The sequence below is a fragment of the Schistocerca nitens genome, chromosome 2, assembly GCF_023898315.1.
Source record: "Schistocerca nitens isolate TAMUIC-IGC-003100 chromosome 2, iqSchNite1.1, whole genome shotgun sequence".
Lineage (NCBI taxonomy): Eukaryota > Metazoa > Arthropoda > Insecta > Orthoptera > Acrididae > Schistocerca > Schistocerca nitens.
Genome location: NC_064615.1, coordinates 355,839,507 through 355,983,685, shown reverse-complemented (window position 1 = coordinate 355,983,685; position 144,179 = coordinate 355,839,507).

Here is a 144,179-nt window from a genome sequence, read left to right as displayed (position 1 = left end):
TCGGGTGTGAATGGCAGCGAGAATAGAACAGTGTGAGCGTTTAACGATTATCTCCATACGGTGTGTCGCGGAGGGTACATATTATTCCGAATTCATTTCCTTAGCTTCTTATTCTGTCCGCAGATAGTACACGGAATGAAGATTGCCGTTACTCTTATGTGGGAGTCGCACTTCGTTTATCTTCAGCGTCGTGGTCATCACGCTAGCAGTACTTTATCTGACCAGTAATATCCCGACGCCTACTAGAGGACATTAATTTGGAGTGTTTCCACTCTTCACCTTTATGACGGCTTAAACTCTGCTGGAGACACTTTCAATGAGGTATATCGATGTCTGTGGAGGAATGGCAGCCAGTTCTTCATCAAGAGTCGAAACAGCAAATGGTGGTGAATTTGGACGCCAGGGCCTGGAGTGAAGTTAACGGTATAATTCATCCCAAAGGTGTTCTAATGAGTTCAGACAGGGACTCTTGTCACGCTAGTTCTTTTAATGGATTTTATTGGCCGCAAATCATTGCGTCACAGATGCTGTCTGTGAAAAGGCGCTCTGTAATGCTGATCCAAAGAATCGCCATCTCCTACCTGTTCCTCTACTGTAAGGGCTACACAATGCTGTAAATTGGGTCCGTGTCCTTGCAAATCTAGCGTTTTATTACGCTCAATAAGAGGAGCACACTCTAACCACGAAAAACACACTCGCACCGTAACACCACATCCTCTGTACTCCACTGTCGGTAGGTAAAGTTCTCCACGCATTCACCATACACCAATTCTTTGATCGGATTGACACAGGGCATAGCGTAATTCATCACTCCAAATCACTCATTTCCAGTAATGTACTGTCCAGTTGCGTCGCACTTTACACCATCTCATGCTTAGCACTGACTACAGAATACTGTGGCTTCTGAGGAGTTGCTCGAACATTGTGCTCTATTCTTTTTAGCTTCCTAAGCACAGTAAAATGTGCTATCTGTGCTTTGGAACTCACGAGTGATTCCTTCGGCTGATTTCATGCGATTTTTTACAGCCACACTCCGTAATATTCGGCGATCCATGTCCATCAGTAAGTCAGCTTTGCCTGGTCTTGGTTTAGCTCTGGTTGTTCCTTAAAGTTTCCACTTCACATCACGTCACCAACAGTCGAGACGGGCAGCTTTAGAAGCGTTGAAGTGTCCCTGATGGATCTGTTACTCAGGTGACATCCAGTGGATAGTCCACGTCCGAAGTCACTGAGCCCTCCAGAACGACCCATTCTGCTGTTAATGCTTCTCTACTGGCAACAAAATACTTCCCGCCTCCTTTCATTCTGACGGATCTGCTTCTCGTGGCATCTGCTATTGGCCATCCCGCATTACATATACGTGCCCGGATATTTTAGATCAGGTAGTGTATGTTGGGAGAAGTACACTACTGGCCATTAAAATTGCTACACCAAGAAGAAATGCAGATGATAATCGGGTATTCATTGGCCAAAAATACTAGAACTGACATGTGATTACATTTTCACGCAATTTGGGTGCATAGATCTTGAGAAATCAGTATCCAGAACAACCATCTCTGGCCGTAATAACGGCCTTGATACGACTGGGCATTGAGTCAAACAGAGCTTGGATGGCGTGTACAGGTACAGCTGCCCATGCAGCTTCAACACGATACCACAGTTCATCAAGAGTAGTGACTGGTGTATTGTCACGAGCCAGTTGCTCGGCCACCATTGACCAGACGTTTTCATTTGGTGAGAGATCTGGAGAAAGTGCTGGCCAGGGCAGCAATCGAACATTTTCTGTATCCAGAAAGGCCCGTACAGGACCTGCAACTTGCGGTGGTGCATTATCCTGCTGAAATGTAGGGTTTCGCAGGGATCGAATGATGGGTAGAGCCACGGGTCGTAACACATCTGAAATGTAACGTCCACTGTTCAAAGTGCCGTCAATGCGAACAAGAGGTAACCGAGACGTGTAACCAATGGCACCCCATACCATCAAGCCGGGTGATACGCCAGTATGGCGATGACGAATACACGCTTCCAATGTGCGTTCACCGCGATGTCGCCAAACACGGATGCGACCATCATGATGCTGTAAACGGAACCTGGATTCATCCGAAAAAATGACGTTTTGCCATTCGTGCACCCAGGTTCGTCGTTGAGTACACAATCGCAGGCGCTCCTGCCTGTGATGCAGCGTCAAGAGTAACCGCAGCCATGGTCTCCGAGCTGATAGTCCATGCTGCAGCAAACGTCGTCGAACTGTTCGTGTAGATGGTTGTTGTCTTGCAAACGTCCCCACCTGTTGACTCAGGGATCGAGACGTGGCTGCACGTTCCGTTACAGTCATGCGCATAAGATGCCTGTCATCTCCACTGCTAGTGATAGACGTCGTTGAGATCCAGCAAGGTGTTCCGTTTTACCCTCCTGAACCCACCGATTCCATATTCTGCTAACAGTCTTTGGATCTCGACCAACACGAGCAGCAATGTCGCGATACGATAAACCGCAATCGCGATAGGCTACAATCCGACCTTTATCAAAGTCGAAAACGTGATGGTACGCATTTCTCCTCCTTACCCGAGGCATCACAACAACGTTTCATCAGGCAACGCCGGTCAATTGCTGTTCGTGTATGAGAAATCGGTTGGAAACTTTCCTCATGTCAGCACGTTGTAGGTGTCGCCACCGGCGCCAATCTTGTGTGAATGCTCTGAAAAGCTAATCATTTGCATATCACAGCATCTTCTTCCTGTCGGTTAAATTTCGCGTCTGTAGCACGTCTTCTTCCTGGTGTAGCAATTTTAATGGCTAGTAGCGTAGTATGTTAATTGACTACATTCGGAACGTATGTTCTTGGAATATTGTGAGTAAGGCCTTCCGCCATACTTGTCTCAACTCCCGCAACTATCTGTTACGTACTTACGTGACGCTTTCACGCAGACTAAACTAACACGTGAAGTAGTGCAGAGGTCATCTTTGAATCTCATGTATGCCGTTAATCAAACTTGATAGGGGCTCTTTGACGAACAAAAATTGGTCGTAAGAAGGTTTCGGAGAAGACATGTTTTGTGGATGAGTGGTACTTCTTTAAAGAAATCCGAGCCTGTGTTCTACTTTTTCTAAGACTATGTTTATATGGTCGTCCCAAATTTAAATCGCTCCGGCCAGAAACTCCTAGAAACTTGTAAGTTGCAACACATTCCAGTGACTGATTGCCGTGGCACAGTCAAACGATATCTGATCTGTAAGTCTATTTACATGCAGTATATTACATTTATTTATGTAGAGGATCAGGTATCAATCCTTTCTCCGATTGCTAATTATCTCAAAGCGTTTTTGAATTTCATAATAGCTGCCGAGAATTCTTTCGGGTTGTATGGCCGTTGTCCATGGAACTCTTCTATCCCTGACGTTTCGTCCAAAGCTACGTTGGACATCCTCGGTGGTGCTCCTGGTTGTGCGCCGGAATACCTGGACGCCGAGCTAAAACATCTAAAGCAGGCTTTTGAGAAGAATGGGTACTCTAGTAACGAAATAAAAAGAGTTTTACGACCGAATAACAGGAGACCTAAGGACAACGGTAGGACACAGCGATGGAAGAACACGGTTTCTCTAGTCTTAATCAAAAAGTAACGGGTCAATCGGCAAGATTTTAAGGAAACATAACGTTCGACCGATTTTCAAATCAACTAAGAAAATAGGTTTATCCTTCGTTCCGTTAAGGATAAATCTCCCCCTCTGTTTGCAAGTGTACATGTGGTAGGGTCTACCTTGGAACTACAAAGAGAAGTGTGAATACACGGTTGAAGGAACATAAAAGTCTCTGTCGACTACTGAAAACAGACAAGTCAGACGTGTCGGAACATGCTCTTCAGTCGGCTGATCACGTAGTGAAATTTTCCGAAACTGAAGTTTTGTGTACCATGACGAACTCTTTATCTGTGGCTATATAGAGAAGCCATCGAAATATATAAACATGGGGATAATTTTAACAGAAAAGAAGAAGCTATCAAACACAGCGATATATGGACAGTGGTGCTACAGAATCGATGAGGTTTTTATCTTTGACGTACTATGATCGACAGTTATATTTTATCCTTTACAAGGTTTATCTCTGCTACCACGTGAAATCCAGACCACGTCCACTTTCCACGGTATTTAGGCCGCTCTTCGATGTCCGACTCGTCAGTCGGCAAGACTCAGCACAACCAGGAGCACTTCCGAAGATGTCCAACGCAGCTTTGGACGAAACGTCAGGGATAGAAGAGTTCCAGGGACCACGGCCATACAACCCGGAAGAATTCTCGGCAGCTGAAACATCCAAACGTGAAAGCCTTCATTGTATGATTTCATAATAGGTTTGTAATGACATCAGTCCACTCTACTCAACTGCTGCGTCTATAAACTTCCTCTGAAAGCTACAAATATTATCTACCTGATCATTTATATATAATGCCTGACAAGAAATATGAAGCATCCAAAACACATGGTCAGATGTCAGGCGTAACTTAAGGCACGTGCACATAATTAGATATGTATAAGGGGCAGTCAAATGGAAACGAGATAGGTGGAAAAAAACTAAGTAAACTGCCTCCAACAAAGACTAGGAACAGCAGTTATGGATCAGCTTGCTCACGAGAGGATAAAACGGCTTAATCATAAACCTTCCCGAGCGGATCAATGCATGCATCCATACTAGAGGAGATGGAAAATTATGCCGGTAAACGGGCTGATAACGCCAAATTCTTTGTAAATTTGACTTTATACTGTAATCAGTGAAGTAAGATGTCAAACCTTCACAACCCGTGAAGCTTCATCGTCTCCTGCTCGCCCTATGGACGCTTCTGGTAGAGTATGCCATCGCCAACTGCCCTGCCGCAGCAGTAACACTGGTTCCCGTCAGATCATCGAAGTTACGAGCTGTCGGGCTTGGCTAGAACTTGTATAGGTGACCATCCAGTCTACAGAGAGCTGTTGGCAAGCGGGGTGCGTTCAACCCGTGTAAGGCAAATCGAGGTGCTTCTTGATCGAGAAGTAGCGGCTCCGGTCTCGTAAACTGACAATGGCCGGCAGAGCGATGTACTGACCTCACGACTCTGCATATCCGCATCCGGTAATGCCTAGAGGCTGAGGATAACACGGCGGTCGGTTAGTATCGTTGGGCCTCCCGAGGCCTGCTCTCATGGAGTATTTTTTTAAATATACACTACTGGCCATTAAAATTGCTACACGACGAAATTGACGTGCTACAGACGCGAGATTTAACCGACAGGAAGAAGATGCTGTGATATGCAAATGATTAGCTTTTCAGAGCATTCACACAAGGTTGGCGCCGGTGGCGACACCTACAACGTGCTGACATGAGGAAAGTTTCCAACCGATTTCTCATACACAAATAGCAGTTGACCACCGTTGCCTGGTGAAACGTTGTTGCGCTGCCTCGCGTAAGGAGATGAAATGCGTACCATCACGTTTCCGACTTTGATAAAGGTCGGACTGTAGCCTATCGCGATTGTGGTTTATCGTATCGCGACATTGCTGCTCGAGTTGGTCGAGAACCCATGACTGTCAGCAGAATATGGAATCGGTGGGTTCAGGAGGGTAATACGGAACGTCTTGCTGGATCCCAACGGCGTCGTATCACAAGCAGTCGAGATGACAGGCATCTTATCCGCATGGCTGTAACGGATCGTGCAACCACGTCTCGATCCCTAAGTCAACAGATGGGGACATTTCAAGACAACAACCATCTGCACGAACAGTTCGACGACGTTTGCAGCAACATGGACTATCAGCTCGGAGACCATGGCTGCGGTCACCCTAGACACTCCATCACAGACAGAAGCGCCTGCGATGGTGTACTCAACGACGAACCTGGGTGCACGAATGGCAAAACGTCATTTCTTCGGATGAATCCAGGTTCCGTTTACAACATCATGATGGTCGCATCCGTGTTTGGCGACATCGCGGTAAACGCAATTGGAAGCGTGTATTCGTCATCGCCATACTGGCGTATCACCCGGCTTGATGGTATGGGGTGCCATTGGTTACACGTCTCGGTCACCTGTTGTTCGCATTGACGGCAATCTGAACAGTGGACGTTACATTTCAGATGTGTTACGACCCGTGGCTCTACCCCTCATTCGATCCCTGCGAAACCCTACATTTCAGCAGGATAATGCACGACCGCAAGTTGCAGGTCCTGTACGGGCCTTTCTGGATACAGAAAATGTTCGACTGCTGCCCTGGCCAGCACATTCTCCAGATCTCTCACCAAATGAAAACGTCTGGTCAATGGTGGCCGAGCAACTGGCTCGTCACAATCCGCCAGTCACTACTCTTGATGAACTGTGTACCTGCACACGCCATTCAATCTCTGTTTGACTCAATGCCCAGGCGTATCAAGGCCGTTATTACGGCCAGAGGTGGTTGTTCCGGGTACTGATTTCTCAGGATCTATGCACCTAAATTGCGTGAAAATGTAATCACATGTGAGTTCTAGTATATTTTTCCAATGAATACCCGTTTTTCATCTACATTTCTTCTTGGTGTGGCAATTTTAATGGCCAGTAGTGTATTATGTGTTTCTTATCCAAATACGCATCGCCTGTTGTAAGATGATTCATAAATGAATCTTTAAGACTTCAAAAAAACTATTAATAAGCACTGCAAAATGGTTATGCATAGAGAATAGAGCCGCACCATCCTAAATATTTAGAAACCTGACCCTTCCATTATTACATAGTGAGTTTTCTGAAACTGCACACGTAATCATCAGTGATAAAAGCCTAGAGTCTAACCACGTAATTGGAAAGTGGAAGGATCTTCATACAGAATTGCGTAATAAATGTACTACATCGACTTAAACTAGGTATCAATTGGTTGTCTTAAGGAATAAAGAACATTCAGCGCATTTCAGAAATAATTTACAGAAACGCATTTTAATAGTTTCTGTAATAATGACTAATAGATCAATGATTCACTCGTATTTTTTAAGGCCATGTCAGTTATTGTTTATTATGTAGATTTATTTATTTATATGTAATAACTATTTATTTATGGCTGCGCATGCAGTTGCACTTGTTAGCACCCTGCTTCCGTGATTAGGGCATGTGCGCCGGCTCAGGATGTAATCTGCCTAGCGGATTAACTACGTAGGTCGGTGTACCGGTCAGCCTGACGTGGTTTTGAAGCGGTTTCCCACATCCGACTGCCATATACCCAAGTCCGTCTCCGTTACACTATTCTCCAACATTTAGAAAACGTTCACACAGTTTCACGTGGATAACATTACTGGCAGCAAGTTGGGGTGCACGTCTCCCCTCCTGGTGGGAAACGGGGTGGCGACAAGAAAGCATCCGGTCACCTATTAAACTAACCGTGCCAAACCACAGCGATCCACCGTAGGTGCGGGAGAACGGCGAAAGAAGAGAAAGAGGAGAAAAAGAAATGACTATTTATTTGTACTTATTCCGTAAGGACTATTTTCATTCATGTCTTTCGGTTTCAATTGTATGAAGTCACTGTGTACTCACCAACCTGCTGGAATCCGCCTTACAATACAACGGTTGTGTGAGTACCGAGTTAGATTCCCAGTGCTGTCAGGAACTTTTCCTTGTGACAGTACTGGAACGGGGTGCATTCAGCCTCGGATACCAGCTGAGGACCGAGTGGCAACGGCACCAGGTCTGCTAAAGCTGAAAGAGCAGTATGCTCACCCCACCCCTCGGTACCGCGTTCACATGACGCCATTGGCTCTTGGATGACGCAACAGTCCGTCAATCCCCATTGACCCGTATGTAAAGAATGGCGGTGCAATATATGTAATCAGGTACTCGGAACCTCGCAGGGGCAGACAGAATAAAAAAAAAAAAATGCAACGCACAGAAAATGCACACCAGTCTTACATGCACCCGTTGAACGTTTATGAGTGTTCAGCGTACACCAACGAAAAGACAGTAGGAATGCTATTCATCTATGGTAAATGTAAATTAACAGATCAGTCATTACAGTATGCATTTTCCTTGTGTCTTCGATTGTTTACTGTCAACTCCGACAACTGAAATATTACGCTACTCCAGATAACTGCAATGTATGATAGTACAGAAAAGCCAAAGTTAATTTTATGTTAGGTTTTTAATAACGCCATATTTACCGGAATACGTTGCTGAACAGATCTTGAGGACAGGAACTGGATTACCTACTAAATATAATAGACGGTGATATTTAAAAAAGATGTACTGCTGGTCATATCTTCGGAACGAACACAGTTACTAGAAAGGCGATCATGCTGGTTAATGTCCCCCTGGTTACCAAATAACATTCGCTTTATAATTTTTTTGATTTTGTTTCTGAACAGAAATTTATTTGAAGTGGTCAACATAAATGGAACATCCTGTATAATGTGACATGAATATACCTCGATAAAAATGACCGAAAAATAATTAAATTAATTTTGACTTCTCTTACACTATTTGGATTACGGTTTTAAGCGTGTTCTCTCTTGACAAATTCTGTCAATCTCTTGATCGCTCCCATATGTTTTATAATCTAAAGCTGGCTTCGGAAGTCTTTTGTACTTCATCTTTTGTATGTGTTTGTCACAGTTGTTGCAGTACTTGCTTCACCCCGCCCACCCTATAGTGTGCATTCCACTGACCCCAAACTACCACCGTTTGCGACTTCAGTGGTGTCAACCGAGACCTCATTGACAGGCAGGGTGAAGGTCTGTTGTGCTTTATGATGAAAGCTGGTTCTGCATCCGTGCCAGCGATGTCGTGTGTTGGTTAGAAAGAGGCCAGCTAAGAGCCTGCAACCAGCCTGCCTGTGTACTAGACATACTGGACTTGCCCCTGGAGTTATGGCCCGGGTGTGGTTTCGCATGACAGCAGGAGCTTCCTCGTGCTTGTCCTTTCTCGTACATATCCCACCAACGCTGACTGCAAATTTGTACTTCAGTCTGGTGCTTCGACCTGTTGCGCTGCCATTCATTAACAGCACTACAGCGGGTGTTTTCCAACATGATAACGCTCGCCCACATACTGTTGTTGGTTGTAGCCCAACATGCTCTACAGAGTGTCGAAATGTTGGCTTGGCCTGCTCTATCATGAAATCTGTCTCTCATCGAGCACATATGGGACATCACCGGACGACAACCCCAGGGTCACTCACAGCCAGCATTAAGCGTTCCTGTATTGACCGATCAAGTGCAACAGGTATTGAATTCCAACCCACAAACTGACATCCGGCACTTGTACAACATAATGCATGTACTTCCGCATGCTTGCATCCAACGTATTGGCGGATACATCGGTTATTAATGTATTATGGGACTGTGATTGCTGTGTTCGGATGAGGGCTGAGTTGGCATCCCTTCGCTCACAGCTGCAAGCGGCGCTGACTTCGGTCGCGCAGCTTGAGGCTGTTGCCAATGGGCACCACTGTGGGGAGCCGGACTTTGGTATCACGGGGATGTCAACCTCGTCCCGTCTGTCCCCAGATCGGTCTGCCGCTGTGGTTGCCCCGGTTGCTGCCCGCAGTGGGGCTGAGCTCTCGCCTGTGGTTGATTGGGAGGTCGTTCCAAGGCGTGGCAGGCAGCGAAAGACGTCCCCGGAGGCTGATCAGAAAGCCTCCCCGGTGCGTCTGACAAACAGGTTTCAGGCACTGTCTCTGGCTGAGCCACATGCAGCTGTCTGCCCTGTTTCAGAGGATCATTCTCAGCCTTCAAGGTCCGGGCAATCGCAGAGGGTGGGCTTATTGGTAGTTGGGAGCTCCAATGTTAGGCGCGTAATGGGGATATGGCGGCTAAGGAGGGGAAGAAATCCAGTGTGCACTCCGTGTGCATTCCGGGTGGAGTCATTCCTGATGTGGAAAGGGTCCTTCCGGATGCCATGAAGAGCACAGGGTGCAGCCAGCTGCAGGTGGTGGCACATGTCGGCACTAATGACGTTTGTCGCTTTGGATCTGAGGAAATTCTCTCTGGATTCCAGCGGCTATCTGATTTGGTGAAGGCTCCCGGTCTTGCTTACGAGATGAAGGCAGAGCTCACCATCTGCAGCATCGTTGACAGAACCGACTGCGGACCTTTGGTGCAGAGCCGGGTGGAGGGTCTGAATCAGAGGCTCAGACGGTTTTGCGACCGTGTTGGCTGCAGATTCCTTGACTTGCGCCATAGGGTGGTGGGGTATCGGGTTCCGCTGAATAGGTCAGGAGTTCACTACACTCAGCTGGCGGCTACACGGGTAGCGGAGGCTGTGTGGACTGGGCGGTTTTTTAGGTTGGAAGGCCTCGGTAAAGTACGGGGTGGGCTGCAATCTCAAAGGGTGCATGGCAAATACAGGACGTGCTTGGATCAAGGGACAGTCGGAATTGTAGTTGTAAATTGTTGTAGTTGTGCTGGGAAAGTCCCTGAGCTTCAAGCGCTAATAGAAAGCACAGAAGCTGAAATCGTTATAGGTACAGAAAGCTGGCTAAAGCCTGAAATAAGTTCTGCAGAAATTTTTACGAAGTCTCAGACGGTGTTCAGGAAAGATAGATTAGGCAGAATTGGTGGTGGAGTGTTTGTGTCTGTCAGTAGTGGTTTATCTTGTAGTGAAGTCGATGTAGATACTCAGTGCGAATTGGTATGGGTGGAGGTTATACTTAACAGCCGAACTAATAATTGGCTCCTTCTATCGACCCCCAGACTCCGATGATATAGTTGCTGAACAGTTCAGAGAAAATTTGAGTCTCGTAACAAATAAATACCCCACTCATACGGTTATAGTTGGTGGGGACTTCAACCTTCCCTCGATTTGTTGGCAAAAATACTTGTTCAAAACCGGTGGTAGGCAGAAAACATCTTCCGAGATTGTCCTAAATGCTTTCTCCGAAAATTATTTCGAGCAGTTAGTCCACGAACCCACGCGAATTGTAAATGGTTGCGAAAACACACTTGACCTCTTAGCCACAAACAATCCACAGCTAATAGAGAGCATCATGACTGATACAGGGATTAGTGATCACAAGGTCGTTGTAGCTAGGCTCTATACCGTTTCTTCCAAATCCACCAGAAACAAACGCAAAATAATTTTATTTAAAAAAGCGGATAAAGTGTCACTAGAAGCCTTCCTAAGAGACAATCTCCATTCCTGCCGAACTAACTATGCAAATGTAGACGAGATGTGGCTCAAATTCAAAGATATACTAGCAACAGCAATTGAGAGATTCATACCTCATAAATTGGTAAGAGATGGAACTGATCCCCCATGGTACACAAAACAGGTCCGAACGCTGTTGCAGAGGCAACGGAAAAAGCATGCGAAGTTCAGAAGAACGCGAAATCCCGAAGATTGGCTAAAATTGACAGACGCGCGAAATCTGACACGGACTTCAATGCGAGATGCCTTTAATAGGTTCCACAACGAAACATTGTCTCGAAATTTGGTAAAAAATCCGAAGAAATTCTGGTCGTATGTAAAGTACACAAGCGGCAAGACGCAGTCAATACCTTCGCTGCGCAGCGCCGATGGTACTGTTACCGACTACTGTGCCCCTAAAACGGAGTTATTGAACGCAGTTTTCCGAAATTCCTTCACCAGGGAAGACGAATGGAATATTCCAGAATTTGAAACACGAGCAGCTGCTAGCGTGAGTTTCTTAGAAGTAGATACCTTAGGGGTTGCGAAGCAACTCAAATCGCTTGATACGGGCAAGTCTTCAGGTCCAGATTGTATACCGATTAGGTTCCTTTCCGATTACGCTGATACAATAGCTCCCTACTTAGCAATCATATACAACCGCTCGCTCACCGATAGATCTGTACCAACAGATTGGAAAATTGCGCAGGTCGCACCAGTGTTTAAGAAGGGTAGAAGCAGTAATCCATCGAACTACAGACCTATATCATTGACGTCGGTTTGCAGTAGGGTTTTGGAGCGTATACTGTATTCAAACATTATGAATCACCTCGAAGGGAACGATCTATTGATACGTAATCAGCATGGTTTCAGAAAACATCGTTCTTGTGCAACGCAGCTAGCTCTTTATTCGCACGAAGTTATGACCGCTATCGACAGCGGATCTCAGGTTGATTTCGTATTTCTAGATTTCCGGAAAGCTTTTGACACCGTTCCTCACAAGCGACTTCCAATCAAGCTGCGGGCCTATGGGGTATCGTCTCAGTTGTGCGACTGGATTCGTGATTTCCTGTCAGGAAGGTCGCAGTTCGTAGCAATAGACGGCAAATCATCGAGTAAAACTGAAGTGATGTCAGGTGTTCCCCAGGGAAGCGTCCTGGGACCTCTGCTGTTCCTGATCTATATAAATGACCTGGGTGACAATCTGAGCAGTTCTCTTAGGTTGTTCGCAGATGATGCTGTAATTTACCGTCTAGTAAGGTCATCCGAAGACCAGTATCAGTTGCAAAGCGATTTAGAAAAGATTGCTATATGGTGTGGCAGGTGGCAGTTGATGCTAAATAACGAAAAGTGTGAGGTGATCCACATGAGTTCCAAAAGAAATCCGTTGGAATTCGATTACTCGATAAATAGTACAATTCTCAAGGCTGTCATTTCAACTAAGTACCTGGGTGTTAAAATTACGAACAACTTCAGTTGGAAAGACCACATAGATAATATTGTGGGAAAGGCGAGCCAGAGGTTGCGTTTCATTGGCAGGACACTTAGAAGATGCAACAAGTCCACTAAAGAGACAGCTTACGCTACACTCGTTCGTCCTCTGTTAGAATATTGCTGCGCGGTATGGGATCCTTACCAGGTGGAATTACCGGAGGACATCGAAAGGGTGCAAAAAAGGGCAGCTCGTTATTATCACGTAATAGGGGAGAGAGAGTGGCAGATATGATACGCGAGTTGGGATGGAAGTCATTAAAGCAAAGACGTTTTTCGTTCCGGCGAGATCTATTTACGAAATTTCAGTCACCAACTTTCTCTTCCGAATGCGAAAATATTTTGTTGAGCCCAACCTACATAGGTAGGAATGATCATCAAAATAAAATCAGAGAAATCAGAGCTTGAACAGAAAGGTTTAGGTGTTCGTTTTTCCCGCGCGCTGTTCGGGAGTGGAATGGTAGAGAGATAGTATGATTGTGGTTCGATGAACCCTCTGCCAAGCACTTAAATGTGAATTGCAGAGTGGTCATGTAGATGTAGATGTATCAGCATTTCACATTTGCAATGACTTATCTCGCGCTTACACCTCTGATCTTGCAAAGCTTATCATTTAAATATGTTACCAAGACAAATATATTCTCGAAATTTCATTATCGTACATTAATTATTTTTGGTGTTGCGATTTTTTCCCGACAGTGTCTGTATAATTCTAGCCAGCTTTATTTCAAATTCTTTGGTAGTATCACGTCCCATTTGCCATCCCAGATAGGTGAATAATGGTACTTGCTTTCAATACCATGTCATCTAAATCATTTTTACCTCAGAATGAGTTTTTGCCTCCAACTGCTATAACTTTTGTTTTAGGTTTAGGAATTTTGGCGTCATATTTCTTATGCAAGTTATTTAAATACCCCTGGACGACCTCCGAAATTTGCTCAGTGGAGTTCTGGTTCACCCTGTACAAATGTAGGGCTAGCACATGACACTGGCAACCATAGTTGTTCATGTTTACTTATTAATATATAATAAAATAAATAAATATCAATAAAACTAAAAAAGATTAATTAATGAAATTCCTGTCTTACTTTAAATAATTTTCAAAACACATTTGCATGTGGTTAGATTACGAAGAGTCGGAAATGCTTTATTCAACACAAGTAAAAAATAAAAAAATATCTTCTCACGCAAGTCAGAAGTGTTTCTCCAGTGGAGAAAAGTGATTACCTAAGACTGGGACAAGCAGCTGGAACCAAAAAAAGGCGATGAAAATTAAAATTGAAATACCGAAGTCATGTGTTGTTAAATCACACCTCAGCAGAAAAATCTGTCCGACGTCCGACCAATATATGGGACTCCAATTCTAATGGGATCCTCAAAAGAAAGTGCCATAATACGTTAAAATGTAGCTTTCATGAATATTTTTCTTTTATACTTTTTGTAAACCATAAAACTCTAAATGTCTAATTCCTTGGGCGATCTAGTTCCGAAACGATGTGAAAACGCAAGTAAAAATCAGCTACTATGATTTCGATCAGTATTACACAGAAGATCTGTGAGGTATGTGTGGGAGCAGATAGATAGTTTGGATACAATACCGTACGCAGAAGGAAATCGAATTATAACTCCATAATACGAATCTGGTTTTCCTTTCATGCCATTAGTATCAAATGTAACAAAAACCAGTCATATAAACGCAGTCCAACATTCAGCAAGAGCAATATGTCGAATCAATGCACTGAAGTAGCAATAAATGGAAAGTCAAGCATGATTTTAGAAGTATACGTTAGCGCAAGTTTCACGGACATTAATCTATGGTGCCTAGCTAATTCACTGTCACTAAACTTTGAAAATACGCTGTATACATTTCGGAAGCTGTAAGATGTTTCTCCCGTATATGTCTCAAATATTACTACAAGCAGATAGAAGCGGTTGAGATTCTTAAATTCTTGGGATTACAGCTTCACAATAAATTCAACTGGGAGGAGCATGGCACGAAAGTGCTGAAGCTCCGAAACAAATCTTCAGTTTCAATGCGAATGTTGTCACAATAACTGATAAAAAGATGAAAAGGTAGCATACTGCGCTTATTGTCTATCCACAGAGTCATGTTTTGGGGCAACTCATCAGGCCAAGATAAAAATTTCAGAGTCGAAAAGCATGTAACACGAATTCTTTGTTTTGAACTTAAGACGTCCTGCAGAGGCGTGTTCAAGGAATTGGGGATGCTAACTACTGCTTGCCAATGAATTTATTCCTTAATGAAATTTGTCACAAATAATATATCACTTTTCATACCAACAGCTCAGTTCATGGAATCAATACTAGAAGTTATAATAATCTTCACAAGCATTTGAACCCGCTTACTTTGGTGCAGAAAGGTATGTATTACTCAGGAACACACATTTTCAGTAACTTGTCAGTAACTATAAAAAAGTTTAGGTGCTAGTAAAAGTTCAGTTTAAGCGGAGGGTAAAGGAATTATTGGTGGCCAACTCCTACTTCACAGTTGACTTTCTTAGATCAGATTTATATATAAGTAATAACGTGAGATAATGTGATTGCTGTGTATAAATCTCAGTTCTGCACATCTGCAGTATAGTATTGTGGTCAATGCAAATACGTGTTGTAAACTTCGATGATGCGTGACTACAACAGCCTCATTCTTATCATAAGCACCTCAGTGTACTGAAAATTTACATTGAAAATATATTTAAGATTTTTTGACTTATTCCACATCCACTAGGACCATTTCACAAAGGATCTGTGGAAGGGACGTTAGGATAACCCTTTTCTTTGTACAATTATATTATGCGTTCTTGATTTTAAGACATTTTCTACACCCATCAGAATCTCCTCAGCATAGATCTATGGAGCAAGAAGCACTTATTCTAATATAATCGGAATGATATTGATATTACGGTGCAAGTTTCAATGAGTTAGTAAGTTCCTCCCGGAATACGCACGCTGAAGCGACGCTCGGCAAGGCGCACCTTCAACTCTTTTGTCGTGACTCGTCTTTAAGCAACCTGCCGGAGAGCGAGAGCGGGAAGAGGACAGGAAACAAAAGAGTGCACATCAGGAATGCGGCTGTAATCTGTGGTGGCGCGCCGAGGGTCACTCCCGCAAAGCCAGCTGCTCGTTCTCTGCTGCCACACCAAACACCTACGTCAACGCCCGTCTCAAATAGACTCTGTAAATTTGCATATACGTATTTGAGAAAGAGAGACCTTTTAATCTACACTAGCTGAAGAACTCCCTCTTCACTTGGGCTTTGGTTGATGGCTCTGAGCACTATGGAACTTAACATCGGAGGTCATCAGTTCCCTAGAACTTAGAACTACTTAAACCTAACTAACCGAAGGACGACATCACACACATCCATGCCCGAGGCAGGATTCGAACCTGCGACCGTAGCGGTCGCGCGGTTCCAGACTGAAGCGCGTAGAACCGCTCGCCCACAACGGCCGACTTGGGCTTTAGTTTCATTTGTTTTCTGAGAACGCTCCAGATAACTCGCGAAAATTCGCGAACATGGTAAAAACAAACATTAAAAAAGACATAAAATGTTGCTATGTTTTCCTTAAAAATACTCTCTAATGCTCAAGTGTACTCTTAAGTTCTCTTAGCTCTACTTAACCATTCAAGAATGCTCTTATCTGAAATGAAGCACTCGGTCATTCACTTGATCATCATATAACCCCCATGGGGCTGCTGGTATGGGTTGCGGAGTCACAGTGGCATGCATGGACAAGCCACACTTACATTTTATATATTAAATAAGTGAGTACCCAGCTTTGCCCGAGTATGTATATATTTGAATCTTCTATTCATCTACTCCTCCTTCTCTCTCGCTGTTCATCTCCTTCACCCCCTTTCTGTCCATCTCCTCCTTCGCCCCTCTCTCTGCCCAATTCCTCCACTACCCCTTCCCCCAATCTCTTTCCATCTGTCCCTGTCTCGTCTATCTCCTATCTCTCTCTCTCGACCCATCTGCTCCTTGCCCTCTCCATCTCCCCCCTCCCTCTAATTCTATCCCCTCGTCCCTCTCTCTTTGTCCTCCTCCCCAGGGGTTTAGGACCAGCTTTCTTCTCGTGCTTTTGCGCGCCTATGCTCATGTCAAATGTATTTCACACGTACTTAACACGTTTCACGCGTGTTTGTATACGTATTTCACCTGTATCCCTAGCGAATTTCGGTCTGCAGTTTCATTTTGATGCAGCTCAATGTTAATGACGTCGTATCTCCTGAACAATGTTTCGTCCAGTGATGTAATATTGCAGGTGCATCCAGTAGCATATGTGGGTAGTGTCGGCGAAATGTATTTGAATGGAGTTAGCACTAAAGAAGTAATAAATTAAAATACCAAGCATGATACGGCAGTTCTTCTCGTATACATGTTTATGACGTCATATCTCCTGAACTAAGTATCGTACAACGACATAATTTTGCTGGTACATTCAGTGGTATATTTGAATACTGTCTGCAAAATGTGTCGCGAATACAACTCGTGGTAAAGAAGTATTAAATTAAAACGGCATCGGCCGGAGTGGCCGTGCGGTTGTGGGCGCTACAGTCTGGAACCGAGCGACCGCTACGGTCGCAGGTTCGAATCCTGCCTCGGGCGACTTACGACCTCAGAAGTTAAGTCGCATAGTGCTCAGAGCCATTTGAACCAAAACGCCATCATGCATGCAGCAGCTTTACTGCAAAACCAGTGAAAATGTGGCAAGCGATAGTTATTTTCTTTCGTTATTTTGTAGGGGTTGTCAGCAACAAAAAGTCTTCTAAGGATTTTAAATTATGGGTTAAGTTTACTGCAAGCCACTAAGCAGTTTCAGTCTCAAATATTAGATGACTAAAGTAAGGGTATTCGCACGTCGCAAGCTACCTTGCTTTCTCGCCCCACCCCCATCCCCACCCCTTTGATAGGTAGGTCCTTTTTAGCCTCACAGCGATTCTTTCCAAATAGTAAGTGCTATGTGCACCAAATCTGGTTGATATCGGTCCAGCGGTTGAGGAGGTGATGTGGAACACACACATGTACATACATACATACATATTATACATTCATCGATTTTTATAATATGTGTGGATTTCCAGAGCAGGCCATTTCTGAAGTCCAGAATATGACGATCAAGTGGTTCCCATCCATTAAACGGTATACGAATGTGGAGTGAGAGCTGTCGTTCTTCACAGGTCTCAAGTTTTCTGCGTATCTGGTTCCCAGATTGTACCATGTTTGTCCTATATAGCGACAATGACAGCAAGTTTCAAGTGAGCTAGAATACTCTTGAATTTCTGCATTTGTTTGAGGCTCAATAACTTCCTAAGTATTACTTTTTCTATTCTTTTGGCTTCTGGAACTACCTGATTCATCACGGTGATGCCAGCTCTATGGGCTTCTTCGTTATCACATATTCATAACGGAATGCATCTGCCAAACTGGAATCTCTACTTCTTTTGCTTGCACTTCTCGTATACAAGTGTTGTTCATGCACTTACTTTCGTAGTCTTTCGCGAATTTCGCACATTGTAATTCTACTTAGTTCATTTCATACTCTTGTTTGTTGGGCAGTTTCTCTACGTCTGCCCACAGAGTGTCTCACTCGATCCTCTTCTCTCATTTTATGTCGTTGTCCACCTGTTAAGTTTTCGTAGTCTACTCTTTCCCTCAGACTGCTTCTCACTTCTTACCTGTTCCAATTCTTGGCTGTTCTTTCCGTATCCTTCTGTTCAAATCACCATCCGCAAGACACCCTCTTTTACGTTTCAGCATCGCATTCATTGTTACTGTTACTTAACACACTAAAACCCCGTTTAACACACTATTCACTACTTTAAGTAAATCACTTTTACTTAAAATTATTTAATTTCTGTCACTTTTATTTTTCATTGATCCGCGTCTCGCCGTCGCATACATATACCCTTCTGAGACGGAACGTTTCCTTACCACAGCTTGATATTGGAACATTTGAGAACATCCTGGAACATTATTGATCACTCTCAGACATTCTCAAAAACTCTGGTACATTCTGGAACATTTGAGAATATGTTTGAACTTTCTGGAAGGTTCTACACTAATGGCCATTAAAATTGCTACACCACGAAGATGACGTGCTACAGACGCGAGATTTAACCGACATGAAGAAGATGCTGTGATATGCAAATTATTAGCTTTACAGAGCATTCACACAAGGTTGGCGCCGGTGGCGACACCTACAACGTGCTGACATGAGGAAAGTTTCCAACCGATTTTTCATACACGAACAGCAATTGACCGGCGTTGCCTGATGAAACGTTGTTGTGATGCCTCGTGTAAGGAGGAGAAATGCGTACCATCACGTTTCCGACTTTTATCAAGGTCGGATTGTATCCTATCGCGATTGCGGTTTATCGTATCGCGACATTGCTGCTCGTGTTGGTCGAGACCCAAAGACTGTTAGCAGGATATGGAATCGGTGGGTTCAGGAGGGTAACACGGAACGCCTTGCTGGATCCCAACGGCCTCGTATCACAAGCAGTCGAGATGACAGGCATCCCTATCCGCATGGCTGTAACGGATCGTGCTCACGTCTCGATCCCTGTCAACAGATGGGGACGTTTGCAAGACAACAACCATCTGCACGAACAGTTCGACGCCTTTTGCAGCAACATGGACTACCAGCTTGGAGACCATGGCTGCGGTTACCCTTGACGCTGCATCACAGACAGAAGCGCCTGCGATGGTGTACTCAACGACGAACCTGGGTGCACGACTGGCAAAACGTCATTTTTTTCGGATCAATCCAGGCTTTTTTTACAGCGTAATGATGGTTGCATCCGTGTTTAGCGGCATCGCGGTGAACGCGCATCGGAAGCGTGTATTCGTCATCGCCATACTGGCGTATCACCCGGCGTGATGATATGGGGTGCCATTGGTTACAAGTGTCGGTCACCACTTGTTTGCACTGACGGCACTTTGAACAGTGGACGTTATATTTCAGATGTGTTACGACCCGTGGCTCTACCCTTCATTCGATCCCTGCGAAACCTTACATTTCAGCAGGATAATGCACGACCGCATGTTGCAGGTCCTGTACGGGCCTTTCTGGATACAGAAAATGTTCGACAGCTGCCCTGGCCAGCACATTCTCCAAATCTCTCACCAACTGAAAACGTCTGGTCAATGGTGGCCGAGCAACTGGCTCGCCACAATAGACCAGTCACTACTCTTGATGAACTGTGGTATCGTGTTGAAGCTGCATGGGCAGCTGTACCTGTACACGCCATCCAAGCTCTGTTTGACCCAATGCCCAGGCGTATCAGGGCCGTTATTACGGCCAGAGGTGGTTGTTCTGGGTACTGATTTCTCAAGATCTATGCACCCAAATTGCGTGAAAATGTAATCACATGTCAGTTCTAGTATAATATATTTGTCCAATGGATACCCTTTTATCATCTGCATTTCTTCTTGGTGTAGCAATTCTGATGGCCAGTAGTGTACAACATTCTCTAATCTTCTAGACCATTCTATAATGTTCTTCAGCATTCTCTAGTACTCTGGAAGAAACATTTTAGCCAGTCTCTGCCACTTCAGCACTTGATTCCCACCTGCTTCGGGGCCCTGCCATAAGAAACAGTCTTCATAACTAGTCCCTGCAGTTCCAAATCAAAACCTTCTTCAAGGATGGGGGATGGACAATTACCACACGTCACTCCCACGGGATGCGAAATTCGCTTGCGGATATTTGGAGACTTGCATAAACACACTACATGTATTTTTATTACACACAGAGTGTCTCTCCTAAGGATCGTCAGGCCCATTTCTTCTGATCTTCAGGTAGATATTTGCAATTTCGTTTTTGCAACGTGTAGCTGGAGTCAGCCCAAACAAATACTGCTTGTCACGTCTTTTATGCGACGCTCAGCCTCGATCGAAAGTGTCGGTTTGTTTCCTGTTACAAACAAAGTGTTTCTAAAGCGGAATTTTACGTGCCCATTCGACAGACAATCGGAAATAAGTGTAGTGCGATATTCGTTTTACCGATATAATTGACGTTACTCCAGCAGCTACAGCACCGCCTTGGCCGCGCTGACTGCTAGCATCATGCAGCCTGTGCCTGTAAATATATATCGATAAAACGAATATCGCACTAGACTGATCTGGTAGCGCTCTATAGAATGGGCACGTAAAGTTCCCACTTAAAAATCATTTTATGTGAAACGGGAAACAAACCGACGTATTCCGCCGACGCCGAGCGTCGTAGGAAAGTCGTGATGAGCAAGATTTGTCTGGACTGAATCCAGATACACGTTGCAAAAACGAAATTTGGAACTGTCTGCCGGAACATCAGAAGAAATAGACCTGACGACCCTTAGGTGAGACATGCGGTGATTATTTTAAGAAGACGATGTTTAACAGTTTCACAAAGTTTTTGCAAATTCTTGATTTGGCACAATAACTGTGTGTCAGTTTAACTCAAACAACAGACCATTCTGAGTTATCTACATGCAATGAGAGAGTCCATTATATATAGATACCCATGAATGGTCTGTTATTTTAGTGTGTCCCCACCTTGAACCATGGACCTTACCGTTGGTGGGGAGGCTTGCCTGCCTCAGCGATACAGATAGCCGTACCGTAGGTACAACCACAACGGAGGGGTTTCTGTTGAGAGGCCAGACAAACGTGTGGTTCCTGAAGAGGGGCAGCAGCCTTTTCAGTAGTTGCAAGGGCAACAGTCCGGATGATTGACTGATCTGGCCTTGTAACAATAACCAAAACGGCCTTGCTGTGCTGGTACTGCGAACGGCTGAAAGCAAGGGGAAACTACGGCCGTAATTTTTCCCGAGGGCATGCAGCTTTACTGTATGATTAAATGATGATGGCGTCCTCTTGGGTAAAATATTCCGGAGGTAAAATAGTCCCCCATTCGGATCTCCGCGCGGGGACTACTCAAGAGGACGTCGTTATCAGGAGAAAGAAAACTGGCGTTCTACGGATCGGAGCGTGGAATGTCAGATCCCTTAATCGGGCAGGTAGGTTAGAAAATTTAAAAAGGGAAATGGATAGGTTAAAGTTAGATATAGTGGGAATTAGTGAAGTTCGGTGGCAGGTGGAACAAGACTTATGGTCAGGTGGCTACAAACACCACAGTGAATGCATTATTGGGGCCAAGATAGATACGAAGCCCACACCTACTACAGTAGTACAAGTTTATATGCCAACTAGCTCTGCAGATGACGAAGAAATTGAAGAAATGTATGATGAAATAAAAGAAATTATTCAGATAGTGAAGGGAGACGAAAATTTAATAGCCATGGGTGACTGGAATTCGAGTGTAGGAAAAGGGAGAGAAGGAAACGCAGTAGGAGAATATGGATTGGGGCTAAGAAATGAAAGAGGAAGCCGCCTGGTAGAATTTTGCACAGAGCACAACTTAATCATAGCTAACACTTGGTTTAAGAATCATGATGGAAGGTTGTATACATGGAAGAACCCTGGAGATACCTCGCTTCCCACGCCCGGGTTCCCGGGTTCGATTCCCGGCGGTGTCAGGGATTTTCTCTGCCTCGTGATGGCTGGGTGTTGTGTGCTGTCCTTAGGTTAGTTAGGTTTAAGTAGTTCTAAGTTCTAGGGGACTTATGACCACAGCAGTTGGGTCCCATAGTGCTCAGAGCCATTTGAACCTGGAGATACTAAAAGGTATCAGATAGATTATATAATGGTAAGACAGAGATTTAGGAACCAGGTTTTAAATTGTAAGACATTTCCAGGGGCAGATGTGGACTCTGACCACAATCTATTGTTTATGACCTGTAGATTAAAACTGAAGAAACTGCAAAAAGGTGGGAATTTAAGGAGATGGGACCTGGATAAACTGAAAGAATCAGAGGTTGCACAGAGTTTCAGGGAGAGCATAAGGGAACAATTGACAGGAATGGGGGAAAGAAATACAGTAGAAGAAGAATGGGTAGCTCTGAGGGATAAAGTAGTGAAGGCAGCAGAGGATCAAGTAGGTAAAAAGACGAGGGCTAATAGAAATCCTTGGGTAACAGGAGAAATATTGAATTTAATTGATGAAAGGAGAAAATATAAAAATGCAGTAAATGAAGCAGGCAAAAAGGAATACAAACGTCTCAAAAATGAGATCGACAGGAAGTGCAAAATGGCTAAGCAGGGATGGCTAGAGGACAAATGTAAGGATGTAGAGGCTTATCTCACTAGGGGTAAGATAGATACTGCCTACAGGAAAATTAAAGAGACCTTTGGAGAAATGAGAACCACTTGTACGAACATCAAGAGCTCAGATGGAAACCCAGTTCTAAGCAAAGAAGGGAAAGCAGAAAGGTGGAAGGAGTATATAGAGGGTCTATACAAGGGCGATGTACTTGTGGACAATATTATGGAAATGGAAGAGGATGTAAATGAAGATGAAATGGGAGATACGATACTGCGTGAAGAGTTTGACAGAGCACTGAAAGACCTGAGTCGAAACAAGGCCCCCGGAGTAGGCAACATTCCATTGGAACTACTGACGACCTTGGGAGAGCCAGTCCTGACAAAACTCTACCATCTGGAGAGCAAGATGTATGAAACAGGCGAAATACCCTCAGACTTCAAGAAGAATATAATAATTCCAATCCCAAAGAAAGCAGGTGTTGACAGATGTGAGAATTACCGAACAATCAGTTTAATAAGCCACAGCTGCAAAATACTAACACGAATTCTTTACAGACGAATGGAAAAACTAGTAGAAGCCGACCTCGGGGAAGATCAGTTTGGATTCCGTAGAAATACTGGAACACGTGAGGCAATACTGACCTTACGACTTATCTTAGAAGAAAGATTAAGGAAAGGCAAACCTATGTTTCTAGCATTTGTAGACTTAGAGAAAGTTTTTGACAATGTTGACTGGAATACTCTCTTTCAAATTCTAAAGGTGGCAGGGGTAAAATACAGGGAGCGAAAGGCTATTTACAATTTGTACAGAAACCAGATGGCAATTATAAGAGTCGAGGGACATGAAAGGGAAGCAGTGGTTGGGAAGGGAGTGAGACAGGGTTGTAGCCTCTCCCCGATGTTATTCAATCTGTATGTTGAGCAAGCAGTAAAGGAAACAAAAGAAAAATTCGGAGTAGGTATTAAAATCCATGGAGAAGAAATAAAAACTTTGAGGTTCGCCGATAACATTGTAATTCTGTCAGAGACAGCAAAGGACTTGGAAGAGCAGTTGAACGGAATGGATGGTGTCTTGAAGGGAGGATATAAGATGAACATCAACAAAAGCAAAACGAGGATAATGGAATGCAGTCGAATTAAGTCGGATGATGTTGAGGGTATTAGATTAGGAAATGAGACACTTAAAGTAGTAAAGGAGTTTTGCTATTTGGGGAGCAAAATAACTGATGATGGTCGAAGTAGAGAGGATATAAAATGTAGACTGGCAATGGCAAGGAAATCGTTTCTGAAGAAGAAAAATTTGTTAACATCGAGTATAGATTTAAGTGTCGGGAAGCCATTTCTGAAAGTATTTGTATGGAGTGTATCCATGTATGGAAGTGAAACATGGACGGTAAATAGTTTGGACAAGAAGAGAATAGAAGCTTTCGAAATGTGGTGCTACAGAAGAATGCTGAAGATTAGATGGGTAGATCACATAACTAATGAGGAGGTATTGAATAGGATTGGGGAGAAGAGGAGTTGTGGCACAACTTGACCAGAAGAAGGGATCGGTTGGTAGGACATGTTCTGAGGCATCAAGGGATCACCAATTTAGTATTGGAGGGCAGCGTGGAGGGTAAAAATCGTAGGGGGAGACCAAGAGATGAATACACTAAGCAGATTCAGAAGGATGTAGGTTGCAGTAGGTACTGGGAGATGAAGAAGCTTGCACAGGATAGAGTAGCATGGAGAGCTGCAACAAACCAGTCTCAGGACTGAAGACCACAACAACAACAACAGTACTTTTAATAAAATGAAATAATTTTTATTGCTTCGGCCTCTATTTCCTAATATTTATTCGCACGACACGTTTCGACTGCATGCTGCCGTCATTAGGTGCATTACAATTACATGTACGTTAATCTGAAGTGCGATGTAGATTATTTGATGGGTGTGCTATTGAGTTTATATACCCTGTACCCTGTACAGGAAGAGTCACTCATTTCAGTGAATACCTTTAGTGAATTGTGTGTTTAAATCATTTCATTGATGCCTTACTTACGTTTTTGTTGGAAATTTATTCATCTGGCACACGCAAAACGGTATGAAACATAACACCATCAATTAACACTTTTGCGGTAACACATTCACATTCCAAAGACTCTTAACTGCTAAGACATACGTATTTAAGTTGCTGAGGTAGTAAAAACAATAAATTTGGTTATCGTGCGGATTTAAAAAACTCGAATGTTTGGATACGGCACGCTGGAAGTGGATAAATACAGATGTATAAGCAGGTGGTCGTTTGTGCAACTGTTTGCTGCTAGTCAGTTGGCTCTCGTACGACGTCAACCGTTCCTATCGAAGACTGTCACTGGTGACATTACGTAAACGTGAAGGAAGGAGAGGTCAGTCTCTGACAAAGATGTAATATTACATGCGAAAGATTATATCCCACTACAGACGATGAAATAAAGCAGAAAATGGTATCGTTTAATGTAACAATACCTGCTGATATTTATTACACAGTTCAGACATTTTGAGCCCCCAACTGAAGAAATATGCATCATGTACTATTACAAGCAAGTAATGATCTCCAACACAACTTTAACATGTCGAGAGAAGAGTAGCACTGCGGTTTAACGTCTTATCACCGAAGTTACTGGAGCTGGCTCCTGCGGAAAAGAATGGGGAAGGAAGTCAGCCACGCTCCTTCGAAAAGAACCATCCAGGTATTCACCTTAACGTATTTAAGGAAAACGTGTATTTGGATGGCCGCCAGGGATTTCAGCTTTGTTCCTCCCGAATGCGAGCTACGTTACATTTATCGCACTTCGTGAACCCCGCAGAGTGGGGCATCTAGGACGTAGACAGAAGTCAAAGACGTACATTTTATTTAAGAGCAATAATGAAAAGAGTTACAGTATTACACTGTTAACAGTAATTAAAATGTAACGTATTATGTTTTTTAGAGTTTCTATGAAGATTTCAGCAAATTCTTTACCTCAGCCTTAATCTCCTCCACATTAATTACGTGAAATTTAATATGTACTCTTAACGTCTCGAAGTGTTTGTAGAGCTTCTTTTTTGTACTAGCTTTACATTCATCTTTTCAATAGTTTTTCGAGAAAAGAGAATTACTAGAAATGACAAAGGATTGAATATATGTATGCCCACATGTAGTGAAGAATTTGTCAAAATAAGAAGTTTTTGGAGAGGTTCTGAAAATTCTATCCCCTTAAGTTAAATTCTAGCAAAAAGTATTTCTGTAATACACTAGTGAGTTGAAAATATACAGAATAAACTAGTTGGCCCCTGCACCATATTTCGCTGTTTCAGCATTGAAAAACCAACACATTATGTGGTTCATGGTGTAACAGAAATGCTTCTGTGCCAGCTAAGTAAATGCTGATGTATTATTATTATTGTCTGCTTTCAACTTTATATACTCCTTTCTTTAAATGTAATTACGAGGTATACTTCGTTTATAACTCAAATATAAAAGCAGTTAGTCATTTCGCTGCTTCATGCGTAGGGAATCGGTAGTTAGAACTGTAATGGTTAAGGAGAAAAAGGAGGAGCGAAATCATTCTATGTATGGTAGAAAAACGTGTGAGAGCGCGGAGTTTGTTCGCTAAGAGAATTTCATGGAATCTGTCGCTACCTACCGAAGTATGAACATCCTGGAGCGGAAAGTGAGGCAAAATTATTTCCACCCTGTCATAATATGTTCTTAGGTGGATCTGCTATAGCCATATTGCTGTGTAACATAATGTGGAATGCCCTAAGACGTCTGCCAGCGAAAAGAAGAAATTTAACGCAGCATTGGTATAAAGAGCGACGATCGCGTAATACTTTCCAGCATCATCGCCACAGCAGATCATCAATTCGTCACCAACAGGAAGTGTATAGATTATTAAGACTTGTAACAGTGCATGACTCAGTCATTTCACTGCAGTGCGACAGTATATTTGTAAAATTCAATGTTCATCTGTAATGAGATCATCACTGACCTGTTAGTGTTAGGGCACTGTTCCTGATCCTTAAAGTTTTCGAATATCTTTAAATGTAAAGTTAATTATTTGGATTTATGCTGACATTAATAATAGTGTTCAAATACATGCATCAAATTATCTAATCAGTTTAAATGGTACTGCAGCTCATAAACTCCTCAATGCGATCTGCATGGAATAGATGGTTTAAATTTTCATGCTGGTCCGAAATTACTTACGCTTAAATTATGCTACAAAATTTAAAATGCGTTTCTATGTATGAAAAGTGCAACTAAAAGTCTTGTTGAATGATATCACAGTCCTTGATTAATTTTCATCAAAGATGTAATTTGTTTATTAAGTAGCTGAAATCCAGTGTGAAAAATTTACATTTTATTTCTGAATTATGATAGCAAAATAAAGAAAAAAGATATTCACAGCTATTCTGAAATTGTTTGTCCGATTTAGACTGGCGACCGTTTTTGTTTATCCGATTACGTACTATTCCTTCTGTTTAACGAACCTAGGTTCGAATCTCATTTACAGCTTTAGTTTGTCCTTTTGATACAGTGCTAGTTTGGAAGCGAACAGCCCGGTGGCTTTAACCTTTACTCACACGATCACGTTCACTTAATATTGGGAAAAGAGTAGCAGTTATTAATTTACATTTAATAAAATGAGTGTTGTAACATGACCACGAAGGTGTCCAGCAATTTGGTTGCCCAGCTACATCGTTTCCCTTCATGTGACTGACATCTTTCCAGATTTATATCTACCAATCTTTGAGAGGAAACTGAAAACTAAGCTAATTTTCTGTCTCGGGTTTAGACATTTTGCAATTCCAAGCAGAAGATTTTAGGAACATGGAATGGAAAACTACCTCATCAGTGGGAGGTCGTCATCGACACTGCAGGAGAATATGTTAATGGTACGTTCTGCTCGTAGAAAAATGGAGTATAGATTAGAGTTCAACATCTTTAGCAACAGAGTGAAATATCGAACAGAGCTAATACGAAGAAGAAAATAAGTAGTGTTCTTTTCAAAGGAACATTCCCAATGCGACCATAGTGTGGAACTTCCGTACGTCATTCTTTATAAATAAAAGTTTTCATTACAATTAAAACAAAGAGTATCTACTTAATTGCGAGAGTGCAAAAAGGCGCTCCAACACGTGTGCTCAGAAATCAGAACTGTCCTCGCAGCATCGGGTCAACGACCCAGGCGTCCGCTCCAGATGTTTTGTCCTGACCTCACGAACAACGGAACGCTAACGCTTTTTACCGAGCAACAAAAAGCCTGACCTCCGCAAAAACAATGGAGCAGAGATGGAGTGGTAATTTGGAGGAGACATTAGCGTGACTTGCGAAACCTACTACTTCAGCCCCACCAGACAGTTTCCATTAGGGATACAATGGAGTCTCGATGTCACTCTGTTGGATAGCAGTCTGTAAATGTCTAAAGAAATTTAGAGATTGTTTCATTTTCCTTTGCACAATTAATCATAGGTGAAGGCGTTCCCAGATCACACACTATTAAATTGACCAAGTTCATAGGTAGGACACTCCTTGGCCGCTTTGTAGGGGAACAATCATTCATTCTGCATCATTCGTAGGACTCCACAGATCTCTTTTCTTAACAGATTCTCCACCATCGAAAAGGTGGGCGTGGGAGTATTGAAAACGGTATTAATAATAGTATGGCACAATTAGCTTTATTCCCGCTCTCCAGTATTATCAATTCTTCCTATACAAGCAAACCGAATGCTAAATGAAACCTGTAAGAGCATCAGCCTGGAAGACACACACAAACCGATGTACCTGGGTGTCGCACTAGACTGGTCGTTGACGTACAAAAATCGCTGCGAGAAGACTGGACATAAGTCGCAACAACAAATAATAAACTGAGAAAATTTTCTAACAGAAAATGTGGAGATAGGCTAAAGGTACTGAAAACCACAGAGTAGACACTGTGTTTCTGCACAGCAGAATACGTTTTCCCGGCATAATCCAGATCTCTATTTTGCTAAAGGTCATCTTAAGCTTCAATGACACATGCCGACTAAAAACGGGTGTATAAAACCCACGTCACTCGATAAATTATATTAACCGTCAGTATTTTCAGACCCCAACTCACTACGAATTGGTCACGAATACACTGAGAAGCTTAACATAACTTCGATGAACGCCACTCTTTATTTGACTCTTCGTGTGGACCTGGAAGGCTTAAACTACGCGAGATTCTTGAAAAAAGAACATAAAGAGCTCCCAAACGACTATCCTCTGATGCGGGAGACGCCCAGCGGCGAGAAAGACTGGAAGATTTTGAGGAGGCTGAATCACTTCAGAAAGAGCATAGCGGAGGTAAATCTATTCAAAGCGAGCCTTATAGATGAATATAGTGACAGATATGATTGCGCGGAATAGCAAGATATAGAACATTTCCTGGGTTGTCATAACTGACCCAAAGAAAGTACCCTCGATGAATCATGGCAAAGGAGCAAGGCAGCATTGCACATAGCCCTATTTTGGGCTGAAAATCTTTGATATCGTGACACACAAAAGTAAACTAAACTTACATATTCCTTATAATGTTCGCACAATCATTGCCACGCTTATATGTAAATAGAAAGCAGTGTTCATAATACACACGAACACAACTAAGTTTTGTTTTTGATAACTGCAGCCGCGCGGGATTAGCCGAGCGGTCTAAGGCGCTGCAGTCACGGACTGTGCGGCTGGTCCCGGCGGAGGCTAGAGTACTCCCTCGGGCATGGGTGTGTGTGTTTGTCCTTAGGATAATTTAGGTTAAGTAGTGTGTAAGCTTAGGGACTGATGACTTTAGCAGTTAAGTGCCATAAGATTTCACACACATTTGAACATTTGATTTTGATAACTGCTCTCATTTTATGTAATGACATCAATGAACTGAAAAAACAGACTAAGTGTGGTCCAGAGAAGGTCCAATGTGCCTAAAATAATAATAGTTACAATACCCTCCTTTTGTTCCTCCATAGAATATAGGACAGTTACAAATTGTTTCCATCTATCTCGGCCTTATGCAAGGACTCTGACTTCCGTCCACGTCAAGCAGTATTCCTCGTTTCCGTCTTCGCTACCATCTTCAAATATTTTATAGCCTTCTTCTCTTTCTCCTGCATTCAGAGTTCCTGCCCACTGATGACATCTGGTTTTCTGTGAGGCTCTCCTGCACAGCGTTATTTCCGTTCTTGCACTACGATGCCGATTGCTCTTTGTGAAGAAGTCTTTGGAGAATTTAATTTCATATTTGTTTACAACAGGATAGAAATATAATCATGCAAATCAATCCTTTGAGGATGTGGCAAGAAGTAAATAAGTAACAAACTTAAAAAAATTCTCCAAAATCCGTAGTGATAGAAACACCATTCAAATATTTGGAAGCCATTTTAGGAAAATCATCTGTAGAAGAAAGCCTTTGCAAGACTGAAAAAAATTTAGGTATGAGATGAAAGTTCGAAACAGACTGTTTACCCAACAACTTTCAATTAAAGCACGGCAGTGCAGTTGTGAAGCCAGATTACCTGTATACATATGAACGACCGATACTGAATTGCATGTTAGATAAATTAGAAATATTGGAAGTAAGAGCTAATTACACTTTAAGACAAAAAATCCAAAAAAGAAAAAACAAAAAAAAACGATTCATCACGAAGGACGTAGGTGAATGGGACGGGATGTGATGTACATGTACAGACAAACAAATGATTACAGTTTCAGAAAAATTGGATGATTTACTCAAGAAACATAGTAGGTGAATATGGATTGGGGGGAAGGAATGAAAGAGGAAGCCGCCTTGTAGAATTTTGCACAGAGCATAGCTTAATCATAGCTAACACTTGGTTCAAGAATCATGAAAGGAGGCTGTATACATGGAAGAAGCCTGGAGATACTGACAGGTTTCAGATAGATTATATAATGGTAAGACAGAGATTTAGGAACCAGGTTTTAAATTGTAAGACATTTCCTGGGGCAGATGTGGATTCTGACCACAATCTATTGGTTATGAACTGCAGATTGAAACTGAAGAAACTGCAAAAAGGTGGGAATTTAAAGAGATGGGACCTGGATAAACTGAAAGAACCAGAGGTTGTAGAGAGTTTCAGGGAGAGCATAAGGGAACAATTGACAGGAATGGGGGAAAGAAATACAGTAGAAGAAGAATGGGTAGCTCTGAGGGATGAAGTGGTGAAGGCAGCAGAGGATCAAGTAGGTAAAAAGACGAGGGCTAATAGAAATCCTTGGATAACAGAAGAAATATTGAATTTAATTGATGAAAGGAGAAAATATAAAAATGCAGTAAATGAAGCAGGCAAAAAGGAATACAAACGTCTCAAAAATGAAATCGACAGGAAGTGCAAAATGGCTAAGCAGGGATGGCTAGAGGACAAATGTAAGGATGTAGAGGCTTGTCTCACTAGGGGTAAGATAGATACTGCCTACAGGAAAATTAAAGAGACATTTGGAGAGAAGAGAACCACTTGTATGAATATCAAGAGCTCAGATGGCAACCCAGTTCTAAGCAAAGAAGGGAAGGCAGAAAGGTGGAAGGAGTATATAGAGGGTTTATACAAGGGCGATGTACTTGAGGACAATATTATGGAAATGGAAGAGGATGTAGATGAAGATGAAATGGGAGATATGATACTGCGTGAAGAGTTTGACAGAGCACTGAAAGACCTGAGTCGAAACAAGGCCCCGGGAGTAGACAACATTCCATTAGAACTACTGATGGCCTTGGGAGAGCCAGTCATGACAAAACTCTACCATCTGGTGAGCAAGATGTATGAGACAGGCGAAATACCCTCAGACTTCAAGAAGAATATAATAATTCCAATCCCAAAGAAAGCAGGTGTTGACAGATGTGAAAATTACCGAACTATCAGTTTAATAAGTCACAGCTGCAAAATACTAACGCGAATTATTTACAGACGAATGGAAAAACTGGTAGAAGCCGACCTCGGGGAAGATCAGTTTGGATTCCGTAGAAATGTTGGAACACGTGAGGCAATACTGACCTTACGACTTATCTTGGAAGAAAGATTAAGAAAAGGCAAACCTACGTTTCTAGCATTTGTAGACTTAGAGAAAGCTTTTGACAATGTCGACTGGAATACTCTCTTTCAAATTCTGAAGGTGGCAGGGGTAAAATACAGGGAGCGAAAGGCTATTTACAATTTGTACAGAAACCAGATGGCAGTTATAAGAGTCGAGGGGCATGAAAGGGAAGCAGTGGTTGGGAAAGGAGTGAGACAGGGTTGTAGCCTCTCCCCGATGTTATTCAATCTGTATATTGAGCAAGCAGTAAAGGAAACAAAAGAAAAATTCGGAGTAGGTATTAAAATTCATGGAGAAGAAGTAAAAACTTTGAGGTTCGCCGATGACATTGTAATTCTGTCAGAGACAGCAAAGGACTTGGAAGAGCAGTTGAACGGAATGGACAGTGTCTTGAAAGGAGGATATAAGATGAACATCAACAAAAGCAAAACAAGGATAATGGAATGTGGTCGAATTAAGTCGGGTGATGCTGAGGGAATTAGATTAGGAAATGAGACACTTAAAGTAGTAAAGGAGTTTTGCTATTTAGGGAGTAAAATAACCGATGATGGTCGAAGTAGAGAGGATATAAAATGTAGACTGGCAATGGCAAGGAAAGCGTTTCTCAAGAAGAGAAATTTGTTAACATCGAGTATAGATTTAGGTGTCAGGAAGTCGTTTCTGAAAGTATTTGTATGGAGTGTAGCCATGTATGGAAGTGAGACATGGACGATAACTAGTTTGGACAAGAAGAGAATAGAAGCTTTCGAAATGTGGTGCTACAGAAGAATGCTGAAGATAAGGTGGGTAGATCACGTAACTAATGAGGAGGTATTGAATAGGATTGGGGAGAAGAGAAGTTTGTGGCACAACTTGACTAGAAGAAGGGATCGGTTGGTAGGACATGTTTTGAGGCATCAAGGGATCACAACTTTAGCATTGGAGGGCAGCGTGGAGGGTAAAAATCGTAGAGGGAGACCAAGAGATGAATACACTAAGCAGATTCAGAAGGATGTAGGTTGCAGTAGGTACTGGGAGATGAAGAAGCTTGCACAGGATAGAGTAGCATGGAGAGCTGCATCAAACCAGTCTCAGGGCTGAAGACCACAACAACAACAACACTCAAGAAAAAGAGCTCCCTAAATTGAAAAAGTCAATAGCGCGTTGGTTCACCTCTGGCCCTTCTGCAAGCAGTTATTCGCTTTGGACTTGAGTGACAGGGTTGTTGAATGTTGTTATAACCAGAAGTGGTTCACAACTGCCTGTAGTAACCTGGAGAAACTACTTTTGAATAGCATCAGTGTGATCAGAGGGGGAGTTCGGGCCTGGTCGTGTCAAATGCAGTGGGGCAAGTATGTGGCAATACGTTTTTCCCAGTAGCGCTCAGACAAGAGTACTGCTGCGGAAAAGAAGAAGAAGTGTTGCAGTATTTGAGCAGACTGCGCAACAGATAGAGACTGTGGTCGTCTCTGCACTTATCCGGGCATACCTAACGTAACTGTAGATCCCATGGAATCATGTGGACAAAGATATGACGAGGTCACAAATGCACCGGGCACAAGAGTTAGTCACCCGCTACTGCTGCTGCCAGTTATCATGTCCATCATTTTGTAGAATGACGCAACAGCAGTCAAATTTGTAAGCCCTACGGTTTACGCGGGGCGGCTTTGAGTTCCAGACAGAAGTGGTCTTTGTATACTTACAGTTGTTGGGAAGACAATATTACTATCTTGCCACTTGGACCTACCTATTCAACTTAGGATACGTCTCCCTATTATGTTGTAATTGTGATTAATATTTTCTGATTTTTGCTTCAGATTCCATGGAATCATGTCAGCCAAATCTACTCGCTTGTCGACAGAGTATCTAAATAATTCACAGGATGCTGATAGAAGCTTTACAAATTAAAATATTAAATATTGTTAATAAACGTGGGAAAATGTTTGTGGAGAAATTTAAAATAAATAACACGTTACGGAGAAAGTACTACAAGAATAAAAGGAGAGTTCTACAAAGAGGCCTTTTAAATTGACGTTTAAAAATTAAGTCTAGTTACTCAGAAATTACGGTTCTACTCGAAGCCTACTGCAAATACAAACAGCATAATTACATAAGTCTTTCTATCTAATAATAAAGAAGTGCAAATCGTTTTCATATCAACTGTCAACTGAGTGAATGCTGCAGTTACTTTTGAATGAGTTAGTATAGTTAGCTACAAATACGGGAACGGCAAGTTTCCATTTCAGAGAAGACCTGAAACGACCTGTCATCGAAGACCCTTCTGCGTCACGTATATTCTCTGTGAATGCCACAGGACATGATGAAGGGAAAAGGATGATGATGATGTTGGTTTGTGGGGCACTCAACAGCGCCCGTACAAGTTCCAAATCTTTCCATTTTCAGTCTCGGCGCTTCCCGAATGATGATGAGGACAACACAAATACCCGATCCCCGGGCGGAGAAAATCTCCGACCCGGCCGGGAATCTAACCCGGGACCGCGTGATCCAGAGGCAGCAACGCTAGCCACTACACCACGACCTGCGGACGAAGAGAAAAGGATCATCGTAGTCACCATCAGCAGCATTATAGACTAGGTTTCTTTTCTGCGGCTACACGTACTTGCCCAATTCATTGACGATGTGATTTCCCTAAATCTCTCCTTCATTTGGATAGAAATTGCAGCACTTTATGTGGCAACCTATTTCTTGCATTCTGGTAACATGACGGTGCCACTTAATTTGGATACTTTGGATCTTGTCAGTCAATTTTTCTTCCTATCACCGTTTCCTTATATTCTCACTTTGCCCCTAAGAACTACGCTACAGGTTCATCATTTTGACGAAGAACCCGACAGTAAGCTTCGCACAGGAGAAGGGGTTTCGATATGATGTTGTGAAACCTGATTTGTGATCCTTTTCTTACACATTCACGAAAGTTTCTTTCTTATATTTCATTTAGTTTATTATACTTCGATACATTCTTCTCTGCGTCTCCCCATTTTCTAAACTGCAACATGTGTCCAAGAAAATACGTGAAGTCTGTTTCCTGGTTTATTGTTTAATTATTGACTGACATTTTAGCACTTAAGAGATATTTTCCAGTTACAAAGCAGTAATGTACGGATACAGCATTAATAGTGTCCTGCGTGACACAATCACGTCGTTTAGATACCTGGGTGTAGCGTTGCAAAGCGATATGAAATGGAACGAGCGCGTGAGGATTGTGGTAGAAAAGGTGAATGGTCGACTTATTGCGAGAATTTTGGGAAATTGTGATTCATCTGTAAAGGAGACCGCACACAGCGCTCTAGTGCCCTCTATTCTTGAGTACTGCTCGAGTGATTGGGATCCGCACCAGCTCTGACTAAAGGAAGACATCGAAACGCATCAGAGACGGCATGTTAGATTTGTTGCCGATAGGTTCGAAAAAACACAAGTATTAGGGAGATGCTTCGGGAACTCAAATGGGAATCCCTGGAGGGAAGACAACGTTCTTTCCAAGGAAAACTGTTGAGAAAATTTAAAAAACTGGTATTTGAAGTTGACTGCAGAACGATTTTACTGCCGCCAACACACGTCTCGCGTAAGGGACACGAAGATAAGATCCGAGATATTAGGGCTCATACAGAGGCATATACACAGTCCTTTTTTCTCGCTCTATTTGCGCGTGGAACTGGAAAGGAAATGACTAGTAGTGGCACAGAGTACCCTCCGCCATGCACCGTATGGTGATTTGCGGCGTATGTATGTAGATGTAATTAAGCTTCGTTTTAGTTCCCGAAAATGTCGTATTAACCTTTGCGCGAAAGTAATTTAACTTTTATACTGACCTTCCTTGGTTCAAATGGATCTGAGCACTATGGGACTTAACATCTTAGATCATCAGTCCCCTAGAACTTAGAACTACTTAAACCTAACTAACCTAAGGACATCACACACATCCATGCCCGAGGCAGGATTCGAACCTGCGACCGTAGCAGTCCCGCGGTTCCGGATTGCAGTGCCTAGAACCGCACGGCCACCGCGGCCGTCTTGACCTTCCTATATCATCCATTTTTTCGCCGTTAGTAGTTATTTAGAGTGAAATATAGACCACTAAAGTGAAACATTAGCATAGGCAATTTAGAGAAGCAGAAATTGTCAGTTTTTCTCACTTGCTTCCGAAGAAGAACATTAAAAGTTACGTGGACGTGTTAGGAAGAATACGCATCTAAGGAAGTAAACCAAGAAAAGAAAAAGGGAAAAGTTAATGGAAAGTTAGCCTATTTATCCAGAATTATCACAATCCGAAAAAAAAGTTGTAAAGGGAGAAATCCCAAGGGTTGACGTAGATTAAGATGTATTGTGCTCAATCCGAAATACAATGCCCAATCCATTGACAATATGCAGACGTTACAGGAGCTTGTGACCAATGCAATGATGCGTGTTAACCAGTGTCAGTTCTGCCTATAGTGTCTACATTTATGTAATATAGAGATGGGAATGAGAGAGATTATTGGCCCATATCTCTATAGACGTGGGTTTCCGGACGTGTCATAACAGAGACAGTCTTCTGGATTTTATCAGTACTACCTTCTGTAGGAATATCTAACACTTTTTTAAAACTCCTCGTATTTCTGTCCACACGTTCACGCATGGGTTGCGCAAGTAATTTCACTCTGTGTTCTGTTACTGTTTACATAAAGATATACCATCACTCTACAGGTCGTCTCATACTATCCACTTAGCCAGATATATACCGGGTGTTTCATCTAAGAGTCTTAAGGCGCATTTACTGTGGTGTTTCCGCAGATATTTGCCATTTTGTTCTTACAATGTGTGGCTGGGTCATTCCGGATAAATGTTGCTCATCACGTCTTTCATGAGACACACAGTGTCAACGGAAAACGTTGGTATGCATATTGGAGCCCGTGTTTACTAGTTATTGTGTCTTGGTTTAGTCCTCTGCATATCCTACGTTCTTAGCAACGACAGTAGCAGTAAATGTATTCCACTATCAGAGGTATCAGAACGATTTTCGCTTGTAACTTCCAGTTCTTTCGTTTCCGGACCAGGTTCCCTTACCTCAGACTGTTACATTTATTCGTCTCCATCATCCTAGAAAGTTTGTAACGTCATCACGCAATCACCCTGTATATACATACATTACAGTTCGCACCTCGTGATCTAGTGGTTAGCATTGGTACTTCTGGATCACGGAGTCCCGGGTTCGATTCCTGACCGGGTTGGGGATTTTTCTCTGCCCGGAGACTGGGTGTTTGTGTTGTCCTCATCATTTCATCATCAGCATTCGTGACAGTGGCTAGATTGGTCTGTGTAAAAAATTGGACTGTGTAAGAAATTGGGAATTTGTACGGGCGCTGATGACGGCGCAGTTCAGTGCCCCACAAACCAAACATCATCTTCATCATGCATTTACAGGCGCCGGTGCCTATAACTTCGACGCTCTGAAGCATCGTTGGATGACGTTTCCGTACATGGATTCCTATTCAAAATATTCTGTACTCACTCGCCTCTACAAGTCCTCGAAGTTTGTAACGGAATTTCCGAATACGCTGTATAGGGTCTCTGGTTGTGACGTGTTTACCGCAACCCCTGGAGTATTGACGTCTGCACGCCGAATTATCTGCTACACAGATACCACAACACCAAAACAAATATTTTTCTCTGACGTCATATTTTCCTGTGAGGGCTTTTAAACTAGTAGAAGGCCTTTTCTCTGGATGAAAATTAATCAAACCAACAAACTCTGTGAGGTTACATGGGACACTGAAAACACTCTTTGTAATATGTTTTCCTGTGAACGCCACTGTACGGCGACATCCACTCTTACTTATAGACAAAAGCAACACAAACAATTTTTAATTCTTTGTTACAATGAGACAACAACATTGACACAACACAGTTACTCCAAAAATTCCTCCATTGACTTATAGACAACAGTAACACCGACAGGTCATGCTCCAACACAGTCAAAGTCTGCAGGAGTGTCCTTAATTTCCCTTGTTGCAGCTACTATCCCTACTGGGTCTTCGAGGGTTTCGTAAACAAGGTTGCACAACTCTCACCACACAAAAAAGCCCAAGGAATCGAGTAGGCCATGGTTCAGGATCACCTCTGCCGATCCACTTTTCTGGAAACTGTCGGTTCAAGAATCGACACACAGGACGACTGAAACGTCCCGGCATTCGGTCACGCTGCTATCACATGCTCTCTCCTGTAGCGAGTGGCAAGCCTTCCAGCAATCCTGGCAATGGTGAAACAATTGTAACAATGACTGCCTTCTAATGACCTAGGTAGGAGATATGGCCCAATTAAACAAACAACACCTTCCCAAACATTCGCGTAGAACCGCACTTGATGTGCGCGGATAAATGTGGTAAGTGGGTTATACTCACTCCAGACATGCGAATTGTGGTTGTTGAAGACCCATTCGCTATGTAGTAAGCACCAACCATATCAGTGCATCACTCCAAGTGTATCACTCCATTAGTAAATAAGTACTGTGCTGGGTCAGGACGTACAGCTAAATGTGAATGTGAAACAGCTATTATATTTAAAGAGTGAAGTATGCTCTCTACCGGTATAACAGGAACCGTTAATAACAAATCAGTCATTGCAACTGAAGAGCGAATACTCCATCTACCGGATTATATAATACTCACAGTAAATTATGACAGCAGAAAAAATATTGTTTTGATGCCCCGTGCAACCTCCCAGAGTTCATTGATTTAAATAATTTTCACACAATGTAACGCTGGTTTGGCGGGATATTACCCTCATACTACTGAGAAGAATGAAACTTTATTTGATGGTAGAGTTCTTACAAAGAATTTAACATTTAACAACGTCAGCAGATGATGGGGCAGAAAATAATATCTATGCGACACTTTTGTCGAACTTCACTTCTCCTCGGAGAGTTATTTTCCGGCACCAAAAGCGGCAGTGTTAATGGATAGTTTCCGCATCTCATGTTTAAATTCTCATGAACGCATGTTTCTCTTTTATTTCATGCCGAGTGATACAGAGAGAGCAAGTTTTCTGCTACCGTCCATCCGCACAATTGTGCTTCGAAGTAATTTGTCTGCCGTTACCCCGTAAGCCTAGTGTGTGAGCGTTCTTTAAACGGATTGCTTCCTTTACGGCTAATGAGAACGTTGGCGGTAATTTCGGCTGTGGGAAAGATTGCGTCCGCAGATTCTGGTGGGGCTACCCACACCGCTCAGCGGTCGTTGACGTGCTGCACTCCTGACAGCTACAACTCTTGTATTGGTCTTCCCTGACCGCCTTTCGTTCCTCAGGAACAGTCACAAGATCACGGCGCACTATATATACAATTTTGTTCCTATTATACTTCACTGACATAAAATAAATGTATAGACAGAAAATATTTCAGCAGCTGGTTGTTTGGATAAATTCGGCTTAAAAAGTCCGTATATCAAGTGTCCAGTTCTTAGGTGGTACCCGAATGTGAGAACAAGATGAAAATTTCTTTGTGTGGCACGGCTTTTATATCGACGCATGTTATTTTATTAAGTTGGAACATTCTGCGAAATAACGTAAGTCTGGTGTCAATATGATCTGACAGGTAAACGAGCTCTCATGGTTATAGAGATGTGGAAAACAGTTTATTAAAAGCACACAAATAAAAAAAATTTTTGCATCATCCCAGTTCTCAGAACTCCTGAAGATAGACGTTAACTGTGGATATTGTATCACAGACACAGTCTCTTTGGCTGTTCAGAGATGTCACTAAGCCCCCCAAAGACGTAAACAGCCATACATCAGCAGCGCCTATTAGACGGAGGGCGTCCGACAGCCGATCAGTTCCAGTCATTGCACCAGGAAGGAGGTACACGGCTCGTGTTGTCTGTAGTTCAACCATGCCTAGACTGTCAATACCGCGTTCCGATCGCGTCCGCATTGTTACTTTGTGCCAGGAAGGGCTCTCAACAAGGCAAGTGACCAGGTGTCTCGGAGTGAACCAAAGCGATGTTGTTCAGACATATAGGAGATACAAAGAGAGACAGGAGCTGTAGATGACATACCTCACTCAGGGCGCCCAAGGGCTACTGCTACAGCAGATGACCGCTACCTACGGATTATGGCTCGGAGGAACCCTGACAGCAACGCCACCATGTTGAATAATGCTTTTCGTGCAGCCACAGGACGTCGTGTTATGACTCAAACTGTGCGCAATAGGCTGCATGATGCGCAACTTCACTCCCGACGTCCATGGCGAGGTCCATCTTTGCAAGCACGACACCATGTTGCGCGGTACAGATGGGCCCAACAGCTGGCCGAATGGACCGCTCAGGATTGGCATCACGTTCTCTTCACCGATGAGTGTCATATGCCTTCAACCAGACAATCGTCGGAGACGTGTTTGGGGCAACCCGGTCAGGCTGAACGCCTTAGACACACTGTGCAGCGAGCGCAGCGAGGTAGAGGTTCCCTCCTGTTTTGGGGTAGCATTATGTGGGGCCGAGGTACGCCGCTGGTAGTCATGGAAGGCGCCATAACGGCTGTACGATACGTGAATGCCATCCTCCGACCGATAGTGCAACCATATCGGCAGCCTATTGGCGAGGCATTCATCTACATGGACGAAAATTCGCGTCCCCATCGTGCACATCTTGTGAATGACTTCCTCCAGGATAACGACATCGCTCGACTAGAGGGGCCAACATGTTCTCCAGACATTAACCCTGTCGAACATGGCTGCGATAGATTGAAAAGGGCTATTTATGGACGACGAGACCCACCACTCACTCTGAAGGATCTATGCCGAATCGCCGTTGAGGAATGGGACAATATGGACCAACAGTGCCTTGATGAACTTGTGGATAGTATGCCACGTGGAATATAGGCATGCATCAATGCAAGAGGACGTGCTGCTGGGTATTGGAGGTACCGGTATGTACAACAGTTTGGACCACCACCTCTGAAGGTCTGGCTGTATGGTGGTACAACATGCAATGTGTGGTTTTCATGAGGAATAAAAAGGGCGGAAATGATGTTAATCTCTATTCCAGTTTTCTGTACAGGTTCCGGAACTCTCGGAACCGAGGTGATACAAAACTTTTTTTGATGTGTGTATTTAAATTCAGAATAGAAATACTTCGTTATTTTTTTCTATTTCAAATGTAAATACAAAATGGGTTTAAATAAAGTATTCCGGTACAAGATGAACACCAATAATTGTCCAAATCTTTCATATTTCATTTTCCGCCTATATAGTCTCATTATCATTCCACCAAAGAAAATAGTCGTTCAGCAGGTGCAGAACTTGGTAAGCAAGTATTATTTTAAAGAACAATTTTTTTTACAGTTTTACAGGTACAAGGAATCTAAACTATTGCCATTATGATTTAAATGTTGTAGTATTTCCAGATCCACTGCAATATGTGCACTACCACTGGCTACGGAGGAATAAAGGTTCTCAACACACATATAATGAGATTCAACCTTTCCTTTTTTATCAGAATGTTGCAAGTTCTTCCCATCTTCTTCTTATTTCATCGTCTGCGCTTCTGAAATAAACTGTTCTTCAAGATATTGTCTGCTAGCCTTCGGTTCCCATTTCATTATGCAAACGGGACTGTTGTATGCTAATATGCCATCCTTTGGTTTTGGTTCCTCTAATTCACAGAGCTCACAAAACGCCTCTTAAAACTTTCTTTAATAACTCTTTCAGCATACCACAGTACGTAGGGCTATCCATTTGCAAGCTGCTTAGTATTCTTTACATTCTCATTAGTTCTGGCAGAGAACATCCGCCGGCCGCGGTGGTCTAGCGGTTCTAGGCGATCAGTCCGGAACCGAGCGACTGCTACGGTCGCAGGTTCGAATCCTGCCTCGGGCATGGATGTGTGTGATGTTCTTAGGTTAGTTAGGTTTAAGTAGTTCTAAGTTCTAGGGGACTGATGACCACAGATGTTAAGTCCCATAGTGCTCACAGCCATTTGAACCATTTTTAGAGAACATCCACATCAGGTATCTATGTTCCCTTCTAAACTTCTAATGTTGTCAGCAATAGGATTGTAACAGCTGATGTGTTCATTAAGAAACTGAATTTCAGTTTCTTCTAAAGCAGCTACCCTGAGTTTCCTTAAAGTTTCATTTGGAATATCCGTGACTGTGAGTAGATCTTCAATGTAATTGTAGTATAAATTGTATGTTGGTCATGGATAAGTGGGGTATTTTCCAGTTGATTCTACATAGGTTTATAAGCTTTAGGAGACCCTGAACACAGATTCAAAAATGCTTTTCATTTTGACATGGCTGTTTCATAAAGTTTTTCGTATGAATTATTTTAAGGTCTGGCCTTATCCATATATCTTTTCGCTATTAAATGTAAAGTGTGTGTATGGCGCACCTCTCACGATTAGGCAGTTGAAAACTCTTCAAAATCTTCAGATGTCTCTGGAAATTCTCTATGTCTTAACACACAGTCAGCATCATCAACATTATCACGCACAACTGCAATATTCTGAATATGAGCTGAACCTCTTTTATTTGTTCCTGTATGCGAAACTTTTCCACACATTTTAAAACCTTTGACCATATTTTATCCATTGTCGGTAATAGTTTTCATGATTTTTGTCAACTTTTAATCAAATTCAGAATGAATGTCCACAATCGCTTCAGCTACATTGTCGTGTCTGTGTGTTCCCTTAAAACCACTGCAAGCCAGAGCTAAACTCTTCCTTTCAAGTGTTTCATAATCAACTTAGCGAGCTGTTACACCCAGATAGCTTCTCTTCGATGATGACTGAATATAAGTAGCAGTGTTTTTTCAAAGCTCCTTTTGTATTCTCTACATATTCTGTGTATTGTTCTGCAATTTGTGTATTACATGTTTCCGGTACATAACTTCTTGTGGGCAGATTACTTCTGCCTACTGTTGATTCATTGTCTACAGTTGATAGGTGACATGATATCACTTAGGAACCAATTATTACGGTCAATTTGCCGTCTGTGCTAACAGTGTAGTATTTGATAAACATTGGTAGTACAACAACAGGTGGCCGAAAAAAACTATGGAAACTCATCCTACAAACGAAAAGGAAAAGCAGTTTTTCAAGTACTCCATAGATGTAGATACTGTTTACAAAGGTATAGCTGCCACTGTCAAATTAAATGAATTCTCTAAGTGTTTATTGTGAGTAAACTCGTAATCACTGAAAAATGTGATATTCACATCGCTCCCTACTTCCTTCTCTTCCTTTTGAGATAACAAAACATTATCAGATGATTTTGGTATGTTTTACATTAGACAAACAATAATAGTAAATACGTAAATACGTAATGTGTAATCAAGTCTTACTGCCTTTTTTAAAAATTAGGCTCGTGGTTACATTCACTTACAGGTATATCTTTGACACTAATTGTGTCATCTGTACCCATCGTGGAATTACTTTGGTTAAACAAATGGCTCATTAAATGAATGAAAACTACAAAGTATGGAACAAAAAAATTTGAGAGAAGCATTTTGCACTGTACAGATACAAAATATGTATATTTTAAGTATTTGAAATAAAATAGAAAATTCTTTTTGAAAAAAGGAACCATTTCAAACGCAAACTAAAATAGGTGTTTTGCGTTTCGTATTTGCATTTCAAATGCATGTATTTCACATAATTCATATCTCTGCGTGGCTATACATTTGGAAATTCCGAAACCCACAACCTTCGTGGATATACACTATAAGAATAAAAAGGGGAAAAAAGGAGACCCACCACGAAACAATTATCCGAATGGGACGAAAATCATTAAATGAGATGTATGTGTTCAGGCAGACAAATTACAATAACAGAAAAATTTAATGATTTATTCAAGAGAAAGAACTTGACACATTGAGCAAATAGTAACTCGTTGGTCCCCTTCTGGCCTTTATGCAAACAATTATTCGACTTGGCATTGATTGACAGAGTTGCTGAATGTATCCCGGAATGATATCGTGCCAACTTCTGCCAACTGGAGCGTCAGATGGTCAAAATCTCGAGCTGGCGGAGAGTCCTGCCCATAACTCTGCAAACGTTCACAATTGGGGAGATCTCTGGCAACCTACGTGGCCAAGATAGGCGTTGGCAAGCGCGAAGACAAGCAGTAGATATGCTCACCGTGTGCAGGCCGTCGTTATCTTCTCGAAATGTAAGGCCAGGATTGCTTGCCATTAAGGACAGCAAAACGGGGCGTACAATAACATCGACGTACAGCCTAGCTGTGAGGGTGCCACGGACGACAACTAAAGATGTCCTGCTATGAAAAGATCTGACAACCAAGGCGACAACGCCTGGTTGTGGGTCCGTATGGCGAGCGACTATTGGGTTGGTACCCCACCGCTGTCTGGTGCGTCTCCAGACAGGTCTTCGTCCTGGAATCTCTTTGGCTGGAGCAGAATTGTCTTCAGTGCCGCTTCCAACTGTGCGTTGATGACAACGAATCCTTGGCTTCTCTTGATGTCTTGTTTTAATGCCACGTCAACAATTAATACACTACTGGCCATTAAAATTGCTACACGAAGAAGAAATGCAGATGATAAACGGGTATTCATTGGACAAATATATTATACTAGAACTGACATGTGATTACATTTTCACGCAATTTGGGTTCATAGATCCTGAGAAATCAGGCCCTAATAACGGCCTTGATACGCCTGGGCATTGAGTCAAACAGAGCTTGGATGGCGTGTACAGGTACAGCTGCCCATGCAGCTTCAACACGATACCACAGTTCATTAAGAGTAGTGACTGGCCTATTGTGACGAGCCAGTTGCTCGGCCACCACTGACCAGACGTTTTCAGTTGGTGAGAGATCTGGAGAATGTGCTGGCCAGGGCAGCAGTCGAATATTTTCTGTATCCAGAAAGGCCCCTACAGGACCTGCAACATGCGGTCGTGCATTATCGTGCTGAAATGTAGGGTTTCGCAGGGATCGAATGGGGTAGAGCCACGGGTCGTAACACATCAGAAATGTAACGTCCACTGTTCAGAGTGCCGTCAATGCGAACAAGAGGTAACCGTAGCCATAGTCTCCGAGCTGATAGTCCATGCTGCTGCCAACGTCGTCGAACTGTTCGTGCAGATGGTTGCTGTCTTGTAAACGTCCCCATCTGTTGACTCAGGGATCGAGACGTGGCTGCACGATCCGTTACAGCCATACGGATAAGATGCCTGTCATCTCGACTGCTTGTGATACGAGGCCGTTGGGATGCAGCATGGCGTTTCGTATTACCCTCCTGAACCCACCGATTCCATATTCTGCTAACAGTCATTGGATCTCGACCAACACGAGCAGCAATGTCGCGATACTATAAACCGCAATCGCGATAGGCTACAATCCGACCTTTATCAAAGTCGGAAACGTGATGGTACGCATTTCTCCTCCTTGCACGAGGCATCACAACAACGTTTCACCAGGCAGCGCCGGTCAAGTGCTATTTGTGTATGAGAAATCGGTTGGAAACTTTCCTCATGTCAGCACGTTGTAGGTGTCGCCACCGGCGTCAACCTTGTGTGAATGCTCTGAAAAGCTAATGATTTGCATATCACAGCATCTTCTTCCTGTCGGTTAAATTTCGCGTCTATAGCACATCATCTTCATGGTGTAGCAATTTTAATGGCCAGTAGTGTAACAATAAAAAATTTTATTTTGTGTATAAGAGGCAGTTAAATAAAAACGGAACAGAGAGAAAACAAGTAAGTAAATTAAATATTATTTAAAAGATAATCCCATAACTGTAATACATTTTCCCTGTTGTGAGAGAAGACGGACAATGTCTTCTTGAAAGGATGTTTGCGGTTGTGTATGGAACGATGATTCAACTCAGGCGTGCAACTCTTCGTCCGAAGCAAATCAATGGCCACGAATAACTTCCTTCAGGGCTCCAAAAACATGGAAATCGCATGGGGAGAGATCGGCCATGTCTGGAGGATGTGCACGACGGGCCCACTCACGTATTGCCAAGGATGTTTCAAGTACACTTTAGAAGTTTCTCTGGAAGCACTTACACATCCTCCATACAATCCAGACCGTGCAGACAAGAAGTTGTGACATCAGCGGCGAAAGTCAACAGCTCTCTTGTGTTGTACCAACAACGTGTTGAGTATAAGTAAAGCTGGTTCTGCTGTGTCGTTGTTACGAGATTGTTACTTAGGTGCGCAGAAATCATATTATGTGTTACCAAGTTGTGTTCGTGAGAGGTTAATTCAACATAATATACGTTTATGCAGTTCATCTACATTATTGTTCTGAAATGTTGCGCACCGAAAGGTAACGGCAAATTCGCAACAGAAAGCGACGTTCAAGTGTTCAAGTCTCCTAAAGACGATAAAATGAAACAGAAATGGCTCCGCTCCATTCCAAGGCAGGATTTCACAGTTAGTAATTATTCAGAGGAAAGATTAACACGTACATTTGTTTTGATTGTAATTTACTAATGCATGTTTTATATTATAGTAGGTTATATTATTGTTTACCAGATCAATTGGCTTGAATATATTATGATTACTAAATTTCAGGGTTCCTTTTAGAGGTGTCATAGACATTTCAGAGCTAGCGACATTATCTGGGAAGTATTGCAAAAGACGGAAAAATCTTCACTGCTTCACTTTCAAAACCACAGCTTGATTCGAATGCAGTTTCATGCACTTTATCGATCTACCCTGACTAACTATATTCAACTGCAGGACAGTCCAGAGCGCACTTTATCGATCTACCCTGACTAACTATATTCAACTGCAGGACAGTCCAGAGCGGGACCAGAAGACATAAATCCTGAAAAGTGCGAGTAGGGGTTACGTACGAGGGTTCCATACAGAATTAGTGATGTACACAGACAGTTCATCCATCCCGGGAATCGAGAATCTCGACGACTTCTGCCTGTTATCGATATCGATTCTGCCAAGATATCGATCCCGAGAATTCCAAGACTTTCGAGCAGGACAAAAGAAAATTGTAATCTAATGTAATTACATATAAACATTTTTCCGATTTTTTTACCTTTAGTTGTGTGAAACCTCACTTCTTGTCAAATTTCATCATTCTAGATCAACGGGAAGTACCCTATAGATTCTGATGAGAGTGTTTGCGAACATAAAAATATCTTCTATGGCCGTATCTTTTGAATGCTTTAACTAAGAATCTCCATCAAGGGATCATAGACCTTAGAATCTGACATAAATTTTAACTTAATACGTCTACCCATGCTTAGAAAAAGAGTTTTAACAGTCGGACAGACAGACAAAAGGTCTACAAAGTGATCCGTTTTTATCGATTGGGGTACGGAAACCTGAAAAGAAGTTAATTGGAGGCAGCACATGGTAGGGAAACACCAAGATTATTGTAGCGAGCCACAATGAATATTTAAGAACAGCCTTCATGAATTGAAAGGTTAATTTAACATCTTTACAGAAGGAAGCGGTGAAACTAGTGTAAGGAGAGTTATTTATTTTTATGTATATTTATCTGTCTATGCAGTCTCATTACTTGATGTATATTATGATTGATAATCATTTGGAAGTGGAGTTCTGTTCAACAGGAGTTTCATTAAACAAAATCCTAGTCACTGAATTCGTTCTTGAAGTAGCACTGGTAACAGAAAATTGTGCGAATACAACTTGTTGTCATGTGCATGCCTGTGTTTTACTATAAAAATATTGCTTCGAAATTTGTATTTATTTCATCAAAAAACTATTGTGGTTTTAAAAATGCTCCATATGTTTCTAAAAATTAACACCCACGAAATTAACGCATTTATTCTTAGACGTGAGCAGCGTTGTTTACAAATTATGCTAATCCTGCTGTGTAGGTTATGCACCAAATTAATCGCAATTATGCATTGTTAATTGTTTTTGCCCCATTTCCACTTAATCAACTATATGTGTCTCCTCTATTAAGCAACCTCATGCTGGCATCAAAAATCGCTAATTTTACGAATCACACAATTTGTTTGGCTTTGGCTACTTTATATTACGATCACCGCTTGGCTATGACGCCACAGTACAGTTGTTTGTCTTTGTCTCTAGTAGGTGGAGTAATGGGTGTGACCAAAAGTGTCATCTCGTTATTAAAAAGGCCGCTGAAGGAGGAAATGCTGTGCGAAAGTGGACCAGTGGTCATAGGCGGACCACCACATCGCAAGAGGATCGGTAAGCAGCCCTAGTGGCGAAAAGGAATGGACGTCTCACTCGAAGGCAAATCGCAGCAGACCTTGCAACCGCTAACGGTACACGTGTCTCTGCCGGAACCATTTCGTGGCGATTACATCACGCTTGTTTGTATGTCCATAAGGTTGTGAAATGCATCCCACTTCAACCACGCCATCGTCGAGAAAGAGTTCGTTGGTGTAGGGAGCATCTTCGTAGGGGTCAGCAACAGCGGTCCAAAGTGATGTTTTCCGACGAATCTCGCTTCACTGTCGCAAGTATCCTGATCACTAGTTAGGGTGGTGAAAGAGGGGAACACGTTACAGAGCACAGAATATACATGAACGTCATCGGTCTGGCCTAGGCGTTGTGGTGTACGCAGGAATTATGCACAGTAGCCGAACACTGCTACATACTCATATATTTGCGCAAAGTACGTTAAAACACAGAGATATTGCAGCGAGATTATTCTGGACCCTCTCCGATTGTTAGGGTTGCAGCAGGCCCCGAGTTCTGTTATTAACGACAATGCTTGCCCACACAGGACGGCTGAGGTGCCGGACACACTGCAAAGTGAAGATATTGAACGTATGGAATGGCCCGCGTACTACCCGGATTTAAACCCTATAGAGTAGGCCTGGGATGCTCTTGGAAGATATGTTTCTCAACGAATGTCCCTTCCCCGAACCGTGCAAGAACTGAAAACCGCCTTGAGAGAGGAGTGGACAATATCCACCAAGGAATCCTCAGCAGTTTGGTAACAGGTGCAAAATGTGCATTAGTGTCCGAGGAGGGCATCTTCCTTACTGTGAGTCCGATATCGACCTTTATGTTGGGAGTCTGACCTGTGTCAAACATGAACGTTATTTATTCTTCTCACTCTGCTTTCGCATGTGGTGAAATCTGTACCACATGCCAGTCCACCTCTACTACGTATTTGCTGTCTTTCATGTCGTCTATGATTGCCTGTGGCTATTCATGTCCAGAAATGCCTCTGTCCCTTAGTAATCGTCAGGCAGTGTACGTCTCATGTGCTTACAGCTCAACAAACGATTCGTGATACGTACTCCCGAACAGCCACATGAAAGTTTGCCTATGCACCATGAAGCACATACCACACACGCAAGCTTTCACCATAAGTTGTAGTATAAACGTAGCCTTAGACATTAATAGTGTTGTAACATTGGCAAGACTGCACTGGTGAATACGACACACCACTAGTCAACCGATTTTGAACGTGGGGTGATAATAAGTGGAAAACGAATTGGTCGCAACATATAGGAGATTACACAAGAATAGGCGTTTCCGGTATCAAAAGCGTGCAGCGTGGATCTTCCGTATCAACTATCAACTACTGTAGACGAATAGTGGGATGATCGCTCTAGCCTTGCATATTTCAATTGCGCAAACAGGGCCACCGAGTTTACAAGGGGACCGCCCATACTCTTCAGCACCGATTTCCTCCAAATTTATGGTATACACATGGCTTGGCCAGAAATGAAACAGACAGAAGCGGAAGCTCCAAATGCCCAAGCGTTTAGGAAAAAAAATCGCATTTTTGGCGTAGGTAGTGTGAGCCATGGGCCATTTGTGCCAGGGTAGTTTTCAGACAGCGGCTTGCGCAGCGGAAAGACTACGGGACGGTAATACACTCCTGGAAATGGAAAAAAGAACACATTGACACCGGTGTGTCAGACCCACCATACTTGCTCCGGACACTGCGAGAGGGCTGTACAAGCAATGATCACACGCACGGCACAGCGGACACGCCAGGAACCGCGGTGTTGGCCGTCCAATGGCGCTAGCTGCGCAGCATTTGTGCACCGCCGCCGTCAGTGTCAGCCAGTTTGCCGTGGCATACGGAGCTCCATCGCAGTCTTTAACACTGGTAGCATGCCGCGACAGCGTGGACGTGAACCGTATGTACAGTTGACGGACTTTGAGCGAGGGCGTATAGTGGGCATGCGGGAGGCCGGGTGGACGTACCGCCGAATTGCTCAACACGTGGGGCGTGAGGTCTCCACAGTACATCGATGTTGTCGCCAGTGGTCGGCGGAAGGTGCACGTGCCCGTCGACCTGGGACCGGACCGCAGCGACGCACGGATGCACGCCAAGACCGTAGGATCCTACGCAGTGCCGTAGGGGACCGCACCGCCACTTCCCAGCAAATTAGGGACACTGTTGCTCCTGGGGTATCGGCGAGGACCATTCGCAACCGTCTCCATGAAGCTGGGATACGGTCCCGCACACCGTTAGGCCGTCTTCCGCTCACGCCCCAACATCGTGCAGCCCGCCTCCAGTGGTGTCGCGACAGGCGTGAATGGAGGGACGAATGGAGACGTGTCGTCTTCAGCGATGAGAGTCGCTTCTGCCTTGGTGCCAATGATGGTCGTATGCGTCTTTGGCGCCGTGCAGGTGAGCGCCACAATCAGGACTGCATACGACCGAGGCGCACAGGGCCAACACCCGGCATCATGGTGTGGGGAGCGATCTCCTACACTGGCCGTACACCACTGGTGATCGTCGAGGGGACACTGAATAGTGCACGGTACATCCAAACCGTCATCGAACCCATCGTTCTACCATTCCTAGACCGGCAAGGGAACTTGCTGTTCCAACAGGACAATGCACGTCCGCATGTATCCCGTGCCACCCAAGGTGCTCTAGAAGGTGTAAGTCAACTACCCTGGCCAGCAAGATCTCCGGATCTGTCCCCCATTGAGCATGTTTGGGACTGGATGAAGCGTCGTCTCACGCGGTCTGCACGTCCAGCACGAACGCTGGTCCAACTGAGGCGCCAGGTGGAAATGGCATGGCAAGCCGTTCCACAGGACTACATCCAGCATCTCTACGATCGTCTCCATGGGAGAATAGCAGCCTGCATTGCTGCGAAAGGTGGATATACACTGTACTAGTGCTGACATTGTGCATGCTCTGTTGCCTGTGTCTATGTGCCTGTGGTTCTGTCAATGTGATCATGTGATGTATCTGACCCCAGGAATGTGTCAATAAAGTTTCCCCTTCCTGGGACAATGAATTCACGGTGTTCTTATTTCAATTTCCAGGAGTGTATGTAGGTCGTCGGGTCCAGTCCCCAGTGGAAACTTCCTTTATTTTTATGTCACACTGCGTTTCAATCGAAATGTACTGTATTTACTAACATTTATTTAATATTTATTAATATTTTCATAAAAGACGTGAAAAGGAGACGCAAAGGAAATGTGGGTTCGCAAAAAGTTTCAGGAAGGGTTTGTAGGGCGTGCACGAGAACTTCGCGTATAGAATTAGATAATTTTTGTTATCTTACGGTTGATGATTTACACGTACTGGGGTGATATCCATCCTAAAACCAGGGCAAGCAGTAATTTTCTCGGAGTCTTGCACACGTTATTAGCGCCGCATTTTTGCAGTTTGCGAGCTAACATCCCAAAGAAGTTCGGGCTCACATGCGGTTCCTCTGCGTCGAAATATCTTGGCTCAAACTCGTCTACGGCTTGAACCGCACGTGTCGCATTACACGCCCTTTATTAGACACTTGTGACCCTTTGGTTAAATTGTCTGCCTGATGGCAAGTTTGCGAATTACGGAGTTAACATAACATGTAATAACAGTAATAGTAATATCGGGAACTAAATTAACTACCCATAAATGATGTAGGCCACACAGTTGCGATTTGGTTAGAATAATGCTTTTTCAGAAAGCAAACTAGTAGAGATAGTGGTCGTATTTAGAGCTACTGTTACACTCGAGCGCATATCCATTTGACTGAGTTCGTTCATTCACAATATCATCGCGAATTACAAGTCTACTACTCCACCCCGTTAACTATGCGAAAAGTTAGAGTTCACACCAGGCGCTCGGCTGCTCGCCCCTCAGAGACTAAGTCCCGCGATATCACACAACGCGAAATTTTCTAAGTCGTTTCACTTCCTAGCTACCTAAAGAGCGACCGTCCGTTTTCGCTTCTCAGTCCGAACTGTCCGCTTAGGTGTATCCAGCCGAACTGCCCTCTGCCCTTCTCCGACCGCGTTTTCCGCGCGCCGAACATCTTTGCTCAACTGACTAGCGCAGTTCCCTTTCCTGAAGCCGTCCATCTGATTGGCTACAGCTTATTACATTAGTTTACATTTTAATATATTTAAATAATCAAAGCTTGACCACTTTCACGTTCTAAATAAAGTAACAATAATATCCATTACATAATAAACTTTAAATTCTTTTACATAAAACCAATACAATTTCTTTCTAAGCTTTGAATGTCACGGCCAGTAGCCTTGCACCAATGTGCTTTCTGATAAATAAATAAAGAACAAAAGTAAATATTATGCACTAAACTTTACAACAAATATTCTATTACCTAATGATTCAATAAGGTGTCATGCTGTCATCGTTCAATATGTTTTGTGTTGTGAAAATGAGGTCTGATGCTTAACTGTAAATTCTGATAAAGTAAATTTACTATATTATTTAAACAAATAAAGTTACAGAGTTGATATTTACAACGTTTGTCATTTTAATGATGCGCTTCTATATGAAATGTCGATCGTTAAGATTGACTAAAGCGTTCAGATTTTTGCATTCAGGTCTTTGTTACAAATCTTGTGAATTTCACTTTGACAGTAAATCCTAAACTATGAAAATTTATGAAGGATGGTAGATCAAAATTAATGTGGCTTCATTCCCTGCATTGCTACAGAATTAAATAGCTTACATAAATATTTCCCTTTATGGCCGATCTTATATCCGCCATATTTAACACTACTACATCTCATTGGCCACAAAAGCCTTCTACTGGGATTCCCTATGACGTAGGTTCTCGTCTGTCTCAGTCGCACACTACGGCGCTTAGGCTTCAATAGACAATTTTTTTTCCCCATCTCGTGCTGAATCTGCGCTCTTTGTGGCATCTGGTCCTGGACAACAGGGTTCGTTTCACAATTCCTGAAGACTGACTCTTTCGGCCATATACTTAAATGACAGCGAAATGCTTGTTAACTCAAAAATTACGCGGTTGTTCTAAAGTTCCTGTAAAAAATAAACTCAGTTTATATTCATAAAAGGTTCGCTCTTCGCACAGTTTAGCAAAAAACTACGAGAACCACATCATTCCGCCAAACATCGGCGAGGACACCTGGTGATGTACAATGGAATGTATTCTCGGCGTGTGATTGTTTTCCTCCCTCTATGAGATAAGAGCAACTCAAGCTTTTTTTTATCAAATTTTTTACCTGCCGATAAAACAAGATATCGCGGGGTTGCACCAGCGGAGTACCAGCTGGAAAAATCTCTTCTTGGAACTGTGATTTTGAAACTTCCTTGCAGATTAAAACTACATGCCGTATCGAGACGCGAACTCAGGATCTTTGCCTTTCGCGGGCAAGTGCTCTACCAGCTGAGGTACCCAAGCACGACTCACGCCCCGTCCTCGCAGCTTTAGGTCCACCGGTATCTCTTCTCGGTCCGGCACACGGTTTAATCTGCAGGGAAATTTCACATCAGCGCACACTCCGAAAATTTCAATCTGAATTGTGGATTTGTTAGTCCTCGCCACGAGTCGCTTAACAGAATAAATTTGTTCTCCTGTACAAAGGGCTTCACAAAACCAGTCAAAAAATGTTTAAGGTTGTTATAACTTTCCCAGATTTTGATGAAGTAATTACGACTTTCGTATATTTTGTTACGTACGGATTCACATTTTTTGAAACCTAGGTTCAATATTTGAGTCTCCTTTTCAGTCCTTTTACGAAAATTTCAATAAATACAATAAACTGAGTGTTATTTCGGTTTTTTGCAGTAAGTAACGTAAAAATATGAAATTAAAAGAGGGTTTTGTATAAGAACTCGACCCCACGACCTTCAAGTTAGCGTGATGTACACTTCCCGTCGCGCTATCCGTTGCCCGCAGGCTACGCTAACATAAACGGCTCATGCCACGAGCGACCGGCACCAAAATGCTATTTTTTTTTTTCTGAACGCTTGACCATCGGCCCACTTGTGTTACTTTCGTTTCTGGTTAGGTCCTGCATATACCATAATTTTTTAGGAAATCGATAATGACGACCAGGCGCGGTCCCCTTGTTAGAGTCTACATCCGACGGACGCATCATTGTCAACAGTTCCGCATGGCCTCACACCTTGAGACACGTTTCTAAGGTTTGATCAGGTTATCAGTGAGCTGAATGTCAACATATGGATATTTCTTCTGTCACCACGATTCGACTGGTTACCTCCGAACTGCGCGCTGCCGTGTGTTAATGACCTCAGCGACGGATGCGGGTCAACAAAATACCGTAGTAGTAAAGTAACACGCGTTAGCATAAAACCGTGAGAAACGCCGTCCGTGGTGGGACAGTTTAACGTTCTCGTTTCACGCGGTAAGGTATTACGACGTTTTAAAGCATGTAATTTTGCAAGTCTGGTCGTACCCGCTCCGCTCCAGGCGCAGAGGATGCTAGTCGGACAAGTGGGAGTGGAATGGAAATCGGCGCCTTCCGACGCCCCGGGAGGCGCAGAGGCTTGCGAATCTCAAGGACACTCCCACCAGATCGCTCCGATTCGGCTGTTGGCGACCTCCTGACTCACCACAAGGCCGGAAGGATGCGTCAACTTCCGTTTGCCGCCTTGAACACGGGAGAATGAACACTGGTTAACATTTAAACTTCAGTACATCAGCATGACTACTGCCCAACAGGTATAAAACAAAACATAGGGCTATAGACAGAAAGACGCCAAGTAAAACACGTATCGCTACCAAAGGGGCAATTTGTAAAGCCTTCAACGACTACCGTTGCAAAATCTATGAAATACACGAAAGGTATTCGCAGTTGCAAATACGAAACTATCAGTTCTATAAAGGAATGTCGACACTAAAAATTTATGCCAGACCGGAACTCGAACCACTCTGGATATCCGTAAGCGATTCACGACCAGACCCAAGCTTCCATATGCCTTCGTTCCTGCGTCACAATCTGTACTCGTACACACATTTTGTAACTCCCCCGTAGGAGAGGATATTCTGACTGAAAATCGCTTCCTGGTATCGGTAAATACGATACTGCAGTACCTGTGTTGTTAAGAAGGACGATGTAATGTTCCTTCGGACACGCAAGCATTCCTCTTGACAACACAGTCACCGCAATATCGTATCGTACCAGAATTTTATCGAAATACCTATCACGAAACCTAGAGAAATTCTGGACGTTTGTGAGAGCTGCTAATGGCTCTAAAGTTAGTATCTAGATACTCACGGATGACGCAGGAACCGAAATTGATGGCCGAGCGGTTCTAGGCGCTTCAGTCCGGATCCGCGCTGCTGCTACGGTCGCAGGTTCGAATCCTGCCTCGGGCATGAATGTGTGTGATGTCATTAGGTTAGTTAGGTTTAAGTAGTTCTAAGTCTAGGGGACTGATGACCTCAGATGTTAAGTCCCATATTGCTTAGAGCCATTTGAACCATTTTGAACCGAAATTGACGGTAGTAAAGCAAGACCCAAACTGAAGGACTCCGATTTCAGATATACGTTCGCAAAGGAACATACAGTACAGCAGTATTGTACCACCTTTCTCGCACCATTACCTATATGAGAGATATACGCAACCTGACCAAAAAACTAAGCATCCAGACGACATGGTGGGATGTTAATGTAACTTTGTGCATGTATTCACCATCGGCGAGTATGTAAATGATAAGACTTGCAATTCTCTGTGACCGATAGAAAGACTAGCAGAGTGCATTAGTGTTGTTCGTGTGCAGTGTTGTTACCACGCCTGGTAGCGTACATAAGAGGCGTGAACGACGTCAGATGTTGGGTGATCACTCTGAAGGACACAGAGACGCCACGTAGTCGTGTGAGACAGCATTACCAGCGTCTAACAGGGTTTGAAAGAGTTCTCACTATGGCTGGCTGGTCGAATCGTGCAGTATCCAGAATTTTGGGGCATTCGAAAATGACTGTGGCTCGATCTTGGTCTGCATGTGAACGTGAGGGCAGGCATAGCCGTCGTCAAGGTTCCGACAGACCATGTCTGACCACACAAAGAAGTGTCACTATATTATGCACCAAGCGCACTGTAACCCCTTCACATCCGTGCCTGCCATCCGAGAAGAAGAAATGAACTCCCTGCAACATTCTCTGTCATCCCGTACCATTGATAGGAGACAACGGAGTCACCGTCCCATGAGCAGACTGCCCTTAGCGCCACAAAACGAACGGCTGCGTCTGGTTTGGAGCCGTAACCAGGAAGCATGAACCGCTGATGAATGGCGTCGCATTGTGTTCAGAGAAAAGTCGCTATTCTGCACTGCCCCTAATGACCATTGTCGGCGAATACTGCGGTGACCTGAGGAGACGTCTCATCCTACCGATGTTTTGGAGAGGCACAGTGGTATTGAATGGTGTGGGAAGCCATCAGGTACGACTTCAGGTCATTGCTAATAGTGGCTGATGGAACACCAATGGCTCCACATTACCTCGCGGGCATCCCGCATCCTTATGTGTTATCTCTCATGCCACAGCACAGTGATGCCATATTTCAGTAGGACAATGTTCGTTTACACGAGGTACGAGTCTCTATGAATTGTGTACGTGACGTTGAGGTACTCAAGTGGCCAACAAGATCGCCAGATTTGCCTGGGCTAGCTCGGACGTCAACTCCGTCCCAGTACCAGAATTCACGGTACCAATAACCAGTTACAACAGTTTTGTGCCTCAGGGGAGGACTTTTCTTTCTGAGTCATCAGTCTTCTAGTTTGATGCGACCCACTATCAATTCCTCTCCTGTGCCGACCTCTTCATCTCAGAGCAGCACTTGCAACTAATGTCCTCAATTATTTGCTGGATGTATTCCAATCTCTGTCTTCCTCAACAGTTTTTGCTCTCTACAGCTATCTCTAGTACCACGTAAGTTATTCCCTGATGTCTTAGCAGATGTCCTACCATTCTGTCCCTTCTCCCTGTCAGTGTTTTCCACATATTCCTTTCCTCCCCTATTCGCCGCAGAACCTCCTAGTTCCTTACCTTATCAGTCCGCCTAATTTTCAACATTCGTCTGTAGCACCACATCTCAAATGCTTCGATTCTCTTCTGTTCCGGTTTTCCCACAGTCCATGTTTCACTACTATACAATGCTGTACTCCAGACGTACATTCTCAGAAATTTCTCCCTCAAATTAAGGTCTATGTTTGATACTAGTAGACTTCTATTGGCCAGGAATGCCCTTTTTGCCAGTGCTAGTCTGCTGTTGATGTCCTCCTTGCTCCGTCCGTCATTGGTTATTTTACTGCCTAGGTAGCAGAATTCCTTAACTTCGTCTACTTCGTGACCGTCAATCCTGATGTTAAGTTTCTCGCTGTTCTCATTTCTGCTAATTCTCATTACCTTCGTCTTTCTCCGATTTACTCTCAAACCATACTGTGTACTCATTAGACTGCTCATTCCGTTCAGCAGATCATGTAATTCTTCTTCACTTTCACTCAGGATACCAATGTCATCAGCGAGTCGTATCATTGATATCCTTTCACCTTGAATTTTAATTCCACTCCTGAACCTTTCTTTTATTTCCATGATTGGTTCTTCGATGTACAGATTAAACAGTAGGGGCGAAAGACAACATCCCTGTCTTACACCCTTTTTAATCCGAGCACTTCGTTCTTGGCCGTCCACTCTTATTATTCCCTCTTGGCTCTTGCACTTATTGTATATTACTTTCTCTCACTGTAGCTTACGCCTGTTTTTCTCAGAATTTCGAACATCTTGCACCATTTTACATTGTCGAAGGCTTTTTGCGGATCGACAAATCCTATGAACGTGTCTTGATTTTTCTTTAGTCTTACTCCCATTATCAACCACAACGTCAGAATTGCCTCTCTGGTGCCTTTACCTTTCCTAAAGCCAAACTGACTGTCATCTAACACATCCTCAATTTTCTTTTCCATTCTTCTGTATATTATTCTGGTCAGCAACTTGGATGCATGAGCTGTTAAGCTGATTTTGCGATAATTCTCGCAACTGTCAGCTCTTGCCGTCTTCCGAAATGTGTGGATGATATTTTTCCGAAAGTCAGATGTTATGTCGCCAGACTCTACATTCTACACACCAACGTGAATAGTCGTTTTGTTGCCACGTCCTCCAATGATTTAAAAATTCTGATGAAATGTTATCGATCCCTTATGTCTTATTTGATTTTAAATCTTCCAATGCTCTTTTAAATTCTGATTCTAATACTGGATCACCTATCTCTTCTCTATTGACTTATGTTTCTTCTTCAATCACATCAGACAAGTCATCCTCCTCATAGATCCTTACAATGTACTCTTTCCATCCATCCGCTCTCTCCTCTGCATCCAGCAATGGAATTCCCATTGCACTCTAAATGTTACCACCCTTGCTTTTAATGTCACCAAAGATTGTTGTGACTTTTCTACATGCTCAGTCAGTCCTTCCGACATTTTTCATGCAGTCATTCCGTCTTAGCTTCACTGGACTTTTTATTTATATCATTCCTCAGTGACTTGTATTTCTGTATTCCTGAATTTCCCTGAATATTTTTGTACTTTCTTCTATCGTCGAACAACTATAGTATTTCTTCTGTTACCCATGGTTTCTTCGCAGTTACCTTCTTTGTACCTGTGTTTCTCTTCCCAACTTCTGTGATCGCTCTTTTCAGAGACGTCCATTTCTCTTCAACTATATTGCCTACTGAGCTATTCCCTATTGGTGTTACTATAGTCTTAGAGAACATCAAGCGTATGTTTTCATTCATTAGTACTTCCGTATCCCACTTCTTTGCGTATTGATTCTTTCTGATTAATCTCTTAAACTTCAACCTACTCTTCATCACTACCACATTGTGATCTGAATCTATATCTGCTCCTGGGTACGCCTTACAATCCAGAATATGATTTCGGAACCTCTAACTGACCATGATGTAATCGAACTGAAATCTTCCCGTATCACCCGGCCTTTTCCAAGTATACCTCCTCCTCTTGCGATTCTTGAACAGAGTATTCGCTATTACTACCTGAAATTTATTACAGAACTCAATTAGTCTTTCTCGTCTCTCATTTCTTGTCCTAAGCCCATATTCTTCTCTAATCTTTTCCTACCCCTACAATTTGAATTCCAGTCCCCCATGACTCTTAGATTTTCATCTTCTATTGCATATTGTATTACCCTTTCAATACCCTCATATACTTGATCTATCTCTTCATCTTGAGCTTGCGACGTCGGCATGTATACTTGAACTATCCTTGTCGGTGCTGGTTTGCGTCCAGTCTGATTAGAACTGATTAGAACTGAACTGTTCACAGTAGCTCACTCTCTGTCCTACCTTCCTATTCATAACGGATCCTATGCCCGTTATACTATTTTCTGCTGCTGTTGATATCACCCTTTACTCATCCGTTCAGAAATCTTTGTCTTCTTTCCATTTCACTTAGTGACCCCTACTATATCTAGATTGAGCCTTTGCATGTGCCTTTTCAGATTTTCTAGCTTCCCTACCACGTTCAAACTTCTGACATTCCACGCCCCGACTCGTAAAACGTTATCCTTTCGTTGCTATTCAGTCTTTTTCTCGTGGTCACCTCCCCTATGGCAGTCCCCTTCCAGAGATCCGATTGGGGGACTATTCCGGAATATTTTGCCAATGGAGAGATCATCATGACACTTTTTCAATTACAGGCCACATGTCCTGTAGATATACGTTATGTGTCATTCATCCAGTGGTTTCCACTGCCTTCTGCGTCTTCATGCCGTTGATCATTGCTGATTATTCCACCTTTAGGGGTAGTTTCTTACCCCAAAGACAAGAGAGTGCCCCGAATCTCTGTTCGCTTCACCGCGCTCTTTGACAAGACCGTTATCAGAATGAGGGTGAAGCCTTATTCCGGAAGTCTTCGACCGCCAATGCTGATTATTAATCAAGATTTAAGCGGTGTCGGGTTTCGAATTTAGGACCGAGAATGTTTTGATTACTAATCGAAGACTATTCCTCTGAGACCACGGGAGGAGAAGATAAAATGCCTTTATGACACCCTTCCCAACCGAAGCCGTGCTTCCCCTCAGGTCAGAGGGGATGCGATCTCCTGCTGACAAGTGGGCTCATACTGCCAAGGGGTTTGTCAGTTTGATACGCTTCTCTATTCACTGAAATGATGTCACATATTCTCTCACCTGTGAAGTTCCGTTTCGTTTCCTCCTTCCCTTCTGGATGTTTCATATTTTTTGTTAGGGAATAAGTATTAGTACCAGTAGAGTTGAGAAGGATGTGAAATCAGTAAAATTAAAAGGAAGCGCTGGATCCCGATAGTATCCCTATCAGATATTATGTTGAACTTTCAACTGAGTCTCCCACTTAGCAATAGTGCATCGGATACCCTTCAAACAAAGAAATTGTGGCTTGTGTTTGGAAGAAAGCACGGGATACATATGTATACAAATATAATAGAAGTTTGAGGGCGTTGCTGCAGCGTATGCAACGTATCGCGACTCCGATGGGGGTGTATCAGCACCGAGACACAGGAAACGGATTAGTGTGGCACTCATGTCTTTCTGATATGCGTGCGGTAAATACGGAAACGTGAACTATGATGACATTATTATGAAATCCGTCCCAACAGGACCAACGTGCTGTTATTATTTTCTTGGCTTCGGACGGATACACACCGGTGGACATGCATCGGATGGCGAAGAATATCTATGGGGCAGCGTGTCTGTCGAAAATCACAGTTGTGGAATGGTGTGCCAAGTTCCTTGGTGGTAGCTATTCGATGCAAGACGACGCTCGATCTGGGAGGTCAGCCTCAAGTGGCAGACTTTCGACCAATCGCCCTAGAGTCCTGATCTCTCCCATGGGAATATCTCTCCTTCTGTTCCTTAAAAAGAGCCTTAAAGGGTCGACGGTTCCTGTCGGATAGAGATGTGCAGCAAGCAGTTACGCACTTCTTCACATAGCAGGACACGGCGTTTTACCAAACAAGTATTTTCGATATGATGGTTGCCTCAATGTTCACGGCGATTTTGCCTTATATACATACCTATTATGGCCTGTACCGCCTTCGAGTGGAAACCTTTTGATCGCTACTTATGTAAAACTACCCTCAAATAACAATGACATTCATATGTTGTAGACTCTTTTAACGTATTCTTGGCTCAAACTAAATGGGGCATGGCGGACAGTATGACCTCATCCACTGTAAAGCACTATGGAATCCAAAAACAATATTGATGCGAAAATGTAAATGTCGTGTGACTAGGGCCTCCCGTCGGGCAGACCGTTCGCCGGGTGCAAGTCTTTCGATTCAACGCCACTTCGGAGACATGCGCGTCGTTGGGGATGAAATGATGATGATTAGGACAACACAACACCCAGTCCCTTAGCGGAGAAAATCTCCGACCCAGCCGGGAATCGAATCCGGGCCCTTCGGATTGACATTCTGTCGCGCTGACCACCTCTTTTTTTTCGTTTTGTTCGTTGTTGATCGTTGTGTTTGGTCGTTGCGGACGTCACATGACATTCGTTCAAGTTCGTTTGTTGATCCTTCCACTCAATTTTTTTTATTATTATTACTGAAGCCAACCAGCTCCCCGACCGAACACGCTGAGCTACCGTGCCGGCGACCACTCAGCTACCGGGGGCGGACGACGCGAAAATCAGCACGCGAAACATACGCTTTTCTCTCTTGGGTTCATGAAAACCACGGATCAAAGCAGTCAGGTAGATACAATATTTCTTGGGTCCCGTACAGCATTTGACTCAGTCATATGCCGACGCTTATTGACGAAAACATAGTCACATGGGTTATCAAACGAAATTTGTGACTGGACTGAGGGTTTCTCGGTAGTGATGAAGCAGCGTGTCATCTCGGATGGAGAATCATCGATAGACGTGGAAATAACTTCAGGCGTGGTCAATGGAAATGTTTTGGGACCTGTTGTTGCTTAGTGGCCTGACAGGCAACAAAATCGGACTTTTTTTCAGATTATGGAAATATCTATAATGAAGTATTGTCTGAGAAAAGTTGCTCCAATATTCATGCTGTTCTTCACAACATATCGGAGTGGTGTAAGGATCGCCAACTTGCTATAAACGTTAAAAAATATAAAATTTTGTAATTTTGTTTCCAATGGGCCTCCAGCCCGACATAAGTCGTGTAAAGACATTATGAATTAAGTCCAAAAACCCGCATTTTTTTGAGATGTTTATTTAATCACGACAGGCCTGTTTCAGCACTGTTGCCATCATCAGGCGATCTGAAAGTAATGGTTTTATAATATACTATTTTCTAGGGCAGACGGTAGCCTATTTGTCATATATGAGATTGACAACCATACATTTATGGAATTCTTAACTTACCTACAGGCAGAACAACATACCACAGACAATGTAGAAAAAGCAATCCAAATTTTGCATATAACACCTATAAAGGTCGGTTACTCAATATTCTGGAAGAAGTCGAACTCTACACACATGCACACAAATATCCACAACAAATACTCAACGAGCAACTACATCTAAAACATAAACACTATGTAGAAAACTTTATTCAAATCATCGAGCATGAAAACGGATAAACAACCAAAGACATAAGCTAAGCGAAACCAATCACACATTCGCAGATAAAAATAAACAAAACGGTAACTAAGGGAAATCGATAGGTAATTGCTCTGATGTAAACTTATAACGTCGTTGGTTAAACGTCAAACAAAAAACTGTCACACACAACAAATAAAATTCAGGCTATAACTTCCAACAAATATTGCCTATGAAAGCTACGTCATAAAGTAACTTTAGAAGACGTAAGAAAAACGCTTAAGTGACGAACCAGCGATGTTATAGTTAAGTTAAGAATTCCATAAATGTATGGTTGTCAATATCATATACGAGAAGTAGGCTACCGTCTGCCCTAGAAAATAGTATATATTTTAAAACCATTACTTTCAGATCGCCTGATGATGAAATAGTGCTGAAACAGGCCTGTCGTGGTTAAATAAACATTTCAAACAAAAGAAGCAGCTTTTTGGACTTAATTCATAATAAAATTTTCTACTTGAAGAAACGCCAAAACTTACCAATGAATCACAACTGACTTTTCAGAAGCCTTATTTTACTGCTGCGATCGGTTTCGGACCATTATTTCCAACTGCAGATGGATATACATTTTTTACTACAGTATCCGAACCATCAGCAGCATGTTTGCTCCAGCAGTTTGTTCCAGGGAACGGTGTTTTGTCTCCTTATGATCTTTATGATTTCTGAGAGGAAGCGGCAGTGGCTTTCAAATCCGCATAAAAAATGGTTCAAATGGCTCTGAGCACTATGGGACTTAACATCTGAGGTCATCAGCCCCCTAGAACACAGAACTACTTAAACCTAACTAACCTAAGGACATCACACACATCCATGCCCGAGGCAGCATTCGAACCTGCGACCGTAGCGGTCGCGCGGTTCCAGACTGAAGCGCCTAGAACCGCTCGGTCACTCCGGCCGGCCAAATCCCCATCCGGACATGCTAGTTTCGGTTTTTCTGTGGTTTCTCTAAATTTCTTAATGTTCCTCTCAAAACATGGGAAATTTCCTTCCCCATTCTTTCCCAACCCGAACTTGTGCTCCGGTTCGAATGACCTGGACATCGACGGGACGTTAAAAGCTAATCTTCCTTTTCCAGCAGACAGGAGGTGCTCCGTGGCTTGGACCGCCGGCATACGTGTTCCGGTGTCGAGTCTGAAACGCAGAATAGTCTGACTGCTGTTTTTCGTACGGTAACGTTTACGGCGCTGAGCTGGGCCACGCATGCGCACTGCACGTCCCGCGAATATTGTGCGGTCCTCACGAACAGCTGCGGTAACCGTAGCCACAGTTTCCTGACCACTACGCGAGCCCCGATTTTCCAGGTGCTTAATGTTGCTTTATGACGGAGCGATTCGGTTCAGCGCAAAAAATCGAACTTTTAGAGTGGAATACAATGAAATACAAGAACAGCAAAATGAATAGTTTCGACGCTGGAATTACACGCTGCGGCCACAGACGTGGCACTTCCTCATTCAGTAGGCCTTGTCAATAGGACACGACTTTTCATAAGTCACTCGCTGTTTCAGACTGAATAATACATCTATCAAATCTGTATCGCAGAATCTGTTAGGGGTAAACCAACGACAAAAAGTAGCACCGGGCATGTTGGGATTGGTGCACCAGACTACGTTGTACTTGGTTCTTTTATTTTTTTCTTAACTAGGCATCGCATTTCTGAAATAAACGTACACAGTCATGGAAAAATTATTCATACGCCGTTTTTCATGTATAATAACTTTATTTATTAGTACTAAAGATCAGAACCAGAGATGTTATTTGGTAAACTAACAGTATGGGTTTACATCCTAATCCGTACATATAAAAAGATTAACTAAATTAGCCTTCTGCAAACAGTAAATAAAAATTCTGTAACAGCTGGCTCCATACAGTGGCGAAAAAAGTATTCATACATAAAACTAAAATTGCAATGTAGGGGTAAAGCAACGACAAAAATGTAGCACCAGACATGTTGGGATTGGTGCACCAGACTACGTTCTACATCCACATCTACATCCATACTCCGCAAGCCACCTGACTGTGTGTGGCGGAGGGTACCTTGAGTACCTCTATCGGTTCTCTCTTCTATTCCAGTCTCGTATTGTTCGTGGAAAGAAAGATTGTCGGTATGCCTCTGTGTGGGCTCTTATCGCTCTGATTTTATCCTTATGATCTCTTCGCGAGATATACGTAGGAGGGAGCAACATACTGCTTGACTCCTCGATGAAGGTATGTTCTCGAAACTTCAACAAAAGCCCGTACAGAGCTACAGAGCGTCTCTCTTGCAGAGTCTTCCACTGGAGTTTATCTATCATCTCCGTAACGCTTTCGCGAAGCGCGCTGCTCTCCGTCGGATCTTCTCTATCTCTTCTATCAACCCTATCTTGTACGGATCCCACACTGGTGAGCAGTATTCAAGCAGTGGGCAAACAAGTGTACTGTAACCTACTTCCTTTGTTTTCGGACTGCATATCCTTAGGATTCTTCCAATGAATCTCAGTCTGGCATCTCCTTTACTGACGATCAACTTTATATGATCATTTCATTTTAAATCACTCCTAATGCTTACTCCCAGATAATTTATGGAATTAACTGCTTCCAGTTGCTGTCCTACTATATTGTAGCTAAATGATAAAGGGTCTTTCTTTTTATGTATTCGCAGCACATTACACTTGTCTACATTGCATTCAATTGCCATTCCCTGCACCATGCGTCAATTCGTTGCAGATCCTCCTGCATTTCAGTACAATTTTCCATTGTTACAACCTCTCGATATACTACAGCATCATCCGCAAAAAGCCTCCGTGAACTTCCAATGTTATCCACAAGGTCATTTATATATATATTGTAAATAGCAACGGTCCTACGACACTCCCCTGCGGCACACCTGAAATCACTCTTACTTCGGAAGACTTGGTTCCTTTATTTTTTTCTTAACTAGACACCGCATTTCTGAAATAAACGTACACAGCATGGAAAAAGTATTCATACGCCGTTTTTCATGTATAATAACTTTATTTATTAGTACTAAAGATCACAACCAGAGATGTTATTTGGTAAACTAACAGTATGGGTTTACATCCTAATCTGTTCATATAAAAGGATTAACTAAATTAGCCTTCTGCATACAGTAAATAAAAATTCTGTACCAGCTGGCTTCATACAGTGGGGGAAAAAAGTATTGATACATAAAAATAAAATAACGATGTACATAAAAATAATGACGATGTTATACTTTGTAGGCGTTCCTCTTCTATGTATCACTTCTGTTAACCTCTTTGGCATAGAATGAATCACTTTTTGGTACTCTCTGAGATAAAATTTTGCCATTCTTGTTGTAGACTTTGTTTCAGAGCAGTGTTACTTCGTATTTCGTGTTTTCTGATCATTCTTTCAAGTGTACTCCAAAGACATTCAATTGGACTAAGGTCTGCGCTCTGTACCGGAAACCTGAGAACATCAGCGTATGGTACGACAACCACAGACGGACAGTTTTCGCTGTATGCTTCGGGTCATTATCTTGTTGAAAGTAGTAATGTGTCCCTAAACCAAATCTATCAATACTTTTTTGCAGATTTTCCTTTAGAATACATAAATAGTGAAATCTGTCCTTGTTACCTTTAACAAAAACAAGTTGCCCAGCACCAGGTGTCGCCATACATCCGCATACAATATTTCCTGCACCACCTGTGGGCTGACTGTGTTTGGGATCGATCTAGTTATTCGGCCTCTCCACACCAAAATTCTGCGATCACTTACAAATTTGTTGAATTTACTTTCATCTGTGAACCCTAACTTGTCCAAGAAACTTGTGTTCTTGCATATATGCTCTCGATCAAATTCATGTCTCAATTTCTTCTTGCTGATGTATCGTTTTCATCTCGGTACCGTAGCTCCATACCCTGCGCTACTTGTATGGCGTATATCACTTGCCGTGATTTCCTTCCATAACTGATCATTAACATGTGCAGACAATCCAATAGCTGTCAATTTAGGGTCTACGTTGACCATCATTATTAACATATTTCGTTCTTTTTGCGCTAGCTTCTGTGCTCGACCTCTTCTTTCAGTATTAACGAGTGTATTTCTTTCTCTAAATCGCTATATCATGGACTGCACAGTTGAATGGCTTTTTCCAATAATATCGTTTATTTCTGAAAATGGTTTTCCCTTTCATATTGCGAGATAACTATTTGTCTTTCCTCTACAGTTGTTTCCTTCCCTTTGCGGACCGTTTTGCTGTTGAAAGTCATTCACCGCTTATCAGAACCAACACGCACGAGGTGCAGCTTTCCACTGATGGCGGTCGCTGCTGCAAGCGGTACGTTAGTCGTTTCTAAGTTTCTTACTTGGACTACAGACTGAAGCAAATTTCGGTTCAAAATGGTTCAAATGGCTCTGAGCACTATGGGACTTAACATCTGAGGTCATCAGTCCCCTAGAACTTAGAACTACTTAAACCTAACTAACCTAAGGACATCACACACATCCATGCCCGAGGCAGGATTCGAACCTGCGACCGTAGCAGTCGCAGGTTCCGTACTGAAGCGCCTAGAACCGCTCGGCCACCGCGGCCGGCGCAAATTTCGGCACTAAAATGTTATTATCTCAATCCTGCCTGCTAGTGTTCCTGCCTGACATAAAAAGTAAAGCAACCAGAAGACATAGTCGGATGTTAATGTAACTTCGTATACGAACACAACATTAGCTGGTATGAAAACGACATGAGTTGCAATTCTCTGTGACACGCAGAATTGTCACCAGTTGTTGCTCGTGTTTAGTGTTGTTACCAGGCATGGTAAGGTGCATAATGGGTGTCAACGGCGTCAGATGTTGAGTTGGTACAACCAGTGGCATCCATACGTAATAACCAGACGTAAAATCACTGATGAAGGCCGGCCCCGGTGGCCGAGCGGTTCTAGGCGCTTCAGTCCGGAACCGCGCGACTGCTACGGTCGCAGGTTCGAATCCTGCCTCGGACTTGGATGTGTGTGATGTCCTTAGGTTAGTTAGGTTTAAGTAGTTCTAAGTTCTAGGGGACTGATGACCACAGCAGTTTAGTCCCATAGTGCTCAGAGCCATTTGAACCATTTTGAACCAGTGATGAGGATTAAAGGTAAAACAGAGTTAAAACCTTATCCTAAACTGAAAGAAGAGTTTCCAATACTGAAGCTCACGTCGTCGTCGACAGGTGTTGAGTAATCACTGAGGAAGACACAGAAATGCGGCACACTCGTATGAGACAGCGTTATTAGTGTTTATCAGAGTTCAAAAGAGGCCTTATTTCCTCATTTTGGGTCTCCACTTGGCCGATTCGTCTAATCGTGCGATATTCGGTATTGTGGATCATTCGGATGTTACAGTGGCCCGATGTTAGACTGCGTGGTAACGTGAGTGCATGCATGAAAGTCGTAAGGGTTCCGGTAGACTAGATCTGACCACCAGAATATTGGATCGCCGTACTGTGCACCAGCATGTCGTAATCCTTTCACATCCGCGCTTACTATCCCAGAAGAAGAAAAGGACTCGCTGAAACAGTCTGCGTCATCCTGCAGCTCTGGTCGGAGACCAGAAGCAGTTGGACCAAGGAATTATCATTCCATGCGTGGGCTGCCATTAGCACCACAACACAAACGGCTGCTTTTAGTGTGGATGGTGACCGGGAAGCATGGAGTGCTGACAAATGGCGTCTCATTGTGTTCGGCGACGAATCGTGGTTGTGCACTACCTCCGCATTATGGGGGCAACCTGACGGTCGGTCCCATTATTCCAGTATTTTGGAAGGGGCACGTCCATTTTGCCCCGGCGCCACTGGGTGGGAAGCCATAGGGCACTGAAACTTCTTTATTTAAATGTGTGTGTCAGTACTTAAATTGCTGAATGACTGAGATGAAACTTCTACGTTATTTGCTTGTGAAACAGCTGAGTAAAACTGAATGTACTTAGCCTACTTTCTCTTTACTTTTTCTTATCATGTCAACACTGACGCACAATATTCTAGCGCAACGCAATCTGCCTGCTCAAAAAAAAAAAAAAAAAAAAAAAAAAAAAATTACAACCTACTTCAAATAATTAATACAAAAGAATGGCCCTGACTAAAAATAAATCCTAACAATAACCTATACATTTCATTAAGCACTTATTTCACAAAAATCTTCATTAACCGAACTACCGCAATACAGCGAGCGTCAATACTGCCAGCTAAATAAAAGATTCTAACTATTCAAGCCACTAACTACTATTAGACATGTGGTTAGCAAAGGAAAGATTTTGTTGCAAAACCAAATAATGTATTTTTTTACCTTAATAATGTGACATCCAGTTCAAACACGAATATCAATTGTCATTGACATCCAATACAAAGATATATAATCATGAATAATATTCAATCTCCAAGTCGGATACTTCCAGATTGTTAGCCTACGCTAACACTTCAGGCCTCTACCCTGCATCAATGCTAACTTCTCACATTAAACATCCATCACTGCTGGTTGTTCACCTCCAACTGCCCAACAATACTTCCATCACTGCTGGCGACTAACTTCCAACTGCCCAACACTACTGGCGATTAACTTCCAACAAGTCCAACCAGCCACAGAGTCTCTTACAAAGAAAGCGCAGTCAGAGATCCAATGCAAAGCGCTACACAGCGCTGCCAACACAGGACCAGCCCACTTACAGCATGACTTTAGGTACAGTTGGTAGTGACTGAGGGAACTCTGACAGCATAACGATACGTCACGGATATGCTGCGTCCTCATGTGTTGCCTCTCATGTGACAGTATCTTGGTACCATTTGCTCGTCCACACTTAGTACGCCTCTCTACAAACATGGCCCGCAAGATCCCCAGATCTGTCCCGACAGAATATACACTCCTGGAAATTGAAATAAGAACACCGTGAATTCATTGTCCCAGGAAGGGGAAACTTTATTGACACATTCCTGGGGTCAGATACATCACATGATCACACTGACAGAACCACAGGCAAATAGACACAGGCAACAGAGCATGCACAATGTCGGCACTAGTACAGTGTATATCCACCTTTCGCAGCAATGTAGGCTGCTATTCTCCCATGGAGACGATCGTAGAGATGCTGGATGTAGTCCTGTGGAACGGCTTGCCATGCCATTTCCACCTGGCGCCTCAGTTGGACCAGCTTTCGTGCTGGACGTGCAGACCGCGTGAGACGACGCTTCATCCAGTCCCAAACATGCTCAATGGGGGACAGATCCGGAGATCTTGCTGGCCAGGGTAGTTGACTTACACCTTCTAGAGCACCTTGGGTGGCACGGGATACATGCGGACGTGCATTGTCCTGTTGGAACAGCAAGTTCCCTTGCCGGTCTAGGAATGGTAGAACGATGGGTTCGATGACGGTTTGGATGTACCGTGCACTATTCAGTGTCCCCTCGACGATCACCAGTGGTGTACGGCCAGTGTAGGAGATCGCTCCCCACACCATGATGCCGGGTGTTGGCCCTGTATGCCTCGGTCGTATGCAGTCCTGATTGTGGCGCTCACCTGCACGGCGCCAAACACGCATACGACCATCATTGGCACCAAGGCAGAAGCGACTCTCATTGCTGAAGACGACACGTCTCCATTCGTCCCTCCATTCACGCCTGTCGCGACACCACTGGAGGCGGGCTGCACGATGTTGGGGCGTGAGCGGAAGACGGCCTAACGGTGTGCGGGACCGTAGCCCAGCTTCATGGAGGTTGCGAATGGTCCTCGCCGATACCCCAGGAGCAACAGTGTCCCTAATTTGCTGGGAAGTGGCGGTGCGGTCCCCTACGGCACTGCGTAGGATCCTACGGTCTTGGCGTGCATCCGTGCGTCGCTGCGGTCCGGTCCCAGGTCGACGGGCACGTGCACCTTCCGCCGACCACTGGCGACAACATCGATGTACTGTGGAGACCTCACGCCCCACGTGTTGAGCAATTCGGCGGTACGTCCACCCGGCCTCCCGCATGCCCACTATACGCCCTCGCTCAAAGTCCGTCAACTGCACATACGGGTCACGTCCACGCTGTCGCGGCATGCTACCAGTGTTAAAGACTGCGATGGAGCTCCGTATGCCACGGCAAACTGGCTGACACTGACGGCGGCGGTGCACAAATGCTGCGCAGCTAGCGCCATTCGACGGCCAACACCGCGGTTCCTGGTGTGTCCGCTGTGCCGTGCGTGTGATCATTGCTTGTACAGCCCTCTCGCAGTGTCCGGAGCAAGTATGGTGGGTCTGACACACCGGTGTCAATGTGTTCTTTTTTCCGTTTCCAGGAGTGTATGTGGGACCATTTCGAAAGTCACCTGTCTCAGTATCCTTAATGTCAAGGACAATTTATAACAGCTGTGTGCCATCTTGACTCAGGAGATGATACAATGGCTTCATTGATACCTTTCACAACCAAATCAGTACGTGCATCCAGAGCGGAGGAGGTATGACGTCGTACTAATACGTGGGGTCATACTGTCAAGTTCTTTGTAAGTTTGACTAGATTATCTAATCACTCAAATAACATACCCTCCTAACTCATGAAGTTTCATTTCGTTTCCTCCTCCCCTTCTAGCTGTTCACTTTCCGTAGGGCAGCATATTTGCTGCACTCTCTAGTTATGAAAACTGAAGTAAAGACTGCCAAAACTGAAGTAAAGACTGCTCCATCCATCGTGCTCTCGGACAAAATGTGCCGCACAGAACAGTATATTAGCTACAGTCAAAAATGTTGTTGTCACCAACTAAGTAGATTTTCCACCCAAATGCTAGATTCCACTTTATATCTGTCAGAGCGATCACAGCTTTAAAATAACAGGTAAATTAAGAATAGTATTGTGAGCTATTAAGCAGCTAATACGTGGTTGATAGGTTTGATTGTGAACGACTCCTGATAGCACTGAAGAGCCAAAGAAACTGGTACACCTACCTAATATCGTGTAGGGCCCCCGGTGAGCACACAGAAGTGCCGCAGCACGACGCGGCATGGACTCGACTAATATCTGAAGTAGTGCTGGAGGGAATTGACACCGTGAATCCTGCAGGGCTGTCCATAAATATGTAAGAGTACGAAGGGGTGGAGATCTCTTCTGAACAGCAAGTTGCAAGGCATCCCAGATATGCTCAATGATGTTCATGTCTGGGAAGTTTGGCGGCCAGCGGAAGTGTTTAAACTCAGAAGAGAGTTCCTGGAGCCACTCTATAACAATTCTGGACGTGCGGGGTGTCGCATTATCCTGCTGAAATTGTCCAAGTCGGTCGGAATGCACAACGGACATGAATGGATGTTGGTGAACAGACAGGATGCTTGAGGACGTCTCATGAGTCAGATCGTATCTAAACGTGTCAGGGGTCTCATATCACTCCAACAGCACACGCCCCACACCATTACAGAGCCTCCACCAGCTTGCACAGTCCCCTGCTGACATGCGGGGTCCACGTATTGATGAGGTTGTTCTCCATATCCGTGCGCGTCTATCCGCTCGATACAATTTGAAACGAGACTTGTCCGACCATGCAACATGTTTCCATTCATCAACAGTCCAATCGCGGTGTTGACGGGCGAGGCGTAAAGCTTTGTATCGTGCAGTCATCAAGGGTACACGAGTGAGCCTTCGGCCTATATCGATGATGTTTCATTAAATGGTTCGGACGCTGACACTTGTTGATGGCCCAGCATTGAAATATGCAACAATTTGCGGAACGGTTGCACTTCTGTCACGTTGAACGATTATCTTCAGTCATCGTTGGTCCCGTTCGTGCTGGATCTTTTTCCGGTCGCAGCTATGTCGGAGACTTGATGTTTTACCGGATTCCTGATATTCACGGTATTCTCATGAAATGGTCGTACGGGAAAATCCCCACTTCATCGCTACCTCTGAGATGCTGTCTCCCATCGCTCGTGCGCCACGTTCAAACTCACTTAAATTTTGATAACCTGCCATTGCAGCACCATAAGCGATCTAACAACTGCGAAAGACAGTAGTTGTCTTATATAAGCGTTGTCAGCCACAGCGCCGTATTCTGTTTACATATCTTGTGGTAGTTCTTTTTATGATTGTATTGTTGGTTTTTTAATATGTTATGTAAAGTTGGAGTTAATATTATTCTGCCTGCTTCACAACTGGAAAATTATTTACGCCGTGGATTCAGTTATGGTACTTTTCGCAGTTAGTTTGCCCGACAAGCTGTTTTTAAATAAAAAAAAGACACCACCATCAGATAATGTACCAGATATACAGCTACAGTAGCTGTTTGTTAATTGTGCCTTATATTTCAGTGAATAGTCAATAGTGATGGGATTCTCGCAATATCCGTTACGCGGAGATAAAAAAAAACTACTGAAATCACATTAAATGAATATCGTACATTATTAGAAAAACTTTTGACTACTATTACCGCTTTAAAAGAAGAACCGCTAATCAAGAGAAATCTCCTACATTTACTTTTATTTTTATTATGTGTCAAAATTAGCAAATATTAAAATATTTATTACGACTCTGAGTCATTATCATTTAGAACAATGGCGTTGACCTCTGCACCAATGTTCCCCTATAAAATTTGCATAAATTATTTAAGACACTCACTTCATGAGTATAGGATCTGTTACAATAAAACATTAGCGACACTTTTAAGTGATATTTGATTATATTTAGACTAAATATTACATGCAACTTACACGTTTTCGTGCCTCGTCACAAAATGGCTTCTTACATAACCAAAAAACAAGAGGGAAGTGTCTCCATCTTTTTTCAAAAGAAACAGAGATTAAAATAACAGTCACAGACCATAGTAGTTGATTACATAGTTTTCACGATTTTTCTGCGATAACATTTATTTCGTTACGACGTCAGTTTTGTTATATTTGCGAAGTTCTTCAATATTATTTTTTCACGTTATGTGGCGTACCGCCACAATCTCTTTATTTGAATACGCGTGCCCATACCAGTTTCTTTGGTGCTTCGGTGTAATTCCGTATGACGTTTAGTTTGATTAGCATTAACTGTTTTCTGTTTCTTTTTAGCTATCTGAGTGAAATAATAAACGACATCGCAGCGCTATTCAGACTGATTGGTTTGTCAAATGTTTTTCCCAAGTTGTCAGTTAAAAACTTACCTTACGTACAAAGTTCTCAGTAACTGCGCATCTTTTCTTGTCACCGCCGAATTTCGTCAAATAAGAGAGAGATGTCACAGAAGATGACGTAACCCATGGAGGTATAAAAAGGGGAGTTGGCATGACGTCACAAACTTGGAGCCAACGTCCACCATGTTGGTTGCCCCAATTATTAGCTTCTCATGGAAATGTCTTGATCGGAACTGTCAGCTTGTATCATTTACGGGTTTATTGATCATTCTGATAATAGAATGAAATTTTCACTCTGCAGCGGAGTGTGCACTGATATGAAACTTCCTGGCAGATTAAAACTGTGTGCCGGACCGAGACTTGAACTCGGAACCTTTGGCTTTCGCGGGAAAGTGCTCTACCAACTGAGCTACCCAAGCACGACTGCCGGCCGAAGTGGCCGTGCGGTTAAAGGCGCTGCAGTCTGGAACCGCAAGACCGCTACGGTCGCAGGTTCGAATCCTGCCTCGGGCATGGATGTTTGTGATGTCCTTAGGTTAGTTAGGTTTAACTAGTTCTAAGTTCTAGGGGACTAATGACCTCAGCAGTTGAGTCCCATAGTGCTCAGAGCCATTTGAACCAAGCACGACTCACGCCTCGTCCCCACAGCTTTAATTCCGCCAGTATCTCGTCTCCTACCTTCCAAACTTCACAGAAGCTCTCCTCCGAACCTTGCAGAACTAGCACTCCTGGAAGAAAGGATATAGCGGAGACATGGCTTAGCCACAGCCTGGGGGATGTTTCCAGAATGAAATTTTCACCCTACAGCGAAGTGTGCGCTGATATGAAACTTCCTGGCAGATTAAAACTGTGGGCCGGACCGAGACTCTAACTCGGGAACTTTGCCTTTCGCGGGCAAGTGCTCTGTTGGTAGAGCACTTGCCCGCGAAAGGCAAAGTTCCCTAATTCGAGTCTCGGTCCGGCACACAGTTTTAATCTGCCAGGAAGTTTCATTCTGATAATAGTCTAATGTGCAAAGGAATCACATGTCATTCGGTGTGGACTCGTTCTTTTATAAGCATGAATTTTGGGTGTGATGTTTAGTTTTACTGCAGTGACTTTCCTAACAATCCTACTTCAAAAGTAGCCAAATGTGACCTCAGCAATTTCAGTAAGATGACAGAGACCGAGGATCAGTTCCGTCTGTCCGTAGTAAGGAAAATGCTGGATTACGAAAGAAGTCTTTCCATACTAAATACTTCTCCTCCTAGTAATTCGAAACGTATAAGAAAAGGAAGTTACATAACGAGGGGAAATGCGTCGTATTACTGGATCAAATGTGCATTTAATACCAGAGAAACGTCAGAAAATGCTCTCTTTACGCTGTGTTATTCACGAAAACACTGCAACATTTTCTATTTAAAATAACTTTCGCATGTACTGTTCACGCAAGCGAAGTTAGCACTCCACACGGTACCTGATGGGATATACGGTATAGGGAAAAGCCACCGCACCGAGTGTCAACTCAGTTTGCGCGGACAATAGGTCTACAAGAAGAAAATTAAAGACAAGAAGCAACAGTAAATAGTACCCTGCTAATGTTTTGGTGCGTCTAACATGGCGGCGCAACATACAGCGTAAGACTGTAGTGCAATCTCCCCTTATAATTCCGTGACGTAACCTCACTGATGCTGCAATAAAATCTGCGATCGCCGCTAAACCAAAACACAATAGTCGATCATGGTAATGGCATACCTCCAATATTTAATACCCGTAAATTCGGCGTGATGGGTTTTGCCCTGAGAGTCCACTGCTCGACACTTCGTGACATCATGAAAGTCTTGACAGCCAAGGACGGATGCCAGGACGGGAGTCTGATGGTCAGTTGGAGCAAAACTCGGTTAATATACCCCGCTCCATGGCTATTTTATTTTGTTTTATTCCACGTACACTACAAGTAAAATGCTCAAACAGTCCATACTATCGACCAACTTCTATCTGTTTGAACTTCAGTGGATTGCTTCAAATCTTAGTCACTCCTTAATGCAGCCCCGAAGAACATCACAATCCGATATACTTCAGCATCTAATTAACACAGTTCACAGTTCCCATCAGGGATTTTCACTTATTAGCTTCTATCTCTCACACAGTTCAAACTCACGGGTGCAGTTTTCAATTAATCAATGCTCACACAGTGCGTCTATAACACTCGCGCGCGAGTTCTGTTCTCGACATGGCAACTCATAGTCTTTTGTTCAAGCAACAATAGCTCCTCAGATTTGACAACATTTTACCTACATAAGATATGTCCTTAGCTGGCCATAGCATTACCTTGTATACAGAATAATATTCTCATGTTAAAAATAGAATTAAGTTCACAGTTATTCACAAGTCATACGTTAAGAAGATAAACGATATTTTACACAAAGAAGGTATTCCGTGAACATTTGCGTGACTGTGAATGTTATTTCTGGAGTAACTCAAGAGAGTGTTATAGGGCCACTACTGTGTACAATAAATATAAACAATATAGTGGATAAAGCCGGGAGTTTCGTGAAGTTGTTCGCAGACGATGCAGTTGTCTACACGGGCCGGCCCGAGTGGCCGAGCGGTTCTAGGCGCTTCACCCGGAACAGTGCGACTGCTACGGTCGCAGGTTCGAATCCTACCTCGGGCATGGATGTGTGTGATGTCCTTAGGTTAGTTAGATTTAAGTAGTTCTAAGTTCTACGGGACTGATGACCTCAGATGTTAAGTCTCATAGTGCTCAGAGCCATTTGAACCATTTTTTTTTGTCTACACGGAGGTTGCAACACCAGGAGACTGTAGCGAAATGTAGAGAGACCTATAGATGATCAATGATTGGTGCAGGAACTGGCAGTTGACCTTGAACATAAATAAATGTAACGTGCTAAACATAAATAGGGAAAGAAATTCAATGATTTTCTATTATGCTATTGGCGATAAAATCACTGGAAACAATATATTGTTGCTGTGGTCTTCAGTCCGAAGACTTCTAATGAATCCAGTCCTATCGGAACTTCCGCTCAGTTAGCGAACTAAACGATATAATTTTTCGGCTAATATAGCTCCTCGTTTATACTTCGATACGTTCTGAAACTTCAATATTACACTATGAAAATTAGTTGGCAAATAATTAACAGAAAATGCACTGAAACCAAATCTACATTAATTTTGGTATTTTTACCATTCAGTTTTAAATGACGGTAAAACATGTTTCTATTAATATTATTTATTTTGCTATCGGTGTTGTTGTTGTGGTCTTCAGTCCGAAGAATAGTTTGGTGCAGCTCTTCACGCTGCTCTTTCCTGTACAAGTCTCTTCACCTCTGAGTAACTACAGCAAAATACATCCATCTGAATCTGCTTACTGTACCCCCCACACTACCATCCAGTGCTTAATTGGTGATCACTTGATGCCTCAGAATGCGTTCTATCAACCAATCCCTTCTTTGGTTCAAGTTGTGCCACAAGTATCTTGTCTCCCCAATTCTGTTCGGTACCTCCTGACTAGTTACGTGATCGATCCATCTAATCTTCAACATTCTTCTGCAGCACCGCATTTCAAACGCTTCAATGCTCTTTTTGTACCAACTGTTTATCGTCCATGTTTCACTTCCATACGTGGCTACACTCCATACAAATACTTTCAGAAAGGACTTCCTGAAAATTATATCTGTACTCGATGTTAACAAATTTTTTTTTCTTCAGAAATGCTTTTCTTGCCATTGCCAGTCTATATTTTACATTCTCTCCACTTCGACGATCATCAGTTATTTTGCTGCCCAAATAGCAAAACTCATTTACTACACTGAGTGCTCCGTTTCCTAACCTAATTCGCTTACATCACCTGATTTATTTCTACTATATTCCATTGTCCTTGTTTGATTTTATTGATGTTCATGTTATATCCTCCTTTCGAGATACTGTCCATCCCTTTCAACTTCTCTTCAAGCCCTTTGCTGTCACTGACAGAATTACAGTGTCATCCGCAAACCCCAACGTTTTTGTTTCTTGTCCCTGAACCTTAATTCCTACTTCAAATTTTTATTTGGTCTCCTTTACTTCTTTCTCAATGTTCATATTGAATAACACAGGGGACGGGCTACAACCCTGTCTCATTCCCTTCTCAACCACTGTTCCCCTTTCATGCCCCTCGACTCGTATAATTGCCGCTTGGTTTCTTTACAAACTACAAATAACCTTTTGCTACATGTATTTTACCCTTGCCACCTACAGTATTTCAAAGAGAGTATTGCAGCCAACAGTGTCAAGAACACTCTGTAAGTCTACAAATGCTATAAACGTATGTTTGCCCTTCCTTAACCTATCTTCTAAGATAAGTCGTAGAGTCAGTATTGCCTCGCGCTTGCCTACATTTCTCCGGAATCCCGAGGTCGGCCTCTGCCAGTTTGTCCATTTTTCTGTAAAGAGTTGATGTTAGTACTTTGCAACCATAACTTATTAAACCGATAGTTCGGTTATTTTCACACCTGCCAGCAGCTGCCTTAATTGGAATTATTATATTGTTCTTAAGGTCTGAGGGTATTTCACCTGTTTCATACATCTTGCTCACCCGATGGCTGAGTTTTGTCGTGGTTGGCTCTCCCGAGGCTATCAGTAGTTCTGACGGAGTGTCGTCTACTAAAGGAGCCTCGTTTCGACTTAGGTCTTTCAGAGTTCTGTCAGACTCTTATCTCAGTATCACATTTCCCTTCTCATCTTCAACTACGTCCACTTCCCTTTCTATAATATTGCCTTCAAGTTTATCTCCCTTGAATAGATACCCCTATCCCCATACTCCTTCCACCTTTCAGCTTTCCGTTCTGTGCTTAGGACTGGTTTTCCATCGGAGCTCTTGATATATATGTATTGACTTATGGTATGTTCTGGAGTGTTCCAGAACAATTACACGTCTTATGTTTGTCTGGTGCCAGAGTATTTTCGGGCATATGTATACTGTTTTTAATTTCTTATGAGTCAGCATGTAGAAGAGTGTGATGGGGACGCACAATAATAAGAACTACAGTTTTTAAATTTTGATGTTATATTTTAGATTTTGTGAAAGGATAAATAAACAATAATTTTAATAGAAAAAGCTGTGTCATTTAAGGACCCGAATCTCATACATGATATTGCACTCCTTTTCGCCGCTGGACACTGAGGTCTTCTCAAAGTTAAGTGAACATTTCTATATATATATGTGTGCTTGATAAATTATCTCTTGGACCTACACATCTACAGATACATTGCTCCACAACAATTTTTATTTTATGCAGTATCTACAAGACTTAAATATTAACAACTGAATCAAGGGCAGTGCGTCATACACCGGTTTGATGCTGCTCTCCACACTACTCCATACTGTGCCAGCCTCTTCATCTTGGAATATCTACAGTAACCAACATCTATTTGAATCTGGGCCGCGCGGAGTTGTCGTGCGGTTGGACGCGCCATGTCACGGATTGCACGGCACTCCCGCCGGAGGTTCGAGTCCTTCCTCGGGCATGGGCGTGTGTGTTGTTATTAGTATAAATCTGTTTAAGTTAGTTTCCGTAGCGTGTAAGTCTAGGGACCGATGAGCTCAGCCGTTTGGTCCCTTAGAAATTCACACACATTTGAACATTTTTTGAATCTGTTTGCTGTGCTATCCTTTGACCTCCTCCTACAATTATTCACTTTCCTTCTCCCACTTCCATCCATTACCAAACTGACGGTTCCTTCAAGCATCAACGTATATTGTATCAGCCGATCCCTTCTTTTAGAAAAGTGGGCCGTAAATTTCGTTTTTTCTTCAATTCGATCAAATACTTCCTCATTTGTTATTCGATCTTGACACTTAATCTTCAGCATTCTTGTGAAGCATCACATATCAAAAGCCTCCAGTCTATTCCTTTCTAAATTGTTTCCCGTCTTCAAATTTCACTTCCGTACTAGGCTACACTTTAGATAAATACCTTTACAAAAGATTTCCCGAAACTTAAATTTGTGTTGGATATTAACAAACCCATTTTTTTCCAAAAAATGTGTTTCATACTGAAAACAGTCTGCATTTTACATCCTCTCCTCTTCGACCACAGTTAGTTATGTTCCTGACCGACCAGCAAAATTCATCTATTACTTTTATTGTCTCGTTTCCTAATCTAATTCCTTCAGCACCACGTGATTTCTTTCGAATATATTCCCTTACTCTTGTTTTGCTTTCGTTAGTGTTCACGTTACCACGTCTTTTCAAGACAGCCGGCCGGAGTGGCCGAGCGGTTCTAAGCGCTACAGTCTGGAATTGCGCGACCGCTACGATCGCAGGTTCGAATCCTGCCTCGGGCATGGATGTGTGTGTGTCCATACGTTAGTTAGGTTTAAGTAGTTCTAAGTTCTAGGGGACAGATGACCTCAGAAGTAAAGTCCCATAATGCTCAGAGTCATTTGAACCATTTTTTTTTTCAAGACAACATCCACTAATTCAACTGCTCTTCCAATTCCTTGGCCGTTTCTGACAGAATTACAATGTTATCGACAAACTCGAAGTTTTTATTTCTTCTTCCTGAACGTTAATTCCCACCCTTTGGTTTCTTGTACTGCTTGCTCAATGTACGGATTGAATAACATCGGGGATGGGCTGTAACCCTGTGTCACTCCCTTTTCAACCATCGCTTTCCTTTCACGTCATTCGACTCTTATAGCTACAGTCTGGTTTCTGTATAAGTTCCAAATATACTTTCGCTTCCTGTGTTTTATACCTGCTATCCCCAGAATTTGAAAGACTGCATTCCAGTCAAAACTGTCAAAAACTTTCTCCGAATCTACAGAAGCTATGAATGTAGGTTTGCTTTTCTTCAGTCTGTCTTCCGATACAAATCGTGCTCCTGTACCTGTTCTTACATTTCGCCGAAATCCAGCCACGGCGAGAAAATTCCTCGGACGTGTTGGGATGACAGACGATGCAGAACACACACACAAAAACTCACTGAGATTTGACTTTTCTTGGCAGATCACCTGAACAGAGGATCATTTGGCCTCTCAGCAAGGACAAGGACTACTTCACTACAATCTTTCAGATAACAACACCGCTACGTGCTCCAGTGCCTGCAGACATTAAAGAGAGACACTGGAAAAAGAGAACAAAATGTAACCAGACATTCATTCAGCCTTCTGTCTTTAACATACCTTCAGTGTCGCGTCGGCCAACATTTTTCCCTTTGGCAGGAGTTCCTCAAAACATTCGCGGCCACATCCAGAGGAGGTTTCACGAGAATGTCTGTGATATATCGCCAGTCTTCTTCTCACGCCAATAAAACCTGTATGGGATCATCAGTTGTAGTGGCTTAATGGTATGCGATATGTGGAGATCTAGCGGAAACGGACATGAGGCAGCACACAAGGAATCCGTACACAAGCATCCCGACCCCCACATTTTTGAGCTGATACAGCGGCTAACCGACTGTCGCTCTTCCTGCGCACCATTCGCTAGTGAAAAGGGGTCGGGAAGTGGGGGTGGTGGGGGAGTGGACAAGATATTTACAGGGGGACCGTGCCTGCTGGTCATCACCGATTTCCTCCAAATTTATGGTCTATACAACTTGTATACTGTTTTGACTTGTATAGTTGTAAGGTGGCTATAATCTCGCACCTTACAAGCACTCATCGCCACACTTTGCCGTGATTTACAACTGGAATTACGTATCATTTGATAGGTTGTACATCGTATATATTAATATTTAAAGAAGACTGACATTGTCACATACGCCTTGTAAATTGTTGTTAATGCTTATTGCACGAAAGGTGACAGAGTGTCTTTATTATCAAAACGGGATAATGAATGATTGCCTATACTAGTAGAGGTTGGAACGCCAGTGGAAATGAAACAGCAGGCGTGACTCAAGCCCTGGGTGGAAAAGCCCACACAGGTGTGTTGGTCCTGCTTGACGCAGGAAGTAGCCAAGACGGACAGTCTGGGCAACTGATCGCTGAAGAACAATACAGCGGCGGCCGGCCGGTGTTGTAATGGGGCCGCTAGGATAACCAGATAATACTCCGGAAACTCTGAAAGTCTTGGACGCAGAAGAGAGGAACGAGGAAGCGTTACCTCGAAAATCACGCAGGCTGGGTTATTTCCAAGAATATTTACTCTGAGAAGCATACGATTGCATGTATTCCTAATTAACATGGATAGGTATTTCCTCGCAAACTTTCCGCGCTGGACGACAAAAGACTAAAATGTGGTCAGTTGGCGTTCGGAAGAACTTGTAGAGAGGGAGAATATTACGTGGTTTCGAGAATAGGATTCGCTTTCTGCAGTTACGAGGGAGGGTAGCCAAGCTTTGCTGGGAAGCCAGCGGTGGAGAGAAAGTAGTCTTCCGTTTAGAGCGCCCGTGTTTGACGGTCGCTCAGTATCAGCTTTTGTTGGTACAGACGGACTTGCTGTCTTTGCTCTCAGGAGATTTTACAGTTATAACGGTTAGGTACTGTACTGTTGCGAACTTATACGATTCTGGACTTCGCCTCCGGGTAGGGAGTCATCGTTGAGTACGCAGCGTTCAGTGATTGAGAGCACTTCCTCTGTCTATACTCACTTAGAGACATTATCTGAATTCCGTCCTTGTGGCTTGGAGCTCGCGTTTCTTGTCTGTAGAACACAGAGAGGAGAAAACAGTGTCAGATCATACTAGTCAGAGGACCGCCTTCTGCCGTCCTAGTGTTTGAGAGTTTTTTATTTTGTGGCTGGAGTTCTTCCATCTATCATTGCAGACGTGTACGAGAACCATCACTCCGACGCACCGGACGCAGTACATACGGTGATATTGCTAATTGCTTCTGCTTATTAGGACTATAAAGCTAAACGGCTGTGATCACGTAAGTTTCATTTCCATTGAGGTTGCACACCACTGTGGATCATCTTTGAAAGTATTGTCTTCTAGTGTTGGGTACGTAGATGATGTCAGTCATCTCACATTATTTATATTAGATCGCGTAGCCATAAAAAAGGAGCAGATTTGGGCAACTGATCAGTAACATTGGGAAATTCATATGTGTCTCTTTATGTCCATTGAACATTGATATATAAACATTTGTAATATATAAAAGGGGTTTTAATCTACAATAAATGTACGAGGTGTGGCTAGAAAAAAACCGGACTAGTACTGGTGAAACAATAAAACGAATGCAATAAGGCTGAAAGTCGCGTGGCCTGTCACGTGACTCTCGCTCCGCCTACTGCTCGAGTTTCATCTGCCTCCTGCACTCAGTCTGCCCGTGGCGTCTGTTTTAAGTAGTTGACGTTTTGTCTGTGCGTCGGAAAATGTTGAGTGTACAGAAAGAACAGCGTGTTAACATCAAATTTTGTTTCAAACTAGGAAAATCTGCAAGTGAAACGTTTGTAATGTTACAACAAGTGTACGGCGATGATTGTTTATCGCGAACACAAGTGTTTGAGTGGTTTAAACGATTTAAAGATGGCCGCGAAGACACCAGTGATGACACTCGCACTGGCAGACCATTGTCAGCAAAAACTGATGCAAACATTGAAAAAATCGGTAAACTTGTTCGACAAGATCGCCGTTTAGCAATCAGAGCAGTGTCTGAGTTAACAGGAGTTGACAAGGAAAGTGTTAGGCAGATTCTTCATGAAAGTTTCAACATGAACAAAGTGTGTTCAAAAATGGTTCCAAAGTGTCTCACAATTGAACAGAAGGAACGCCGAAGAATGATTTGTTCTGACATCCTGGAAAACATTGAAAGTGATCCCACCTTCTTACAAAATGTTATTACTTGCGATGAATCGTGGTTTTTTACTTACGATCCCGAAACTAAACGCCAATCGATGCATTGGAAAAATCCTGGTTCTCCACGACAAAAAAAAGCACGAATGTCAAAATCGAAATTCAAGGCAATGATGATTGTTTTTTTGACATCAAAGGGATTGTGCACATTGATTGGGTACCAGAGGGACAAACAGTGAATCAGCATTACTACATTAGCGTCCTGGCTACCCTACGTGAGCGAGTACGGAGAAAACGGAACGATTTGTGGAGAAAAAAGTCATGGATCCTTCACCAAGACAATGCCCCAGCTCACAGTGCGTTGTCAGTGAAGACGTTTTTGGCAAAACACAACATTCCCATCTTAGATCATCCACCCTACTCACCTGATTTGGCCCCCTGTGACTTTTTTCTTTTCCCTAAAGTCAAGTCAGCTTTGAAAGGAACTAGATTTGAGACTGTTGAAGCAGTAAAAGAAAAAGCGACGGAAGTAATGTATGGACTTACCGAAAATGATCTGCAGCATTGCTATGAACAGTGGAAAATTCGTATGGAGCGGTGTAGAGACCGAGGAGGAGAGTACATTGAAGGAGACAACATGAAATTGTAAATAATTGTAAATAAATGTTTTTTCCAGCATCAGTCCGGTTTTTTTCTAGCCGCACCTCGTGTAAGCATTATCCGCGACTCGTGGACTTCCGGTAGCGTTCTCGCTTCCCGCACTCCGGGTCCCGGGTACGATTCCCGGCGGAGTCAGGGATTTTCTCTACCTCGAAATGACTGGGTGTTGTGTATCTTTCATCATCATTTCATCCTCATTCACTCGCAAGTCGCCGTAGTGGCGTTAAAGAACTTGTGGAGCGGCGGCCGAACCGCCCGGCGAGGGGTCTCCCGGCCACCAATGCCATACGCTCATTATTATTATTATCAAGATTTATTTTTTGTAGTTACTACATATTTATATGTTAAAGAGCAACAGGAGGAAGTAATATTACCATTAAGAGATCCTAAGATCTGTTTCAGGGGGTAGTCAGACAGGGCCAAATCTTCATTTTCGCGTTTAGTATTTTCCGTTGTGCACATTCATTTTACACCCGCCTGGAGTAGCATTTTGGATAGTGAATGTATGTATATTGTGAAATTTATCTACCGTCAGTGTGTGGTGCACGTATTGGCAAATTTTAGATGGATGACTTTAAGATCGGGCACTTTCAGTGCAGTCTCAGTAGGTCTGGCTTCAGAATGAACCAGTCGGTTCGAAACTGGTAGCCAAAATATATGTACAGAAACTGTAACAGATTTGTTAATGAACGCTTCGTGAAATATAAAAGTAACTAATTTTATATACGAAGTTTTCGTGTACAGCTTACAATCTTTTGCTGGAAATTTATTTGCAAGTTAAAATCTTTACTTTGCATGTTTTTTATGAAAATATTAATAAACACAATGTACTGAGCATTATTCCGGTTTATTTGCAGTGTAAGTAAGCAAAACATTGAAAATAAAAGTCTCCACGTATGGATCTGATCCGACGGCCCTCGGATTACCGTACTCTTTCCACTGCGACAACAGCTTCCTGGAGCCTACGCTAGCATAAATGGCTCAAGCCGCGTCCGACTTGCATCAGAAATGCTATTTTTTCTAAACGCTTGGCTATCTGGAGCTTACACATCTGTCAATTTCTTTTCTGGCCAAGCTCTGCTATAAATATATACGAAATCGACGATGGCGGAAGCCACAGTTCCCTTGTTAGAGCTACCGGGTACACCGTTCTTCAAAGCGGTTCAAATGGTTCAAATGGCTCTGAGCACTATGGGACTCAACTTCTGAGGTCATTAGTCCCCTAGAACTTAGAACTAGTTAAACCTAACGGCCGGCCAAAGCGGTTCAAATGGCTCTAAGCACTATGGTACTTAACATCTGAGGTCATCAGTTCCCTAGCACTTAGAACTACTTAAACCTAACTAACCTAAGGACATCATACACATCCACGCCCGAGTCAGGATTCGAACCTTCGACCATAGCAGCAGCCCGGTTCCGGACTTAAGCTCCTAGAACCCCTCGGCCTCTGCGGCTGGAACCGTTCTTCACACACCATTTAGGAAAAATATGCCGATCGCATTCTGCAACTAATGTGGGTGCAACCAGTCAGCTCTTTGGGCTACACTCTCGCTTCGTACAAGTTTACATAAGTTAATGGTTAGGTTGCTTACTTACACCTACGGTACAAAGTTTCAGGTCATTACGACCATTCCGAGAACTATACCACACGGCCAACGTGATTCGTGCGCTCACGAAATCTTATCTGACAAAAACGAAATCTTTAACCGCACTCGATAACAACGGCCCGTTATGTTTGCGAGTCACGGAACGACGCTAGCTGAGGCGAGCTGGACGCTGCGGCGTGTCGCGTTTTCCGGCCGGCTGCTTCCGCCGCATGAGGTGCGCCGTGCTCTTGTTACGGTTTGTCTTAAGGGGCTAACGGGACGCTGCCGCGGCCGTTGTCTGCTTCACTGGGAGAACAAATAAGGAAGAAACGCTGCGGGGCGAAAACACAAACACCACGCCAAGCCCTTAACACAGGTATCTTTTCTGGTTCTTTGCACGACGTGTGCGAGTTTCTGGATGGACGGCCCTCTGCGAGATTGAAGATGAGTTGGCGAGTTTGAACATACAGTCCTACATCTACATCTACATCTACATCTACATTTATACTGCGCAAACCACCCAACGGTGTGTGGTGGAGGGCACTTTACGCGCCAAATGGTTCAAATGGCTCTGAGCACTATGGGACTTAACATCTATGGTCATCAGTCCCCTAGAACTTAGAATTACTTAAACCTAACTAACCTAAGGACATCACACAACACCCAGTCATCACGAGGCAGAGAAAATCCCTGACCCCGCCGGGAATCGAACCCGGGAACCCGGGCGTGGGAAGCGAGAACGCTACCGCACGACCACGAGCTGCGGACTTTACGTGCCACTTTCCTGTTCCAGTCGCGTATGGTTAGCGGGAAGAACGACTGCCGGAAAGCCTCCGTGCGCGCTCGAATCTCTCTGATTTTACATTCGTGATCTCCTCAGGAGGTATAAGTAGGGGGAAGCAATATATTCGATACCTCATCCAGAAACGCACCCTCTCGAAACCTGGACAGCAAGCTACACTGCGATGCAGAGCGCATCTCTTGAAGAGTCTGCCACTTGAGCTTGCTAAACATCTCCGTAACGCTATCACGCTTACCAAATGACACTGTGACGAAACGCGCCGCTCGTCTTTGGATCCTCGTAGAGCGTTATACACTTAAGAACCAAAGAAACTGGTACACCTGTCCAATACCGTGTAGGGCCCCCGCGAGCACGCAGAAGTGCCACAGTATGACGTGATTCCTACTCGATTAATGTCTGAAGTAGTGCTAGAGGGAATTGATACCATGAATCGTGCAGAGCTGTCCATAAATCCGTAAGATATCTTCTGAACAGCACGTTGCAAGGCATCCCAGAGTTGCTCAATGATGTTCATGTCTGTGGAGTTTGGTGGCCAGCGGAAGTGTTTAAACTCAGAAGAGTTTTTCTGGAGCAACACTGAAGCAATTCTGGACGTTTGGGGTCTCGCGTTGTCCTACTGGAAATGCCCAAGTTCTTCGGAATGCACAATGTATATGAGAGGATGCAGCTGATCAGACATGTGCTTACGTACGTGTCACCTTTCAGAGTCGTATCTAGATGTATCAGGTGTCCCATATCACTCCAACTGCACACACCCCACACCACTACAGAGCCTCCAGCAGCTTGAACAGTCCCCTGCTGACATGCAGGGTCCATGGATTCATGAAGTTTTCTCCATACGCGTACTCTTCCATCCGCTCGATACAATTTGAAACGAGACTCGTCCGACCAGACAACATGTTTCTGTAGTGTTGGCAGAAGAGCCAACACCGTGTTGCTAGAGGAGGCCGAAATGCACGCGTTTAATTACACGCAGACTGGCGTGAGGTCTGGAACAGGTCAGAGAAATAAGACTTGCAAAACAGGAGGTACTGGTAGAATACTTAACTTTAATCCACAATCGGTGTACATCTCTCTTGACTGTACATAATTTCCATTTTAATATACACTGGTAATGGCGCCTCGCTAGGTCGTAGCAAATGACGTAGCTGAAGGCTATGCTAACTATCGTCTCGGCAAATGAGAGCGTAATTGTCAGTGAACCACTGCTATGAACGTCGGCTGTACTACTGGGGCGAGTGCAAGGACGTCTCTCTAGACCTGCCGTGTGGCGGCGCTCGGTCTGCGAATACTGACAGTGGCGACACGCGGGTCCGACGTATACTAATGGACCGCGGCCGATTTAAAGGCTACCACCTAGCAAGTGTGGTGTCTGGCGGTGACACCACAGTTTCCATAGATCACCTGTCCAATCTCGGGTTTGACGGGCCCAGGCGAGGCGTATACCTTAAATCTGCAGCAATATGCGGAAGGGTTGCACTTCTGTCACATTGAACTATTCGCTTCAGTCGTCGTTGGTCCCATTCTTGCAGGATGTTTTACCGGCCACAGCGATGTCGGAGATTTGATGTTTTACCGGATTCCTGATATTCACGAAAATGGTCATACGGGAATATTTCCACGTCATAGCTACCTTGGAGATACTGTCTCCCATCGCTCGTGCGCCGACTATAGCACTACGTTCAAACTCACCTAAATTTTGATAACCTGACATCAACCGTAACCGATCTATCAACTGCGCCAGACACTTGTTGCCTTATATAGGCGTTGCCGACAGCAGCGCCGTACTCTCTCTGTTTATATATCTCTGTATTGGAATACGCTTGTATATACCAGTTTCTTTTGGCGCCTTATTTATGCTAGCCATGAAATACATACATGCAGTGCCCTTGTGTAACGCCATAACCGTCTAAGGTGTGAGATGAAAATATGCCAATAGAAACATATTAGTACTGCGATATGTGGCGAATTTATGTTTTTGTAAAAAATACGTTTTGTAATTAAATTCTTAATAAAAAGTGTTTGGTCAGCGATTTTCGAAAAAGAGGCCAAACGGAAACGAACTCTATATATCTTTTGTTGTCAAATAAATGAAACAGTAATTTATTTATTGTCGCCATTCTGTGGTGTCTTTTTACGTCTGGCTGTTGCAGGATAGGAGCACATGTTCCTATGTACCGCAGCATTAGATTAAATGTAAGATATTTTTTGGAAATGTATAACCTGAATTTAATTGTAGTATCAGATCTGATCATATCCCGTGATAATAACCGTAACGTCTTATGAATATCTTTCTTTTCAGAGGCCGTAAAGAAAGGCTTGGTAACGAATTGGTTCAAATGGCTCTGAGCACTATGGGACTTAACATCTATGGTCATCAGTCCCCTAGAACTTAGAACTACTTAAACCTAACTAACCTAAGGACAGCACACAACACCCAGTCATCACGAGGCAGAGAAAATCCCTGACCCCGCCGGGAATCGAACCCGGGCGCGGGAAGCGAGAACGCTACCGCACGACCACGAGCTGCGGACGAATTGTTCATGTGTACGAGTACAACGACCGAATACATCACGTGTTCTCTCCTCACCTACTCAATATCGCTAAGCAGAACCACCTTTGGACCGAGTTGCCGCTCATTTCATTTCATTCGTTATGAGTGATTTTTACGTAAGAATCATATTAGGTTGATCGGTCAATTACCTTCGAACAATAGCGACGGCTGTCGCATTATTGGCTTCATGAATCGTGCCTCACGGTATTAATAGGTCATAACATAATTGCGTGAATATGTACTTTTTGCCGGCCGCGGTGGTCTAGCGGTTCTAGGCGCTCAGTCCGGAACCGCGCGACTGCTACGGTCGCAGGTTCGAATCCTGCCTCGGGCATGGATGTGTGTGATGTCCTTAGGTTAGTTAGGTTTAAGTAGTTCTAAGTTCTAGGGGACTGATGACCACAGATGTTAAGTCCCATAGTGCTCAGAGCCATTTGAACCATTTTTATGTACTTTTTGTCTTTGGACAGTAATCATCGATTTCATTTATCTATATTTTTTGCTCAGGTTTGCCGTCTTTCAACGTTTCTCTCGCCCGTCACGGAATTGCATAACAATCTCCCAGGTCCTTGTATTTTATTATAAATTCTAAAGGGAAATGTTCACTCTTCACTGGTACCAATGAATAAGAAACTGGCAACCTTTTATTTATGTAAGGTTAAGATCATGGTTCGGCCGGAGTTGTGAGCTTTAGTTAAAAATTAATAATTATTTGATGATGAAGACTAGCCAGCACACAGCAATACCAAGAAACAGGCAAATTCATCACCCGTGGAAATCTTAGAAAAACAGAACACTACTAGAATTTTGTCAGTTGATGTACGTGGGCATGCTGAAAAGTAATGCCTCCTAATTTTTAATTCTGTTCTCAGTATCGGTTGAGAAATTGCATGACACATTACTCGGTCGACTTTCCTGCTTCGCTGACGCAAACTGCAAACCTCTGCCGCTAGACTCCGAACTGTAGCTTGTAAAATGGCGGCGTGGAGGAGGGGGATATAAGTGTTTAACGTCCCGTCGACAGCGAGGTCATTAGAGACGGAACACAAACTCGAATTAGAGGAGGATGAAGAAGAAAATCGGCCGTGCCCTTTCAAAGGGTAAAACAGATTTCTCGCGTTCCCCAAGGTAGTCCCTTTGCTGTTCCTTATCTATATAAACGATTTGGGAGACAATCTGAGCAGCCGTCTTCGTTTGTTTGCAGATGACGATGTCGTTTATCGACTAATATAGTCATCAGAAGATCAAAACGAACTGCAAAACGATTTAGAAAAGATATCTGAATAGAGCTAAAAGTGGCAGTTGACCCTAAATGCCGGCCTGAGTGGCCGAGCGGTTCTAGGCGCTACAGTCTGGAACCGCGCGGCCGCTACGGTTGCAGGTTCGAATCCTGCCTCGGGCATGGATGTGTGTGATGTCCTTAGGTTAGTTAGGTATAAGTAGTTCTAAGTCTAGGGGACTGATTACCTCAGAAGTTAAGTCCCATAGTGCTCAGAGCCATTTGAACCATTTGACCCTAAATAACGAAAAGTATGAGGTCATCCACATGAGTGCTAAAAGGAACTGGTTAAACTTCGTTTACACGATAAATCAGTCTAATCTAAAAGCCGTAAATTCAACTAAATACCTAGGTATTACAATTACGAACAACTTAAATTGGAAGGAACACATAGAAAAATGTTGTGGGGAAGGCTAACCAAAGACTGCGTTTTATTGGCAGGACACTTAGAAAATGTAACAGATTTATTAAGGAGACTGCCTACACTACGCTTGTCCGTCCTCTCTTAGAATACTGCTGCGCGGTGTGTGATCCTTACCAGATAGGACTGACGGAGTACATCGAAAAAGTACAAAGAAAGGCAGCACGTTTTGTATTATCGCGAAATATGGGAGAGAGTGTCACAGAAGTGATACAGGATTTGGACTGGACATCATTAAAAGAAAGGCGTTTTTCGTTGCGATGGAATCTTCTCACGAAATTCCAATCACCAACTTTCTCCTCGGAATGCGAAAATATTTTGTTGACACCGACCTACATAGGGAGGAACGATCACCATGATAAAATAAGGGAAATCAGAGCTCGTACGGAAAGAAATAGGTGTTCATTCTTCCCGCGTGCTATACGAGGTTGGGATAATAGAGAATTGTGAAGGTGGTTCGATGAACCCTCTGCCAGGCACATAAATGTGATTTGCAGAGTATCCACGTAGATGCAGATAGATGTAGAAAGGACCATCCCAGCATTTGCCTGAAGCGATTTGGGGCATCACGGAAAACTTGAATCAGAATGGCCGGAGATGGATTTGAACCGTCGTCTTCCCGAACGCGAGTCCAATGTGCTAACCAATGCGCCACCTCTCTCGGTCATGGCGGCGTGTAACATAAAAATAACGGCGTAAGAGCGTGAGAGATTGCGTGATGTGATCAAGTTTCTGACCACAGCAAATGTGAGTACAACTGAAATCCACAGGAGAGTGAAAGTTTGTATTGTGATGATTGCATCGATGACAGTAATGCACGACGTTGGGGTGTTGGTGCTCGTAATAAAGGAATCGGTGGCGCTAACTGCAACGTTTGTGACAGCTGGGAGTGGACGACCACGTACGGCAACCAACGTGACTCGTCGGCATCGAGCTGATGAACTCATCAAAAAAAAAAAAAAAAAAAAAAAATCGGCTAGCTCGGACACAATTCTCAGGTGAGTCTAGTAAAACACTAGAGCGTGTATAGGTCATCATTGCAGAATTGTGGTACAGAAAATTGTATGCACGGTAGGTGCCTCGAACGTTCACTCCTGACATGACACAAAGGATGTTACACATCCGCCAACAATATCCTCTGCATTTTGAGCATGAGAGTGATGGATTCATTAACAATACTATGACAGATGATGAAAGCTGTGTTCACCATTTTGACTCCTAAAACAAGAGAACATCAATGGAGATCCGCCACAAAGGATCACCAACACCAAAAAAGTTCAAGAGCATGTCTTCATCAGGCAAAGTCATGACCACAGTGTTCTGGGACGTTCAACGTGTGGTTAGTGTGGAATTCATGCCTGAAGGTATCACCACAACCTCTGCAAGGTGCTGCGAGACCCTCAGAAGACTGAAAGCACAAATTCGAAGGATTCTTCGACACACGGAGCATTCTTTACTTCAGCATGACAATGCAAGAGCACACAAGAGCGCTGTGACGTCTGCAACAATCCGACTCCTTGGGCCGGCCGCTGTGATAGAGTGGTTGTAGGCGCTTCAGTCCGGAACCACGCTGCTGCTACGGTCGCAGGTTCGTATCCTGCCTCGGGCATGGATGTTTCAGATGTCCTTAGGTTAGTTAGGTTTAAGTAATTCTATGTCTAGAGGACTAATGACCTCAGATGTTAAGTCCCATAGTGCTTAGAGCCATTTGAACCATTTTCGACTCCTTGGGTTCGCTGTTATCGATCATATTCTATACAGTCCCGACTCGGCCCCATGCGATTTTCATTCGTTCCAAAACATAAAGACTTCACTCTGATAATTATGAAGCAGTGCAAGCAGAGGCGAGGTTGTGGCTCCGTCAACAAACATTCTACAGTGACGACATGAACAAACTGGTCCCTCGTTGGGAGAAATGTTTTCGTCGCCAAGGTAACTATGTTGAGAAATAAATACTTAGACATGAAGGATAAAGATGTAGAATGTTAATGTAAATGTTAATGTCGTGTGAGTAGGGCTTCCCGTCGGGTAGACCGTTTGCCGGGTGCAAGTCTTTCGATTTGACGCCACTTCGGCGACTTGCGCGTCGATGGGTATGAAATGATGATGATTAGGACAACACAACACCCAGTCCCTGAGCGGAGGAAATCTCCGACCCAGCTGGGACTCGAACCCAGGTCCTTAGGATTGACATTCTGTCGCTCTGACCGCTCAGCTACCGGGGGCGGACTAGAATGTTAATAAAGTTTGATTTATTTCAAAAGTTTTAACAGTTTTCACGTGAAATTTTGTGAGGTATTACTTTCCAGCGCACCCTCGTATGTGGCTGCTTTCTGATGTCCCTTGACACTGACAAATACGAGTCTTAGCCATAAAATTTTATCATCACCTCAAAAAAACATCCCGGCGCCACAGTACCGTCGGCTTTTTTTTTATGTGGGCCATCAGCCTTCTCAATGGTTCGATGCAGCCCACCACGAATTCCTCTCCTGTGCCATCCTCTTCATCTCAGAGCAGCACTTGCAACCTACGTCCTCAATTATTTTCTGGATGTATTCCAATCTCTGTCTTCCTCTACAGTTTTTGCCCTCTACAGCTACCTCTAGTACCACGGAAGTTATTCCCTCATGTCTTAGCAGATATCCTACAATTCTGTCCCTTCTCCTTGTCCGTGTTTTCCACATATCCCTTTCCTCTCTAATTCTCCACAGAACCCCCCCGTTCCTTACCTTGTCAGTCCGCATAATTTTCAACATTCGTCTGTAGCACCACATCTCAAGCTTTGATTCTCTTCTGTTACGGTTTTCCCACAGACCATGTTTCACTACTACACACTGCTGTGCTCCAAACGTACATTCTCACAAATTTCTTCCTCAAATTAAGGCTTTTGTTTGACACTAGTAGACTTCTCTTGGCCAGGAATGCCCTTTTTCTCACTGCTAGTCTGCTTTTGAAATCCTCCTTGCTCTGGCCGTCAATGGTTATGTTGCTCCCTAGGCAGTAGAATTCCTTAACTTCACATACTTCGTGACCATCAGTCCTTATGTTAAGTTTCTCGTTGTTCTCATTTCTGCTACTTATCGTTACTTTCGTCTTTCTCCGACTTAGTCTCAATCCATCAGTCCATATTCTGTACTCATTAGACTGTTCATTCCATTCAGGAGATCATGTAATTCTTCTTCACTTTCACTCAGGATAGCAATGTCATCAGTGAATCGTATCACTGATATCCTTTCACCTTCAATTTTAATTCCACTCCTGAGCCTTTCTTTTACTTCCGTCATTGCTTCTTCGATGTGCAGATTGAACAGTAGGGACGAAAGAGTACATTCCTGTCTTACACAGCGTACAGCAGAGTACAGCAACAGTGCACAAACATAGCGGTCAGTCGCCCTCCCTCCCTCAGACACCTTGCACACAAAATAACGCAGTTCGGCTAGGAGTTTGCAATTGGATTGCAAGTACGATCAAATTTAGAATGTATGACCGGAAGATCACGTGAGTGGAAGTGCAGCCATCTTGTGTCTTTAGAGTATAAAAGGAGGCTTGAAAGTCGCAACCGATCCTTTTTCCCCCATCCCCCCTTCCGCCACCCCACTTCCCCCGGGCTTCCCCTCCCCCTTCCTCCCTTCCTTCCTCCCCCTATTCCCCCGCCCTTGGCATCTCTGCTCTCCCCTCCCCCTCTCCCTCTCCCTCTCCCACCCCCTCTCCTCCTTTCTTGGCAGGTCCCCGGACTCGTACACACTCAGTGGACATTCGCGCGCCGGAGACATCGCCATCAGTGTCTAGTGTGTGTGCCTTTGTGTTTGTGTCTAGTGTTCTTTCGCCCTCACGCCACCACCGTTCACCTGTGCCATCACAGTCGTCCGTGTTTTGTGCACCGTGTCAACAGGTTTTAGTGTTTTTTCTTGTACAGCGTGAACGGCTTCGTGTATCTAGTTTTTCGTGTCTACAGTTTTTACCCACCATTTTTATTGTATTATCTGTACCTACTTTATGTCATTTATTGTACCACTCGCGGCTGAAGAGCAGCGTACTATGCTGCTGACAGCCCACCTTTGTACAAGGTGTTTAAAATAACAATAAAGAAAAAAAATGCAACCGAATAGTCTTCTGTGGTAGTTGAAAGTGTCAACATAGATTCCTCCAATGTGCTTAACATTCCTCAGCTATTAGGAAAGAGGATGAAACCAACCGACAAAAGCTGCAGAACCTGGACAGTCTTGTTTCTGACATTGGCAACATAAATTACACCGAAAATGGTACGTTCCTTAGCAAGAAGAATTTATATGTGCTTACTCCTACCAGAGAACCGTTTCGCGATAGCATTATCGTAGTTAAATCTGTGGTCATGTGGACTGTCAGGAGCAGCTAGAGAAGGGACGATCTGTAATGTTAAAGAAAGAGATGTGTGGCTCTTTTAACTATTATCTACGCAGTAAATTCTCCCAGTTCGTCATTGCAAGCCATGGTGTCAAGGCGAAGCTACCAATTCTCCTACAAGGAAGCTACAGGGTGACAGAAAGAGGAATATTCGATAAAATTGGCAAGGAAGCACTGGGAATAATTTCGAAGAAATATAAAAATCATGTGGCTATAACATATAAAGTGCAATTATCCGACGTTAAATTAGATGTTCTAATGGAAGAGATGCCTGGAATATTCCAGCAGCAAGTTGTAGACGATTGTTAATTTGGAATTTTTAATAAAATCGAGATGTGCAGCTACCTAATTTCAACCCACGACTTCTGCGTGGAAGGAGACCGCTAGGGAAGCAGCAATGTGATTGTGGACAACGATAAGACACTGGAATAGACCGTGTAACGTGAATGAGCTCCAACTGTAGAGTAAAGGTATATAACAAATTTATATGTCAAATCAAAAGTCCAGGAGTAAACAAAGTTATTGGTAACCATCTTACAGATTTTATAAAGTGTCCAGACAGGCAACTACGGGAAACTTTTCTGTCTTCTTTGGCTAAAGAGCATGACATTACCAGGCTGGAGCCTACAATAAGCAAGTACAGAATGGATCATGTGTTCGATCCAGTGCAAGGTTATTTAAGTGTGTTAGACACCGACAAGCAGTATTTACGATGTGCTCCACTTCACTCTGTGCCAACTGCGTCCTAGAGGTGTCAGCTAATTAATAATTTACAGAACAATTGCTTTGTGGTGTTTAACAACGTTCTGCAGTTTTTCTACAGGGTAATAAGGACACCTGAAAACTGACGTATGCAAGTAAGTCTGCCGCACTCTCAAAACCGAGAAAAGCTTATAAGTTATGCTGTGTCTGCGTACAGTTTTAATTACCTACATGTGAACTACGTGGAGATTCTTAAACCTGACTCCGACAAAGACACTATAAGTGCTATGTAAAAGCAGGAGAAACTTATTTTTTCCAGTCTAGAACAATGTTCTCCACAATACCATCAGATATAGATATCGACGAATTAGGACTGGGAAAAGAACCAATGTGTCGAATAGTTTTAAGCCATTCCCCATTAAAGAAATTACAGCATTAAGTGCAGGAAATTTGGTGCGTGTGCGAAAAAGAAAACTGAAAATGGAAGAGATCCAAGCCAAAAAAACGAAACCTGGAGTATACGGCGAAGACAATTGCCATAAGGGAAGAATATAAACTGCAATTGGAAAAGGAAGAAGCTATTGCAAATATACAGGCGAGGCTTACATACTGCTTTAAACACAGTGTGTGGCGGAAAGTGGCCTTATGTTGGAATCCTGGCTGAAAAGGATGGATTGGAGCACGTATACTACATTAAAGGACACGCGTAAAACCTTTTTATAAATCTCAGTTCTCACACGGGTCTGCTCAAAAGGAATGGTTACGTTGTATCTAAGTGTGCTGAATGGGATGTTGTGCATTTAACAACAGAACAACCGTTTGCAGAGCCTAAAACCGACCCATATCGGCATTTCATGGCCACTCATTTGCAAAAGTTGTAAACATAAAGCTCTACACGGAAATTCCACAAAAAATGTGCGGCAGAAGAGCTGGTACCGTACACCTAGGAAGACGTGGAGTGTTATAACAGCAGTATTATGCAATAAATAAGAGGCAAAATTAAAATCGCCGAATTCTGTCGTCTAGAAGAATTGATGGAGGAAACAGAAATAGTTGTTAAAGCCATTAAAGACATAGTTTACAGGGAAGAATGAGATATATTTTGGAATTCGAGAACATTCCTTCTCTGTGCCTATCAAGTTACTGTTTGGAGAAAGAATTAGAAGAGTCCACTACAGATCTAAATCATAAGATAAAAATTAAGGTGGATGTTATTAAAACCACACCAAGCAAAAACAAAGAAAGAGTTGTTCTTTCTACTCTACCAAAAAACAGAAAGAAAAAGACAGCTACTTACGATGATCCGCTTGTACGGGATGTGGGTAGTTGCATGACCTTGAAAAATTTTTGAAACTAGGTAGTTGAATGCAAATCATCCCTCGTTTCTTACTTATATGATTAACTACGTGATTAGGGCCGATCTTTACTTCAGTTTCCCAACCAAAATGAATAAAGTACACTAACCTAACCTTCCTCTCCTGCATCTGGACAGTTTCCTTGTGCTGTGGGGTGCACTTGGGATTTCCATCCAGAATGACCAGGGTTCGAGTCCCAGGAAGGGCACCGCCATGTTTATTTTCCCGCCAGTTCCCGGGTGGGGAGGCAGATTGTGAGGTCTGCACAGCCCTGCTGCAAAGAAATTCCCGTTGAATTTCGAAATTCCCGCCAAAGTCATAAATTCCCGCCAATAGCGTAAGTGGGGTGATGAGGAGGGTGGAGAGGGGTAAGGGGCCTGAGACCAATGCGCAGGCTGACTAAAACATGTGACGCCATCTGGGGTAGAGGTGGGTGTGTTTGGGATGGGGGTGGGGGTAGTTAACTGATCAATTTAGTTAATTTGCATATCAATTTGATATCAAAATTGCACTCAGAACCCTGTTACCTTACTACCCCTACTTTGCAACTCCATAAAATGCAGACAGAACTCAACAAATAGTTTAAAACGGGATAAAGTCGACAAATGTTATTTAGCGAGTATCCCTAGAGACTGATACGGGGTCGTTTCTGTTTCCAGTATGCAGGTTGATTCAGGTAAGCTAATTCTTCGTAAAGAAGTAGCACATCTAGTTTGTGTCGATTTGTGAAACACTTTTTTTTTTCAACTAACCAGTTCTCTACACACGTGAACGCCACAAAGAAAATGAAAGCTACATTTCCCTCTGTGTCCCTTTTATATACGTACTACGAGTATCCGACGTGACGTACACTCTCATTGTGCATGAAAACACAAGCTTCTGCATGAGACAACGAACGGTTTCATGCTCAAACAGACGAGCCCTACGTATTTAATACTGTAGTTACTATGTTAGCAATAATCTGATTTTGAACAATAAAACGCCGTTGAATGCGTCTCATTTAGAACTACGACGCCTGCAGCAGAACTTAGCATAGTTCCACTTGAAAAAGCTAAATTTATACCTGTGTCTCCGTAATTAATGTATCTATGAAAAGAGATTATACACCGAAGCGTCAAAGAAACTGGTATAGGCATGCGTATTCAAAAATGGTTCAAATGGCTCTGAGCACTAAGCGACTTAACTTCTGAGGTCATCAGTCGCTAAAAACTTAGAACTACTTAAACCTAACTAACCGAAGGACATCACACACATCCCTGCCCGAGGCAGGATTCGAACCTGCGACCGTAGCGGTCGCTCGGCTCCAGACTGTAGGTCTAGAACCGCACGGCCACTCCGGCCGGCCATGCGTATTCAAATACAGAGATAAGTAAACAGGCAGAATACGACGCTGCGGTCGGCAACGCCTATATAAGATGACAAGTGTCTGGCTCAGTTGTTAGATTGATTACTGCTGCTATAAAGCCAGGTTATCAAGATTTAAGTGAGTTCGAACATGGTGTTACAGTTGGCGCACGATCGATGGGACAGCAGCTCCGAGGTAGTGATGAAGTGGGGATATTCCCCATTTCATGAGAGTACCGTGAATATCAGGAATCCGGTAAAACATCAAAGCTCGCCCGGAAAAAGATCCTGCAAGAACGGGACAAACGACGACTGAAGAGAATCGTTCAACGTGGCAGATTTCAATTCTGGGCCATCAACAAGTGTCAGTGTGCGAACCATTCAACGAAACATCATCGATATGGGCTTTAGGAGCCAAAGGCCCACTCATGTGCTCTTCATGATTGCACAACAGAAAGCTTTACCTCTCACCTGGGCCCATCAACACCGAGACTGTACTGTTGATGACTGGAAACATGCTGCCTGGTCGGACGAGTCTCGTTTCAAATTGTATCGAGCAGATGGACATGTACTGGTATGGAGACAACCTCATGAATCCATGGACGCTGCATATCAGCAGGGGACTGTTCAAGCTGGTGGAGGCTCTGTAATGGTGTGGAGCATGTGCAGTTGAAGTGATATAGGACCCCTGATACGTCTAAATACGTCTCTGAAAGTGACACGTACGTAAGCATCCTGTCTGATCACCTGCATCCATACATCTCCATTGTGCATTCCAACGAATGGGGAATTCCAGCAGGACAATGCGACACTCCAAACGTCCAGAACTGTTACTGAGTGACTCAACGAACACTCATGTGAGTTTAAACACTCCCGCTGGCCACCAAACTCCCCAGACATGAACATTATTGAGCATATCTGGGATGCCTTGCAACGTCTGTTCAGAAGAAATCTCCACCCCCTCGTACTCCTCCGGATTTATGGACAGCGCTGCAGGATTCATGGTGTTAGTTCCCTCCAGCATTACGTCAGACAGTAGTCATGCCACGTCGTGTTGCGGTACTTCTGCGCTAGCTGGGCCCATACACGATATTAGGCAGGTGTACCAGATTGCTCTTCAATGTATGTCACCGAGCGAGGATTTTTTCACAATTCCTTTGTGTGAAAACAGAAATAACGAAAATTTAAACGGTTCACGATATATTTGAGGTGAGAACTTGGCTTAATCACCGTGTATACAAACGATCTGTCGTACAACAATGGAAGCTCTGTGAGGCTACTGGTGGATCATGCTGTAACCTGTAGGACAACGCCGGAAGACTATTGCGAACCTCATGAAGATTTGCACAGATGCGATAGTTGGTGCAGTGACTGCCAGTTGACCCTGAACGAAAATAAATGAGCGATGAGATCCACAATTTTTCGATTACAGTCACTGAAAACACCAACAATGGGTTTACGACGTCACATACCAAATTTTACCACAGTTCTGCCTAATCCCACCGTGGACATGCCATACGATTGAAAGGTCGTCCTCTTCCCCACATTTACCGCTCTGCGATGGGGTCAGATCCGCAACACTCAAGCGCTGAAATTGTGGTCTCGACCAAAGCTAACGTTGCCAACCAAAATCGGCAAGATATATCGTTAGCGAGGGCTGGCTACAATCCTAAACGACGTACGCGAGGTGCTCCTGAAGACATCATTCCTGTCAGCACTGCACCACTTTCGTGCTCAGGTCAATATAGACCCGAGCATGGAACAGCTCTCCCCAGGTCGTGACCTCACCTGAAGGAGTCAACTGTTGTACCTGTAGTAACAATGGGTTATCAAAAAGTTTCTGATTAAATCTGTTTTCGTAAATGTTGCATTTTGTTCTGCAAGACAACAGTTCGTTAATAAGTGCATCAAGTGATACTTTCATAATTAATGACAGTTATAAATTATGAAGCAGTCCTGTGGCAAAAAACTGTGACGAAATTAAGTAAATCTTTTCTTTTTTAATGTAATAAAGTGAACTAATAATTCGTGAGTTATAGTATCTATGTGCAACCTCGCCGTGCACGAACCAACAGTAATAGCCGGACGAAAGTAGCTTCGTCTGGTAACAACAGAAATCACGCGGTTTTGTTATAAATTTCCAGACGCACCGACGCTCAGAATCGGCACTGTAGTGTCGCGGAATAGTAAAGAGTTGGAAACGTGTAATATCGTCAAAGTTTCGTTACCTATGCCGAGAGCCAGAGGCAATAGGTTAGCCAAGAGGTAAGAGGATTGCACATATATCGGAATGTGTCGTCATGCAGGGGCAATGGCCTGGTTACACACAACAGGCGAGAGAGAATTGCTTAGCACGCGGGTTTGTGTTAGACGGAGACTTTTGTAGAGTGCAAGACAGAGGTATAGCTACAGCTGTACTGCATTTCACAACTTCGCGTAAGTCTGTCGTAACAACACGTAACTCTGTCGCAAGAACACCTAAGGGGCGAGTACGACAGGTAAATCAGCAGTATAAGCGGAACGAATGCGTTCATTACAAACGTGCATGACGTCAGGACGTCGCTCGTGCTTCCTTTAAATACACCAGCTTTGATAGCAACAAGGCACTCGCAATTAGACTTGTAGTTAGATGTGTACTGCGTCGCTGCGTAGCGCTCAGGTCGGTGATCGACATGTTAATCTTTATTAAGGAGATGTTGCAGTAGGGGCGGCCCATCCAGCAGCAGACGCGAGGGGACAGTACCAGCTCTGGTCCTCTCTGCTGCCGCTGTCAATCATCAACCCAGGATTAGCAGACATCGCGGCAGACTCGCTCGCCGCCAATGCTGACCACATCTGTGAGCCGTCGTCGAGCTCGTGTGGGGCCTAGGCCCTGTGCATCCGCCATCACAACCGGGTGAGCCGACGACGCTGGGGTACTGCAGCCTGTTCCGCCCGTCCACCGCGGACGAGCCACCAGGAGGAGCAGGGAAGAAGACGGGGTGGGATAGAGTACACTCCGCACTACGAGAACGCCTCTCGTGCCGACAGCGCCGGGACTCCAACCCGGAGCCTCCTACGTGCAACAGCCTGCTGTCCGCAGCTGAGCCGGCCGGCCAGCCGGGCCCCACCAGCCACGCGCGACCGAAGTACGAAGTAAGGACATTCCTCCGCTACGTCACAGCACGCGGCGCTGCGCTAGCAAGACTGTGCGGCCCGGAGCTGGTGTCATCGCTACGAGTCAGCGAGGACTCGGGGAAGGTCATTGATATCACCAAGCTCAGCCAGCCTGTGTTACGCGGGCCACATTGTACTCGGCAGGAATAAAGTTGTCATGAATTAATAATGTTTCTTTGGCGTTTCTGATGCGTCCACAGTCATTTCCTAGCATCCTGACAACTGGAGAGGTCACTGCTTGGCCTCCTGTCCACTGTAGGCGACTGGGACCACCGGAGCGCCTACAGTACGAGAAGGCCGCAGCTGGTGGCATAAGTAGCTTCAATCAAACTACCCCTTTTCCTGGGTCATTGGTTCCCATACATTTCGCTGTCGAAAACGACAGTTCAGGAATACGTTTGTGACAACCTTTGACACTACTGACACTCTCAGACGTTTCAGTCCTTCTCTAAGGCCGTTGTGGGGCTGCATTCCCATTAAACGTAATCTGAGCCCTTTGGAACACAGCGCGACCTCAGTTTTTGTTCTTATGTACAGGCTGGAGCCAATAGGGATCGTTCAACACCATTCGACGAAATCTGAACGTGATCCGAAGCAGCAAAGGGTGCTTCTGGATTTACATCCCTCCTATTTCGCGTCCTCCTATGGAGTGATCATGGGAAGGGAGAGGGGTGCGAAATTTACATATCCGTGAATAAAACGGAAAACGGTCTTTCTAAGACACCCTCCTCCATCCCAAGTTTGGCAAAACACTTGGTGCCACCTTTATTAGAGCATCTAAAAAATGTTCCTGTACAGACGGAACCTGTGACGAGAGTTCCAGGCGCCTGCACGCAGGCTACACTGCTGCTCCTTCGCCGTTACACCGCTGCTCTTGCACCTGATTGTGGGTCATCTGGAATCGGCGAGTATCGAAGGGGTTGCTAGTTTACAAGCGTCTAAGTTTTTGTCACGAGTTCTGTCTGCACAAATACACTCTTAAAATTCTTAATACAGGTAAGCGGGTGTCACCGAAGGTTTTATAGAACTGGGGATGTTGTAAGGGCCCTTTGCCGGTTTATTCACGCATGCATCAATGCCACGAACCGCCCCCCCCCCCCCCCAAATCACGTCACAGGAGGTCACGAAATAGGAGGGCTGCTTTCAATAATGTTCACATTTCGTAGAATGATTTTGAACAGTAGCTAGTGGTTCCACCCTGTACACGAGAGCAAAAGTTGCAGTCACGCTGCACTCGAAGCGGGTACCACAACCTTCGATAGGGATGCAGTCCCACAGTGTCCATAGAGAAGGGCTGCAAAGTCTGAGCGTGTCAGCAGAGTCAAAGGGTGTTAAGAACGTCTCCTGTTGCTCATCACACAGCGAACTGTCGTTTTCGATTGCGAAATGTGTAGGATTCAACGCCCTAGGGAAAGAGGTGGTTTCATTGATGCCCTTTACACACTCTCTGTGGCCTTTTCGTGTCAATTCTGATTGGCGGCATGTCTGAGATTGTTTTCCTCGTTCACTAATAAGAAAACAGCGTGATTACAACACTGGGAGTCCCAGTTCTGACCTCCATCACATGGACATCAAAAGAAAGGGTGAAATATGGGTAAAATGAGTGTAACCACATTTCCGATCGTATAATACGTCCACGGTAGCTTTGGGCAGAATTTTGGTGAAATTTGGTGCCAATGAGGCATCATTAACCAACGTTACACGTCACGTGAACTTCTGAACTGCGGCCGTTTTTCGAACTTGTCGACCTCTTGCTGTTTGAAGCGCCGCCGAGTCCGAGGGCGCCGTAGCAGGGAGCCACGCTTTTCCACCTTTACCGAGGAAGGTTCCACGCACATTTGAGCAAATTTCAAACTTAAGATTCATATTGGATGCTTTCGAGAAACATCATTTAATTTTGTTGCGCAGTGTAGTTGTAGGAAACGCTGATACCGAGCTGGAAATCTCTTTAACAATGTTAAGGAATTGTAATTCATTCACGAAGGAAGTTACATACAAAACACCCTTCGGCGAATTCTTGGGTATTGCTCGTTATTCTTACAAAAAAAGGAAGATTAGGGTTCAACGTCGCGTCAACATCGAGGTCACAAGAGACAGAGCACAAGCTCGGATTGTATCACGCCTGCAGCGGTTTAGGCAAATCACGGAAAACCTAAATCTGGATGGCCACACGTGGATTTAAACCGCCGTCCTCCCGAATCGTCACTCTTAGACACTTACCTGTTTGTATTATTAGAATAGATAGAGACTATCCGTCGAAGAGCTGCGTGTTTCGTCACTGCATCGCTCAGTAAGCGCGAGGTCATGAGTGTTGCTCAACAAACCCAAAAGATAGTCGTTATGGAAAGGAAGTGTTGAGGGATTACTGTTAAAATTCCGAGAGTGGACGTTCTATGTAGACTCGGAGAAGTTTTACTTCCTTTCAAATACATTTCTCGAAATGACCATGAAGAGAAAATCGTAGAGCTCATACGGTGGAACACGGTAACTGTTCTTCCAAGTTAGAATAGTGAAGGGGGAAATGGTACTTGTACTACAAGAACTACGTCTTGCGAACGATGAATGAAAGGCAACAGGCTGATTCCATATTTTTAGACTTCCGCAAAGCATTGCACAAGGTATCCCATTGCAGGCTGTTAATGAAGGTACGAGTACACGGAGTAACTTCACAGATGTGTGACTGGCTCGAAGTTTTCTTGAGTAATAGAACCAGTGTGTTGTCCTCGACGGCGAGTGTTCATCAGAGACAAGGGTATCATGAGGAGTGCCCCAGGGAAGAATGATAGGACCGCTGTTATTCTCTATGCACATACATGATTCGGTGGACTGAGTGGGCAGCAATCTGCGGTTGTTTGCTGATGATGCTGTGGTGTACGGAAAGGTGTGGAAGTTGAATGACTATAGGAAGATACGTGATGATTTAGACAAAATTTCTCATTACTGTGATTAATGGCAGCTAGCTCTAATTGTGGAAAAATGTAAGTTACTGCGGATGGGTAGGAAGAACAAACCTGTAATTTTCGGATACAGTATTAGCAGGGTCCTGCTTGACGCAGACAAGTCGTTTAATATCTGGGCGTAACGTTGCAAAGCGATATGGGGACTGTGGTAGGGAAGGCGAATGGTCGACTTCGGTTTAGTGGGGAAATTTTAGGAAAGTGTGGTTCACATGTTAAAAAAACCGCATATACGACACTGGTGCTACCTATTCTTGAGTACTGATCGAGCATTTGGGGTCCATACCAAGTGGTATTGAAGGAAGACATCGAAGCAGCTCAGAGGCGGGCTGCTGGATTTGTTACCAGTAGGTTCGAACGACAAGTAAGTGTTACGGGGATCTTCGGGAACTCAAATGAAAATCTCTGGACGGAAAGCAACGTTCTTTTCGAGGAAAATTAGCGACAAAATTTAGAGAACCAAAATTTGAAGCTGATTGCTGCGAGTAAGGACCGAGAAGGTAAGATACGAGAAATTAGAGCTCATACGGAGGCATACATACAGCGTTTTTCCCTCGCTCTATTTGTGAGTGGAACAGGGGAGGAAACATGGTACCCTCCGCCACGCACCGTACGGTGCCTTGAGGAGTGTCTCTGCAGATGTAGATGTAGACGAACCATCCGCCGCACATCGTAAGGAGGCTTGCGGAGTACAGAGCGCCTGCTGTAGGGCACTGCACAGGCCGGTGAACACCTATACGTTCCTCGTTGTCTCTGTGTCAGGTGAGTTGCCGTTTAAACTGGGGGCAGGCTTCGGAATACAAAGACGAAGATTGAAAAGTTCGGTATAATTGCTATGTATCGGACCGGATGTGGGTCCCAATACCTTGTCATTCGCTAGCAAGCTTCAACCATCTTACACTACTGGCCATTAAAATTGCTACACCACGCGAAATTTAGCCGACAGGAAGAAAATGCTGTGATATGCAAATGATTAGCTTTTCAGACCATTCACACAAGGTTGGCGCCGGTGGCGACACCTACAACGTGCTGACATGAGGAAAGTTTCCAACCGATTTCTCATACACAAACAGCAGTTGACGGGCGTTGCCTGGTGAAACGTTGTTGTGATGCCTCGTGTAATGAGGAGAAATGCGTACCATCACGTTTCCGACTTTGATAAAAGTCGGATTGTAGCCTATCGCCATTGCGGTTTATCGTATCGCGACATTGCTGCTCGAGTTGGTCGAGATCCAAGGACTGTTAGCAGAATATTGAACCGGTGGGTTCAGGAGGGTAATACGGAACGCCGTGCTGGGTCCCAACGGCCTCGTATCACTAGACGTCGAAATGACAGGCATCTTCTCCGCACGGCTGTAACGGATCGTGTAGCTACGTCTTATCCCTGAGTCAACAGATGGGGTCGTTTGCAAGACAACAACCATCTGCACGAACAGTTCGACGACGTTTGCAGCAGCATGGACTATCAGTTCGGAGACCATGGCTGCGGTTACCCTTGACGCTGCATTACAGACAGGAGCGCCTGCGATGGTGTTCTCAACGACGAACTTGGGTGCACGAATGGCAAAACGTCATATTTTCGGATGAATCCAAGTTCTGTTTACAGCATCATGATGGTCGTATCCGTGTTTGGCGACATCGCGGTGAACGCACATTGGAAGTGTATTCGTCATCGCCATACTGGCGTATCACCCAGCGTGATGGTTTGGGGTGCCATTAGTTACACGTCTCGGTCACCTCTTGTTGGCATTGACGGCACTTTGAACAGTGGACGTTACATTTCAGATGTGTTACGACTCGTGGCTCTACCCTTCATTCGATCCCTGCGAAACCCTACATTTCAGCAGGATATTGCACGACTGCATGTTGCAGTCCTGTACGGGCCTTTCTGGATACAGAAAATGTTCGAGTGCTGCCTTGGCCAGCACATACTCCAGATCTCTCACCAATTGAAAACGTCTGGTCAATGGTGGCCGAGAAACTGACTCGTCACAATACGCCAGTCACTACTCTTGATGAACTGTGGTATCGTGTTGAAGCTGAATTGGCAGCTTTACCTGTACACGCCATCCAAGCCCTGTTTGACTCAATGCTCAGGCGTATCAAGGCCGTTATTACGGTCAGAGGTGGTTGTTCTGGGTACTGATTTCTCAGGATCTATTCACCCAAAATGCGTGAAAATGTAATCACATGTCAGTTCTAGTATAATATATTTGTCAAATGAAAACCCGTTTATCATCTGCATTTCTTCTTGGTGTATCAATTTTAATGGCCAGTAGTGTAGTTACCCAGGCACTAGCTTACGACACCTCCCAGCGGTGTGTGAGACTTGTCCCTTGAGTGTACCTTCTGAATGTGTGTGTGTTGTATGATGAAGAGAGAATGGAGACCGTAAAACTCGGTAGCAGTAGACAGTCTACTAATCTCGAATAGCACCAATGGGGCCGCCGAGATTAACGCCACCTTCCGACGATCACCATCAACACCCTATGACACACTGAGTGAATGTTTGTAATGTAGTCCAGGAAAATGAAGCAAAATCTGGCGATCAGAAAGTTTGTGTCACCAGATCTGCTTCCTCTTGCCTGCTAAACTCAATCTGTGAAAATTTATTCAAGCTCCAATATTCGAATGGGCTGCCTTTGACTCGAGTAACATTACAAAGGCGTGCGTTAGCTACCTCGACTACGGAGCAGTTTCTAAGTTTTAAAGGATGGCAATAGTTAGATACAACTGGTTTGATGCTTCCTTTTTTCTCTCATCTTCAGATTGCGACCGACCTCGGCTTGTATAACTGAACTATCATTGTCGCTGTTGGTTCGCTATCGATTCTGATAAGGACAGCAATATCAATGAGCTTTTCACATTAACAAACTCTCTGCCCTACCTCCCTATTCATAACGAATCCTTCTCCCCGTTACACCGTTTTCTGCTGCTGTTGATATCACCCCATACTTATCTAACCAGAAATTCTAGTCTTCTTTCCATTTCACTTCACTGACTCCTAAGATATCTACCTTGAGCCTTTGCATTTCCCTTTTCAGAATGGTTCAAATGGCTCTAAGCGCTATGGGACTTAACATCTGAGGTCATCGTGCCCTGGACTTAGAACTATCTGAACCTAACTAACCTAAGGACATCACACACATCTATGCCCGAGGCAGGATTCGAACCTGAGACCGTAGCAGCGGTGCGGTTCCGGATTGAAGCGCCTAGAACCGCTCGGCCACAACGGCCGGCTTTCCCTTTTCAGATTTTCTAGCTTCCCTACCACGTTCAAGTTTCTGACATTCCACACTCCGATTCATAGAACGTTATCCCTTCATTGGTTACTGAATCTTTTTCTCATAGCCACCTCCCCCTTGGCAGACACCTCCTGGAAATGTGAATGGGGGACTATTCCGGAACCTTTGGCCAATGGGGAGATCAGGCCTCATATCCTGTGGATACACGTTGTGTGTCTTTAATGCAGTGCCTTCCATTGCCATCTGCATCCTCATGCCGTTGATCATTGCTGATTCTCCCGTCTTTTGGGGCAGTTTCCCACCCCAAGGACAAGAGAGTGACCTGAACATCTTTCCGCTCCTCCGCCCTCTTTGACCAGGTCGTTGGCAGAATGGGGGTGACTTCTTATGTCGGAAGTCTTCGCCTACCAATGGTGATTATTAATGAAAATTTAAACGGTGGCGGGTTTCGAACCCGGGACCGATACGTTTTGATTTCTAATCAAAGACGCTACCCTAAACCACAGTTGCCTACAAAATCCTCTGAGTGGCTTCATGTAGGTTGGATATTCTAGGAGCTCATCTTTTCCTCGAACTATATAGTACATCTCAAAGTAAAAGATATCCATTCTTTTCGTGTTCCACGTGATACGTAATATTCCTATAGATGGAGCAGAAATGATGCAGCAATTCTACCAGTGTCTCTTCACCACACAATCACATAATGAATTGGTATATCTCCAGAACATCGTAGGTTTCAAAATTTAAGAAGTCAGTGCTCGTTCCTGAAGGCTACCATGGACAAAAGAGAGCTTACCATGACGACGTCAGTAACATCCTGAAAAGACCAACTCAAAGACTTTTGTGTGTCCGAATAACGACCAGTGTCATTGGACCTCAGTACAGAGGGACATTTGCTTAACAAACAGTATTCCTGACAATTAATATCGGCTTTCCCCAGACACCAATCTGTCCTTCAGGTAACTCCTCGGTTGTCATCATGAGGTTGAAGACCCTGTTCCAGTCATTCGAGAGCGTCGAATCTAACTCGAGTCGTTCGCGTGGCTAGCGGGCATTTTGACTGCGGATAAGACAGAAACGACAAGGCAATATCAATTTGCTAAGCCGTCTTTATTTGAAATATAACCAGGGAGACCATAAGCGAAAACACGCGACCTTGGAGTACATCCACATTACAATGCAGAAAACACGCAGGAGCACGCAGTTGTCTCCGAGCACTACTGGAGACGGAATGTCCCCTCTGCGTCTCCCGGAGTTCCCTGCGGCGTGACCCCGCAGGATTGCTGCGCATGCGCAAAGAGGCTTCCCGCGGTACGTAACGGTCCGCGCGCTCCATCAAACCGCTAATTGAGACAGACTGGAAGACACGCCACAGGCCTCGGCCGTCGCCCCCACGCCGCGATGTGATGAGAGGCTATTTTAGACTACCCGCTACACACACATCCTTACGTCTGCAGTTTAGGTTGTCTCCACATACCTCTTGGTTACCAGTTTCTGATGTCCACAAGTAATCTGTTATTACCCATCGTACACTATTCTTCCCCACTTTTTTTTCTGTTGCTTCCAACTTACTCAGTTAGTATAGAGCATACACGACAATTACCGAATCTGTTTGTCAAAATTTTGACTTATTGCGATTGAATTTTCGATCATTCGACATTTTCAATCAACCGAAAGCGTACTATACATCGCGTACCTATTGCCTTAATACCAGACATAATGTGTCAGCCCGCAACAACGTCACCTGGAAACCTGTTGGTTGTAATTGAGGTGCCTAACCCTAGGTGTTACGTACTTCTGCTGTTGCACTCTTGTTTCTCGGCTGGTGAATATGCCTGTCCAGTGTGATATAAACTTACCCATACGGAAGAAGTACATCAAGTATAATTACTGTGTATCTGAAACCAACTCATTGATAAATTACACTGCGCTGCACTGCTCCTTCGACATGCCGGGAAGTAACCGCAAACGCAGAAAGGAAGGAAGTTGAAAATGCGTTACACTCACTACATGGACATAATCCACCAAGACCTAGGCTGAAGCTTAGGAAGATTTTTTCACAGTCAAAATCTGTACTAAATATGTCAGCCTAAAAACGAAACTAAACTCCGTCCGAACAGGCCTTGGAAGGCCCAACGGTACCGACCGGCCACCGGGTCATCTTCAGCCCACAGGCGTCACTGGATGAGGATATGGAGGGGCATGTGGTCAGCACACCGCTCTCCCGGCCGCATGTCACTTTAGGAGACCGGAGGCGTTAATTCTCAATCAAGTAGCTCCTCAGTTTGCCTCACAAGGGCTGAGTGCACCCCGCTTGCCAACAGCTCTCGGCAGATAGGATGGTCACCCATCCAAGTGCTAGCCCAGCCCGACAGCGCTTAACTTCGGTGATTTGACGGGAACCGGTGTTACCACTGCGGCAAGATCAGCCTAAAAAGCCAGAGAAAAACTGTAGTTACACACTGTCCAGTCAAATTAATGTGACCATCAGTCAAAAGCCTGCATCGCGAGACACTCAGCAAGAGAGTCAGTGAAGTTCTGGAAGTTACCGACAAGGATGGGGGGGGGGGGGGGGCATTCTGCAGTCACCTGCCCCTCAGATTCTCGATTGGGTTTAAATCCGGGGAGTTCGGTGCCCAGAGTAGTACAGTAAACCTGGTGTTCTTGGAACCACGCACGCACACTGTGAGCTGTGTGACTCGTTGCATTGTCCTGTTGGTAGATGCCATCGTACCGAGGAAAAACAAACTGCATGTGGTGGCTGACATGATCCCCAAGAATAGATGCATACTTGTGTTGATGCACTGTGCCTTCCAAAACGACGAAATCACTCAGGGAATACCACGAAAGCAACGCTTCGGCCTCGACCCTTCTGACGATTGTTGCAGGGCCGTACAACGCTGTAGCCACCTGTCCGTTGTAGCACAAGAAGTGATTCATCTGAAAACGCACTCAATAGACGTCTGGTTGCGGTACTGGCGTGTAAATTCCAGCCTTCGTCGCCAGTGAACAGCATTCAGCATGGGTGCATGAACCAGGCGCCTACTACGGAGGCTCATATGCAGCAACGTTTGCTAAATGGTCGTTGAGGAGACACTGTTGGTAGCCCTTGTTTCGTCTAGGCTGTTAGTTACTCGACAGTTACGCGTCTTTTCGCCCGCACACATCCTTCACAACCGCGGTTCACGCCTGTCATCTCTGGCCGTGGTGCACCAGTTTTTGACACCGCCATTCTGCCATGCCAGATGTATTTTAAGTAGGGCGGGAGCGAATAGTTTAGGAACTTAACCGTTTCGGAAATGGCTCCACCCTTGGCTAATGGTTCAAACGGCTCTGAGCACTATGGGACTTAACTTCTGAGGTCATCAGTCCCCTAGAACTTAGAACTACTTAAACCTAACTAGCCTAAGGACATCACACACATCCATGGCCGAGGCAGGATTCGAACCAGCGACCGTAGCGGTCGCGCAGCTCCAGACTGTAGCGCCTAGAACCGCTCGGCCACTCCAGCCGGCCTTGGATAATGATCACGTCCTTTTGGACGTCAGATAAATAGTTCCGTCTCTTCATTACCACAAAGACTGCACTCTTTTCCGCGTCCCCCCGAAGAGCCTTACGGTGTATGGTTTATTGCTACCGTCTTTGGGTGGTTATTGCACGTTGACGTAGAACATATGCGGTTGTCATATTAATGTGACTGGACCGTTTATTTAATTACATGATACAATATGAGACACGGGTAGCAAATGCCGGCCGGGGTGGCCGAGCGGTTCTAGGTGCTACAGTCTGGAACCGCGCGACCGCTACGGTGGCAGGTTCGAATCCTGGCTCGGGCACAGATGTGTGTGATGTCCTTAGATTAGTTAGGTTTAAGTAGTTCTAAGTTCTAGGGGACTGATGACCTCAGAAGTTAAGTCCCAAAGTGCTCAGAGCCGTTTGAACCATTTGAACGGGTTGTAAATGTTTACTAGATGTTCTGAACACCATTTTTCTTCTACTCTAGCATTTTACTATAATCTTCATTTGATTTTATATTCCTTGCTACAAATACACTACTGGCAATTAACATTTCTACACTAAGAAGAAATGCAGCTGATAAACGGGTATTCATTGGACAAGTATATTGTGCTAGAACTGACATGTGATTACATTTTCACGCAATTTGAGTGCATACATCCTGAGAAATTAGTACCCAGAACAACCACCTCTGGCCGTAATAACGGCCATGATACGCCTGGGCACTGAGTCAAACAGAGCTTGGATGGCGTGAACAGATACAGCTGCCCATGCAGCTTCAACACGATACCACAGTTCATCAAGAGTAGTGACTGGCGTATTGTGACGAGCCAGTTGCTCGGCCACCATTGACCAGACGTTTTCAGTTGGTGAGAGACCTGGAGAATGTGCTGGCCAGGGCAGCAGTCGAACATTTTCTGTATCCAGAAAGGCCCGTACAGGACCTGCAACTTGCGGTCGTGCATTATCCTGCTGAAATGTAGGGTTTCGCAGGGATCGAATGAAGGGTAGAGCCACGGGTCGTAACACATCTGAAATGTAACGTCCACTGTTCAAATTGCCGTCAATGCGAACAAGAAGTGACCGAGACGTGTAACCAATGGCACCCCATACCATCGCGCCGGGTGATACGTCAGTATGGCGATAACGAATACACTCTTCCAATGTGCATTCACCGCGATGTCGTCGAACACGGATGCGACCATCATGATGCTGTAAACAGAACCTGGATTCATCCGAAAAAATGACGTTTTGCCATTCTTGCACCCAGGTTCGTCGTTGAGTACACCATCACAGGCGCTCGTGTCTGTGATGCAGCGTCAAGGGTAACAGCAGCCATGGTCTCCGAGCTTACAGTCCGTGCTGCTGCAAACGTCGTCGAACTGTTCGTGCAGATGGTTGTTGTCTTGCAAACGTCCCCATCTATTGACTCAGGGATCGAGACGTGGCTGCACGATCCGTTACAGCCATGCGGATAAGATGCCTGCCATCTCGACTGCCAGTGATACGAGACCGTTGGGATCCAGCACGGTGTTCGGTATTACCCTCCTGAACCCACCGATTCCATATTCTGCTAACAGTCATTGGATCTCGACCAACGCGAGCAGCAATGTCGCGATACGATAAATCGCAACCGCGATAGGCTACAATCCGACCTTTATCAAAGTCGGAAACGTGGTGATACGCATTTCTCCTCCCTACATGAGGCATCACAACAACTTTTCCCCAGGCAACGCCGGTCAGCTGCTGTTTGTGTATGAGAAATCGGTTGGAAACTTTCCTCATGTCAGCACGTTGTAGGTGTCGCTACCGGCGCCAACCTTGTGTGAATGGTCTGAAAAGCTAATCATTTGCATATGACAGCATCTTCTTCCTGTCGGTTAAATTTCGCGTCTGTAGCACGTCATCTCCTTGGTGTAGTAATTTTAATGGCCAGTAGTGTATTTTAAGTAGGGCGGAAATGGCTCCACCCATGGATAATGATCACGTCCTTTTGGATGTCAGATAAATCGCTCCGTCTCCTAATTACGACAAAGAATGCACTCTTATCCGCGTCCCCCCGACAAGCCTTACGGTGTATGCTTGATGGTACTGCTAGTGCTACCGTCTTTAAGTGGTTATTGCACATTGACGTCGAACATATGCGGTGGTCATATTAATGTGACTGGACCGTGTATTTAATTACATAATACAATATGAGACAAGGGTTGCAAATGTTTACTAGATGTTCTGAATACCATTTTTCTCCTGCTCTTGCATTTTATTATAATCTTAAATTGATTTTATATTCCTTGCTAAAAATATGTACCGCATTTGAAGATGACCAACTCGACAATCTGCATTATCTGCATTTATCAATCCATGTAACTTCCGTTTGAAGCTTATAGCATTCCAGCTGATCGGTAGAAGGCACAGACCCCCACGAGCTCTCAGTACTAGAAGACAATAAAATATTCCCCCTCTCACATCTTCTGGCTGCGCTATTCACCCCTCTCCCCTGAGGGAGGATGCCAACTTTACTGAGATCACGGCCATATTCACCGCCGTCAATTAAAGTGAAGCACACCTTGAAATATTACTGCTTCTGTAAGTATTTCTGTTTATTACTGAGCGGGTTCAAATGGCTCTGAGCACTATGGGACTTAACATCTAAGGTCATCAGTCGCTTAGAACTACTTAAACCTAACTTACCTAAGGACATCTAACACATCCATGCCCGAGGCAGGATTCGAACCTGCGACCGTAGCGGTCGCGCGGTTCCAGACTGAAGAGCCTGGCCACTGAGTGGGACAACTGCACTCTTCGGAAGCTTTTAATGTTAGTAGATGTTTCTGGATTCAGCTGTTAGTTGCTAGATGAATATTACTGCTACAGCAGAAAAGTGCCACCGCATTTTTTATGCACAAAACAGAAACCAACTTCTAACAGTCGCTTCTAAACGATTCTGTTGTCCGAAATATAGAGCTTCAGTACTTCGGGATGTCGAAAATAAGATTTAATGAATAAAAATGCGCTTCAAAGAATGAATCGTCGTCCACGTGGCGAATAATACACATGTTTTAGAAGCTGACCTCGGGGAAGATCAGTTTGGATTCCGTAGAAATGTTGGAACACGTGAGCAGTACTGACCCTACGACTTAACTTAGAAAATAGATTAAGGAAAGGCAAACCTACAGTTACAGCATTTGTAGACTTAGAGAAAGCTTTTGACAATGTTGACTGGAATACTCTCTTTCAAATTCTGAAGGTGGCAGTGGTAAAATACAGGGAGCGAAAGGCTATTTACAATTTGTACAGAAACCAGATGGCAATTATAAGAGTCGAGGGGCATGGAAGGGAAGCAGTGATTGGGAAGGGAGTGAGACAGGGTTTTAGCCTCTCCCCGATGTTATTCAATCTGTATATTGAGCAAGCAGTAAAGGAAACAAAATAAAAATTCGGAGTAGGAATTAAACTCCATGGAGAAGAAATAAAAACTTTGAGGTTCGCCGATGACGTTGTAATTCTGTCAGAGACAGCAAAAGACTCTGAAGAGCAGTTGGACGGAATGGACAGTGTCTTGAAAGGAGTATGTAAGATGAACATCAACAAAAGCAAAACAAGGATAACGGAATGTAGTCGAATTAAATCAGGTGATGCTGCGGGTATTCGGTTAGGAAATGAGACGCTTAAAGTAGTAAATGAGTTTTGTTATTTGGGGAGCAACATAACTGATGATGGTCGAAGTAGAGAGGATATAACATGTAGACTGGCAATGGCAAGGAAAGCGCGTCTGTAGAAGAGAAATTTGTTAACATCGATTATAGATTTAAGTGAAAGTCTTTGTATGGAGTGTAGCCATGTATGGAAGTGAAACGTGGACGATAAATAGTTTAGACAAGAATTGAATAGAAGCTTTCGAAATGTAGTGCTACAGAAGAATGCTGAAGATTAGATGGGTAGATCACATAACTAACGAGGAGGTAGTGAATAGAATTGGAGAAAAGAGAAATTTGTGGCACAACTTGACTAGAAGAAGGGATAGGTTGGTAGGGCATATTCTGAGGCATCAAGGGATCACCAATTTAGTATTGGAGGGCAGCGTGGAGGGTAAAAATCGAAGAGGGAGACCAAGAGATGAATACACTAAACAGATTCTGAAGGATGTAGGTTGCAGTAGGCACTGGGAGATGAAGAAGCTTGCACAGGATAGGGTAACATGGAAAGCTGCATCAAACCATCTCTGGACTGAAGACCACAACAACAACAAGCAATAACGCCTGAGTTATGGCTCGATGCTGCATCCCGACAGTCTTGAACGCTTTGTTAGAGTTCACCACCAGCACTGGCTTGTTTCTCGCGATTTATTTTGTTGCTAGAGGTACAGGACTGAGGCTCCTCGCGTGTTCGGAGCTTTTTGCTCAGCATCTGCCGGTCGTTTTGTTGTGCGCCCAGCACAGGGAGTGCGCCTCGTCCGGGCGGTTCTTGCGTGCGTTCCGCGCGAGGCTGCACGCAGCAGCCCAGCTTGCCGAGTCGTCGCTTCTTGCGGCCGCCAGCCTTGTGTTCTCACACAAACCGTGACGTTCTGTCAAAGCCGAAGGGCGCCATCTTTTTCTTCTCCCCTGACGTGATCAGTATACAACAAGATCTGCTATACTCAACCGTCAATTAGCGAGTTCGTTCCGCCATTGTACATGAAGGAACGAAGGTTAGGGTTTAACGTCCCGGTTGCTATGAGGTCTTTAGAAACGGATCCTAAGTTCAGACTGATGAAGGAGATCACACGTGTCTTTTTCGTAGAAACCACTCCGGCATCTGACTTGCGATTTAAGATGGCCGAGAAAAATCGGACTTTGAGTGGCCTCACGGGGATCTGAAATGCCGTTCTGCCAGATAGGAGTCCAATGTCTTCACCATCGGGTCATCTCGATCTACATCTGCATCTACATACATACTCCGCAATCCACCACACGGTGCGTGGCGGAAGGTACCTCGTACCACAACTAGCATCTTCTCTCCCTGTTCCACTCCCAAACAGAACGAGGTAAAAATGACTGTCTATATGCCTCTGTACGAGCCTTAATGTCTCTTATCTTATCTTTGTGGTCCTTCCGCGAAATATAAGTTGGCGGCAGTAAAATTGTACTACAGTCAGCCTCAAATGCTGGTTCTCTAAATTTCCTCAGGAGCGATTCACGAAAAGAACGCCTCCTTTCCTCCAGAGACTCCCACCCGAGTTCCTGAAGCATTTCCGTAACACTCGCGTGATGGTCAAACCTACCAGTAACAAATCTAGCAGCTCTGAATTGCTTCTATGTCCTCCCTCAATCCGACCTGATAGGGATCCCAAACGCTCGAGCAGTACTCAAGAATAGGTCGTATTAGTATTTTATAAGCGGTCTCCTTTACGGATGAACCACATCTTCCCAAAATTCTACCAATGAACCGAAGACGACTATCCGCCTTCCCCCAACTGCCATTACTTGCTTGTCCCACTTCATATCGCTCTGAAATGTTACGCCCAAATATTTAATCGACGTGACTGTGTCGAGGGCTACACTACTAATGGAGTATTCAAACATTACTGGATCCTTTTTCCTATTCATCTGCATTAATTTACATTTATCTATATTTAGAGTTAGCTGCTATTCTTTACACCAATCACAAATCCTGTCCAAGTCATCTTGTATCCTCCTACAGTCACTCAACGACGATACCTTCCCGTACACCACAGCATCAGCAGCAAACAGCCGCACATTGCTATCCACCCCATCCAAACGATCATTTATGTAGATAAAAAACAACAGCGTACCTACCACACTTCCCCGGGGCACTCCAGATGATACCCTCACCTCCGATGAACACTCACCATCGAGGACAACGTACTGGGTTCTATTACTTAAGAAGTCTTCGAGCCACTCACATATTTGGGAACCAATCCCATATGCTCGTAAATTAGTTAGGAGTCTGCAGTGGGGCACCGAGTCAAACGCTTTCCGAAAGTCAAGGAATATGGCATCGGTCTGATACCCTTCATACATGGTTCGCAAGACATCATGTGAAAAAAGGGCGAGTTGCGTTTCGCAGGAGCGACGCTTTCTAAAGCCGTGCTGATGCATGAACAGCAACTTCTCTGTCTCAAGGAAATTTATTATATTCGAACTGAGAACGAGAATCCTGCAACAAACCGATGTTAAGGATATTGTTCTGTAATTTTGAGGATCCGTCCTTCTACCCTTCTTATATACAGGCGTCACCTGCGCTTTTTCCAGTCGCTCGGGACTTTACGTTGGGCAAGAGATTCGCGATCGGTGCTAACTGATTTGAGCCTTGAGCTAAATGAACTGTCTGTTCGAAAAGAAGCTTCATGTCTGATCCGAAAGTCACTCGCAAGATTTATTCATTGAAATTGTGAAGGTGGCAGGATTTAAATACAGGAGTGGCAGGATACGTACAAATTATTCAGAAGGCAGAATGCAGTTACAAGAGTCGAAGGAGATGCAAGGGAAGTTGTGGTACAGAAGGAAGTCAGACAGGGAGCAAGCGCACTTTAGTATGGCTGCCCGCTTCGGAATCGATAGTTACCTCAGTCGAGAGCGCGGGATGTGTCTGTTAGAAATTCGTGCGTGAGTCTTCGTCGTGGACGTCACGAGTACTGTCTGACGCGTTGCCTATTAAAACGCCAACAGTTGCGTTGCTAAAAACGATTCAATACCTTCAGCACAGTAGTATGTTGTTATCAGTGTTTAACAGCATACGAATTACTATGAATAGTGTGTCGTGGCGTTGAAGTAACAGTCAGCTGCGTCTCGACGATTACGGAGTCAACGAACGTGAATTTGATCATGATTTAGTGACCACTCTAACTGGGACAGACTTAAAAACTGCATACAAGTAAAATTCACGAGTGGAGATATTTTCGTTCGTATGTCGTCCCATAACATCAACAGTCAGCCGCGTCGTGAGATGGTCATGCCGGCCGGAGTGGCCGAGCGGTTCTAGACGCTACAGTCTGGAACCGCGCGACCGGTACGGTCGCAGGTTCTAATCCTGCCTCGGGTATGGATTTGTGTGATGTCCTCCTTAGGTTAATTAGGTTTAAGTAGTTCTAAGTTCTAGGGGACTAATGACCTCAGAAGTTGAGTCCCATAGTGCTCAGAGCCATTTGAACCATTTTTGAGATGGTCACGCGTACGCTCCTTAAAGAGATCGGTAGCATCTTTAGAATATATTGTTAATATTAGTTCCAAGAAACTGTGCCAAATATCAAAAGAAGAACTAAATACTCAAACAGTGGCTTTCGTGTAATCGAGCTGCTAGTAAACGAACAATGTGACAACAGAAGACTCGAACTCGGAATGTGACAACAGCACAACAAAAGGTCCGCTGCAGAATGAAAATCTCATTCTGGACCTTTTTTTGTGCAGCGGACCTTTTGTTGTGCTGTTGTCACATTCCAGAATGAGATTTTCACTCTGCAGTGGAGTGTGCGCTGATATGAAACTTCCTGGCAGATTAAAACTGTGTGCCGGACCGAGACTCGAACTCGAGTTCGTGTCTCGGTCCGGCACACAGTTTTAATCTGCCAGGAAGTCTTTTTACAACAAAAGGTGTTAATGCAGCGAAAATAGACTACTATGGATGAATTGCTAAGTACAGCTTACGACTGATGTGTGACTAAAAGTGTATGAACAGAGCAGTCCTCATGAATCCGTTTTACTGTTATAAAATAGTGGATTCTTACCAGACATTTGTAGTCCTTATTATGTGCATTCTCCTCCAATCTACAACTAATTAAATAAACAATTTCAGTATTAAATTGTAGTTGGTGGTTGCACCAGTGGTAAGGTTACGACGAGGGGAAGAAACGTATACATACTATCTAAGCACACGGTCATTAAACGTGCAGTCCACGTGACTGTATCATTAGCTGTGTGTGTGAGCCCCATATTTAGGAAAACTGATGAAAGTATTACCCCATTTGTTTTAACACCCTAGGCCGCTTACAAAAGTTTTAGCCAGTAGCCAATGCTACTCAGTTGGGTGAGTAAGAAGTAAAGGAAAGCAAAGAGAAATTTGGGAAGCGATTAAGTTCACGAAGAAAAAAAAATAAAAGCTTTTAGGTTTTCCAGTGACACTGTAATTCTGTCAGAGATGGCTTGGAAAACCAGTTGAACAGAATCAATAGTTTCTTGAAGAAATTTTGAGATGAATATCAAAAAAAGTAAAACAAGGGAAATGGAATGTACTCGAGTTAAATCAGGTGATGTCTAGAGAATTAGATCAGAACATGAGACACTGGAAGCAGAAGATGTTAATTCCGCAGCGTTGTATGGGTACTGACGTCAATCTGTTCTAGAATTTTTGAACACATTTTATGCTCGCATATTATGAATTCTCCGGAGAATTAAAATTTCCTCTGCAGAGATCACTATGAATTCCGCAAATAACGATCATGTGAAACCCAGTTCATTCTATTCGTCCGCCACAACCAGAAGACAGTATACACAGACGCCCAATGTGTATCCTTGATTTACGGATGGCGTTTGAAGTAATTCCGCATTGCACGTAATGAAGAAAACAAGAGTATACGGAATATCACAAGATATTGTTGCTGGAGTGAAATTGAGGACATGAACAGTTTATTTAACTGTTTAGTAACGAAGTGTTCAGTTCAAGTACTCCTCTGATGTGAGCGTGTGAGGAGGTTGCTTGAACGTGGAGACACAAAATCTTGGTTTTGGGTAATTTTGAGTATTTCTGATAATACTGAAATTCGAACAGCAGTTATCTAGTGTTATTCATGGCGACTGGTATATGAGAAATGACTTCACATGTTGGTGAGTGATTTTTACCCTCTGAGAAGGTTACGCCCGTGTGACTGGGTCTGCTGCAAGCGAACACAGAGATGACAGATGGTAACGTTCCAGTAAGCGAACACATTCCTTACGGCACCTGGCCACTGAGAAGAGCCGGCCGTTGTTGTCGAGCGGTTCTAGGCGCTTCAGTCCGGAACCGCGCGGCTGCTACGGTCGCAGGTTGGAATCCTGCCTCGGACATGGATGTGTGTGATGTCCTTAGGTTAGTTAGGTTTAAGTAGTTCTAAGTCTAGGAGACTGATGAGCTCAGATGTTCAGTCCCATAGTGCTTAGAGCGATATGAACCACTGAGAAGAGTAAGAAGAATCTTACAGGTTCCTAATTGTCAATGCATATCGCTTCACAAACTGTGCCCAGTAATTGGAAGAAATTACAGGTCACATATGGCTACTAGAAGAGTGGCAGAAGTGATCCATAAATGTACCGCCCAGTGTCATTCACACCCATCTGTTGTAGAATCTTAGAACAAGTTCTGAGCTCAAGCATAATGATGTATCTCGCACAGAATGACCTCCTCCTTGCCAACCACCGTGGAATACGATAACATCATTCGTGCAATACCCAGCTCACTTTTTACTCACATGCCATCCTGAAAGCTACAGCAGGTATGTCAGTACGACTAATATTCGACAAATATAGATGTTCGAAGTCAGTGGTTCCTCAGTAAAGTAAGGAGAAAGAAATAGCCGTGTAAACAAAGGATGAACCAAAGTAAAACATGTCTGACCGCACTCTGACAAAAGGAAATCTCATAAAGCAAAACAGGAGTAAACCATGTATTGTAACAAACAATGTCGCCTCTATGATACTGGTAATGTCAAAGGATATGCATCACGTGTAAATTACGAGTCAGTTCCCTGACAATATCTATATAAATTTGTTCAAAATCGTATGTCTCCGAAAGTTCACCGATTGCTTTTAAATTTTGATACAACGTTGCATTAGAACACGAGCGTGTTTTTGTATACCTACTGCAGCGCCAATGGTACCTAAATGTACACATATATAATAACTAGCTTAGGGACCGCTGCTTCTCTCGCTTAGACTTTACGGTCTGCATAGATTTTTTTTTGTTTTCCTTTAATAGAACTTGTATGTTGTTCACAAATTGCAACAACTTCTAAGCTTTTCACGCTAATTAAGGCCATAGAAGCATGGGCTTTTCTGAATGTACTTCTGGCCAAAAGCGATTCTGGTGCTCGTTATTGTAGCTTTAAAAATGCTTTATTAGTTGTTTATTAAAGATTTATTTTTTTAAAAAAAAATCTCCTCTCACTGTTTTACGGCTTGGATGGATGAATAACCAAAAAGCCTGAAACACGTATTTTTTATATTTCTGAGAAACCAAATACCAGTTTTCGTAGTTCTGGCTTCACAATTGCCTTAACAGCGACATATTTTCAAAAAAGCCTTTCTTCTCTTGTTTCACCTGGAGAGGAATTTCGAACAATCCCTCCATAAACGATGCCTGCAATGTGATATCAGCTCTCCCTCCAAATTTCAAGTTCCTATCCTTCGCGGTTTGGTCTGGGGATTGATGAGTCAGTGAATCTGCCTAGACCTTTTAAATTCTTAGGGGTTCAAAAAAAGTGAGAATGCTTTCATAATTAAATGCTTCATACACTGAAGCTCCAAAGAAACTTATGTAGGCATGCGTATTCAAATACGGAGATATGTAAACAGGCAGAATATGGCGCTGCGGTCGGCAACGCCTGGTTGGTTGGTTGGTTGGGGAAGGAGACCAGACAGCGTGGTCATCGGTCTCATCGGATTAGGGAAGGATGGGGAAGGAAGTCGGCCGTGCCCTTTCAGAGGAACCATCCCGGCATTTGCCTGGAATGATTTAGGGAAATCACGGAAAACCTAAATCAGGATGGCCGGACGCGGGATTGAACCGTCGTCCTCCCGAATGCGAGTCCAGTGTCTAACCACTGCGCCACCTCGCTCGGTGGCAACGCCTGTACAAGACAACAAGTGTGTGGCCCTTTCTGTGTAGGGGCCAGGTTATAATGCGCGAGCTTTGCATGGTTGCGCCCTCTGGTGGATTTTGCTCTTTAGCAGTTTCAAAACAAGCATTTGGCAGTTACCTCTTGAAGGCTTCGCACCGCGCCATTACATACAACGTTTCACTGTTACTTTTTGTAGGGCTATCACTGTTTTGGTATTCAATTCAATTTGGTACACCCACAATGACTTCGCTGTGTTTTGGACTATAGTACTAACCAACTGTACACTACGGAAACTTAGTCATTACCGACCACTCAAAACTGCCATTTGTTCCACGGGTCACTGCGTCACCATCTGCCGAAGGATACTAAACTATTGCCACCCTCACCGAGTGGGATTGTAAACTAATACTAAATTATGACAAATACGATGAAATGAAATGAAACTTAGTGGCAGATTAAAATAGTGTGGCGGACCTTGACTCGAACTCGGGACCTTTGCCTGTCGAGGGCTCCACCGACTTTTTTTTGTTATTGCTCTCATTTTTTTTCTATATTGTTCGTTAAATTTGTTCGGGGCGGACGTCCGATGACGCCCGTTTAGGTTCTTAGTTGATGCAGTCACTCAGTTCTTCGTTACACAGGGTAGCAAACGCCCTGACGGAACACGCTGAGCTACCTTGCCGGCGCCGATTGTGCTACGCAAACGACATACTACCCCTCCCTACAGATGTACTTCCGCCAGGACCTCATCCCCCACCTTCCTAAATTCAAAGAGGCTCTCCTCCCAAGTTCGAGTCTCGGTCCAGCACATACCTTTAATATGCCAGGAAGTTTCGTATCAGCGTACATTTCGCTGCAGAGTGAAAAATTCATTCATGAAATAAAATATTAATAGTAAGTTCAGACTTTTTGCAGATGATTCCGTTACCTTTAATGAATTCTACATCAGAAACGATGCACAAATATACAATCAGAACTTGATAAGTTTTCGAACTGCTACAAAGATTGGTTACTCATTTTTAATGACCAGAAATCTCAAGTTTTTTATTTCACGAAACAAAAAAACTTAAAAATTTAGTACCAAAAGACTGCAGACTCACAGATGGAATCATTCAGCTCATACAGATATCTGGGTGTAATAATTTGTAGGAACAGGAATGAAATAATCACATAGGCTCAGTCGTAGGTAAAGCAAGTGACAGTCTTCGATTAATTTGGCAGCATGCTGGTAAAACACAGTCAGTTTACAGAAGAAATTGTTTACGGAACACAACGTTAGAATCTTATTCAAGTGTGGAGGTCGCATCCCAAATAGTACTAACATGGGATATAGAACGTATACAAAGAAGGGAAGCACGAATACTCACTTCTGCGCTGAGTCTATGGGGGAGCGTTGAGGACAGCCTGAATCGGTGGGCGCTTGAAGATAGATGCCCAGTATCACGAGAAAGCTTACCTGCTAAGTTTCAAGAAACAGTATTAAGTGAAAAATCTAGGAATATTCCATATCACTCTATGCATCAGATCTGTAACGAACGCGAAGACAAGATTAGACCAATTACAGCAAACATACAGAATCTCTTAAAAATTCTTCCCGCACTTCATATGCGAATGGAGTAGGAAGAACTCTAATATATGTGTGCAATGGGAAGTACCCCCTGCCATACACTTCACAATGCTTTCCAGAGCGTAGATGCAAAGGGTGGCCAGAAAGCCCCTTCACCCCTTAACTAAATGCGTATAACAGATGGTAAGATATTCAGGTCCTGATCATTTATATAGCAACAGTGCTTCTCACGGGAATTGCAACATGACTGGCTGCCTCGTAATTGTGACGTGACTACCCGGGGAGAAGAATACAGTCGTTAACCAGTTCATCGTTCAGCTTTTCATGTTTTGGGAAGAACAATGGCGGAGACCAGCGACTTCAGTTCGGAAGAACACTCAGTGACAAGTGTGTGTGTGTGTGTGTGTGTGTGTGTCCATGAAGGGAAGCACTATAACGAAAGGTAACGGATAAGCAGCACGGTTCGGTAAGCATCCACCAAGTCGTCAGCCTTCGATTACGTGGGAGAAGAAAGCTTTTCGCCTGGTAAGTGTTTTGGATGCCTCCCACTCTACATGATCCATCGCTGAAGTGGACGTGCGACTGAGGCTACTTATAAACTTGTAGAAATAAGCTATACATTTTATAAAATATATTAATCAGTGATCTGTTTCGGCCATCGGTGCATTAATACAGGTATCGTGTATATTCACGGGTGTCATGGGTTTCCATTTAGACGATGTGAGCACTCCAGCCCTCTAACAACTGCTGAAGTGCACACATTCTGTAGTAGAAATCCATGATAGAAGTGAATATAGATGGTACGTGTCCTAAGGCACCAAAGGTTGGATGTGACCGTTCACTTTGATAGGGGTCTTAGGATGACACTAACATAGTGTCGAAACTGCTAGCGTAAGTAGTATATACGACAGAGAGCAGCGGCGTTTGCTTAGAGTTGTCAGTGCTAACAGACAAGCAACACTGCGTGAAATAACAGCAGAAATCAGTGTTGGATTTACAACGTATGCATCTGTTACGACAGTGCAGTGAAACTTGTCGTTAATGGGCTATGGCAACACACGACCGACGCGAGTGCCTTTGCTAACAGCACGACATCTCCTGGGCTCGCGACAATATCAGTTGGACTCTGAACGACTGGAAAACCGTTGGTAGGGTTCGAGTGTGGTGCAGACCCCATGAATCCATGGACCTAAATTACCAAATGGTTCAAATGGCTCTGAGCACTATGGGACTTAACATCTATGGCCATCAGTCCCCTAGAACTTAGAACTACTTAAACCTAACTAACCTAAGGACAGCACACAACACCCAACCATCACGAGGCAGAGAAAATCCCTGACCCCGCCGGGAATCGAACCCGGGAACCCGGGCGTGGCAAGCGAGAACGCTACCGCACGACCACGAGATGCGGGCAATAAATTACCAACAGGGCACTGTGCAAGCTGGTGGTGGGTCCATAATGGTGCCGGCTGTGCATACATGGAATAGACTGGGTCCTCTCGTCCAACCGATCATTGGCTGGAAACGGTTATGTTCAGTTTCTCAGAGATAATTTGCAGCCGTTCATGTATTTCATGTTCCCAAAGAACGATGGAATTTTTTGTGGATGTCAGTGCGCCCTGTCACCGAGCCACAATTGTTTGCGACCGATTTGAAGTACATTCTGGACAATTCGGGCGAATGATTAGGCCACATAGATCGCCCGACATGAATCCCATCGAATATTTACGGGACATAATCGCGAAGACAGTTCATGCATAACATTCTGCACCGACAGCACTTCCGCAATTATGGATTGCTATATAGGCAGCATAGTTCAGAACGTCTGCAGAGTATTTCGAACGACTTGTTGAGCCCACACCACGTCGAGCTGTTGCATTACGCCGGACAGAAGGTGGTCCGACGCGATATTAGGAGATATCCCACGACTTTTGTCACCTCAGTGTAATTGCAGGTGTAAAGGAACTTACACGCCACCCACTACATGTAGACGAAGACTACATACACCACATTGAGAGCAAAACACACACACATCAATAAACAATCGCGGGAGTGTCACACTCTTCTAGAGTAGAAACTTGTTTTGCATCACAGATACATGGTTACAAAAGAAAATGAACAAGCGAAAATACACTACTGGCCATTAAAATTGCTACACCACGAAGATGACGTGCTACAGACGCGAAATTTAACCGACAGGAAGAAGATGCTGTGATATGCAAATGATTAGCTTTTCAGAGCATTCACACACGGTTGCCGCCGGTGGCGACACCTACAACGTGCTGACATGAGGGAAGTTTCCAACAGATTTCTCATACACAAACAGCAGTTAACCGGCGTTGCCTGGTGAAACGTTGTTGTGATGGCTCGTGTAAGGAGGAGAAATGCGTACCATCACGTTTCCGACTTTGATAAAGGTCGGATTGTAGCCTATCGCGATTGCGGTTTATCGTATCGCGCGACGTTGCTGCTCGAATTGGTCGAGATCCAATGACTGTTAGCAAAACATGGGTTAAGTGGATTGAGGTGGGTAACACGGAACGCCGAGTTAGATCCTAACGGCCTCGTATCGCTAGCACTCGAGATGACAGGCATCTTATCCGCATCGCTGTAACGGTTCGTGCAGCCACGTCTCGATCCCTGAGTCAACAGATGGGGACGTTTGCAACACAACAACCATCTGCACGAACAGTTCGACGACATTTGCAGCAGCATGGACTATCAGCTCGGAGACCGTGGCTGCGGTTACCCTTGACGCTCCATCACAGACAGGAGAGCCTGCGATGGTGTACTCAACGACGAACCTGGGTGCATGAATGGCAAAACGTCACTTTTTCGGATGAGTCCAGGTTCTGTTTACAGCATCATGATGGTCGCATCCGTGATTGGCGACATCGCGGTGAACGAACATTGGATGTGTGTATTCGTCATCCCCATACTGGGGTATCACCAAGCGCGATGGTCTGGGGAGCCGTTGGTTGCACGTCTCGGTCACCTCTTGTTCGCCTTGAGGACACTTTGAACAGTGGACGCTACATTTCAATGTGTTACGACCCGTGGCGCTACCCTTCATTCTATCCCTTCGAAACCCTACATTTCAGCAGGATAATGCACGACCGCATGTTGCAGGTCCTATGCGGGCGTTTCTGGATACAGAAAATGTTCGACTGCTGTCCTGGCCAGCACATTCTCCAGATCTGTCACCAATTGAAAACGTCTGGTCAATGGTGGCCGAGCAACTGCCTCTTCACAATACGCCAGTCACTACTCTTGATGAACTGTGGTATCGTGTTGAAGCCGCATAGGCAGCTGTAACTGTACACGCCATCCAATCTCTGTTTGACTCAATGCCCAGGCGTATCAAGGCCGTTATTACGGCCAGAGGTGGTTGTACTGGGTACTGACTTCACAGGATCTATGCATCCAAATTGCGTGAAAATGTAATCACATGTCAGTTCTAGAATAATATATTTGTCCAATGAATACCCGTTCATCATCTGCATTTCTTCTTGGTGTAGCAATTTTAATGGCCTTTAGTGTATTAATATTGTGGATAGATACATTTATGTCAATTGGCATATCACATTTTTCGTTATAATTACGATAAGATTGTATGTCATGTGCGGTCTACTCAGGAGTCCCACACCGAGAAACGTCTGCTTGCAGTAACAAGTGTGAGTGGAAAGTCATTTGTGTATTAGTAGCGCGTCTCGCGACTCGCCGTGGGCGCAGCACTGCGCCTGCCCCTCTCCCTGTTGGGACGGAGCCGCTAGCTGGAAACCAGTCGGGCAGAACAGTTAGCTCCTCGGGTCGACCTGCTCTCAGCAGCCTCCGGCACAGACGGCCCCACTGATCGGTACTGCAGTGCCGGCTCAGGAACGCGGGCACGCGGCACTTCCCAGAAACGGCGCTCCCCTCAGGCTAGCGTTGCACCAGGAAGCGTCCATAAGCTGCGTGGCCCTGACGGGCCTTTCCTGTGCACACAGTTGCGACCATCTGCCAGTACCCAGCAAAAGCGACATCTGGAAGGCTCGAAATGGCTCCCTCTTGAGCTCATCGATCTCCACGAGATGAGGAATTCGACGACAAGAAGTACTTTGTAGTCTTCACTGTGTACTGCCACCTATAGATGTACACTTTTTTTATTTACTTGGCGTTACAAGCAAAAAACTCAGATATCTTACGATTGTCACATGGCTCTGACCACAATGGGACTTAACATCTGAGGCCATCAGTCCCCTAGAACTTTGAACTACTTAAACCTAACTAACCTAAGGACGTCACACACATCCATGCCCGAGGCAGGATTCGAACCTGCGACCGTAGCGGTCGCGCGGTTCCAGACGGAAGCGCTTAGAACCGCTCGGCCACATCGGCCAGCTGAATTGTATAAAGGTTGAGGAAGCTAAGGCAGGCCACCCAAATATATCCAGAACGATAAAATATACACAGAGCTGACAAAAGATATGGGGTACCTCCCAATATCGCATTGGGACGCCTTACGGCTTGAGTAGTGCACCGATTGGACGTGCCATGGACTCAACGAGTCGTTGGAAGTCCCCTGCAAAAATACGGAGCCATGTTGCCCCTATAGCCGTCCGTAATTGCGAAAGTGTTGGCGGTGCAGGAGTTTCTGTGCAAACTGACCTGTTGATTATGCATCATAAATGTTCGATGGGAGTCATATCGCGCCATGTGCGTGACCAAATCATTCGCTCGAACTGCCCAGAATGTCCTTCAAACCAGTCGCGAATAATTGTGGGCCGCTGACATGAAGCATTTTCATCTATAAAAATTCCATTGTTCTTTGGCAACATGAAGTCCAGGAATAGCTGCAAATAGTATCCAGATACCCGTACGTAACCATTTCCAGTCAATGGCCGGTGCAGTTAGACCAGAAGACCCAGTTCATTCTTTGTAAACATAGGCCACACCGTTATGGGGCCACAACCAGCCTGCACAGTGCCTTGTTGACAGCTTGGGTCCATTGCTTCGTGGGGTCTGCTCCACGCTCGAAACCCACTACCGTCAACTCTTACCAGATTAAGTCGGGACTCATCTGACCAGGCCACGGTTTTCCAGTGGCCTAGATCCAACAGACATAATCACGAGCCCAGGAGAGGCGCGTCGTGCTGTTAGCAAAGGCACTCGCTTCGGTCTTTTGCTGCCATAGCCCATCAAAGCCAAATTTCGCTGCACTGTCCTAACGAATACGTTCGTTATCTATATATGACGGTAGTATCTGTTCCCGAAAGAACAGTTACCGTGGATGACCATGCAGCTTTGCTAGAAATGAAATGATAATTAAATAGACACCCTAGCTGCATACAGGCGTTAATGTACTTCATTGGGGACATGTTGAAAATGTGTGCCCCGACCGGGACTCGAACCCGGGATCTCCTGCTTACATGTTCCCAATGAAGTACATTAACGCCTGTATGCAGCTAGGGTGTCTATTTAATTATCATTTCATTTCTAGCAAAGCTGCATGGTCATCCACGGTAACTGTTCTTTCGGGAACAGATACTACCGTCATATATAGTTAAAATATGGCTTCCCGGCCATTGACCTTCTTGTGCGAACGCACACGCTATGCCCGAACTCGTACGGGACTTGGTAGATTAATCTGCCACGAGTAATGAGTATGATGGGCAAACATCTATTAGGCGCACTACGAATGTAGTGGTGTGGACATGTTGGGAATGTGGATCTCACGGGGAGCGTGCAAGGGATAAGTCCCTGCAGACGCACTATCCTCTGTGCCCGCGGTGGCTCAGATGGATAGAGCGTCTGCCATGTAAGCAGAAGCTCCCGGGTTCGAGTTCCGGTCTGGGCACACATTTTCAGCATGTCCCCAATGGAATACGTTCGTCATACGTCCCGTATTGATTTCTGCAGTTATTTCACGAAGCGTTGCGTGTCTGTTAGTACTGACAACTCTACACAAAGCCCACTGGTCTCGTTCGTTTAGTGAGGGGCGTCGGCCACTGCGTTGCCCGTGGCCAGAGCTAATGGATGAAATTTGGTGTTCTTTGCCCACTCTTGACACTGTGGGTCTCGGAGTATAGAATTCCCTAACGACTTCCAAAATGGAATGCCCGAGTGTGTAGCTCGTCAAGGTATTCAGTGAGATGACCAAAGTCATGGGGTACCTGCTCATATCGTGTAGGACCTATTTTTGGACAGAGTAGTGAAATAACTCGACAAGGCAAAGATTCAAGAAGTCATTGAAAGTCCTGTGCAGAAATATTTTGCATGGTGCCTTTATTGTTCGATGGGATTATTGCCGGGTGATCCGGGCGGCCAAATCATTCACTCGGATTGTCTGGAGCGTTCTTTAAACCAATCGTAACAGTTGTGGCCCAGTGACATGACATCCTTGTTTGGGAATATGAAGGCCATGAATGTCTGCAAACGGTCTCTATACAGCCGAACATAACTATTTTCAGTCAGTTCCATGTAAATACAGCCCACACCGTTACGGAGCCACCACCGACTGCACAGCGTCTTGTTGACATCTTGGGACCGCCGGCCGGTGTGGCCGAGCGGTTCTAGGCGCTACAGTCTGGAACCACGCGACCGCTACGGTCGCAGGTTCGAATCCTGCCTCGGGCATGAATGTGTGTGATGTCCTTGGGTTAGTTAGGTTTAAGTAATTCTAAGTTGTAGGGGACTGATGACCTCACATGTTAAGTCCCATAGTGCACAGAGCCATTTGAACCATTTGAACATCTTGGGACCAAAGCTTGGTGGGGTCTGCGCCACACTCGAACCATATCATCAGCTCTTACCAACTGAAATCGGGACTCATCTGACCAGGCCACGGTTTTACAGTCTTTTAAGGGTTCAATCGATACGGTCCCGAGCCCAGGGGAGGCACTGCAGGCTGCTGGCGTAGCCTATTAACGCCAGATTTTGCCGCCCTGTCCTTAAGAATACGTTCGTCGTACGTCCCACACTGATTCTGCGGTTATTTCATGCAGTCTTGCTTGTCCGTTAGCAATGACAAGTCTACGCAAACGCCACTATTCTCGGTCGTTAAATGAAGGCCGTCGGCCACTGTGTTGTCTGTGGTGAAAAATAATGCCAGAAATTTGGAATTATAGGCACGCTATTGACACTGTGCATCGCGGAGTATTGAGTTCCACATGGACTTCCAAAATGGAATGCCCAAAGTACCATTCTGCGTTCAAAGTCTGTTAATGCGGCCATAATCACGTGTGAAACCTTTTCACATGAGTCATCTGAGTACAAATGACAACTCCAACAATGCACTGCCCTTTTTTAACTTGTATATACTACCGCCTTCAGTATATTTGTATATCGCTATCCCCTGACTTTTGTTCAAAAATGGTTCAAATGGCTCTGAGCAATATGAGACTTAACATCGGAGGTCATCAGTCCCCTAGAACTTAGAACTACTTAAACCTAACTAACCTAAGGACACCACACACATCCATGCCCGAGGCAGGATTCGAACCTGCGACCGTAGACTGACTTTTGTCATCTCAGTGTATCTCGTTCTGTTTTCGTAGTGGGCAATGTGAGGGATTTTCAGACGTACGAAAGTACATTTTTACGTTTACAGCTGCCGTACGAACACTAGCATTGTTTTCATTAAACAGAGCTATATTCATTTTTGTGAGTCCCCTGAGCTGCGTGGAGTGGCGTTGCGGGTTGAGGCGCCATGTCGCGGACTGCGGGGAGCCTCCCGCCGGAGGTTCGAGTCCTCCCTCGGGCATGGGTGTGTGTGTTGTTCTCAGTATAAGTTAGTCTAAGTAGTGTGTAAGTCTAGGGACCGATGAGCTGAGCAGTTTGGTCCCTTAGAAATTCACACACCTTTGAACATTTTCGTGTCTCCTGAACCGGCCTTCGAAGAGGATTTGAACGAAGAACTGAGAATTCTGAACGAAGAGTAACAAGAAAAAATGCCAGAAGTCATCGTTCGGCCGTCGGGAGGAGAGGTTGCACAGACGTTTGTAGTACTGTAAGAAATGCAAGCAAACGAGTAACCTTGGTACCGTTCGCTTGTTTATTATTATCACTGTCACAGCAAGTGCACAAAATGTTGATCTTGAGCACTGATACATGCTATCAAGCGATTCCGGATACACAGTACTGCACGTTCAGTTTTATCTGGACTTATCGCAGCACAGGCCCCTATTGTAAAGCATTTCATATATTCGGAACCCGTCGTCGTGTCTTTGCAGACCTCTTGTTTCAATTTTCTGCGCAGACAAAAGACAAGGGCTATTAAGTTCGGCGAACGTGTAGACTATTTTGTATTTCCTGAATGAAAGATCCATCTATCTCCAAATGTTTTGTTAAGGTGGTCTGTAAGTATCTGTGCGGAATCGGCAGAGCTTCTGTCATGTTGGCATTACACGGATTGCCTTACGTCCGGTGAGATGTCTTCCAGCAACTGCGGCAGCACATCCGTGAGCGGTAAATACCTGTGGCTGTTTAGAGCCCCTTCAAAGAGATAGGGACCAGTGGTGTGATTTTTAAAAGACCGCGCCACGCGGTGACAGACCACTGCCGTTGTTTATCCATTTCTCTCATCCAGCGTGTGTTTTCAGCTGATTAGTATTGCGTATTGTAATGACTGATTTGCTCATGGTTTCTACACGACTCGTCGGATGTGAACAAAATCTTCCGTACAAACGCCACATAGGTTTGCACTGTTCGTAAACACCATTCGGACAACTGTAACTGAGTTTGAAACTCATTGCTGTAAAGCTGCCTCACAGTGACATGTAAATTCAGTGTTAGCGCTGATGAAGCGTTAGTTGCATCTTGCTCACCAGTTGCTGTCCTTTTTGAATGGTGTACTTTGATTTTCACTATTCCACTTCCTTGAATTTTTTAAACGTTTACAAAGTCAGATCGTGCGGGCTTGACACGATCAGGGAACCCTGCAATATGCAACCGGAGCCCTGTTTAATCGTTTGGCGATATTCACCATGTTGTTGTTTGTAGTAGCTAACCCGCACTCCTATTTGTTTATTCATTATTAAACCTACTCCTGCATTACCCCTATTTGATTTTGTATTTATAACCCTGTAATCACCTGACCAAAAGTCTTGTTCCTCCTGCCACCGAACTTCACTAATTCCCACTATATCTAACTTTAACCTATCCATGTCCCTTTTGAAATTTTCTAACCTACCTGCCCGATTAAGGGATCTGACATCCCACGCTCCGATCCGTAGAATGCCAGTTTTCTTTCTCCTGATAACGACGTCCTCTTGAGTAGTCCCCGCCCGGAGATCCGAATGGGGGACTATTTTACCTCCGGAATATTTTACCCAAGAGGACGCCATCATCATTTAATCATACAGTAAAGCTGCATGTCCTCGGGAAAAATTACGGCTGTAGTTTCCCCTTGCTTTCAGCCGTTCGCAGTACCAGCACAGCAAGGCCGTTTTGGTTAATGTTAAAAGGCCAGATCAGTCAATCATCCAGACTGTTGCCCCTGCAACTACTGAAAAGGCTGCTGCCCCTCTTCAGGAACCACATGTTTGTCTGGCCCCTCAACAGATACCCCTCCGTTGTGGTTGCACCTACGGTACGGCCATCTGTATCGCTGAGGCACGCAAGCCTCCCCGCCAACGGCAAGGTCCATGGTTCATGGGGGTGGATATATTCACCATAATACAATAAAATCTGTCCACTATTTTGGCTGTCATATACGCTGATGTGACAAAAGTCATGCATAGCGAGAGCTCATCTACAAATGGCGGTAGAATCTCATACAAAAGGTTTAAAACAGCAGTGCATTGGCGGAGCTGTCATTTGTACTCAGGTGATTCACGTGAAAAGGTTTCCGACGTGATTATGGACGCATAGGACATTTCATTTCGGAAAACGTTACGAAATTCAGCACTTCGAGATCCACAGTGTCAAGAGTATTCCGAGAATACAAATTTTCAGGCGTTTCCTCTCACCACAGACAACGCAGTGGCCGACGGCCTTCACTTCACGACCGAGAGCAGCGGTGTTTGCATGGAGTTGTCAGTGGTAACAGACAAGCAACATTGTGAGAAGTAACCGCAGAAATCAATCTGGGACGTACGGCGAACGTATCTGTTAAGACAGTGAGGCGAAATTTGGGCTAAGCAGGAAGACAACCAACGCGAGTGTATTTGGCTAACAGCAAGGCATCGCCTGCAGCGCCTCTCCTGGGCTCGGGACTGTATTGGTTCGACCCTCAACGACTGTAAAACCGTGGCCTGGTCAGATGAGCCCCGATTTCAGTTGGTAAGAGCTGATGACGGGGTTCGAGTGTGGCGCAGGCCCCACGAAGCTGTGGTCCCACTATGTCAACAAGGCACAGTGCAGCCGGTGGTGGTTCCGTAAGGGTGTGGGCTGTTACTACATGCAATGGACATGGCCTTTTGGTTTAATTGAATCGAGCATTGACAGAAAATAGTTATGTACGGCTACGTGGAGATCATCTGCAGCCATTCGTGGACTTCATGTTCCCAAACCGCGATGTCATGTCACGGTTTACAATTAGTTTGAAGAACATTTTCGACAATTCGAGTCAATGTTTTGGCCGCCTAGATGGCCCGACATTAATCCCGCCGAATATATACGGGGCTTAATCGAGAGGTCGTGCACAAAATTCTGTACTGGCAACACTTTCGCAATTGTAGACGGCAATAGAGGCACCATGCCACAATATTTATGCAGAGGGCTTTCAACGACTTCTTGAATCTGTGCTACGTCGATTTGCTGCACTACTCCGAGCAAAAGGAGGTCCGACACGATGTAAGGAGCTACTCCATGACTTTGGTCACCTCAGTGTCCATCGTAAACGTGTGGATAGCTTGACGAGCAAGTTGTTTGACGATTGCAATGGCAGAGCACAGACCGATAGGCTTCCAGTGCACTGTAATGCCCAGGGGGCGAACTCTACGCTGGATGGCCTTTGAGGGTACGTCCAAGGTCCGTAAAAAAAAAATAAGGTTGAGCAGTAAGCGTTCTGTCCTGCCATTGGCTGAGGCTGTGACGTCACGAAGGAACCGCCGCTGCCTCTGAACAGCGCTACAAGACGCAGCCCACGCGTTTAAGCCATGTATTTGTGAAATGTTTCAGTTTCTACAGAAATAGTAAAAGGTAAATTGTTATTCTGCTATTTCTAGAAAGTTACTGCTATATTCTGTAACTTGTCCAGCTTTTAAACAGACACTGCTGAGTGCTGACTTTAATAAAATCAAGCGTCTATAGATCAAACTATACAAAAATAAGTGCAAAGTACAGTCTGTTTTGCAGTTCTCTACGAAGTAAACGTTCGAAATGAGCGTTCAGTTTTCTAACTTTGGCTCTGGGAAAAGTGTTAACTTGTAGACAAGCTCTATGTAACGCTCATTTATATTCTGTTTACATCATGTCTACAAAAACACTTTCATTTTCACTCAAGAAATTATGCAATTGCCTTATTTGTAGGAAACATTTGAGTTACCTACCTGAACTGACACACACACACACATTCTTAATTTTCTCACACCTCAAACCATTGGCTTATATTTTTATCAAGGTGGCTGTATAATATTTGCCCTCGTTGTTAAAATTCACTTATATAAAAGAGCATTGAATCAAAAAAAGTGCTACAAAATTCGATTTACAGGAAATAGTGGTAAACTGACTTACCGAGTCCACCGTTCAGCAAAGTTGGTATGTAGTGTGGGAAACAATAAGCCAATCCTTGACACTGTCAGTGTAGAGTCTTGCTAGTTGTGAAACACACAGAGGACCTTCACTTCTATCACTAAGTTTATATATTATTTAACTTTCACAAATATTGTTTATTTACATTCTAAAGCGATGACAAATACCACTTCCTTGCTTTCCGTTGCTGAGCGGCAACTGCTTTCTTCGACTTGTCCTTTGCAGACAGCCAACGCAGTCGGATAAATGTTCTCGTCCTAGCGTAAATCTTAATGATTTCTGGGTGAATAGTGGGGAATCGCTCGGTAAGTATAGCGCACAGCTTCTTGATGACACCAGTTTCCCTGGACAAACTGTCGTGTCCATGGATCTGGGCAAAAATTAATTCATATCTGCTAATTGTTTCGAGCCACGTTTCTGAAGGCACAAGCAAACCCCCACGAGAAAGCATGCCCAGCCATCCTCTCGATGTCTCCTCAGGCAGTGTCAGTAACTCTCCAGTGGGTGTGGCCAGTGATCTGTCATACTGTCTGCATCGATAAGCTACATATCCAGCAAGATATTTAAATCCTTCAGTGCTACAATCAGAAGCCAGTGACATTGGGGGCACATCGGATTCTCCTACTCCAAAATCTAAATCTTCTATCTCCTTCTCTCCTTCAACCATTGCCAACGCCTCAGACATATCAGGCAGGATATTGCCAAAAACAGTTGCAGTCACGAATCTTCCTTCTTCATCTGGCTCAACAGACGATGCATTTGAAAGTGGAATATCATGAGCGTTTGCTCCCAACAACAACAGTCTTACCCGGCTCTTTACCTCGACTGGCGATGGATGATCATAAACGTCGAGGTCCGGATGCTGATGACTCCGATAAATAGCAGCATGGTGAGTGGGTGAGTGTCTCAATCCTGTGGGCTTTACTAAAACAGTATTGAAGAACCAAACATTTATTTTTTCAACAATACACAAATGTTGTGATGGCATGGCAGGCTGACCGCAACACAGGGCATAAACGGTGTACATCTTGTCAGAAATAGGCCGACGCCAGCGCGCGGACCATTCTTGACAGGAACAGCTCAAGGCTGCTAAGGTGGAGAGACGACTTCGGACGCCAGCTATGCTGTCAATGGTAGCCGGCAGCCCTGCGTGAAGTGTGTGGAGTCGTGTTGATTCAAGCTGTAACTACTGGACAGAAGAGTGGGCAGCAGCAGTGGAGTTTGTGATGATGGAAGAGTGGCTGCACGTCTGGGTCCGTAAGGTAGACCACCAAGTGGCCTTCTCTTCGAACTCAGCATATACGGTGGCGCTGCAGCTAACAGCATCTAAATACCCATCGCGGGTCTTGGAGTTTCATACAAGCTTGTCGACTGCCAGATAAGTATATGACGGACTGACATAGAACCCCTCTCCAGGCTGGTCAGTCGCTGACCACTGAAAAATGAGCAACATTTGTATGTGACTGGCCCATGCCAGTTATGCTACTTTACCAGTTTCTTTGCTCCAGCTGATAACACTACTGTGGGCTGGACATGGGGAAATCATGCACCTGAGTCATAGTTGTGCCCTAATTAGCTACACTGCGAGACATGCCCGTAATGTGACTGTAATACTTGCAATATCAGAGGACACCCCTTGTTGTAATTCCGCCTGGCTGTTATTGCTTGACCAACTGTTCTCTTTTTCTTCCATTGCCATGGAAGGTGCCTGTATTTTTACTTGACAGCACCAAGTACATTATTTCACCGTGCAGCAGCACAGGTAAATATCCTAATCGTTCCTAAGTTTCGCGTATGCTTATATTTGGTACAGTAAGGCAACCTTTTGTGGGACTTCTTCTCCAGTTGTAGGGACAGCAGTTTGTAGTAGAAACTTCTACATGTTTCCTGCCTAAAGAACATTGTGTTATCAGACTACAAGATATGACTTATAAGTATGGAATGGATTGTGCGCGCTTGACTCTGTGGAGGACTGTCTAACAGCAGTCTGCAGAATGAGCAGTGGAGTGTGCGCTAATTTGAAACTTCCTGGCAGATTAAAACTGTGTGCCGGACCGAGACTCGAACTCGGGACCTTTGCCTTTCGTGGCCAAGTGCTCTACCGTCTGCGCTATCCAAGCACGTCTCAGTCTGCAGTTTGTCTGCTGCTGCAATAAGAACAAGCATTGAAGTTGACTGGCGTGCAAGTAAGCCTTCCAAACAATCAAGAACAAGAGAACGTTATACACCATACTCTGTCTATATTTATAATTTATTGCCTGTAAACTGTGTGGAGATTGTTAATGCAGATCCTAATGAAGACAACGTAAGTATTATACAGAGGTGTTATATTAAAGTTCGAGAAATATATTTTTCTCAGTGTAGGATAATGTACGCCACAATATTGTTAAATATAGATATTACTGGATTAGCATTGTTTCCTATAAACAATGTTATTCCACAGGGCTTAAGAAAAAAGAACAACGTGTCTAACAGTCTTAAACAAATTCCTATTAAAGATTTTCAAGAATAAAACACCTATACAACACTTCTGTGACATATATTAATAAACGTTAGTTAACATGGGGGACATCAAAGATAACTGAACTATTAGGATATTCTGCGGCGTTTACGTTGCACTAGAGATAGATGGTCACAATCCTATGGTAAAGTTACTAAAATGCTATAACATTATGTATACCCACCCTCCCTGGTGCAGCGATTGGACAAGCTACTGTGGAGGTCTTAGTGGTCTGTAGACGTTTGCATACTTGAATGAAACATCCAAATAAATAAAACAACTCCATAATTCTAGAATAAGGTGCCAACCAACCTCCCTTACCTACTACACACAGTGACAGTAGCGCCGTAAATTTGTAAATAAAATGATGTGACGCAGATATTTACCACGTATAATACTTTTTATATGTGTCTTCCTGACTAAAGATCATAGTACAGGGTGTTTTAAAAAAGACTTTAAACTTTAAAAATTCATATTAATTTATTGAAAGAAGATATAAAGCTGGGTTTAATATTACTTTGTAGGGAAACACATCAAGTTGTTTGACCTTAAACTAAAGATGTTGTATGTGGCTTCCGTTGGTTATCCTGCACACATCCCATTGGAAGTCAGTTTCTTCCCAAACTCGCTGTAGCATTCCAGGTGTAACTTGCTCATTGGTTGTGTAAATTCTTGCTCTAAGATCAGGTAGAGAAGCCGGCACAGGAGGTACAAACACGATATCCTTGATGAATCCCCATTTTAAAAAATCGAGTGGTGTCAGGTCTGGGGAACGTGGGGACCATGCATTTGGCGCAACACGGCCAAGCCATTGACCCCAGGTAGTGGGGTTGTACAACATCTTGCATGAAGTAAATATTTCGTTATTGGTCATCCACATCGATCTGTGGTATCAAAATTTGTTGTAACATATCCAGGTACACTATCCCATTGATGGTTCTCTCACAGAAAAAAGGGGCCGTACACTTTGTTCTTGCAAAACGCACAAAGAACATTCAGTTTAGGGCCATCGCGAACATGTTGTAATGTTTGATGTGGATTTTGACTGCCTCAAATCCTACAGTTATGTGTTAACCTTGCCACTTAAGTGAAATGTTGGCTTGTTAGAAAAGATGATTTTGTCCAGGAAATGTTCATTCTCATGTAATCGATTTAACACAAGTGCACGGAAGTTCTTGCGAGCAATTTTATCACAGTCTTTTATTGCTTGTACGATCATCAATCTGTACAGTTTCAAATGCGAACGGTTTATCAACACACGCCAAACAGTCGTATGTGGGATTTGCAGTTCGTGAGATGCACGCCGGGTCAATTTCGTAGGGCTGTTGACAAAACGTTGTCCCACTCGCTCAACGCCGTCGTCAGATGTACTTGGACGACCTGATGATTTCCCATGTCTTTCTGAGCACCCTGTTTCTACAAAACATTTATACCATTCTTTATTTGTAGGCCTACTGGGAGGATCTTTAGTGTACTTGGTATGGAAATTACGCTGAACTATTGTCGCCGACACCGGTTATTCAAACCAAAACACACAGCTAACTCACTTAGGTCCAGTGAAGGCAGCCATCTTTAAAGCAACTGCCGCTAGCGGTCCTTACGGTGTGATTCGGAAGTAGCGAACTACGCGACACCAAACTTGATGTATTTCCCTACAAATTGACACTACAATCACTTCTGTAAGTACTATGAAGTAAATTATATGAATTTTCAAAGTTGGAAACTCCTTTTTGAAACACTATATTTAAGCTGCTATTTATATCTCCATGGTAGTGCAACGTATTTTTCACACTAGCAAGCAATATTTAGAATACATCTCCCTACTATATGCTTCTACTGTGGGGTAAACTGACAAACGATTCCTTTGATTTGGTAGCCAACTTATCGACGTTGTAGAGTATCCTGATTGAGAACATTGTATTACCATAGGTAATATAGTGGTAGGTAAGGCTTGCAAATTATTTAAAACACCATCTACAGAAAAATATTCTGCATAAAAATGAGGAATACAAGATATCTGCATTTATTGTAAATAGCGGTCGAAAGTTACCATGCATTGATGTACTTGTAGAAAATAAAGAATTTGAGGACGTTTACTACCCTATATTAAAACATACGAGAAAAATCGATTTATAAACCTCCATTTGCATTTGGATCTGCTTAAAAAAGATGGTTACATGCCATTTAAATGTCGAGGACTGGGTATCGTCCATAAACTCCAACACTATTTACGATTTGCTAACCAACTTATCGTTGTTATAAAGTGACCAAACTGCGTCTTCCTGACTGAGGAATATGATATTAAGCTGTTATTTATAACTACACACATCGCTATGTTATAGTGAGACAGCTATAATACACAACTCTGGGTTGTATGGGTTGTACACCATGGGACTATTTAAACTGACAGCAAAAAAGATTAATGTAGAATAATATGTGAAATGCTGGTACATTAATAACCGGTGTTACCGCCAGAATGTTGAATGCGAGCATGCAGACGGGCAGGTATTGCGTTGTACATGTACAGGGATGGTTAATACTGGTTCTGGATGACATTGCAGTTGTCGTCCAATGATGTCCCACATGTCCTCGACTGGAGATTGATCCGGTGATCGAGCATGCCAGGGCAACATGTTGGCACTCTGTACAGCATGTTGGGTTACAAAATCAGTATGTGGGCGAGCGTCATCTTGTTGGAAAACACCCCCTGGAATGCTGTTCATGAATAGCAGCACAACAGGTCGAATAACCAGATTGACTTACAGTTTTGCTATCAGGGTGCAAGGTATAGCTACTTGAGTGTTCCTGCTGTCATACAACATCGCATCCTAGACCGTAACTCCAGGTGTAGGTCCAGTGTGTCTATACGCAGGAAGGTTGGTTGCCTTACAACTGGCCTCCTTCTAACCAACACACCGAGGCAGATCCAGCGTTCGTAATAAACCACAACAGACCTCCATCCTGTTCTCCAGTGGGCTCTCACTTGAAGATACTAAAGTCGCAAACGGCGGTGGTTTGGGTTCAAAATGGATCAAATGGCTCTAAGCACTATGGAACTTAACATCTAAGGTCATCAGTCCCCTAGACTTAGAACTACTTAAACCTAACTAACCTAAGGACATCACACACATCCATGCCCGAGGCAGGATTCGAGCCTGCAACCGCAGCATCAGCCCGGTTCCGGACTGTAGTGCTTAGAACCGCTCGGCCACATCGGCCGGCGGTTGTTTGGGATCAGAGGAATGCACGCTACAGGGCGCCTGGCTCGGAGCTGTCCTTGAAGTAACCGATTTGTAACAATTCGTTATGTGACTGTGGTGCCAACAGCTGCTCGGATTGCTCCTGCAGATGTAGTACGATGTGCCAGAGACATAAGTCCAACATGATGGTCTTCCCTCTCGGTAGTGCCACGCGACCTTCCCTAGCCAGGTCTTCCTGCGACCATACATTGTAGTGACCACTGCTGCCAACAGTCTGGTACGGCAGCTATATTCTTGCAGTATCGCAGAAGGAACGTCAGGCTTCTCATAGCCCTATTACACAACTTCCTTCAAACTCAGTGATAATGACGTCTTTGTAGCCTTAAAGACAGTCCTGACTAACATCAACTCACTATATCCAACCTCAGTGGTAACTAACGCTCACGATCATTCAAGCGTGTATTTAAAACCAACCTGTTTTGCATCCTCATAGTGACGCTACTAGCGACAGTCTTACGTGACTGGCTTGAAATTTGAATACATCGCCTTTCAGATTAGGAACGGAACACGCCTACCAACTTTCGTTTATGTTGCAAAACTCCTTCTTGGTGCTGCGACTTTTTTTTCGTTTGTGTAGTGGAATATTACACCTGCTGCAAATTACAGTTGCATTGCTGTAAGTTGTATGGAGACTACATAGCAAGATTTTTATAAAAAAAGTCGGCGTCGCCCTGTTTGTTTGCAGAGGAATCGGTGGCAATGCTCTGCAAATAATAATAAAGAGGGAGTGCTTCACTTCTGTACTTGTAACTATATTTTAAAAGTGTCAGTTAAGAAAGTGTTAGATAGTCCAGAACACAGATCTCTGACTTGGAGATCCACACAGCATGTGCTTTGTACCGACGCCATTGTCTGGCCGCACTTAGACATCCAGTCCATGATTCCTGTGTTGATTACGACCATCGTTCCAGATAGATTGGCGCATTACAGTAGGATGCAATATAGCTGTGAAACTACGTTATAAGCGTAACTTTAATACATATATGCCGCTTAATTTTCTCCCTAAATAGGCGTTCTTTGGTGGAGAGTAATGGCAGGTTTACAAAGCACATGCATGTTGTTAATTGTGATAGGCAAATATGACTGAAGATCTCTGAACGTGTTACTCGATTGATTTGGTTATGGCTCATCCACGAAGCAGTTTTACCAATATATATGTTTCTGTGGAAAATTCCAGAAGCTCCCTGAGACTGATGTAGATGATGTTGTTGCCCACAAGTAAATTGAAATGTCAGAAGGCTGTAGTGAACAGAAGAGGATTGATGGTTGTTACAGGTACCTGGACTCGCAGGCGGTGGTTTGTGGTAATACAATGTTCTTTAGTCAGTGTACTCTATAACATTGGTAAGTCAGCTACCAAATCATGACTGTTTGCCATTTTACGCCATAATAGAAGCATATAACAGAGGGATGTATTGTAAATACTGCTTGGTAGTATGAAGAACACATTGCACTATTGTGCAATTAGACGGAAGCGCGCAAACTCACACACACACACACACACACACACACACACACACACTCACTCACTCACTCACTCACACACACACACACACATATATATATATATATATATATATATATATATATATATATATATATATATATATATATGACAGTCAAGTTTTGTCTTTTTGGTGTGACGTCATAAGCGAGTGACTGCGTGTGAGATCGCTCTCTAAGTTTTTATATATTTTTAGGTTCAAATGGCTCTGAGCACTATGGGACTCAACTGCCGAGGTCATTAGTCCCCTAGAACTTAGAACTAGTTAAACCTAACTAACCTAAGGACATCACAAACATCCATGCCCAAGGCAGGATTCGAACCTGCGACCGTAGTGGTCTTGCGGTTCCAGACTGCAGCGCCTTTAACCGCACGGCCACTTCGGCCGGCTATATTTTTAGGTTTCAGATACATATTTTAACGGTTTTTGTGATAATATTTACTATACAAGTGACTTATTAGTGGTTTCTTCATTCACCTCTGCCTTTCTTGTGTTGTGACCTGATATTTGTTGAGTGTTTCGTATCGAGCAACTTAACCTCTTACCTGTGTTTACATTCCGCGCTGACCAGTTGCAGCTGTAGCGGCGCATCGAAAGCTAACTACTAATTAATTGTTTTAGTGGTTTATTTAGGAACTTTAGTAGTCTTCAACCGGTGTTCTTGGTGTTTTCTGGTGAAATAATTTCAGAAGAAATTTTTGGGAACTGTTTTCAGTTTCGTTACTGTGTCGTTATACGTTTGATTCTCTTTCTGTATTAGTCTTTTGTTATATTCTCATTTGTTGTTGATTAATACTGTTAATAATAGTAGTTACTTCCCTTTTAGAGTAAGTTTGTGATTATTGTAGTCAGGTTTTTAACATCTTCTTATTGTAGTAACGGAACTTAGATAAACTAGTTTTCTTGTTTCAATAACTGTAAAATTTTACCATGAGTGAGAAGTGTGGGCTTTGCCGTAGGCTCGTGAGTAGTGGATTGCGGTGTGAGACTTGTTCGAAGTATTTTCACTGGGGGGAATGCAGTGGGGAAGCCAGTGGGCATTCTGGTGAGATCCTCTCCTGGAACTGCACGTTATGTAGCAAGAGTAAACTGATAGAGGAGCAGGAGCGTAAGATCTGTGCCCTTCAGGTGCAGTTGAAAAACGCACAGGAGGAGCTAGATAGGATGAGGAGGGAGAAGGGGGTTGGGGAATGGGAGCTGGCTGTTGGCAAGAGATCTGCTAGGAGAAGAAGATTTTCAGATAGTTTTACTATTGGTGTTTACAATAGATATGACCAACTGTCAGAGTCTAGTGGAGAGGAATCTCTAGTAGCTGTAGATGCAGGAAGTATGCAGCAGACCTCAGTAGTTACGGTGGCTAGAACAGTTGCAAAGTCGAAGAAGAAGGTTCTGCTGTTAGGTAGTTCTCAAATGGTTCAAATGGCTCAGAGCACTATGGGACTCAACTGCTGAGGTCATTAGTCCCCTAGAACTTAGAACTAGTTAAACCTAACTAACCTAAGGACATCACACATATCCATGCCCGAGGCAGGATTCGAACCTGCGACCGTAGCGGTCTCGCGGTTCCAGACTGCAGC